The 103,886-nt window shown below is 40.4% G+C and overlaps 2 protein-coding genes across 8 annotated transcripts; both read left to right on the forward strand.

Moving 5' to 3' along the window:
• Positions 1 to 1,737: 1,737 nt before the first annotated feature.
• On the forward strand, positions 1,738 to 16,697 carry dok2 (docking protein 2). Its single transcript, XM_084727772.1, has 8 exons — positions 1,738 to 2,125; positions 3,706 to 3,843; positions 4,184 to 4,351; positions 6,457 to 6,565; positions 11,715 to 11,884; positions 12,738 to 13,022; positions 13,811 to 13,957; positions 15,323 to 16,697. The coding sequence occupies exons 1-8, from the start codon at positions 2,066 to 2,068 to the stop codon at positions 16,187 to 16,189; spliced, it is 1,944 nt and encodes a 647-aa protein (XP_084583898.1). The 5' UTR covers positions 1,738 to 2,065; the 3' UTR covers positions 16,190 to 16,697.
• Positions 16,698 to 27,420: 10,723 nt separating this feature from the next.
• grin1b (glutamate receptor, ionotropic, N-methyl D-aspartate 1b) lies at positions 27,421 to 88,007 on the forward strand. Of its 7 annotated transcripts, none has more exons than XM_084727773.1 (22): positions 27,421 to 27,671; positions 32,080 to 32,214; positions 35,907 to 36,083; positions 43,825 to 43,887; positions 44,895 to 44,992; positions 45,775 to 45,896; positions 52,555 to 52,729; positions 55,627 to 55,777; positions 58,068 to 58,154; positions 58,263 to 58,398; positions 59,400 to 59,527; positions 62,891 to 63,055; positions 65,132 to 65,250; positions 66,816 to 66,928; positions 67,045 to 67,193; positions 67,581 to 67,738; positions 68,201 to 68,362; positions 68,829 to 68,938; positions 69,954 to 70,099; positions 80,185 to 80,286; positions 80,500 to 80,681; positions 87,872 to 88,007. In XM_084727773.1, exons 1-21 carry the CDS (start codon positions 27,429 to 27,431, stop codon positions 80,632 to 80,634), a joined length of 2,874 nt encoding a protein of 957 aa, XP_084583899.1. In that variant the 5' UTR covers positions 27,421 to 27,428; the 3' UTR covers positions 80,635 to 80,681; positions 87,872 to 88,007. The 7 variants fall into 7 exon arrangements, with proteins under 7 accessions (XP_084583899.1, XP_084583900.1, XP_084583901.1 ...); XM_084727778.1 differs by lacking the exon at positions 27,421 to 27,671 and adding an exon at positions 30,590 to 30,712; XM_084727779.1 differs by lacking the exon at positions 27,421 to 27,671 and adding an exon at positions 30,611 to 30,853.
• The last annotated feature ends 15,879 nt before the right edge of the window (positions 88,008 to 103,886 follow it).

Below are 103,886 nucleotides of genomic sequence, written 5' to 3' on the forward strand. Positions count from 1 at the left end.
TTTGCTAATGTAAGTTAACTTGAGATGTGATTTAATATGTTGCTTTGAACTGAATTAAGTTTCCCTCAACTTTTTTGTTTGTACAGTGTGTAAACTTGTTGCAATGAGAGATGTGACTGAAAATTTTAAAAGTTTAATTTACTGAAAATATTTGATTTGCCTCAATCAAATATTTTGCTACAACTTTAATCATGTAACACTGCTGATATTTAAAGGAGAAGTGTGTGATTTCCAGTGGCATCTAACGTTCAAACCTTAGATTGCAACTAAGAGGATTTACCCCGACACCGCCCCTCTCTCACCAAGAGTACGGTGGCCGTCAGCGGACAAAATGGCGAGCGAAAGCTATCTCACAACAAACTACAGTTATGTGTGTAGGATGAATTACCTGTCCAGCAGAAAACAGGCAACCTCGGCGTCACTGTGAAAACGTTTGTCCTCCATCAGTGATTTCCATCGTGTAAACGCTATGCCGATGTTGATTCGTGTTTTTTGCCGTTTCCTGTCATGCTTGCGTTTACTTTCTTTGCGTCTCCGCTTCTTGGATGACGGGGATTCACTGTCCGCTGCTTTTTGTTCTGGTACAGTGTTTGTATGATCCTCCATTTGTCAAAACTGTGCCAGTCAAGATTCACAACGCTAAACGATCTGCCAGCAATCACCCGCGTCTATCCTCCCCGTCTACTTCCGTGTTTACGCTGCGGCGTCTACGTAAGGTCGCCATGGGCTTCCCAAGACTCACTGTTAGTGCAGTTTGTCCGCTCTGCGCTGCCGTAGACGGCGCAGGATGATGATCTCCGTAAGTCAACCTGACCGTATGTAACTACAAATGGCTATTTCTAAAGTAACAGGAACATATTGATTAGAGTTTACGTTGATTGATAATAATAAATAACATACTTATATATAATATATCTCATTTACGTACATAAATTCCTGTAATTTTTACACACTGGTCCTTTAAGCTCTGACAGCCTCCAACTTTTAAGTTTATCAGCTCAGAAATTGTGGCAACCGATTGCCTCAACTTTTCTGAGTATTGATAACTTATCATTGTAGTAGGTTACTAATACATCAAAGTGTTTTACATTGGTTGTTTATTAGTTTGTGCAGCAGTTGCTCCCTTTGTTGGGCACCATTTATTGATTAATTGGTCGATTTAAAGACAAAACAATCTGAAATTTGAATCATGTGAGGTATTTTTTCACTATAGGCCATGATAAAGAATTGGCAGCTGTGTGTGCACTGTGCATGGTAGGATGTTGTTCTTCATTTTGAAATTGTAAACCTGCTAATCATCCTAAGGCTGACTAAATGTAATGGATTACAGTTCCCCCTTTGTCCACCAGGAGGAACTGTGACACCACGTGATGTCTTTATGAGGACTAACTGTGTGTCAGAACATGAAGGGACACAACAGGTGGAGAGTAGAAACACAGTAGAAGAATAAAAAAGATAAAAGTGAAGTAACGACAGGCAGAGAGGAGGAGTGATGTGAATAAAAGACTTTAAGACTTTAGTGTGACATTTCAGGAGGAGGAAGGAGGAACAAGTATGAGTTCTCACAGCTGCTCAGTTCTGCATTAATGTTGCAACAGACTGAAGCAGGAAACAGACATGACACATTCAACGTCTCTGCATCACACTGAACACACCACAGACACACACAGAGGAGCAGAGAGGAGGTGAACGCTGCAGGAGCGCAGGAGCAACTCTGCACAAAGACAAAAGAAGAGAAAAGAAGAGGAGGTGAAAGGTGAACAGAGGAGAAGTTTATGAAGAAGTGAAACCAAAAGAGTCAAAAAGAACGCAGAGGAGAAAGAAAAGAAAAGGAGGAGAAGGAGGGAGCGAGGAAGAGGAGTAAAAAGAAGACAGAGGACAACAAGAAGAAGAGGAGGAGAGAGGAGTGAGACTTTAAACATAAGAGGAAGCACAAAGTCAGAGAGGAGGGCAAGGGGAGGAGGAGAGGAAACACAAGGAGGTGAGACGACAGAGGAGGAGGACATCAAGACAAGTGGAGCACAGAGAGGAGGTGAGGAAGAAGAGGAGGAGGTGCAGTGTGACGATGGAGGAGGACATCAGGAAACAGGGGATGCTCTACCTGCAGCAGCAGAGGTTTGGAAAGGTACAGACCCCCCCCCCCCCCACACACACACACACACATACACGCACACACAGAGCGCTAACAACAGAGCTAATGCTAATGCTAATTTTTCTGTGTGAGCAGCAGTGACAGCAGCAAATTAATTATGACTCCACTACAGTGACTCTGTTCTGACTCATTGAGGTGCATCAAAGTATCGGCACTAAAGTGATTTTAAAGTTTCCATCAAACGGGAGCAGAATGACCCTTCTTAAGCCCCGCCTCTTTTTGCTGTGTGTTCCAGCAGGTGAATAGGTTCGGTGCCTCGGTCAGCTTTCTCCTTTTCTTGTAAAAGCAACATATTGGTTCACGTCTCAAGTTATCTGAAGTTAGCAAAACGTTAGCTCATTAGCTAGCTAATCATCATGGAAAAGTAGATTTGCGAAACTTAAAAACAGTTCATTTGTTTTAAGAAATTATTTTCAATTTAAAAAATATATCTTTAAAAAAAAATTCAGTTTTTAAAACATATCTTCAGTTTTTTTAAAAATATCTTCAGTTTAAAAAAGTTTGTTTTAATTTTTAGTTGTTTGGTCTTGGTCGTGTTTACTGGGAGGCTGCTGAGCCTGGCTATGTTGCCAGCAGCTAACAGCTAACAGTTAGTACTTAGCTGCTTTAGCAACATGTAAAGCTAAAGCTGTCTGTCCATCAGGAAACTGTGTAATAAAATCAGGGAGAGTTGAAGCTGAGCAGTCAGTAGACATCAGAGGAGAAACCAGAAAATATTTTCTGATTCAGTTTCACTAAAGTGTGAATTAGTGAATAAAGTTATTAAGTTGTGTTTTTGTACAGTGGCGCCCTCAGAAACACTACCGGCCACCCCGCTGTGTCATAAGGAAGAGAAATGAGAAAGAGAAAGTTTCATTGGACGTGAATTTAGTAACACTGTTTCCAATCATTTTCCAGGAAAAGACAAACCCTGAAATATCTTTGAAAATATAGAAAATATTTGCAAAATGACTGGACCGGATACTGGATTATATGTGAGATATAGATCAATACTTCTGTGATTTACAAAAATATAAGTGTTGATTTGGACTTCATGGGAACTTTAAAGCTTCAACAGTAAAGTACTCCTGTCAATGTGATCACATATTATTGGATTATTAATATGTATGCATCATTCTGGAATGAGCATTTTATGTTGTAACTGCTCAAAAGTTGTAATCTAAATGACTTTTTACACTCCTACATGCCTGTTGTTGAGAACTGCAGTGTGACCACTTGCAGTTTTCTCAGGAAACACTCATCTGATCAACTTCACACTTGATGATGCACTCTCAGGGATCCCCAGCAACACACCTTTCAAGTGTGAAGTTGATCTGATGAATGAATCACGAGATTCATGAAGGACAGTCTTACACACAGACAGAGATTCCTTTTTTACAGTTAGATGGTGTTCCTACAGCGCCACCTGTTGGCCAGATTGCACCAAATTTGTTGTGTGCTGTCTGACTTTACTGAGTTGTTTGTTTTTTACTGCAGAGTGTATTCTAACTGTTATTGTGTGTGTGTGTGTGTGTGTGTGTGTGTGTGTGTGTGTGTGTGTTGTGTGTGTGCAGAAGTGGAAGCGTGTGTGGTGTGTCCTCTACAGAGAGAGTTCTTGTTCAATTTCCAGACTGGAGTTCTTTGAGTGTAAAGACGGAGGCAGTGTGGAGAAGAACGACAAGAGTCTTCGCAAACAGCAAGAACACAAGAAGGTAGAACACAGAACTCTACAGCAGAATCATGACCCGGTTAAAGTTCTGCAAATCTTCTGAGGCCGACCCAAACCTTTAATCAACAAATGAGAGCTGATTCACACTGATGATACGTTCAGGTGTTAATGTGACAGATAAACAGCTGATAGATCAGGTCAGAAGAAAAAAAAAGGTCCACCTGCACCAGTGGAATCACTGCTCTACTGGATTCTACTGCATCCTTTTCAGCCACACTGGAGGCTACTTTAATGTATTCTTCTCTACTCTAACACCCCTCTGTGTGTGTGTGTGTGTGTGTGTGTGTGTGCGCGTGTGCGCGTGCGTGCGTATGTGTGTGCAGGTGATCCGTCTGGCGGACTGTATCCGGGTGTCGGAGGTGGACATGGACGGATGTCCCAGAGACACGGGACCCTTCCTGATTGAGACCACAGAGAAGATCTATGTGTTTGCTGCAGACAGACAACAGCTGGATGACTGGACACACAGACTGTGTGAGATCGCCTTCCCTGTAGGTGCACACACACACACACACACACACACACACACACACACACACACACACACACACACACACACACACACACAAACACACACACACAATTGCCAATTTATATCTGTAGTTGAGATCATTTATTTTTGTTCTTCAGATAAACTTGAATTTTTGAGTTGCACATGTGCAGACTTAAAATAAATAAAAGATTTATCACTGAACCTCCATCACTGTAGTTTTCGGACATTCTGCTAGCTTGTGATGCTACAATGACTTCCTGTTAGCTGATTGCTCCTGATTGTAAGCTAGTTAGTCGTTACTATGAACTGAAGAGGAACTTTATGTTCAGACTTGGTGCTGCTGTTAAATGGAGCTGGTGAGCTTGTGGTTATGACGTGAAGTCATGCATGTGATAAGGTTGGCAATCAAGAGATAAAGTCGTGAAAATAGTGCTGCTAGGCAACGGCAACATGGAAGCCAAAACTACTGTAACTGAAAGATGAATATCAACATTTTTCTCAGACATGTTTTAAAATTAATGAAGAAAAACTCTATATGACTAAAAATGACATGACATTAACTTAGCCTCCACTGGAAAATGAACTGAGGTCCACCTGAGGTCACATGATCATTGTCAGGTCACATGACAGGTTTGTCAGCTGTGTGAATGAAGGTGTCACTCACAGATTACAGTAACAGACTGAGCTCAGTTTTTGGACGCTACAGAATCACACATCATCAGGACAGCAGACAGGAGGACGCTACAGAATCACATAACATCAGGACAGCAGACAGGAGGACGCTACAGAATCACATAACATCAGGACAGCAGACAGGAGGACGCTACAGAAACACATCATCAGGACAGCAGACAGGAGGACGCTACAGAATCACATAACATCAGGACAGCAGACAGGAGGACGCTACAGAAACACATAACATCAGTGTCAAATATTGACTCTTGCTTGGACATATTTCTTCGATTGGTGACTACAGACTGCCGGGACAGTAACCAATGAGAGAACAGGACCAGTTTTACTATCAGACTGAGGACATTTCATGTGACTTTTTTCTCACAGTCTTTCTAAGAATGTTTTTTTTATGATTTGAGTTCACTCTGTTGTTCTCTGGATGAGGACAGACGTTTTTCATAGCAGCCGTATTGACATGAAACAGTAAACACAGGTGTGACCAATGATACATACTTTCCATTTAGTGCAGCAGAGCTTTGACAGTGAACGCACAACAGGAGTTTGGGAGGTGAATGATGGAGTCCAGTCATCAGACAGGAAAGAAAAGACGTTCCTGGTTCACACGTTCTCACTGACAGCTGACTGACTTTAGAGGAAACTGGTTGTTTTGTCACCTCTGCATCGTCCTCTTCGTCCACTCCGTGTAAAGTAAAGTTCGTTGTCATGGAAACCACATTGATCCTGCTGCCGGCGTCCATCAGTGCAGATAAGAGTCAGATAAGTTTGGTTAATGAGCACGTTGGAGCTTTATTCAGTGTTTCACACAGGGTCCCTTCAAAATAAAAGCACATTGAAAAGGGTAAGAACAAATTAAAAATGAAACGGATAAAATGTGAAAAGCAACAGTTCAGATACAGACAGACTCTGTTTCTGCCTTCATGTTGAATACTGTGTGTGTGGTTATAAATATCAGAATGATGATGACAGACAGCTGACCGTCCTGAGTCACAGCTCCACTTCCTCTTTCTCCCTGTGTGACAGGAAATACACACTTTAGACACACACACAGCCAATCAGAGGGCAACTTCTCGGATATTTCAACTAGTGATCAATCTGGCAATAATTTTTCTACAAATCCTTTCGTTGTTTGGTTCATAAAATGTTGATCAAAGTCCAAGATGATGTCCTCAGATGTCTTGTTTTGTCCACAACTCAAAGATATTCAGTTTACTGTCAGAGAGGAAAGAAACCAGAAAATATTCACATTTAAGAAGCTGAAATCAGAGAATCTTGACTTTTTTTTTCTTTAAATAATGATTCAAAACAATTCATTGATTATCAGAAATGCTGGTGATTGATTGATCATTGCAGCTGTAATATGAACATATGCTATATTATATTTTGTCACAGTAGATGTTTCTGTGTGTGTAGATGAGCTGGATGGAGCCCAGTGTGAAGAGAGGCAGCCTGCGGAGAGGACACAGAGTGGACGAAGACGAAGGAATGGAGGACAACTCGCTGTACAGTGGCAGAGAGACAGGTAGGTTACACCTGTCTGTCTGTCTGCCTGTCCAACTACTACCTGAACCACCTTCATTTATTAACCAATTAAAAAGTCTTTACTAATGATTTCAGCCAAGTTTTAAACTCTTCAACTCTCTCATCGTGCTTCGTGTCCTCGTGTCCTTGTGTCCTTGTGTCCTCATGTCTTCGTGTCCTCGTGTCATGGGGTGGTCATCATGTTTCTGCAGCAGTGTTTCTTTTTTCATTTCAACCTTTAGTCATGACTTCCTGTCGCACCTCCAACCAAACCTCACTTCCTCTCTCACTCTTTTCCCATCGAGGTTAAATTTAGCAGCCTGCGGCTAAATGCTGCATCAGTCTGCTGCAACGTGTTCACACACACACACACACACACACACTCACACACACACTTAACACACACACGAACATATGACACCATCTTCATTAATGTTCTCAGATCATTTCCTGAGGTAGAAAAACCCTTAAAAATAGATAAATAAATAAAAAAATTACTAAAAATAGTCTGGACTTTTTCTGGAGTCTTTTTCAGTTGTTAACATTTGATCTGACTGGATTTGATTTAGCACATATTAATAAACATAAAGAAAACAACATAGATATAACAAGGATAAACAAAGGAGACTTATGAACCTACGAGGTTCATCATGGGACTCACCCTGTTATAAACTGGAGCAAATCAAAATTTGATTACAATTACTGATTAAGAGTGTAGATATTTAGATTCAGAACCTTAAGAGCCTGATTTACTGAAGGTCTGTGTGCAAAAACGTGCAAACTTGACACCACCTGTAAACAAATGTGCAAACTGATGTACTAACGGTGCACACTGAGGATTGTGTCTCTCAGATGTGTAAGACAGGACGCACTGTCCATTTAATTTAGATGTTTCTACCCTAGTGTGCAAAATACTGGGAGGAGAAAATGCAAATAGGTTCATTTAGCCTGAAAATAATTAGCGGTGACTGTGGCTGCGTCTGTATTTAATACATTTGAAAGGTTTCTGATTTTAAGTCATGAGCTGTGTGTGAGATGCATTTATTTTTATTTTGATTCAATAATCCTTAATGCAGAAACACCATGATTAGACATACATTTTTTTGCAGCCTGTTTGTGGCCAAACAAAACTGAACATTCACAGCCCAGCGAAAATAAACACTGACCTTTGTTATGTCTTCTTATTTCCTTCTTTTCACCAACCAATTACATTTTGAACTGGGGGTTTTGGCAGGTTGACTGCTCAGACTTACTTGCTGTAGCTCAACAACGTCTTTATTTTCCTCTTCCACCTGCACCTCCATGGGATTGAATTTCATTTTGCGCTTGCACACGTTCTGCTTTCTGTCCAAACTCCCCGTGGTGGAAACACACACAGAACCCTCCTTTAAATCCTGCTGTCTCCACAGTGTGTGCACCTGTTTCATTTACACACTTATTCTTAGTTGATCACCTGCAGAACACAAATGAGCAATATGTTAGAATGCACACACAATTTAATGCTCTTTATCTGAAATCTTATTAAATCGGCACCTAAGTCATTTTTTACAGCACAAGTCTCACACTGATGTGAAAAGAAAAGACAAATGAAGAAATAATAGAAGAAAAAATAATCTTACTGAAGTGTTTTGTAGATGTTTTTGAAACACAGAGAGACTGACTTGGGGGCTGATTTACATCATTCTACAATATGGATGTAGTTTTACAGACGTGTTTTAACACGAGGAATGTCTGGTTTTATAAGAATGATGATTTGAATTGAAATGAACATTTCGGTGAGCGGACTCTCTTATGAACAGTAAGTTCATAAGTAAACAAACTCACATACTTGAAGTCTATTAATGTCAAATATGGACAAAATGTTCAGCTAATGAAGCAAATGTCAGTCGTCATATATACAGTAAAGGCATATTCCAGAAGTCTTCACACTGTTTGCATAAACATGCAGACAGCAAACACTCAGGGCTCCATCTTCCGTCCGGTGCGAAGCAGCTCACAGTGCAGCCGTCATTGCTATTTTTGACCAACGCGGTCGTCATTTTCTCACCCAACGCCCACGCTGTGCAGGTATCAAATGTACTTCTGCCCTCTATGCACCCATGGTGGTATTTGTGTTAAAATGAAGTGTGGTGCATATAAATAATATGAATATCTAAATAAAAAAGGATTCCACAGTTAATCCACAGGTCGTAAAAATTAACATTGTGACTTAAAGCAGATGATGGCATGGAGGTTAAAAAGACGGAAGCTGTGTGAACATTTCAGCAAAACAAACAGCTGAGATAAATGTTCAGATTTCAGAAAGATTTCTGCAGAAATGCACACAAATTAATATTTTTTTTAAACAGTGTGTCTGCAGTTGAAACATGCTGCAGAAACATAGTTTTCTGCTGATCATTTTCATTACTCATCGATTAGTTGTTTGGGCAGTAAAATGTCAGAAAATATCACTCAGTGTTTCCTGAAGCCCAAGATGACGTCCTCAAATGTCTCGTTTTGTCCACAACTGAAAGATATTCAGTTTACTGTCAGAGACGAGGAAAGAAAGCAGAAAATATTCACATTTAAGAAGCTGAAATCAGAGAATTTGGACTTTTTTCTGAAAAATTACTCAAACTGATTAATTTATTGAAATGTGCTGCGGATGGACATTTTCCTGCAGGTTGTGGAGTCTGAATGAGAAAATGACCCACAGTTTGGTCCACAGAGACGTCTGTTTGTCTGACTGAGTTCTGACAGTTTGACTTTTACTGTTGCATGTTAGCAAGTAAATAAAACTGAACATAAAAGTACAGAAATATCCTCAGCTCCGTGTAGCAAAAGTTCTGGCTGGGCAGTAAAAATAGTCATGAAATTGAATCTGGAAATTTATGTACATCGACATGAATTTTCCTTTTTTGTGACTTTCAAACTTTCAAACTAATGTTTTATCCACCTTCGTTCTCAAACTGCAGGCAGGTTAGTAACAATAATTATTAAATGGCTATTACATGTCTTTTTTCTCAAGCGATAGGTTCAACAATAAGTCCAGACATGTGGACAAGATGGTGACAGGATTAATTAATCACAATGTCTGGTGAGCTTTCAAAATAAAGGTTTTTGTTAGGTTTTGGAAAGGCTCATTTGAGTTAAAATAAGAACTTCCTTAAAACAGTCAACACCAGCTGTTAGAGTCACACAGGAAACTGCTGAATTATGACAATAATAATCCAGAAACATGAAGCAGCTGCAGTTTGACTTTAATATTGATCTTCATCACACAGATCAGATCAGATCAGATCAGATTGTGATACTGCAGCAAGTATCTCAGAACTGCAGATGGACGCACATGAAGTACTTTTACTACGTGTTTCACAGCTGAAGGTCAGAGTGAAAACCTCGTATCTGCAGGTTTTAATACGTGTTAACTTTTACAACAAACGAGAGATTTTTCCACTGCGGTTCAGATACACACACACACTGTCAGGTCCAGTTGTCAGTGTGTGTTGTGTCGTGGAAACTTGAGCCCCTGCTGCGGTGTGTGTGGGTGTGTGTGTGTGTGGTACAGGGTGTTGCAGCGCTGCAGTGGCCGGCGGCTGCAGGACGACCTCAGCTTTTATCTCGTCAGGACAAACTTCCTGTTTCTCAGCAGGAAGTGAACTCGTTTATGAGTGAAGACGTTTTTATTCTCTGTGGTTTGACGTTTCTCTGAAGAGTTGCTGTGTGTGTGTGTTTCTGTTTGTACCTGAGCTGCTGCTCTGATTGCCGGGTTAAATTTAGTCAGTGGTGACGGTGAAGTCATGAGGTCGACCAGAACTTAGTAAAGATCAATAATAAATGCAGAGACACAGTCAGAGGTGGTTACAGTCGACTAACCGCTGCACGACAACTCAGTCTAACAACAGACTCACAGTCTCAGACAGCAGCAGAGTCACATTTTTTATTTGATCTGTTCTTCTCAACATGATATTCAAACATTTTGTCAAAGACAAAGAAATTTAGAACAAATGAGATAAAGACACAAAGATGAACAAGCAGTCAGCAACAAGCTGTCATGAAGAAAGTCACAGATACAAATACAAACTACAGTCATAACATTTAGTTTATAACTGAGGAGATGATGTGAAGCTCCTGAAGCTGCTACTGTTTCCCCACATCCTCACACACCTGCAGCACACACACACCTGTCTCTCTCTGTGTGTGTGTGTGTGTGTGTGTGTGTGTGTGTGTGTGTGGTTTCCTCTGTGTGTCACACATCTGAGAACATGCTAACTGCTGCTGCCAGTCTGAAGGTGTCATGACGGAAATAAAAAACATGTATATGATGCTTCTCAGTTCAGCAGTGTCAGACGTCGTGTCCCATAAAACACACTGAAAGTCAAATATGAGACATTAATATTTTGAGCTTGTGAAGCCGTGTTCTCAAATAATTTCACAGCCTGCAGTTGTATATCACTTTTTGTGTGCATATACAAAAAATATAATGCACATATAAAAGTTTCTGAATGTGTAATTGTGTTCTGCAGAAATATTCTGTGCATGTGTAAAAAATTGTGCACACAGATATAAATTGCACATGTGCAAAAAAAAAATTGTAACTTTCAGTGAGCAGCGTGCTGATTGGCTAAATACAGCCAATCAGGGACGGGCATAAAAACGGGCAAAATTTGTCCTCATAAATCGTGACTTGTATCTTTGTAAGTACAAGGTCACAAAAACACACAAAAAAAATGAATGTCCGTCTCTCAGATTTTGTATTTCTGCACAAATTTTAATTACAAATACACAAAACCTTTCTTCAACCTTTGTTCACATGTGCAAATTCTGTCTTTGTGCGCAAAATTTTTCAGACGTGCTGAATATTTCTACAGCTGCAAGCTGCATTCAGGTCTCAGTAAATATTTCATCAAAATTGTTAAGTTTCTTTTTAAATTTATGTCCATTTGTGTTCAGGTAACGACGCAGGACTCTGATTAGTCACTGCTTTGTGTCCCCCCACACTAAACCCAACAAAGACTTTTATTTTGAAAGTGTAACCAGACATTGTAATTTATTAATACTGTCACACTCATGTCAGGTGAAAAACAACGTCCATTAATGAGTTACATAATGGCTACGTGTGTGTGTGTGTGTGTGTGTGTGTGTGTGTGTGTGTGTGTGTGTGTCTTCAGTGCGTGACTTCAGAGTGTGTGTTCGGAGGACGGAGGCATCTGATCGCTGCAGACTGAAAGGAGACGGCGTCCTGCGGGCAGACGTGGACGCTCTTCATCTGATCGATAAGACAGGAGAGATCGTGTTCTCCTGGCCGTACAGATACCTGCGCCGCTTTGGACGAGACAAGGTAGAGACACGACAACCGCCAAACACTACGACAACACAACAACACAACAACACAAACAACACAACAACACAAACAACACAACAACACAAACAACACAACAACACAACAACACAAACAACACATACAATAATACATGGCACATGTTACTACCAGGTGTGAACATGTTGACATTTGTTGACTCTGGTTTCTGGTCCCTGTCTCTGGTTTCTGGTCCCTGTCTCTGGTTTCCGATCTCTGGTCCCCGTCTCTGGTTTCTGGTCCCTGTCTCTGGTTTCTGGTCGCTGTCTCTGGTCTCTGGTCCCTGTCTCTGGTTTCTGATCTCTGGTCCCTGTCTCCGGTCCCTGTCTCTGGTTTCTGGTCCCTGTCTCTGGTCTCTCATCTCTGGTCCCTGTCTCTGGTTTCTGGTCCCTGTCTCTGGTCTCTCATCTCTGGTCTCTCATCTCTGGTCCCTGTCTCTGGTCTCTGATCTCTGGTCCCTGTCTCCGGTCCCTGTCTCTGGTTTCTGGTCCCTGTCTCTGGTCTCTGGTCTCTGGTCTCTGGTCCCTGTCTCTGGTCCCTGTCTCTGGTTTCTGGTCCCTGTCTCTGGTCTCTGGTCTCTGGTCTCTGATCTCTGGTCCCTGTCTCCGGTCCCTGTCTCTGGTTTCTGGTCTCTGGTCTCTGGTCTCTGGTCTCTGGTCCCTGTCTCTGGTCTCTGATCTCTGGTCCCTGTCTCTGGTCTCTGATCTCTGGTCCCTGTCTCCGGTCCTTGTCTCTGGTTTCTGGTACCTGTCTCTGGTCTCTCATCTCTGGTCCCTGTCTCTGGTCTCTCATCTCTGATCCCTGTCTCTGATCTCTGATCTCTGTCCCTCGTCAGTCCACGTTCTCCTTCGAGGCGGGACGCAGGTGTGACTCTGGCGAGGGCAGCTTTGAGTTCGACACCAAACAGGGGAACGTCCTGTTTCAGGCGGTCGAGGCCGCCATCAACCTGCAGCGGATCTCCCTCCCCCACAGGCAGACCTCTGGGGGGGGACAGGTGAGTCCGGAGACACCCCAGGACCTGAACCTGCCCCCCCTGCCCCTCAACCCGCCCCTGATCCAGAACAGGATGCCACCACTGCCTCAGCCACGCAGCCATATCCCACAAGCCCCTGCTGCTCAGGTCAGCTCACAGTACAGATCATCTCTTTGTACTTTCAAAGTAAAGCCTGGACTGTCAGAATAAAGTCAACATTTGAAGTACAAAGTCAGCATTTTGAAAATAAAGTCTGTATTCTTCAATAATTTCCTGGTAAATTCATGACTGTCAGAATAACAATGATAACAAAAAGCCATTATTTTCAGAGTAAAAGCCTTTATTTCTGCATTTCAAAGCCTGTGGTTCTGTGTTTCAAAATCTGGATTGTCAGAAATTTCACAACAAAGTCAAACTGTTTGATAAAGGCAAGATTTTTAGTACAAAGCTGGTATTTTAAGAAAAGTCTGAATTTGTCAAATATATTAGGATTGTCACCAATTTTTGAAATAAAGTCACAATTTCCAAAATAAAACTGGCTAAAACAAACAGAACAGAGATTTCACCGAAGTCTGTTCATAATTCTGACAGTTTAATGTTTCCTGCTACAGGTGACCTCTCACTGAACAAAAATAAAACAAGTCCAAAATTCAGAGAGTGTCAGATTCAATTTACAGTTTGTTTGTTTTTTATTAGAAATTTATTTATTTATTGTCACAGATTTCAAGATTTTTTCTCTGTTGATTCCTCCCTCTTTAAGCTTTATATCTTATTACAAAAAACAGAAACAATAATAATGATAATCTGCAGTTATAGAAAAGCAGATGATAACGAGCTGTTGTAGATTAATAAAGTGTGTGTGTGTGTGTGTGTGTGTGTGTGTGTGTGTGTGTGTGTGTGTGTGTGTGTGTGTGTGTGATGTTTGGTGTGTGCAGGCAGCTGATGGTGTGTACAGCATGGTGACTGAAACTCCAAATCTTCAGATGATTCATCAGAAAGACAAAGAGAGCTCCACTGCTTCACATCAGCAGCAGCAACAACAACAACAACAACAACAACAACAACAACATCGCCCCCTGCCGGTAGGAAACATAAACTGTAGTTGTTGTTTTTTTTTATCAAACAGACAGGAAGACATAGAGCATCTGATCATGAGATTTAATGATGAAAAGAAAATAGAGATGATCATCAAACTGACAGAAAACAGATTTAAACAACTTCAACACTTCAACATTACAGTTACTGCTGAAGGATAAAAAAAAACGATCCAAAGGGGACATGTTGAGAACATGTCAACACCAGGTGTGAACATGTCAGGTGTGAACATGTCAGGTGTGAACATGTTAACAGCAGGTGTGAACATGTTAACAGCAGGTGTGAACATGTTAACAGCAGGTGTGAACATGTCAGGTGTGAACATGTCAGGTGTGAGCATGTCAGGTGTGAACATGTCAGGTGTGAACATGTTAACAGCAGGTGTGAACATGTTAACAGCAGGTGTGAACATGTTAACAGCAGGTGTGAACATGTCAGGTGTGAACATGTCAGGTGTGAGCATGTCAGGTGTGAACATGTTAAGAACCAAATATCAGGTCATTATAGTTGACGAAGGTTTTGAGGTGGTGACTTGAGGTATGTTTGGGATGAAGGGAGGGGCTAGATGTGTACAAGATGGTGTCGTCAGCATACAGTAAGAAGTGCGAGCTGCAGAGGAGTTTACAGTAAAAAGTACTGATTCAACTTATTTACTGCAATAAAAGTGGAAAAGGTACACACTGAAATGTACTTAAAATATAAAAGTAAGTAGTCACCCTCTTTGTTACATCTCGTTATGTCGTTTATGTAGTTTTTAAAAGAAAATCTTTTAAGTCATTTTTGTCTTGTTTCATCTTTTGTCATTTTTGTCTTTACTTCTTTGATTTTTTTTAACGTATTTTACATGTTGTTATGTGTTGTTGCCTTTTATTATGTTGTTCTTTCCTTTTTACATATTTTGTTAGGTCTTAAACAACCTGCTGCAGCTTTTTGTTTTTTGTTTTGTCTTTTATGTCTTGTTAGATAGATGATGTTTTATGTTTTGTTACGTCTTTTACATTGTCTGTACTTTCTTCTTTCATTATGTCTTATGTTTTTTTAATGTCTGTCCTGTGTGATATTCTCTGATGATCCACCAGTCAATGATGTTGGAAGGCGGCGCACAATGATGCAAAATAACAATAATCAATAATTCACCTCAAAGTCATTCAAACTAAAGTAATGAGTAAGTGAGGAGGAGAAAGTTCAGATATTTGTGTTTAGATGTAGGGAGGAAAAGCAAAAAGATACCTGAAAACTCTACTTCAGTACAGTATCAAAGTATTTGTACTTAGTTACATCACACCTCAGGGGAGTTTTCAGCGACATGATTGATCACTGATTGGTTGTGTTTCTGTCCATTGTGTCCTCAGTCTCGTCTGGAGCCTCCGGTTGATAAAACTCTGACTGGAGTGAAGAGTCTGACTCTGGACACTCGCGGCGGCTCCGTCCCACGTAAGAACCAGGTCAAGATGATCTCCAGCTGTCCTCTGCCTCACGCCGAGCCGGGTCCCAACCCGGCCCCGGGCTCTGGCCCGTCCCCCAACCCACGCCTCAGCCCCAAACTGAGCTCCAGCCCCTCCACGGACCAGACGTACTCCCAGATCAGCCTGCCGCCTGAGCGATGCACCAGGAGGGAGAAGAAAGGTGGCGGCGGCAGTAGCGGTGGCGGTGTGGCTCCGCCCTGCAACCCCTCTCCTATCCCTCCGGAGCCTGAGTACTCGCTCCCCTTCGACACCATCGCCATGAACGTCATGACCAACATCCTGAACTCTCATCACGCTCAGGGAGCGGAGTCCGGCACAGACCCGCTCTACGACAGCATCGACGAGATGAAGATCAGGAACATCTTCCCGAGTGACACTCCCGTCGCCGCTGCCGCCGCCACCGCTGCTGCTGGCCCCACATATGGGAAGGTGGAACACATCTACGACGAGCCCGAAGGGTGCGCCGCTGCACAGAAACTTCCCACCTCTGTGTACGATGACCCTGAGGAGATGAGAGGAGACGCCTGGAGGATTATGGGCACACCTGCTGACCCCAAAGGTCACGAGTACCCGTACAACCCCCGCGTGGACGACTACGCCGTCCCCAAACGACCCCTGAGGGCGTGTCCTATGACACAGAGCACAGACAAAGAAGAAGACGGAGAAGAGGAGCCACAGCAGGAGGAGGAGGAGGAGCAGAGGGAGAAGCAGCAGGATTCACCGTACGACAACGTCATGGTCAAGATGATGTAGAGAGTCAATAATCAATAATCACTGATCAAAGTCTGAGCTGATCACTGACACTTTATATGCTGTTGTTTTTTGTTGGCGTACCTGACAATGACGTCATCACCTTATAATTCACAGGTGAACCGTCAATGCTCAGCTCGCTGTTGTTTTCCTGCAACCTCAGGAAGTGGGGTACTAGTGCCCCCCAGGGGTACGTTGGAGTACTGCAGGCGGTACGTAAGATTTATTACAAACATATATCTGTCATGTTTAATTCCTAAAATACTTAGCAAATATGTTAGTTAATAAATGTAAGTTCAGTTAAATCACATTTTATATTCAATGTTCCTGTTTTCAAAAACCGTCAGCTGCAATAAAACATCACAGAAGAAGAAAAAGACGAATGCAGTGACATTCACTGTGAGCAGGAGGACGAAAGTAAAGAAAATGGATTCGTGGTTGAAACATAGAAGTAATAAACACTGAGAAAGAAATGAAAAGGAAACAAAATAGCTTCAGTATCAGGAAGAATCTGTTTATCTCAATCAGCACTGAGGAAATACTTCAAAGGGGTCCATCAGTTTGACCACCACTCTGACAACTAGAGCTGATACGATCAATTATTTTTATGATCAATCATCGTGTAGTCTAAGAATGAAGAGAATTCAACTTTTTTTTCACAGCATCCATGTTCACTCTGTCTTTGTCTTCTGAGCCTGTCAGTGAAGTGACCTCCAGCTGAAAGTTCTCACATGTCTGAGTGTCTTTAAATGCACCACCACTGTCAGAATTTATTTATATGTTTATAAGATCCAAAAGGGTTTGATGTGGGGAGAAATTATGGTTCCGCTTTCTATGAAGGTCATGCTTATATTGCATTATAAGACATCATGATGCATTTATAAATGTTTATTATGCATAACAACCTTTAGCAAGGTTTATAAAGTATTATAAGTGGTAGACATAATGTATCATAGTTGCAGCATTCATAATGCTTTATAACTCCATGTCAATGTGGTAACAGAAGAATCTGAATCCTGGGTTACATAGCACCTTATAACTAATAACATAATATGTGCTATTACATGATTTTATGAGCCTCAAGTAATGTGACATATTGTATACAGTTATAAGCAATTGTGTGATGTTTATAACCAGTTATGACACATTAGAACAATTCCCTATGTGTCTTTATAACTGGCTAAAGTCATGTTGGTTATAATGTGCTGTGTCGTCATATTCTTTGGTTTGGAGTTATAAAACAGAATGAATGCTGAATTTAAGTCCATCACTTCATAAACCTTGTTATAAGTTGTCATACATGATTTGGAGCATTTATTAAGAGTTTTATAAAGCCTTATAGATGCATTATAATGTCCTGAGGATGTGCTTATGATGCATTATACACATGACTTTCATAGAGAGTGTAACCGAAACTAGTTGTGGATATGATTTGATGAATCTGACCTGTCCAGCAGAGGGCAGCAGAGCTCACATCTGATTATCACTGCAACGTATCAGCCCAAATATCTCATCTGCATATCATCACCTGACTGTAAACTGTGGACATCATCATCATCATCATCATCATCATCATTGTTCATTCAGTGAGTGTGTTGTGATGTTTGTGTACAGATGTGGTCCAGATGTGTAGAGCCTGTAAATCTCAAATAAATCCTCATTTATTATCAAACTTGTTGCTTCCTTCAAATTTGAATCCGGTTAAATTCAATCAGTGATCAATGGTTTCCTCCAGACGGACTGGAACAGATACGAAACGTTCTGCAGAGGATGTTACACGACAGCTGGAGAAAAAAATGTAGAACTTTAAATAAATTAGAGAAGAGTAGAAACAATAGTTGTATATATATTATATACATCAGATCAGAGCTCCAGATGTGACAGTTAGAGGTCGATATGTTTAATTTATCAACATGTGACTCTCGACTTTAACTCCTCTCACTGTGTGTGTGTGTGTGTGTGTGTGTGTATGTGTGTGTTAATGGATGACTCGAGGCTTCCTGTTTAACACGGCAACTTAGCATAATTAAACAGACACACACACACACACACACACACACACACACTCGGGGATGGTCATAATTACACAGATGTGTGTGTGTGTGTGTGTGTCAGAGTTTAGAGGTAGTACTTTATTCATCACATCAAGAACTAGCCAATCAGAATCCACCGTTCAACATGAGAACTGCTGCAGAGATGACATGCTATTTTCCTGCTGAGGAGCTTTTTGTCTGTTGGCCATCAGACGACCTGTTACTCTGAAACACCAACGGTCCAAAAAATGTTTTGTCTTGTTTTCTCAAAAACACCCGATCACTGCAGCAAAATAACATGTAGCTTAAAGCTGAGGTAGGCAACATATTTTTGGCGTCAATGATCAATAATTCCATAATTACTTTTCAGGATATTGTAAATCAGATGGTCTGAGACAGAACTAGACTTCTGCTCTGTTGTCAGACTTTAAGGAACCTGACCTATGATGGTAGACTGAACACTGTTTGTGTTTTAACCTTTTGGGATTAAAAAGTGCGTTTGTGTTCAGGTTTGCTTGTTGACCTGTGTGCAGCAGCGACCAGGAGTCGATGATTAGTCTCTCTGTCCATGTCGCTCACCAGAGGAGACGTGTGTTTGACTGTGAGAGTAAAGAGAGGAGGGATGTAAAGGAAAAAGAAAAAAAATCGACTTCTGGTGAGAACTGACACAGACGGGGCTTTGACACTGACGTTTATGGCCATGCTGAGTCAAACCGTGTCGCGCTGATTTGCATTTCCATTACCGTTTTTATCACACCAAGATGCACACCAGATTGAACCGACTCTGGAGCGGGGGCGAAGCGAGCCGGACTGGCCTCCAAGTGCAGTGATGTCTCGCCATGATGAGCTTCCTTGAACAAGCGAGTGTTGTGACACTGAGTTCGTGAGTGCAGGAGAGCAGAGAGAAAGATGTTTTTAAAAGCCTCTTTACGTTCAGCTCCCAGTACCTTTCGATCTTCACACCGAATCTTTATGTTTTAGTTTCTGTCCTCTGTCGCTGTTTCTACTCTCAGGTATCTGCTTTACTTCAGCTGATGTCTGTCGCTCTGTGCTCACTCATGAGTGTGTCAGTAAACTGCTGCGTGTGCGCATGAAGCACGTGCTGCTCGTCTGGTGGGAGGAGCTCAGGACACAAAACTAAACGTATCTCAACCATTTTTTCTACCTGCTGCAGCTTTAACTCAGAAGTTATAAATATTTCTTCAGCCAAGGATCCTCACAAGATGAACGTGAACGTCCATTAGAATTATTTGTTATAGCCTGTTTTTTATACTTCTGTAGTCCCCTCTATATTTATGTGAAAGAACAACACAAAATAACAATATTAGACAGGTATTAAAAATATCCATCACATATGAAAAGAATTCTTCACTCTTTTTGCATAAATAAAATAAAATGTGGATTCTGATTATTTTAAATACTACAGACTCTTTTACAGTTTGGAAACAATGAGCGAGCTGCACGTGTAGTTTGCCAATGGGAGAATGGCAGAATTGAGCAGTTTTGTTCCTGACGTCATGTTTTTTATCTCGCAGCTGTAGACGACGCCCATCGTTCTGAAACAGTCATGATCCCGTCACAATTCTGTACAACTTAAGTCGACCAGTGGAATATAGATTCTGACATACCGGGTTTGCAACAACCAGACATTTTGGTGAGTCTGGTGCTGCTAAAATGTTTTCAACGTTCGCAGTTGTGGACAGAAGTTTCCTCTTGTGTGTTTTATAATTTTTGCTTGTTGCGCACAACAAGAATTATAATTTTTCACAGTAAACTGGTTCTAAACTGTCCTTTAAACTAACAAACTGTCCTCTGGACTGTAAAACACTTAATGTGAAAATATTTGACTGTGTTTCAGATTCAGATTCAGGCTGACAACACTTCACACTGTGCAACAACCAGCTACACACACACACACACACACACACACACACACACACACACACACACACACACACACACACACACACACACACATTCAACGATGCTCTTTTTGTTTCCAGCCTAGTGTGTTGTAAGGCGGACAGAGAGATGCATGCTGGGATGCCTTTGTATCCCGCTGAGTCCCTGGGGGGCCTGTGTCATATATTTGTATGTGTGTGTGTGTGTCTGTGTGTATGTGTGTGTGTTGAGTCAGTGGCCTGGAAGCTGAGTGGAACCTCTCTTCTCCTCATGATCCTGAACACCAGAGGAATAAATAGTGATGTCATTTGTGTCCTACTTCCTGTTCACAGCTGAGATCAAACAACACAAGGAGACAGTGATGTCATCACGTGACTTCAACTGGGACACAAGCAAACAGGCTCCAGTCTGACCACAGATTTATGAAAAGATTAGTAAACACACTTTAAAAAAAAAAAAACAACATATATATATATATATATATATATATATATATATATATATATGTTGTAGGGGCTCACATGTGAAAGAAATTTCTGCTTTCTGACAGAAAGCTGTTGTTTGTGCCCTGCATTAGTTATTATTATTATTTTGTCCCAAACATGATTTTTTTTTTTCAATCTAGCCAAGTAAAATAAACTCAGTCAGAAAATAAAAAGTCACACTGGATTCACACTGGAGACAAACGTCAGACTTCTAACACATGGACCATGTGACCCTTAAAAATGTCACAGGTGGTTGCCGTGTGACATCAAAGTTGTATCATCGTCCCAAAATCTAAAATTTAACATTTTTATCAGTTTTTCAGAATTTATCCAATAAATTTTACAAAGATCCTCCTGGAACATCAGCTCCCATCAGCTGCACGGCAACACGGCCTGAAGCTCTCCGATTGGATGATTTTTTATTCAGAAGCAGGTGGATTGAGTTAATCTGAAGAACTGTGCTGAGTGACACCTGAATCCAGTTAAGATCTGATTTAAACACACCTGTTCAGTTTAAATCTGCCTCTGTGTGTGTGTGTGTGTGTGTGTGTGTGTGTGTGTGTGTGTGTGTGTGTGTGTGTGTGTGTGTGTGTGCGTGTTAATTATAAGGTATGTGGTGAGCAGCGGGGATGGGGAAATCGGGGCTGGAGATGCTTGTTTCCGTGGTAACTGCAGTAGGGATCTGGAGCTGCGTCCATGTTGCTGTGGCAACCATATATGCTGGCAGTAGAGGGGGTGATGAATGTAATTTAAATACAGTGAGAGAGACGACCACAGAAGAAGAAGAAGAAATGTGAGTGGTGCATTTCTTCTTCGGCTGGTCTTCTTTTACAAGAATAACACAAAAGGTGGAGGCAAAGTAAAACTTGTATTTCCCCCCCGGCTCACTTCTCCTCTATTAACTCATGTTACATAAGATAATAACCTTCTATAATTATATTAACACAATATAACACAACAAAATACATGACATAATGTATGTATATATATATGCAAACAGTTCAGTGTCTGTGTGTCTGTGAGACTGAGTGAAGCTCAGTGTCTTTATTTAACAGGAACTTCTCCCATTCTGCTGATGTCTCTTTTCTTGTCCTGCCCTCTAGAGCTCCGCCCCTCTGATTGATCATCAGGTGTAACTGATCAGGTCTGAGTCAGGTGATGACAGCATCTGTGCAGCAGCAGAAGACATCGTGGCTTCAGTCTCGGTGACATATTTATCTCTTATTCCAGTATTGTTTATGTGTTTCCTTTTGTCATTTTCTGTTTGTCTTAAATTATGTTTTGATTAGTATTATTGTTTTTATTTGTTTGGGGAGGCCCCTTGGATCAGCCTGCTGCTTCCTGACCTCTTCTGACATGTTCATTTAAAAAAAAAAAAAAAAAAAGTTTTCTTTCCTAATTGTATTTTACATGCGAGGAAAATAAAAAATAAATCGTGACAAACATTGGCTGAGATTAGTAATAATAATAATAAAATATACAATAAAATTATATATATATATATATATATATATATATATATATATATATATATATATATATATATATATATATTCACAGCTTTCTTATGTAATCTAGGAAAATAAATTATAAATATAGAAAAAAAAATGTTTTGTAAAATGTCCTTTTTATGTGTTTGACCGTTCAGGTGTTTCTGTGAGCGCGCGTGCTCGTGCACGCGTCGCCTCATTAATTCACCAACAGCAGAGAGGCTCCTCGTGCCCGCGCTCCGCTCCGACGGCCGCGCGCCTCCTCTCCTCCCCGTGTGAGCGCGCGGGAGCGAGCGTCAGGATCCAAGGACGGACCGCGGGCACGAGCTTCAGGTCATCTGGAAGTCCGCGAGCATCAACCGACACAGAACCGACAGAGAACCGACAGAGAACCATCAGAGAACCGTGATGACTGAAGGAGAGAAGAAGAAATAAAACGTTCTCCGGATGTTTCCTGTGACGATGATGATGATGATGATGATGAAGAGACACCGTGAATCAACAGGACGAGGAGGCGCGACACCATCAACAATGTCATCAAACTGGGACTGAAAAATATCAGTTATCGATCAGTGATCAGGATTAATCAGCGCTGAGAGACAGAGACAGACGGACGGTTTTTTTTCACCGCTTCAACCTTTAAATTCATTCATTCATTAAAAAAACACAGAAAGAACCTTTAACCTGCAACAGAACCCGAGGAGAACACACACACACACACACACACACACACACACACACACACACACACACACACACACACACACACACACACACACCAGTCTGAGTCACTGGGAGCTTCAGCTGGTTTACAGAAATCACAGACCGTCAAATCAACAGGAGACCGACCGACCGACCGACGCACGTCTGTAACGGAATCTGACCCGCGAGGAGGAGAGACGGTCCGGCTTTTAATCTGAAAATCAGCAGCAGACAGTGAGTCTCATCATCTTTGATATCATTTTTCTTCTCGCTCTGTCTCATTAATTGATGATAATTAATTCAGGAACTTGATTAAATATTCAGTCCTTCGTCTTCACCAGCCGTTTCTTCAACACGACGTCCTCCTCATCGTCACGGTTTTATGTAAAAATAGAAATAATTCATAATTTTCCTCCTGAATCTGTTCATTTTATTTCACCTCATCCTCTTTAACCTTTTTCTTCTTCTGCTCTATAGATTCATTTTTTAAATGAAAACTCAGATTAAATCTTAATCCATTAATCAAATTAATGTTTGACTTTTGAAAAATATGGAGGAAAAAGGAGATAAAATAATAAACAAAGTCAGAATTCTGAGTTTATTATCACAATTTAGAGAATAAAGTTTGTTAACGAGCCAATCAGTGATCCACATGTCAAAGTGAAGCCACGCCCACCGCTGACATCCAGACCACGTGATTGGACGCTGCTGCTGTCGCTCTGTAAATGATTGACAGGTGTGTTCATTTTATAAACGATGTCACTTTGTTCCTGTTGAGGATTGACTGAAGAAATAAATCTCACAAAGTTTTCATGTTGAGTTTGAACTTTTGTTGTTGTGAGCGGATGAAACTGGACGGACGCAGCTCATTGGCCGCGTGTCACTGTCCAGTGTGTCCTCTAACATCACCTGAGGACAGCAGCCTCCGCCCCATCTGAAGGAAAAGAAATATTAAATATAAATATTCAGCTCAGTGTGAGTCTTTATTGTGTTTTGATAGAGAACAGGTTCACCTGAAACAAAACACACAACCAGTCCTGGAACTCCACAGTCTAAAGCAATAATAATAATGATAATAATAACAGTAACACAAAACTAATAATAATATAAATAAGGAGAAACAAGAAAGAAAAAGAGGGAAAAAAGTACATTTGAATGAAAAGGCTGGAATATTTTCAGTCCTTAATGTTTTCTTTCTTTATGTGCATTAAAAAAAAACAGACCAGACTTCGTAAAACGCTGCTCCGTAATTATTTTTCCTTGATATTAGTGACTTTAACACTTCATCAGAATCAGACTCTTCCAATGGTGAAGAATAATCCTCGAAGCAGCAATAAATCCTGCAGATGTTTGTCTGGATGTGTTTCTGTCCGGGGAAAGTTCCTGCTTCCTCTTGACACCTCCAGCAGTAATTCTCCTCCAGAAGTCTTTCTTCTTTGGAGTTTATCTGGAGCGTAATAAAACCTGTGTGTGATTTCATTCAGCTGCTATAGATTTCCATACGTCCTCTTCTGTGTTTGACTTGAGATCTTTTTCCCAGATTTATCTCTCAGGCTGACTGTGCATTTTGTGGCAAATTAAAACAGGACGCTCTAAAACTCCCAAACTCTAAAATACAGCTTTGAATTAGAAGATAACGCCAAAGTTCCCACCAAAATCATCTTTACGCTCCTGTAACGATGGTAAAACGTCACTGACATTCTTAATATTTTTATCCAGCCACGCCTCCAGTAGAATAGTTTTATTTTCCTGAATGCTGAACTGAAGAATATCCTTGTTTATGTTGAGAGAGATGAACCGTCTCCTGAGTTCTGGTCCACGTCTCTCTGGAACGCTTCAGAATCCAGTTGGTTTCTGAGTCTGACACATTTTTATACGACAGTACCTCTATCGGCCCAAAGGGGGCGGCCAGTTGATTTCCTGGAGTTTGAGTTTGCTGCATTTTGTCGTCATTTTCAGTCACGTTCGTTTCTCTCGTCCTCTGATCTGTGTGCCCGTTTCCGAACTTTACATCCTCTCACTGCATTTATGTAGTTTATGTAGTTTTTTATGCAGTTTTAACATGAAATTGAGTAACTGTTGAAGCACGAGGACTTTGGTTCCTTAGAGATGTAAACTCATTTCGAGCTGTTAACTCGTTCACACTGGTGACATTTTCCCACCAAAACAAACTGTTAAACCATCTGGAGGTTCGCAACAATTCAAGCAAATTCAGCCAAAATCCCCGTCAGTTCTGCACGGCCTTACAGTTTTGTTCAAAGCATTTCTACAAATTTGACCAACCATCTTTGCTTCCCATGAGTTCCACCAATCACAGCAGACTTCCTGCACAAACATGAACCGACTCAGTGTTTTCTTTTATGATTCACCTTTTTTTTTGCATTATTTTTATTATTTTATCAGTGGTGCTGAGAAGAATATTTATCAGTTTTAATGATATTTATAAAAGCTCCTCACTTTTTTTTGCAGTCCAAACCCCTCAGGTGGACTTCTTCTTCTTCTTCTTCTTCTTCTTCTTCTTCTTCTTGTGTTTTTTGACAATAAGAGCAGTGTTTTTCTGAGCCTCCTCCTTCAGGAAACAGTTGTCCTCCTCCTCCTCACAGCTTTGTGACAGTGTTAACTCCTCTGTTAACACGGTGCTGACTCACAGACGGTCTAATTAAACATCTTTTTAAATCACGCTACAAGATCAAGATTGACAGCGAGATTCAGATGAGATTCAGGTGGGAGCGACGTCGCCTCCATCTGCCTCATCTACAGTTTATTCGGTGCAGGATGAGACTGAAGCTGAGCTGCACAAGTTATCTCAATTTAATTTAAATCACAATATGGTTTTCTGCTATTTTCAGATCACAGGAGGTGTAATATTTGTGTGTCTTTAAACTTTTAAATGAATGTATGTGGCATCTTTCAAAGTGCTTTACAAAAAAAAGATAAAAAAAAAAAAAAACAGCAGATAAAGCAAAAGCAATAAAAGCAACACAGGGATCATAAAACATCAGGGGATAAAATAAAGTAACTCAAACTGAAGAATTCATAAATATCCTCCTGTAAAAGAAGATTTTAAGACACGACTGTAAAGATGTTAATGATATTAAAGACATCTTTGTCATATGGACAAATATCTTCCCTAAAATGTGTTTTATTTTGGAGAAAATATGGGTTGAAGAATTACAGTAACTGCAAAAAGCTGCAGAGAAACAACAGCAAACCAGCGTAACATCAGTTACTGTATTCTAACATGTAAAATATCTGCAAGAAGTATGTGAATTATACTATACTCTCACCGCACACTTCATCAGGTCCACCTTGTTAACACCAGGTTGGACTCCTTTTACCTTCAGAACTGCCTTCATTCTTCATGACACAAATTCAACAAGGTTCTGGAAACGTTCCTCAGAGGTTTTGGTTCATATTAACATGACATCATCACACAGTTGCTGCAGATTTGTCGGCTGAACATCCATGATGTGAATCTCCTGTTCCACCGCATCTCAAAGGTTCTCTAATGGACTGAGATCTGGTGACTGTGGAGAACACTGGAGAACAGTGAACTCACTGTCATGTTCAAGAACCCAGTTTGAGATGATCTGAGCTTTGTGACATGGTGTGTTATCCTGCTGGAAGTAACCATTAGAAGATGGTACACTGTGGTCACAAAGGGATGGACATGGTCAGTAACAATCCTCAGGTAGACTGTGGAGTTTAAATTGATGCTCAGTTGGTACTAAGAGGCTCAAAGTGTGTCAAGAAAATATCCACCACCAGCAGCAGCCTGAACGGTTGATACGAGGCAGGATGGATCCATGCTTTCATGTTGTTTACACCAAATTCTGACAGGACCATCTGAATGTCTCAGCAGAAATAGACACTCATCAGACCATCATCAGAATAATTAAATATAAGACCTATAAAAGGTACAATTCTGAAAAAGTCTGACTGTTTTATCTCATAATTATGACTGACGATGGGGATATTTTTCTTTCAGTGATGGAAATATGCTTCCATAGAAAAGAGCCTCTTGTCCCAGACAAGAATTCACAACTTCAAACAATTTAAATATGTGTTAAAATCCTTCGAAAAATCTAAAAAAACCCCAATACCTACGGATAAAATAGATGTAAAAATGTTCTATTATAGATAATCTTATATATGTATATATATATATATATGAAATATATATGAAAATGTTGGTCCTTTAAAGTTTAAAGTTGTGTCCCAGATGATTTACTGCTCAAAAACTTTATATTTTTAGACAAATTCATTCAATAATATTTCTATCAGATGTGTCTCAACCATAACATGTCGACTCTGTCGTCCTTCTTAATCAAAGATAAATATTTATATAAATATAAAAATATTTTGATTAACATGAAGAGACTCTGAGACACTTTAAAAAATAAAATGGCGGCTCACTATGACGACTTCTGTCGACTCAGTCAGATTTTACATCTGACAGAAAATGAACACTAGCATGCTAACATGCTGAAGTAAGATGGTGAACATTAAAGGTGCTAAACATCAGCATGTTAGCATGCTGTTGTTAGCATTTAGCTGAGCCTCACAGAGTGCTAGCATGACTGTAAACCTGACCTTCATCTCCTCCTCCTCCTCAGTGGAGCTGCGGGGGATGCTCCTGCTCACCGTCCTGCAGTTCTGCTCGGTGGCTCGTGGCGGCTGCGAGCCTCGGCTGGTGAACATCGGCGCCGTGCTGAGCCAGAAGCGCTACGAGCAGGTGTTCAAGGAGGCGGTGAGCCAGGCCAACACGCTGTACGGGAAAGACAAGTTCAAGATGAACGCCATCTCCGTCACGCACAAACCCAACGCCATCCAGATGGCCCTGTCCGTCTGCGAGGACCTCATCTCCAACCAGGTGAGGGCGCTCGGTTCATCCTGTCACATGACCTCAGACTCAGTCACCTGGTTTCACTTTACATGTAGTTTAAATTTGAGGGAAAATCAAATTTTTGGTGACCAAATTTATAGCAACAGCTTAGCTTCGCACAAAGTGTTTACTTTATATATAATACAAAACAAATAAATAAAGATTCATCATTTGAAACAAAATAAATAATAAAAATAACAAATATAAATGCAGCAAGTTTGTTTTCTGTGAATCAGTGTGAAGAATTCAACAGACATGACATCAGAACATAAATATTGATATATTCATGGAGACAAACAGAGGAAGAGGAAGACGAGCAGGGATGAAGAGACGTTCAACAGTAACACGTTTCCTTTGTGGAGGAAATGAGGCCAACATGGCGTCGACGAGTCGGACGCAGAGACAGAAAGAGATGGACGTCAGATTAACATCCTCTCTCTCTCTGCAGAAACAGAGACGTAATCCGTCCATCGTCCCAGAGGAGAGACGGAGGGATTATAGACACACACACACACACACACACACACACACACACACACACACACACTGTAAGAGGAGTGTGTTTGCTGCAGGCTGCTTCTCTGCATGTGTGATATAAAAATTATTTCCAGCATCACAAACAGCCGGAGGAGAAAGAAGAAGTACTCACATCCTGTACTGCAGTAGAAGTACTAATACACACTGTGAAAATACTACAAGTAAAACTCCCGCAGTCAAAATGTAACTGAAGTTCCAGCTGTCAGCGGTTTTATTCTCTCTGATGTTTCTGGATTTACAGTTTCTAGTTTTCTTTTTTACAATTGCTTCAGCATGATTTTTAAAACAGGGCTCACACACACACACACACACACACACACACACACACACACACACACACACACACACACACACGGAGCAGAACACCTCAGATCTTTTGCAGAATGAAACACTTGTTTGTTTGAATCAGTTACACCCTGCTGGGCTCGATCTAAAACACGTTTAACATATTTACTTTTTTAATGAAACAGTCTGTTTTTTAAAAGATATTTTAGAGTAAAGTACATGAATATATGAATCAAACACAACAGAAAAAAAAAACAGTCCTGCACACTGATGAAAATAGTTTATTTCTCTCCACGCTGTAAAAACTGTCACCACATCCATACATTTATCAAATTTATATTTAGAACATATTCTAACTATCACATAAACACAGCAGCAACATTTATGGAAACAAGAAATAAAATATGCATTTGACTCATTCTACTGATTTTAGAGAAAAGTTTTCGCCTGCGCTCATGCTGACCTGTTGCATCATGGTCAACCATTGTTGCTCGAATCACATCTGATGAATTTGGTCCTCGTCTTCTTTGTTCACGTCCTCCATTTGCGTTGAAGACAGGAACGCTCACCTGTTAAGTTTTTATAGTTCTCATGTCTGATTGGTTAGTTTACAGCGCAGCACCTGAGTGTGTGAACACCTGACGGCCATGTTTGATCCACGGTTTGACTGTGTTTTATTTTGAAAGGCAGAGTTTTGAAAGGACAAAGAAATTAAGTGTTTGGTGATTTGTAGAAAGTGTGAAGAATGTGCTTATATTCGTGCAGATGTGGGCTGATGTCAGGAGTGGAAGTAATTCATTACAAATACTCAAAGACATGATTGCAAGATGTAATCTGCTTAGTTACTTTTAAACTCACAGTGGAGTACTGAGTACACAATTAATATCCAAAACTTTTATCTGCATTTTAGCAGCCAATCAGGTGATCTGATCACAAATGGATCAATGAAAACAAAGTCATACAAGTGAAAACCAAAACCAAACACAGTACGAATGTTAATGACTAATCATTTATCAATTAAGAATTTAACCATTAAAAAATGCATTCATGAATGTTTATATTATATTTTGATATTATTTTGTCTGGTGGAGTTTTGTTGAATAGAAAATTAAGCTTGGAATTAAAATGAGAAAAAGAAAACAGACAGACAAAATGACAGACAATATGGAAAGAAACATGTTTTGTATCTTATAAATTATTAATGATTGATCAGTTGTTACTGTTTGCAACTATTGATTCAGGAAAACACAAAATGTGTAACTCTAATTTGGAGACATAAACAGCTAAAGGTAACTAATACTCTGAGTAGTTTTTGAGACAGATACTTTTACTTAAGTACATTTCTTCACCAGTACAAATAATGGAGTAACATCTTAGCATCTTAGCAATGTAACAGTGTTTGTACTTTAGTACAAACTTTCTTTCCATCACTGCTTATTTTTAATTTTAGTGTGTAAGCAATTAAAAAAAACAACCAATCAAGATACAAACAAACAAACAAAACCTCTGTAAACTGATACTAAACGTCCACCAGGCGCGGCTGCGCTGCCGCACTTCAACCAGTTCATTCCAGTCAGTGCTTGTGTTTCCACCAGAAGCGCTGCGGTGTTTCAGACGCGTCACAGGAGCAGCTTGGCGCTCCGCTCCGTGGAGAAAACACACGAGTCCATCTCAACGGATACCGCGTCACAGAGCAGATCGAACAGGCAGGAAGTCATGCACAGAAAAAATCAGGGAGAATCCGGTTAATTTTCAAAATAAAAGATCCCGTGCAGACTCACGATCTTAAGAGACAGAAAATAAACAATTTAACTACGTAGCTAGTTTATCCATGATAGAAGCACAAAGAGCAAGGAAAGAGGACTTAATCAACAAAATCAGAGCAAGTAAACATAATCAGACGGGCAAAACGCTACGCTGCTGAAACGCTTCTGAAACGCTGCTGATGGGAAATGCAGTTGCTCGTGTGACGGAACAAAACCGCATCTGGTGGGAATTCCCGGAAAGACGCTGCGTTGTAGTGTACAGCTTCCGCCACCAGGGGTCAGTGTCTGTGCAGCAGCGCCGCTGCGCAGACAAGCACAGCTTTCATATGAAGAAGAAACATGGCGGTTTAGGAGTAAATTTACAGGACGAACTAATTAAAGAGAAGAAAAATGCTTCTGCCCCTGTTTTGGATTAGTTTCGATTGAGTCCAAATGCTAAAGGTGAGATAAGAAACACTGCAGGTCAGAGTCAGAGCGGAGTTTTGATGTTAGTGTGTAACTTTAGAGCATCAGAGCGGGAGGGGGCAGACTAATTACTGGTCACAGAGTGATGCTGAATGCCACACACACAGAGACCCCGCTGTAAGTTTACACTTTAGCTTTTTAGTGAGTAAAGGTTGCAGCTTCTCAACACCAGTGGAGCTGCAGTGTGTGTGTGTGTGTGTGTGTGTGTTTCCCAGCTGTGAGAACAGATGAATCCATCAACCGCTTTCTGTGTTTCGCCATGTTCAGGCGCCTCCATTGCTGCAGTGGCGCGTCGTGTCCGTCACGCTTCACGTGTCCGCTGGTCGAATCTAGAAAGGAACCCCAAATCTGCATGACTCACGCGAGACTTTTTACTGTTTCAGGTAAAAATGTTGACTCGCGAGAGCTTGAGCATCTGGGGTTCCCCTTTAGCCACGTCATCGTGGAATGATCAATACCTTTAACCATCATCTGACATTTTAAAACAAACGACTAAAAACAGTCGTTAGTTGCAGCCTGTTTACAGTTAAATTAAAATTATTGATTGAACCAACTCAAATATTATCATCCACCCATCTCATTACAATAAGTTAGTGAATAGATTTTAAGTGTAAAAACCCTCATTAATAAAAAATCATGACTTTTGTTAAAATTCTTCAGACACTCAGTAGAAGTCAGTAGAACAAATTCAAGTTTTCATGTTTACTACAAATAATTATTTGAGGAGTAGATTTTACAGTATACTTTGATTTAAGAGAAGTTAAACAAAGTACTCAATTTTAATATTATTTAAACGTATTATAATACTGTATATTATACTGTAGAACTGTCCTGTAGTGAGATTAACACAACAAGAACCAAGAACACATCACCAGTGCAATTAAAGATTATTCCCTTCAGCTAAATAATAATACAAATCATATCACAATTAGATATACTTAAAAAATAATTCTGCTGTAATTATCGAATAATATGAGGGTAGAAAATAAAACAGCTGCCTGATTTAAAGTGACGTCCAGTATAAATCACACACACTTCTGGTCTTCTATCAAATACAGACAGAGATCATTTTTGATGGTTGAACAGATAAAAATACAGATAATAGTGTTCACTTTTATCAAAATATCCTCTATTTATGTTGATTTGTTCTGTTTTTTTTGTATCAGATTTTTTTTGTCACATTTGGGAGAAAAAGCAGAATATTCTGTTTCAGACTGAGCTGTAAAATAATCTGTAATGTTCGAACACTGCAGCTGTGAGTTTGCCGTCCTGTGAACTTGTGCATGAGACAAAAATCAAAGAAATCAAAATGTAAAACTGTTCTCCTTCTTCTTCTTCGTCAGGTGTATGCGATCCTGGTCAGTCACCCTCCACAGTCCAATGACCACCTGACTCCGACCCCCGTCTCCTACACCGCCGGATTCTACAGGATCCCCGTGGTCGGCCTGACAACACGCATGTCAATCTATTCTGACAAGGTAACCTGAGTCACCACTGACATCACACCTGTCATAAACACCTGACAGTATGACTGTGAGACTTATATATGTATACGCAAAGTAAAAAAAAAAAAAAAAAGTCCAAATTCTCTGGTTTTAGTTTCTTAAATGTGAATATTATCTGGTTTCTTTCCTCCTCTCTGACAGTAAACTGAATATCTTTGAGTTGTGGACAAAACAAGACATTTGAGGATGTCATCTTGGACCTTGACTGACATTTTTCAACAATTTATGACATTTTATGGACCAAACAACTGATTGATCAATAGAGAAAATGATGGACAGTATAATGGATTTGTTACAGGAAACTGTGCAGCAGTTTCAGTAGGTAGCTGCACTATATTGAGAATAAATAGTGTGTACACTATAGGATAGTAAAGACATTTTTATTAATATTAATATGGTGTAGGGCAGGTAGTTCAGTGTGTTCTGTGGTATAAATATGTGCCACTAAGTGAGAGCAGAAATAGTGCAGGTAAGTGCAGGGTGGAGGTGAGTGAGAACCAACAGCTGGTGAGACAGTTTGTTACGACCCCCAAGTTGGGCTGGGGATGAGGGGTGTAACCTTAAATAAATTTAACCAGGAGAAAAAGGAAGGAAGGAAAACTGAAACAAAATGATGTAAACAAAGTTTCTTTTATTAACAAAGTGTGTCAGATTAAGTTAACTAATTAAATTAACATAAAGGTTAACTTAACCTACTAAATTAAACAACACACGCACACACAAAAGACAACAAGTGTCCATGCTAACCAGGGAGGCTAACAAGAACACAACGAGTGCCTTTGCTAGCTGGCGGGACTAGCAAAGCACATGAAGGCGCCCAAACAAATGCCGTTACCAACCATGGAGGTAAACAAGGCACAGGAAACACAAAGACACGTGACTTCAGTAGCTGAGCGCTCTAGCAAAGCACTTGTCAACCGCCACAAGTAGACTAACCTGCTGCTGCAGGATTAAACTACAGACTAGCAGACTGTAGTCTTCTGAACGGCCCTCTGGCCCCGACTGGCTGCACTCTGCAGGTTTTTAAGCACCAGGTCCTGATTGCAGAGCAGCTGCACCTGATGCCGATCACTGCAACCTGCAAGGGGAGAGGGGCAGAACCTGGGCACAGGAGAGCACAGCACCACACAGACACTGTGGCACGTAACACAGTTCTACAGACAGAAAGAGAGAACGTCATGAGATTAAAATGTGTGCAGGACACCTGAAGGACACCTGGAGGACAGGTACCTGAAATAACTGTCCCAACATGGTTCTTTCTACCCAGAACCATTTGTTTCTGAAGAACCTGTTTTTGAAGAAATTGTTTGTCATTGGTTCTTTGTAAGACTAAGAATCTTTTTCATTGAAAGAACCTTTTTTTTTTTAGAAAAATGAGTTGTTCAAGGATTGTTGAAATCCTTTTGTCAAGAGTTCCATAACATAAAAGATTTCTGGGTGGGTTCTAGATAAAACCATTGGAATATATAAAAAAGTTCTCTGTTGAACCTCATGAGTATGTTTCAGATAAAACTATAAGGTTGTTGTGGAACCTCCTGAGTGAGACAATATAAAATAAAATAGATTTAAATGCAATATTAATAAGTTTTTCCTCTTTCTTTTTCTTCCTTTTCTTGTAGTTGTCAGTTTAGGACTGATCAATACACGGATCTTTTGACTGTAGCGTATTTTTGATGCGTTTACTTTATTGATGATCTATGGACTTATAACCCCACCGCATATAATTATATTTAAATACCAGTAAAAATATAGCTAATATAAATTTAAACAAAGTGTAGACCAAGAGATAGATAAAATAGAGTAAAAAAGACCAAACCAAAAAAATGGCACTAATAATAATAAAACAGCAGACAATATTGGATAAAATAAAGTGAAATTGAATAAAGTTAATAAAATGATATGAAAATCAATAAGATTAATATCTATAAACCATCATTAATCAAAAGCCAGACTGAAGAGGTTGGTTTTATGTTTGTGTTTAAAAAAAAAATCTCCTGCGGTCAACATGAATGCAACAAAACTACATGCAGTTAAACGTCACATTTTATTGTGAGCAGTCCAAACAAACACACCTGTGCAATAATCCTGCTGTTTAATCAGCCTGTCTGTGTGTCTCACCTGTCAGGTGGACAGACTGTCCTGGTGAAGGAGAAGACATGCTCACCAACACAGACTTTAACACGTTTGTGAACAAATTTTGAGAGGAATAAACCTTTAATGTTGACAGAAGAAGTCATAGATCTTTCACTGCAACAAAACAAAGAGTTTTTTATATATCTATATATTTTAAAAAAACCCAGATTATTTATTTTATTATATATTATAATTTTTTTTGAGGTTCTGGAGCAGAGAGACACAGGCAGGATACAGATATATTTATTTACCTAATTTATTTAGAAATAATTTAAGGTGGGGGACAGCTGTCTCAGATCTGCGTCCATGTATCACAGAGAGACATACGTGTCCAGACTGTCCCGTGTTTGTTCAGGATCCATGAAGTGCGGCTCGTAGAATATTTAGTCCAGTTTGTCCCAGTTCGGAGCCTCCGGGACGAGCGATTGAACTGGAAACCACTCAGAGTCTCTCTCAGCGTTTCAATATTGATGAAATAATTCATCAGAGTGTCATCAGTCCCAGAATACCCAGCACTCCCAGTCTACAGCGCTCCAGTTCCTCTGCAGCGTATCACAGGATTCAGAGACGTGATGAAATATTCAGCGTTTCAGGTGAAGTCAGGGTGCGTTTGATTTTCACACCAGCAGCAGCAGCAGCAGCTGTTCACTCACATCCTGTCGCTTCACAGAGACAGACTTCGTGTGCAGATTAAAGGGGACTGTCAGGTCATGTGATGTTCATATCAAAAGTAGAAAAACTTTCGCACTGTAAAACCAAGTAAGGTAGCAATACTTGAAAAAGTGAGAGTTGATCAACTTAAAAGTTGGATGTTAACAGAGTTTAAGTTAAAGCTTGTAGTTCAATTAAAATATTTGATTGAGCCAACTCAAAAAGTTTTAGTAAATGAAATTCAGAATTTTCATTCACACCTCAACAAGTTAACGCACTGTAAAAACAAAAAAGTTTGACAAAACTTTAAATTTCAAGGCAACTTAATTCAATAGATTTGAGTTTTGAGCCCAAGGTTTCTAAAACCTAAATTTAAAATTTTAATAAAAATAAAATTCAAGATTTTATTTTATCAAAAGAAGGAAAGTAAATTATCTCACCAAAAGACTTTCTCAGACTTTTGAGAATTTGAGTTTGTTTCAAAAATGTATGTAAAAATAATCCCTGTGAGCAAAACACTTTGACGTTGACTCATCTCAGATTTCTTTATTGGTGCATCCATCCTCTCAGTCTGTCTGAGTTATCTGATCGCTCTGCTCGGCTGAATGATTCACAAAATAATATGTAACTACGATTACTTTTGAATTTAAGCACTTTTTCAGGCTTTTGTGCCTTTATTGTGATAGGACAGCTGTAGAGAAGACAGGAAAGGAGGAGAGACTGAGTGAAGACGTGCAACTGTGATTATTGTGACTGATATTGTGATATCATTTGCGATATTAGAGGGGAGAAATTTTGCACCTCCTGCAATTTGAAAAGCAGTAAGACAAAGGACTGTATGTTGGTAACAATATAAAAACTGTCCTCCTGTCTTCCTGCAGAGTATCCACCTGTCCTTCCTGAGGACAGTTCCTCCGTACTCTCACCAGGCTCACGTCTGGTTCGACCTGATGAGAGAGTTCAGGTGGAACCACATCATCCTCATCGTCAGTGACGACCACGAAGGACGAGCTGCCCAGAAGAGACTGGAGACACTGCTGGAGGAGAGAGAGACCAAGGTACACACAAACACACACACACACACACACACACACACACACACACACACACACACACACACACACACACACACACACACACACACACAGACAGTCAGTGTGTGACATGCGTGTGCTGTCATGTGTGTTTATGTAACAACGTGTGTGTGTGTGATGCTGCGTTCTAATCCAGGTGTGTGTGCGTGTCATCAGTTCACCTCCATCATCAGACGGCAGTTTCACTTCTACAACCTGTTAAACACCGTCACATTTGGAAACATTAAAACTTTAAGTCTGCTGCTGTGACATTTCCAAGGTGCTCGGTTACCGTGGTAACACAGCATTGACCTGTCAGAGCGCTGATGTAGATCTGTTATTGCATCCTGTCAGACTGAACCTGAACTGACAGATGCATCGCTTTATGAAGACGGAGTCTGAGCGATGCTGCCGGAAAACTTTGGTTTATGTTTGTTGTTTTTGTTTGTGATCGTCAGCTGGTGGCCTCCACACCTCCTCGTGCTGCAGCTTCACAGTGAAAGCATGTCGAAACAACAACATAAAAACAGAAATATAATGCCATAATTAATGAAAACTAAGATGAAAAAATAGAAATAAGATAAAATGAGGAGAAAATACATAGAATGCACCTTCACATGGATAAAAACAGCTGATAATAGTAGTAAAAGTAAGATGAAAAATAAGGATGAAAATAGAATGCATAACATAAGATGGAAAATAAAACCTGCTGAATAAATAATGATAAAATTAAACTTAAAAGTAGAGTCAATAGAATTGCATAAAATTAAGGAAAATTCAACATTTTAAAGGAAGACCTTTATAAGCAGAGTCAGAGGTCGCTAAAGGCTAAAGTGAGGAAATATGTTTTTAGCTGTCTTTTAAAAATATTTAGCGAGCTGACTTCTCTGGTGTCTGCAGGTAAAGGTGTGTTCCAGAGCTTTGGGCAGTAACTGACAAATGCTGCATCCTCGACTTTCTCTCGGCTGTTTCTCCTATAAACCAGCTGCACATGATCGCAGTGTTCTTGTCAGCAAGTAAGGAACACGGGAGTTAGCAATGTAGCTTGTTGCTAACCCATTAACGGAAGTAGTGACAGCAAATGCACTGTGTTTAATGTATAAAATAATAATAATGATAATAATGAAGAATTCTAATTAAATCTACAAAATGAGATGAAGTCTGTTTTGTTCATGTTTAAACAGCTGATCTGTGTGAAATACGTAAAGCAGTAACGGAGCAGTCAGGAGCAGCCACAGTGAACTGCAGCAGTTAACTGGTGTTTTATGATAATAAAATAACAATAATTAGTTTAGCTGACTAGTAATTCTGGTGCAGACTAGTGAGGAGAGCAACGTTTAATGAGTTAGACGACTAATCACAGACATCAGGTCTGAATCCATGATGTGTCCTCCTCCTCTCTCAGCTCTGTTAGATTATCAGCATGTTTGTCGAAGTGAAACTGCTCTCTGTCCAGCCTTCGTCACCCCTCCATCATCGCTCCATCCTCCATCCTCCTCCTGGCTTTTATATTCCTTCTACCAGAAGATTCACAGCAGCTTCTCTTTCATCACTTTCTTTTCTTCTCTTACTCTTTTTTCTGTTTTTGTTTTTCTTTTAATCTCCACCAAGAATGTTTGTTGGTCAGCAGGATTTCAGGTCGTCACGTCTCTGTTTACACCCGGATCAGATCAGTTATAATATGAGCCAGGTATCAGGTGTGTCCTGTGAAGCTGCTTCACGGATCACTGACTGATCCAGAGTATAAATGACGATGATCTGACAGTCTGGATCCACTGCTTCTGCACAGCGAATTAAAACACGTCTGGACATGTTTCCACAGCAACAAATCCTTAAATTTGAGCCTTAGATTTTCCAGTTGTGGGACTAATAAAGGAATATCTTATCTTACGGCACCCTTTAAACCCACACCTTTAAATCTGCAGCTGTTTGACTGATCAGGACTAAGACTTTTACTGTGAAACACCAACAGGAAGTCATTCTTATAAGTATGCTTTTAGAAGAGAGCATGCAGGTTATTGTAAAATCATTATGATCACCGTTAAATTTTCCACAGCAAAATGTCACTTACACACATGCATGATCAAACAAAAGAAAATAAATCAGTTTATAATATAACATCACAAACATGACAGGGACACACATAAAATCAGACTTGTGGCCATGAGTCTGTTGCCTCAGTGCATGCTGGGAGGGTTCCCAACACATCTGTACCTGCAATAACATGATCAGCAGTGAAGATGAAGAGCTGCAGGCCACAGAGCGGTCGGGAGCAGCCACAGTGAGCCACTGAACCGTGAAGAGCTGCATGAATCAGCACTCAGCCAATCACATGAACCATGAACTCACTGCGCAGTTTACCTGCATTTCACAATAAAAGCACACCATTATCCAGGATCAACAAAACAATCTTACAACAATAAACTGGATTATTTTATCCTGATAACATCACGTTAGTCTGGATTAGTTGAACTACGTCTGAAGAACCTGTTCCAGGATGAGATTTAAAATGATGATAATGGTGTTCGTGTTAAATGTTTTTCATCAATATTTTCTGTTCTGTTATTATTACCTGTAATTAACATTTTAACATCTTATCTGAATGAAAATCTTCTGTCTTGTGTCTCTTGTTTTTTTTCATCATTCTATTTTGCAGATTATTAAATTTTCCATTATTACATTCAAATCATTTGTGTGAGGTCTTGGTGGAGGTTTATTTTATTTTATTTTATTTTATTTTAGTCTTCTTCCTTTTCCTTTGGACCTCTGTCTCTTTCTCTTTCTCTCTCTGTCTGTCTCTCTGTCCTCTCTGTCTGTCTCTCCACGTCATCTTTTCAGTTCCTCACCTCCGTCTGTTGCCTGGTTTCTCATCACCTCGACACTGAAGGAGCTCGGAGTTGTGCAAACACGTCTCAGCTGCTGTCCACCTGCAGACAGACAGACAGACAGACAGACAGACAGATGGACAGACAGACAGATTAAAGAGATCACAACAGTACAGCCAGTGGTAATCAGTGACATTTAATCAATAAGTTCAACAAAGAATGTTTGATAGTGTTTATAATCAGTAGTGGAAGCGGAACTCAGATCTTTCACATAGATAAAGGTAGAAATACCACAGACTGAAAGTAATCTATTACAACTAAAAGTCCCGAGCTCAGACCTGCACTTAAAGACCGGTGATTGTCGAGTCTCATTCAGGACATCAAATACCAACATTTTTTATTAAACTGTCCCAAACAAGCAAATAATTAGAAAATAACAAGGTAGGGAAAGAGGGTGGATGACCTCTGTTAGCATGATCTCATGACCTGTTAGCTTTAGCTTCAGTCTGTTAGCGTGATCTCATGACCTGTTAGCTTTAGCTTCAGTCTGTTAGCGTGATCTCATGACCTGTTAGCTTTAGCTGGCACTAGCCTCAGTGTGTTAGCATGATATTTTTTCAAATAAGTTATAAAGTGTTTTATAACTTAAAAGTAGTATAAATGCAAAGCTAAAAGCCTAGTAGGACAAATAACGATCATGCTGAGAAGAGAGAAATGAAAAGGTAAAGGACAGTTTAGTTAAAATGTAAATAAATGCCAACATATAAATTAGATTTTAGGAGAAAAAAAAACAGCTGCTGGTTAAAAACAGTCTTCTAAACTACAGTGTCACTGTCAGCTCTCAGTATAACACTGTAACAGTCACCTTGTGGTTATATTTAGTTTGGAGATAAATGTACACCTCAAAGCTGCTGTTTTATTTTTAGAGCAGACAGAGAACAAAGAACCAGACCTGTCGAACTCTGATCCTTCGTCTCACAAACACTTCACAGACCTGATTTATCAGCCACAGAACTAAACAAACAACCAGATCTATTTTAGCTCTACGACGTGTAGATCAGACACACTGCTGATAAAACACACTCAGTACTTCAGACTCTTATTAATCATCATGATTCTGCATAATGGATCAACGGCTGACTGTTAGCATGTTTTAATAACTTGGGCCTTGCTGTCTCCTGTTCAGGACAAATCCCTGTAATGTTACACCGTCTTCGTGTTTAGAAACAGCGGTTTGTAGAAGCTAGCGTGTTCAGTCTCTGTAAATAAAACAGACGTCAGTTAGCAGCAGACTGGTGTCATGAAGCTGCTGCCTGAGTCTCAGTAAAGTTTGATTTGATTGGAGCACTGATGTGAGCTGTAACTTTACTCTCCACAAACTTCCTGTGATGTTAAGCCGGTTTGGCGGCGGAGCGTCCCATTAGTCCTCCACTCAATCCGCTCCAAATGTTAATCTCATTAAATTTACATCCTGACGCAAAGTCCCCGAACAACACACTCAGACTGCTCTTAAAAACACACACACCCACGAACACACACTACTTTTATAAAGCTTTTTTCTCCCTCTGTCTGAACCTGTTAATGTGTGAAGTTGTAAAGTGTGTTTGGATGTTAGGTGACGAAGGAAGTTAATGTGTGAAGTACCAAAGACAAAGACCTCAGAAAATACAATCTGTACCTGGACATGTTATCAGGAGAACCCTAAACACGTAGAACACGTGAAAATGTCAGATGTAAATGATCTTATGTAGGTGTAAACGCAATCAGTACAACGTGCTGCCATATGGACACAACATACAGATGTTTGTTTTTGACTAACATCAAATGTAGGTTGTGGTAGGAACAAAACAGATCTCAAATTACTGATTATATGTCTATTATCAGTAAAACTATAAGCCTGCTAGCATGATATCATGTCCTGGGACCTGTTAGCTTTAGTCTGAGACTGTTAGCATGATATCATGTCCTGGGACCTGTTAGCTTTAGTCTTAGACTGCTAGCATGATATCATGTCCTGGGACCTGTTAGCTTTAGTCTGAGACTGTTAGCATGATATCATGTCCTGGGACCTGTTAGCTTTAGTCTTAGACTGTTAGCATGATACAATGTTAACTTTAGCCTCAGTCTGTTAGCAACCTGTTAGCTTTAGCCTGGGTCTGTTAGCGACCTGTTAGCTTTAGCTTCAATCTGTTAGCGACCTGTTAGCTTTAGCCTCAGTTTGTTACCTTTAAGTTTATTTGTTCTTGCTGACATTTCCTCGGATCCTGTCTTTGATCTTGAAGCTGTGTGATGCACAGTGAGTTTTAAATGATTTATATTGATGAGAGAACAACATGATCACTTGTGTACTTCAGTTCTCTGTATTGTCTCCATACAGTCCGTCTCCAGTGTGACCGTACTGCCGCGACATTCATCATTATTTCATTATGAATCAGAAAAGATGTTTAATTCAGAGACGACTCACAGTTCTGTTCACCTCCTTTAACTAATGTGCTGTAATATTCATGTTCCTCCTCCAACATTCATGAGTCTCACTGAGGCTCTGATGGCTCATTTTAACATTTCTGAACTTTAACTCGTCTGATCTGGACTCACTGAGGAGCAGATGTTTATTTTTACCTCCAGTCTGCTTCACTGAGTTAAAGAAACACGCTTTAATCATCCTTTTATTGTGTCTTTAATTCAGTTTCAACCCACTTAGATGTGGTTTATTAAACTGTCCTCAGTTGAGAACAGTGGAACCGTCAGTTATATTGAACATTAGAACTCATCTGTGCTCATAATTAAATAAATCATCCTCTCTAGTTAGTCATTGTGTTTTAACAAATGAACAGAATATAAAGTTAAATGATGTTTTCATAGAGATTTAACAATTTTCGGTCTGTTTTATTCAACCAATTCCCATGAATTCTGTGCAACCAACTTTTCCACAAATTGACCCTTTGCTAAGCCCTGCCTCCAACAACAGCAGCTGTCCAATCATAGCTTAGCAACTATAATCAGGGTGGTCAAGCTTTCCATTCCTCAAACCAAGCTCCAAAGATATTCAGTTTAATATGATAATAAAGGAAGAAACGCAGGAACTCTCCATTTTTGACAATCTGAAAACAGCATTTTGTATGAAAAAGGACTAACAATTAATTGCTTATCAAAATAGTTGAATATTTTAGGGGTTCCTCTATAGCTCAGCTGGTGGAGCGTGTGCGTGTCATCCTCTCTCTCTCTCTCTCTCTCTCTCTCTCTACCCCCTTCCTGTCATCTCTTCAGCTGTCACTATCAAAATAAAGGCAAAAGCCCAAAGAAATAACCTTCATTAAAAATTGTTGAATATTTTAATACTTTTTTACCACTTGGTCAAGTGAATTACCAGATTTACCTACCTGACATTATTTTGCGATCCTTATTGTTGAGCCCTGAACGTGCAGAAACCACAGATTATGTGAACTTGTCTTTAAATTAGAAAAAGGTGAGATTATTGGTTACATTATCCATATTGGCCATGAACCGCAGGTAATTGACCCTTCACCTGCCTTAGCAACTGTAACTAGGCCTGTCAAGCTCTCCATTTCTCTCCATGTTGAAGGCGTGCAGGAGGTTTCGAGGAGACAGATACTCTGTGTGAGTCTGGATGGTGGCGTCCTTTTTGTCATCTCGCAAAAACGTGAAACACAAGAGCACACGTGGCAAATGGATTAAACTCTGTCTTCATCTGCTCTGACATAAACTGTGAATGTCTGGCTAATTAACACTAGCTTATCAGCTGCAGTAACTTTACCTCCAGACAAACTTGTCAGATCCCACTGCATCTGCATTTGTTCCGTGGGAGTTTGAGGAGGAGGATGTGGGCTGATGAAGAATCACAGTGGGTCGATGATGATGCGTCTCTCTCTGGTTCTGTCTCAGGTCTAAGTCGGGATAGCTTAGCTCTTATCCTGGCTCTCTTCCTGTGGTGATCGTGGTCCAGCTGGTCTGGCTGGGTGACCCGTCTCAAGGTCCGCTGCACTAATCGAGTCCCTGCGTTTCCTTTTCCCACGTTAATGAGTGTATTTCTGTCATCTATCATGTAGATATACCTGCTGTATTTCACCATCTGACCAATGTTAGCTGAGATGTAAGCTAGCTTTAGCCTCAGTCTGTTAGCATTAATGTTACATCATGTACGCAGCTGTTAGCTAACTTTACATAAACACTTTCACAGGGTTCTTGTTTTAAAAGTTGAGTTACCATTAGCATTAGCTTACATCAGCCAGCTACACTTATGAAATCAGCTAGTGAGTCATTATTTTAGCGACAAAATCCACCGTCATCAGCTGGAAATGAGAATCTGTTTTTGTTGCTTTTGTTTACGTCTCTAAGGAAACACAGACCTCGTGTTTCAACAATTACTACCAATTTAAATGTTAAATCTGCCGCCATCATCATTGTAAACTGCACAAATGCAGTGTGAGAATGGAAAGTGTGGCAGGCATAGCAACCGTAACTAAGGAGGGCGGGACTTAGTGAAGGGTCAGTTGATGTCACTATTAAAAAACCTGCAAGGGTCCCTTATGTTTGTGTTTGAAAATATGAGTGAGAGGGAAAGTTTAGCAGATCAGTAATTTAATCTGATAAGTATTTTATATGTTTTGGTGGAAAAATGTGACGGACTTTAGAACAAAAACCAAACTGAAAACCAGACAGACAGACAGGTGGACAGACAGACAGGCGGACAGGTGGACAGACAGACAGGCGGACAGGTGGACAGTGTGCGAGGTGTTTGCGTGCTCTGTCAGCCTCCTGACTTGCAGCAGAAAACGAACAGAGTCATTTTGTTGGATGCTTTGCTGGCCTGCCCTCATTTCTTCTGACTGTCTATAATCTTCTTCTGTGTCTGCATATTTTCTCTGTGACATTACCATCAGACTAAAAACAGGAACTATGAAAACCTCGACCAACAGAACTTTGACTTCAGGAGAACACCCAAGGTATAAACTTTGCATGGTCAAATGATGCACGCCGCCCAACCAATCTCTGAGCTCGCCCAGTAGTAGCCAAACACCAGTCAGCCCCGCCCACCCAGAATCCAACCCGGCTCCAGAGATAGACTCTTATCCTGGTGGCTCGTCTTTTCTCCACCATCTCTTTTCTTTCTTTTGATTTTTCATGATTCCTGCACACCGGGAATGGGTTTACACTCGCAGGAGAGACGCCCTTCCTCTTCCTCCCCCGCTCCCGCTCCTCTTCCTCCTCCCCCCCTGAGTTTTTTCCTTGTGAAGGGTTGCATGCAGCCAGGCTGAGGCTTGGCTCTGTCTGCAGACATGAGGAACACCGCCCACCCGCCCGCCCGCCCCGCCCACCAGGATCCTCTCACTCCTCTGCAACATCAAAACCTCCTTTTGTTTTTCTTTTGGGAAATGAACCACTTCCTCCTCCCCTTCCTCCTGCCTCCCTCCTCCTCCTCCTCCTCCTCCTCCTCCTCCTCCTCCTCCTCCTCCTCCTCCTCCTCCTCCTCCTCCTCCTCCTCCTGCCTCTTTTCCTTCTCTCCACTTGAATCTTTTTTTAATTTGCGGTTGCATCAGCGCTCTCTAACATGCACGTCCCTGATTGGTTGGTTGGTTGGTTGGTTGGTTGGAGTCTTGAAAGCGCCTCAGTTTGCATGTGCCACCACACCACGCACAACTTTTTGCCCCTCCTCCTTCTTTAGAGCTTCGACTTTGAGTTTTCTTTCAGTTCAGCAGATCTTGAACACTTTTTGTCTCCATTTTTTGGCCCCGCCCCCCTCCTCCCGTGGTAGCGTGGGTGAGACGGAGCATGGTCGAGGTTGTGGGGGTCGCGGGGGTGGGAGGGGTCTGGGATTCTCATGGTTCCGAGCTAATGATGCGTGTCCTATGATGTGTTCTGTGGTGTTCTGTTCTGCCATGTTTCTAAATGTCCTACGGTGTGACCTGTCGCCCTGTGCCGTCGCCTGCCGCCCCGCACCGTGGTCCTCCAGGCGGAGAAGGTGCTACTGTTCAGCCAGGACACCAACCTGACGTCTCTGCTGCTCGAGGCCAAAGACCTGGAGGCCCGAGTCATCATCCTCTCTGCCAGGTCTGTATCAGTAGGATGATAAAAAATATTTGGGGTGGTTGCTGGGTGGTTTCAAGGGTATTAGGGTATAGGTTAGGTTGTTACCAGGTATTTAATAGGATAGTTGGGATAATTGTGCTTCCAGGTAGATTGCAATGTGGTTGCAAGGTTGATCTGGTTGATAGCTAACATGCTATGAGGTGTTTGCTAGGTTGGTTGCTTGTATATACAGGGTATCTGGAATGTTGTGGTTGTTTCAAGTAGGATTATGTGTATTTATGCAGTTGTTATTGCCTGATTGTGCTTACCTGAAAAAGAGACATGAAAGGGAACAACACACAGGCCCAGGTTTATTAGAAGAACTACAGACTGTTAGCAAGAGCAGGGCAGCTTATTGACACGTAACCACTGCAGATTAAAGGTACTGGACTGCGATAAGGATGGGATTCTGCATCTGATCTCAGATTGCATTGCAACAAAACTTAAGCTAGCTACCTTCAACTTTGTTTGCTTTTTATAAGAACACGTCAGGTGGTCACCTAGAAAACCACATGGAAATGATGAAGCGATGGACTACTAATTATGAGACAACCACAATGATGTAATATTTTTGAATTACATGTCTTTATTTGGAAACTTTCCCAAGCAAACATTGATACGTGATTCTTTGTGATTTCATCAGCATACATAATTTTTTGCTCCACGCCCTGCTCTTGCCACTCCATGAATATTTGTCTCGATCTGTCCCGTCAGACATCCAGAGTATCTCCAGACCTGCCGACCGTTTTTTTGTGTGTTCACAGTGAGGACGAAGCTGCCGCCGTGTATAAAGCTGCTCGTCAGCTCAACATGACCGGCTCTGGTTACGTCTGGCTGGTCGGAGAGAGAGAGATGACGGGCAAAGCTCTGAGTGAAGCTCCAGATGGTATGTTGACCTCTGCCCCTCTTCTTCTTCTTCTTCTTCTTCTTCTTCTTCTTCTTCTTCTTCTTCTTCACTCCACCTCTGGAAGTTTCTGTCTGTCTCTCAGCTCTGCTTCCATCCAACAGTCAACATAAGTAAAATGAAAGTGTCTTTTGAAAGTGATGCTGGAGTGAATAAAACATGTATCTTCTGCAGTAATGAAGCTGCTCTCTTGGACATCAGACAACAAACCCGTCGCCTGCTGAGAGAAACAGATCAGAGTCTTCAGAAGCTGCTGTCAGACTTCTGTTGGCTTCATTTCTGTTGTTTCTATATTTGTTTTCGGGCTGATTTGAGGCTCTAAAACCAAAATGAATTCAGGCGTATCAGGATGTGACTTCACTTTACATTTAAAAATGTGTTTCATGCTGACACAGTTCACAGTAAACAAGGTCCCTCTGTAGGGAGCACAGCTGCAAAAGGACCGCAGTAATTAGAAAAATGAGGAAACAGATGCAAATCATTTCACTCACAGTAATTAAACTAACAAATGTTTGTTTTTTAAATCAGATATCTCTGATATCATTGATCTTTCAACCACAAAAAATTAAAAAAAAATAATGATTATACCAGTTTTTAGTGTTTAAAATAAACCAAGCAGCCCTGGATAAAAACAAATTCAATCTCAGAAATATTCTGTAATCACAACATGATATAAATTAGAATACAAATCCTGATCCAGAAGTTTTCTCACTGAGTATTTATGTTGTGGTTTCTGTGGTGTGCCGTATGGTTGCTATGGTGCTGTGGTTGTTGTTGGGTTGTTAGGGTGTTAATCGATGGTCACTAGGTGGTTGCTTGGATATTTAATAATAATGATGATGATGATGATGATAACTTTATTTATATAGCACCTTTAAAAAGTGCTTTGTCAGACAAAGCAAAAGAGCAACAGAAGGCAACACAGAAAAAGAAAAAAGAAAAAGACATTTAAAAAGTAAAAATAAAGACCAAACAGTAAAAGAGATAAGAACAGGAAAACAAGAAAAACATGACAAAACTGACAATTTGAAATGGTCAGTAGTACGGCTGCAGAGTGCACGAGTGTGACCTGGATGGAAACATGGCTGCCCTCTCTTCCTCCTCCTCCTCCTCCTCTCTGTCTCTTCTTCTTCTTCTCTGGTAGTGCTCTGGTAGTCTCTGATGAAGGAGGCTCCTCCTCATCACAGTCAGTTATCTTCAGAGTCCTGGTGTGTTTTTCTCTCTGGTTTCTTCTAACTGACGGTTGAATGTTTAAACATCAAAAAACAAACAAAAAAAAAAAAGCGCGACATGTTTAAAGGTTCGAACCGCTGTTTTCTTCTTTTCTGCCTCATTGTAACTGTGTGGCTTTAAATGTGTCTAACATCTTTTTGTTTGTTTCATCTTCTATAGTGTGTGTCGTCCGCCCGCCCGTCTGCCCGTTCTCACAGTACACAGCCAATCACGTACAAGCTGCTAATGGGGGGGAGGGGGCGGGGTTTAAGTCTTACTCGTGGGGGTGGGTGGGGTTTTATAAACAGCTAATGTCGCTGCGGTTACGGTGACGTGTGTCTGAACAAACACTGGTAAGATTCCGCCGCTGCTTCCTGTTTCCTGCTTGATGCTTTGCCCTTTACCATTGGTCAATACAGGCCCCGCCCACTGCAACATGGAGCCCGCCCTGCCAGGGAGGGGGCGGGGTTTATTGAGTCAGCCGATTGCTCAGTCAGCCAGATGACATATGATATAAATGGAACCATGCCAATATGTTCAAAAGTATGTGGACAGGCCCCCGCTGTTTGGTCATGTCTGTTTGTCCAGTTTCACTCCAGAATCATTTTTACTATTTTTTAAAAAACAATTATTATCATGCAAAGAACAATGAGATTAAAGCAAACAAAAGTCTGTTCTGTGCTCGTGTGTAATCAGATGTGGGAAGTAACTGAGTGCAAATACTTCATTACTGTACTTAAGTAGATTTTCAGGTTTCTTGTACTTGTACTTTTCTGACAACTTTTTAAACACAAATATCTGTACTGTCGACTCCTGACATTTTCAAAACAGCCTCGAAGTTTGATTATTTTTATTTTGCATCATTTTGCACCGCCTTCCAACATCAAGACTGATTTCAGACTCAGTGGACGGAACAATACGACATAGAAAAGACGATTGACTGGTGGATCCATCAGAGGACATCGCACAGGACAGACGGGACAAGATAAAATAAAACTATGGAGCAAGATGAAAAACAGTGTGAAAGACGTAGCAAGACAACAAAACTATGTGAAAGGTGAAGCCAGACAAAAAATACTTCACAAGAAATAAAAGATGTAATCAGACGAAAAATGACGTAACAAGACAAAAAAAAGAACAAAAATGACCCGAAAAAGCAAAAGACTAAAAATGACATAAAAGATGATAACAAGATGAAAAAGGTGTAAAAACGTATAAAACTACAAACCAGATGCAACAAGACAAAAAAAAATTATCATGTAATATGATTGAAGGTGAAAGAAAAGAGAATTAAGAGGGTAAAACTGAGAGTGGGAGGTTTTTATTACGTTTCTTGAGCACAGAATAGATTTTTGTTTGCTCAAATGACATCATTCTTTGTATAATGATAATTTAATTTCTTCGCAAAATATTATCATGAACATTCAGAAAATGTCCCACTGTGTGGTGATATTTAATTAAGGAGGTGACTGTCTGAGCTCTGAAAGCGCCGCCGACGGTCATCCTGTGAACTAACATCAGATATAAACGTCGTCCCGCACACGTTGAACTCTTGGTGCGTCCCACTGGCTGCTGGGTAATCGGCTCCCCGCTCTGTTGCCGTGGATTTTTTTGTTTGAGAAAACATCCTCACCAACCAGCTGCTGCACTCTTTTAAAATGATGTGTGATTTTTCTACACATCCCTGTCTCCCCCCTGAAACTCCAGATGTGTCCAAAAATGATCCATCATGTTGTTAAAAGTGTAGCAAGACTGCACTCTGAAAATAAGCCTCAGCTGTTTTGTCTCTGCCGGAGAAAAGTTTGAGATTTCTTTTTAGGGAAAACGTTTCAGGTTAAAACCTTGTTATTACGACATTAAACCACCTTCAGGTTTCTTTAACATTCATATTTCTGTTTCATCAAACTATGAGGAGGTCATGTTTCAGGAGAATTTATCTTTATGCTTTTGTCTGGTCTGCAGAGGATGAACCCTGCAGATGTTTGTGATAATTCCTCATATCTCTGCCTTCAGCATTGGGCACCTAGTAACGCTTTAAAATGGAGGAGCAAACCTGGAAAGATAAATAATTGGCATGGGGTCAAAAAAATCATAGTTTAAAGCAATTTTTCCACATCATTGTGGTCAAAACACATGAAAACATGGAGCGCACAGACATTTTGACTTATTTTCAACTAGTGAGCAAACTGGCACTATTTTTTTCCACTAATCGATTCAGTTTACTGAACTGTATGATGATAAGACAAAAGTTACATATAGCTCGTCTTTAGGCTCTCAGCACATCCACAGGTTGAACTTGAGGGTTCCTGCTTGATGTTGGAAACAGCAGTTTGACAGAAACTTAACCCACAGTCCTCTTACTGGTTTTCCTGCAGAGCTTTCAGCCTCATCCTGCAGAAGTTTGATAAAGAAGAGATGAATGTGGCCTGAAGGCTCCAGGAGAAATCCAGCATGAGTGGGGATGCCCAGATCGATTGGTGGCACGCCGAGCGCTTTAATTAATTAGTTAATAATCACAAAGCCCCGTGAATTCAAACACGTCTGATCAATCCGATTAATGCACTTAACACAGTAACTTGTTTCTACCATCTGAATGAGACAAACAGAGGTGGGAGGCATAAAATACTGTGGACTGAGGTTCGCTGTCACGTTGAGAATCTCAGACAAAATTCCAGGTGAAGCCCAAAGCTTTAAGAACACTGGATTTATACTTTATATATAAAGCTAGTTAGTGATGGATTCACTGTCAGCGGTTGGCTGTGACAAAATGTTCCCCTCATAAGAAAGACACCAAAATCTCCTGAAGAATCCATCTGAAGCCTCACACCAAGTGACTGAGAACTTTTTAGAGCTTTTTAAGAACTTAAGACCTTTTTAATTCTGAGTGATCATTAGCTTTATTAAGTTGACTGTGTTGAACATTGAAGTGTGCGCAGTGCGAACCGTCTGCTGCGCTCAGCAGCAGCCTCTGAACGCAAACAGAATATGGAGGCTGTCTCAGCTCAATATCATGACTCTGAAAACACCAAATGACTTGTTTTAACAAGTTTCGTTTAAAATATGAAGATGAAATATGGATTATGTATGGGGAATGAACAGAATAATACATCCCAACAGCAACTCTGCAAACTCACAGATTTACCTCCAACGGAGACTGAAATGTTCTCAGAGGTAGTTTGTGCTGCAGGTTTGTGTTGGGTTGCACAGGTGTTCCTGTTATTTTGTCCACCCCCCTGTATCTGTACAGACAGGACTGTGCAGAGGTTGGTTCTGAAACGATTCCCTAAAAAGAAACCTGTGAAGCAGTACTGTGACATTATGGATTTTGATGTTGTTTTTCTTCACCAGATACTCGTCACATTATGAGGAAAAAGTTTCTGCATTTGATGCTTCAGCTAACTGAGCAACAGTGCGCTAACACTGTTAGCATTCCTCATTGGAAATAATAAACTCTGCTAGAGTGAAACACATTTATTATAATCAGGGCTTAATGAGAATTACCAGCTCTACACATTAGTTTCATTTAACAAAGTTAGCTGATTGTGCTCGAGTGTTTCTGTGATTGAAGGAGAAGACGGAGACAGTTGATTTTAATCAGGAGGCTTCAGTCGTGCTCATTAGTTTCACTTAAAAGCTGTGGCAAAAAAACCTTTATGTTAGCTTGTTGCACCCTTTACTTTCAGGAATCCATGTCAGTTTAGGGTTGGCTCACCAATCTGTAAGGTTCATGTGTAAAAACCCTGTTGAAAATGGTTAAAGTTGTCCAAAGCTGTCCAACAGATCTTCATAAAAAAAAGTTAGAAATGTTAGCTGACTGTTTTCTTTTTCATGAATACACAGTCTGTTCAGTAGGAAAGGAGGTGAGCTTGTTGAATCTGTTAGTTTCAGGTAGAACTATCAGTTAACTTTACTTTAGCGGTACTAACTAGTTACAGTGCTAACAGCACTATCTTATAGTTTCCATATGAAATGTCAGCTAGCTAATAGTTTCAAAGAGGAATGCTGTTAGCTCACTGTACTCAGTGGTTTTGGTGGGCAATGCTAACAGTGTGTTCCCAAAACCTAAAGTAGTAAATATGAGAATATTTCTAAAACATCTGTTTAGAAAAGGAAGCATTGGCTGTCTGTAGTAGTTTCAGGGATGTTAGCTGGTTGTACCCTCCTGAATCTATAGGAAATTTTAGCTAGTTGTCTTTTCCACAGTGGTTTTGATGGATGTTAGTACTAGCTAGCTGTTTTCAGTAGTTTCAGGGGGGAACGTTCATTAAGATCCAAGTGTTTTTGGTGGCAGATGTACTCTGTACTGTTTTCAGTGGGAAATGCTAACAGTGCTAGCTGTTTTCAGTAGTTACAGTAGGAATCTCAACATTACTGAAACAGCTGTTTTATTTATATCTTGAAAGGAAATGTTAGCTAACTGTGCTGATCCCAGTAAGTTCAGGGAAGGAATGTTAGATTTGCTAATACATTTTAGCTAGTTGTTCCGTTCCAAGTGGTTCTGATAGATTTTAATGGTGCTGGTTAGCTCTTCCCAGTAGTTTCAGTTGGAATTAGCTGGTCTGTTCCCTGTAATTTTATGGGAAGGATATTAGGAGGATTGGTAGCAAACTGCTCTCTGTGGTTCTAGGGGCATATGTTAGCTTAGCATTCATTGTAGTTTCAGAGTAGAAGTTCTAGCTAGCTGTTTCTGTTGTTCTGTTATCTCTGTGAGGAACGCTAACAGCACTTGTTACCTGTTAACTGTGTTGGCCAGCTGTACATAGTGGTTTCAGTGCAGAATGCAAAGGGTGTTAGCTTGCTGTTCACTGTAGTTTCAGAGGGATACTTTAGCTATATATTTGCTGTTGTCTCTGAGAGGAATGCTAACAGTACTAGCTAGCTGTTAACAGTAATGTTGGCTGTCTGTACTCAGTGGTTTTCGGTCTGGAATGGTGTCCGCAGTGTATTTTCAGAGGGATATTTTAGCTAGCTGTTTGCTGTTGTCTCTGTGTGGAATGCTAACAGCATTAGTTAGCTGTTGTGAGTGAGCTGGAGGACAGATGTGGACACTTTTCGTTGCAGTGTGACGAGTTTCTGCTGAAGGAAAACAACAGACACGGTTCATAACGTCTCAGTGAGGCTTTCTGTCCTGAGAGACAAACGGCTGTGATTCTCAGAGTGAACTCCCAGCATGCAGTTTGGTATTACTGAACACTGACCTGACGCCTGAAGCCTTGAGCGTGTGTATGTGTGTGTGTGAATTACACTGAAGCACTCCTTTAGTTACATGTGTAAAATTAATTTAAAGTGTGTGTGAGAGTTTTTAATTAATGTGTGTGTGTGAATGAGGGCAGTCTTCAATCTGCAGCCTGTTTAACTTCCTGCTGTGTGTGTGACCTCTGCTGTCTGTGTATGTGTGTGTGCGTGTGTGTGTGCGTGTGTATTGCAGGCCTGCTGGGACTCCAGCTGATTAACGGTAAAAATGAGTCGGCGCACATCACGGACGCCGTGGCGGTGGTGGCTCAGTCACTGCAGGAGCTGTTTGAGAAGGAGAACATCACAGAGCCGCCGCGCGGCTGTGTGGGCAACACCAACATCTGGAGGACGGGACCACTCTTCAAACGGTTAGTGTGTCCATGCGCTGACATCAGAGGTCAACCTGGGTCACATGATGTCGTAACAGAATAAAATCAGGGCTGCAACTAACCATTATTTTCAGCTTCAACTGAACAGTTCAGTTGAAGCTGAAAATAATGGTTAGATCATTTTCTCGATTAATTAATTAGTTGTGTAGTCCATAAAATGTTACACAATGATCAGAAATGACTCAAATGTTTAATTATTTGTTTTTTTTATTTTAACTTAATAGATAAATTAATTGTGATAAAATCTTTGACAATTAAAAAATAGGTCAAAAAATGCACATGAACATACGCCAAGCACACCAGCATTTTTTTTTTTACCTATTTCTTAAGTCTTTCCTGTAATGATTATTTTCATTATTGATAAATTGTCAGTCACTTTCTAAAATAATCAATTAGTTTTTTGGTCCATAATGTTAAAAAAATTGTGACAAATGACTCAAAATGATTAATTGATTAATTAATACTGTCACAATCTGGTCAACTGAAAAATAGGTCCAGAAATGTTAGAGTGCGTGGTGTGCGTCCGTGTCCTCTAACATAATCGATTAATCTGTGAGTCATTTTCTAAAATTATTGATCAGTTGTTTGGTCAACAAAATGTTGAATAATGTTGATCAAAGTCCAAGATGACGTCCTCAAATGTCTTGTTTTGTCCACAACTCAAAGATATTCAGTTTACTGTCAGAGAGGAGGAAAGAAACCAGAAAATATTCACATCAGGTCCTGTCGGGTCCTTTCAGGTCCTGTCAGGTCCTGTCGGGTCCTTTCAGGTCCGGTCGGGTACTTTCAGGTCCTGTCGGGTCCTTTCAGGTCCTGTCGAGCCCATCAGGTCCTGTCGGGTCCCGTCGGGTCCTGTCGGGTCCTTTCAGGTCCTGTCGGGCCCATCAGGTCCTGTCGGGTCCTTTCAGGTCCTGTCGGGTCCTGTCGGGTCCTTTCAGGTCCTGTCGGGCCCATCAGGTCCTGTCGGGTCCTTTCAGGTCCCGTCTGCACTCCAGCTGATTGGTTTATCTCACTCAACAGAAAATGTGCAGTAGATCCAGATGTGAAGATAAAGAGACACTCTGAGTGGCTGATAAATGGAAGTAAGACAACAGACTGAGACTTGTGGTCGTTAAAATGGAGATTCTGATGTTCACTGGTTATTTAGGTGGATTTGGTTTTATGAAATCATTTTATTAATCAATTCATTTTATTACTGTCCTACTAAAAAATCCTTTAAAATTATTAACATCAACACTCTAATTCACAATTGTGGTGAAAATGAATTCTTTAATGATGGATATATAAAAAATACATTTATTTTATGGGACGTTTGGGTTGCTTTTATTTTTTATTTTATTTTTTCTCATTTCTAAACTGTTTATGTTCCAGTAAACAGCCTCGTCCCAGACAAGAAGTCACAACATCAAACTTTATTTAAAAATGTGTTCCAGTCCTTCAAAATCTAAAACTAACAATATCTACTGATAACATGGGTGTAAAATGTGCTGTTATAATCATCTTTGTTTTAAAATGTAGATATTTTATTTAATGAAAATGTTGGCCCTTTAAAGTTGCGTCCCAGATCTCAACAAAAACCCGATTTAATCAGGCATAAAAAGGGAGAGCTATACCCTAAGGACCCCTGTCTCACTTTCACAAATCCATTCAATAATCAGATGTGTCTCAACATGTCGACTCTGTAGCTCTTCCAAATCAAAACTTAATAATGGTTTAAATATTTTGATTAGTATTAACAGAACTCAGACCTACTTTAAAGAATAAAATGGCTGCTCACTACGACAACGCTGTGAAATAAATAAAAAAAGGCAACTCTGTTGGATAGAAAATAAGTTTTCATTTAATGAATAATAATAAATGTAATCACTACGATGTTAGCCCGTTACCTGGGTTTCTAACTAAGAGTTTGATTTTCAAAATATATTTTCCACCATAATTGAAGTTTAAACATCAACTCAAGACAGAGTGAACTTGAATTTATTTTTTTATATGTTGTAAATATTAACGTGCAGTAAAAATGTAAACGAACAGATCTGGATCTCGTGGCTCCTCTGCTCTGATGTTTCCTGCACAGATAGAGGGTGACGGGGGAGGGGGCGGGGCTAATGGAGGCCAGTAGCTCCTCGGGTTCATCCAACCATAATCTCATGTTGCTCCGCTCGCCGCTACAAGCTAATGAGGTCAAGTGCAGGTTCATGTGATGGGAGGAGGTGGGGGCGGGGTGGCGTTAGGTGGTCAGACCGAATCGCCTCGGATCCATTTCATCAGCCCCACAGAGCACGATGAGTCATCCGTAATAAATATAATAACTGAACACTTATATAATCAGGAGAGAGACAGGAGAGAATAATTCAGATTTTTAAGGTTCAGGGTTCAGCTTTGTTGTTTTTATAAAACACAGGATTACACAATGAGATGCAGCTGAAACCTCCTCCACACCACACACACATCTAAAAACTAATATTCACATATTTTAAATTACAATAAAACTTCAGCTCAGGGAAAAAAAAACATTTCAGAGGATTCAAAGTGCTGGAGACAATGTGGTTTTATGAAAACTCATGATTATTAAGGACTGCAACTATTGGTTATTTTCATTGTTGATTGATCTGTTGATCATTTTCTCGGTTAGTTATTTTATTAATGCCGTCACAATTTATAAAATAACCCAAAAAATAATCATGAAAACATAAAAATCTGTCTGTGCTTCTCTCCTCTCTGTGACCCACATTCACCATCAGGTCCACTCTCATCAGGTTTATCCGTGTTGCTCCACTGTCACAGCAGTGTCATGTGACCTGTTTGTACTCAGGAAGAATTTAGAATAAACACAAAAATAGATTTCTGACTTTCTAACTTTCTCATTGGCTGTCTAGGGTGCTGATGTCATCAAAGTACCCTGACGGTCTAACAGGACGTATCGAGTTTAACGACGATGGCGACCGGCGCTTTGCCACCTACAGCATCCTGAACTACCAGCAGAAACCAGGTCGCCTCGTCCAGGTTGGAGTCTTCAACGGATCACAGGTACAACTTGGAGCAGGTCTCAGTAAGATGTGGAGCAGGACTCAGTAAGACGTGGAGCAGGACAGTAAGACGTGGAGCAGGTCTCTGTAAGACGTGATGCAGGTCTCTGTAAGATGTGGAGCAGGACTCAGTAAGACGTGGAGCAGGACTCAGTAAGACGTGGAGCAGGTCTCTGTAAGACGTGATGCAGGTCTCTGTTAGACGTGATGCAGGTCCCTGTTAGACGTGATGCAGGTCTCTGTAAGACGTGATGCAGGTCTCTGTAAGACGTGGAGCAGGTCTCTGTAAGATGTGGAGCAGGACTCAGTAAGACGTGGAGCAGGACTCAGTAAGACGTGGAGCAGGACTCAGTAAGACGTGGAGCAGGTCTCTGTAAGACGTGATGCAGGTCTCTGTAAGATGTGGAGCAGGACTCAGTAAGACGTGGAGCAGGACTCAGTAAGACGTGGAGCAGGTCTCTGTAAGACGTGATGCAGGTCTCTGTTAGACGTGATGCAGGTCTCTGTAAGACGTGATGCAGGTCTCAGTAAGACGTGGAGCAGGTCTCTGTAAGACGTGATGCAGGTCTCTGTAAGACGTGATGCAGGTCTCAGTAAGACGTGGAGCAGGTCTCTGTTAGACGTGATGCAGGTCTCTGTAAGACGTGGAGCAGGACTCAGTAAGACGTGGAGCAGGTCTCTGTAAGACGTGGAGCAGGTCTCAGTAAGACGTGGAGCAGGTCTCTGTAAGACGTGGAGCAGGTCTCTGTAAGACGTGATGCAGGTCTCTGTAAGACGTGGAGCAGGACTCAGTAAGACGTGGAGCAGGTCTCTGTAAGACGTGATGCAGGTCTCTGTAAGACGTGATGCAGGTCTCTGTAAGACGTGATGCAGGTCTCTGTAAGATGTGGAGCAGGACTCAGTAAGACGTGGAGCAGGACTCAGTAAGACGTGGAGCAGGTCTCTGTAAGACGTGATGCAGGTCTCTGTTAGACGTGATGCAGGTCTCTGTAAGACGTGATGCAGGTCTCTGTAAGACGTGATGCAGGTCTCTGTAAGATGTGGAGCAGGACTCAGTAAGACGTGGAGCAGGACTCAGTAAGACGTGGAGCAGGTCTCTGTAAGACGTGATGCAGGTCTCTGTTAGACGTGATGCAGGTCTCTAAGACGTGGAGCAGCAACGCTCAGTAAGACGTGGAGCAGGTCTCTGTAAGACGTGATGCAGGTCTCTGTTAGACGTGATGCAGGTCTCAGTAAGACGTGGAGCAGGTCTCTGTAAGACGTGATGCAGGTCTCTGTAAGACGTGGAGCAGGACTCAGTAAGACGTGGAGCAGGTCTCTGTAAGACGTGGAGCAGGTCTCTGTAAGACGTGGTGCAGGTCTCTGTAAGACGTGGAGCAGGTCTCTGTAAGACGTGGAGGAGGACTCTGTAAGACGTGGAGCAGGTCTCAGTAAGACGTAGAGCAGGTCTCTGTAAGACGTGGAGCAGGACTCAGTAAGACGTGGAGGAGGACTCTGTAAGACGTGGAGCAGGTCTCAGTAAGACGTAGAGCAGGTCTCTGTAAGACGTGGAGCAGGTCTCTGTAAGATGTGATGCAGGACTCTGTAAGACGTGGAGCAGGACTCAGTAAGACGTGGAGCAGGACTCAATAAGATGTAGAGCAGGTCTCTGTAAGACGTGTTGCAGGTCTCAGTAAGACGTGGAGCAGGTCTCTGTAAGATGTGGAGCAGGTCTCTGTAAGACTTGGAGCAGGTCTCAGTAAGACTTGGAGCAGGACTCTGTAAGATGTGGAGCAGGAACTTGGAGCAGGAACATGCATTTGTTTGGTTCCACCGTTTCATCGTCTCTGCTGACGGCTTGAAGCTACATGTCTCTTCTTTTACTGCCCTTCACTCTTTGAGGAAATAACAAAAACGCCAAATTTTTTTAAAAGTTGTTTGACCTGTAAAATGTGACGCAGCAGTGGTTAGAAATGGTGACACCAGTTTTTTTTAATCTGGCAGCAGCAGTCCTTACAGTGGGTGGGGTCGTTGTGTTGACAGGAAAGTGATGCATGTCTGCTCTCAGGTATTAAAAACTTGATGCAGGTGCTTTATAAAATGTAGGATCCAGATTCAGACACACTGAAGGACTGCAGGAGTGTGTGTGTGTGTGTGTGTGTGTGTGTGTTAGTCCCCTGTCTGTTTAACTATTGATGCACAGATGCAGTATTGATGCTGTCATTTAGTCAGCTTGTCACAGTGAGACCTGCTGAAACAACATCACAACCTGTGTGTGTTTCTGTGTGTGTCTGTGTTTGTGTGTGTTTCAGGTTGTGATGAACCCTCAGAGGAAGATCATCTGGCCTGGAGGAGAGACAGAGAAACCAGTTGGATACCAGATGTCAACTAAACTGAAGGTACTGCTACTGTTAATGTGACATGTACTTTTCTTGTAAAGGTGCATTCAGTGAATTTTAGAGGTAAAGTGTGTGTGTGTGTGTGTGTGTGTGTGTGTGTGTGTTCAGATTGTGACGATTCATCAGGAGCCGTTTGTTTACGTGAAGCCAACAAAGACTGACGGGACGTGTAAAGAGGAGTATACTGTCAATGGAGTTTTAATCAAGAAGGTGATCTGTACAGGACCCAACGGGACAATCCCAGGTACACACACACACTCACACACACACACACACACACACACACACACACACACACACACACACACACACAGAGACCCAGTGCATCTTGGGATTGCCACTTGGTGGCTAACAACATGCTAACAGCAACTTTTTTCAATATTAAAAATTAAAATATAATATAAATCGTGTCACAATCTTGTCAATTGAAAAATAAGTCCAAAAATGTTGGTGCACACGGTGAACATTTTTGGGCCTATTTTTCATGTCTTTCCTATAACAATTATTTTCATCATTGATTATTAGCAATTATTTTCACATTGATTAATAATAATCTTCTGAATTAATCAGTAGAAGTTTAGTCCGTAAAATGTTGAAAATTTACTCAAAATCACTAATTGATTAATTAATACCGTCACAGTCTTGTCAATTGAGACACAGGTCCAGAAAAGTTGTAGCACGTGGAAGCACACCCGTAAGCTACAGCGTTTTTGGACCCATTTTTCAAGTCTTTCCTCTCAATCAGTTTCTGAAATAATTGATCGGTTGTTTTGGTCCATAAAATGTCACAAAATGTTGAACAATGTTGATCAAAGTCCAAGATGACGTCCTCAAATGTCTTGTTTTGTCCACAACTGAAAGATCATCAGTTTACTGTCAGAGAGGAAAGAAACCAGAAAATATTCACATTTAAGAAACTGAAATCACAGAATTTAGACTTTTTTTTCCCTAAAAAATGACTCAAAACAATTAATCATTTATCAAAATAGTAGACAAATAATTTCATAGTTGATTAATCATTGCAGCTGTAAAAATTATAAAAATTCATGACAAAATAAACACAATTTAAAGTTAAAGTTGATAAACAAACATTGTCAGTTGCTGCTGAACTCTGATTGGTGCAGGAAAATAGGTGACATCAACTTGTTCTAAAGGAGCCCCGCCCACAGAAACGTGTTTGTGTCTTTAAGACACGCATCTACTGACACCTACACACTGTTTGTGTGTGTGTCTGTCTGTCTCCAGGTCAGCCCATTGTCCCTCAGTGTTGCTATGGTTTCTGCATCGACCTGCTCATCAAGCTGGCAATGAGCATGAACTTCACCTATGAGGTTCACCTGGTGGCTGATGGGAAATTTGGCACACAGGAGCGAGTAAGTATGTGTGTGTGTGTGTGTGTGTGTGTGTGTGTGTGTGTGTGTGTGTGTGTGTGTGTGTGTGTGTGTGTGTGTGTGTGTGTGTGTGTAGATGGTGGCCGATTTCCTCATTAAAATCTTGGTAAAGAGACATTTTCCACCCTGAGTTTTGCCTCTCAAGTTTGACTCGTATATAAACCATCTTGTCACCCATCTTATTGTACACCATTGTAAAAACATGTTTATTTTCCTTAGTTTTTAATTTCTTCTGTCATTTTTTGTTTCTATGTAGGTTTTGTTTGCACTGCGAGTATTTTCTCATGCCTCCCTCTTCTTCGTTAGATACAAGTTTGATGCATTATCCCTTTAAAGGGCTCTGTGTGGTTTATGTATTGTTTTGTTTTAGTCTTTTTGCAGTCTGTCGGTGTATACATCGAGGAGTCTTCATTTAGTATCTTTAACAATTCTAATAAAACTATAAATCTACAAAAAAAAATCTGGCGTTGTTGGCCGTTAAGTTCTGTTTTTTCAAACGATACAGGATTATTGGTCATAAAGTAGACACTCCCACAACGATCACCTGATCATTGCTACCCTGCTCCTGTGTGACTGACTGTATTATGGTGTTAATATACAAACTTCCTGTGTCCTTTTCAATGTAAAAGCCTTGTAGTATTTCAGCGGACAGAGTTCCTTCATTTGTTAACAAGGTTCTGAACAGTCCGGCGTCTCTGTTGTCGTATTTTGTGCTTCATAATGAAGCAGCAGGTCTGGACTGCAGGCAGCCTGTCAGCAGCTCATGTAACAGCTGATATGGCTCAGAGACCTAATAAAACAATCATATTTTGTTTGTTGTACTGCTGTATATTATCTCCATCGTGTTTTCCATGGTTTCACTGACCTGCTGGAGAATCGACCAATCAGCTGACAGTAACCGTACTGGACGGAAACGTGTTTTATTTTTCTCTTAAATTCCGTTTAAATTTGTCCTTCTGACGTCTGTCTCTGCGACTCTCTGTCTGTCTGACCTGTTTACTGATTCAACACAGCCAGCACATCATTGGGGCTTGTTGCCATGGCGACCACCGCTCAGTCCCTGACTCTGACCTTGTTGAGGCCGAGAGACATTTAGTCATTACTCTCTTGCTCTCTGCTGCTGCTGCTGCTGCTCTCTTAGCTGCTCCAGATGACACCATCTCTCCTCTCACCTCCTCCATCACCTCCATTTTCATTCCCTCCAGCAGTCTGTCTCTAATGCTTCCTCCTCCTCCTCTCTTCTTCCTCTCCTCTCGTTCCTCTTTAAAGATTTATTTGTAGTAGAAATCTGCTTAATTTTGCTGAAAGATAAAAGATTTGTTGATAAATTTCAGCTCTTGCCACTAATATCAGATGGATGACTCAGCTTCATTACAATAAGATGATATTTGTCTGAGTGTTTTTTATCTGTTGTTTCCCTTTTAGAAATCAGAAACAGACCGAATGTTCATCAGCTGAGATCAGTTTCTAATAAAGTATAAAACCAAGCTGAATTTCAGTTAAATCTCTTGATATGCAGTCAGCGTCATGTTGCTCGTGCTCTGTAGTCGCGGGCGAGCATCATCCTGGACGTCGGCTGAAACAGTGACGTGACAAACACGAGACTGAATGTTGAAATGAGCACTGAAGATGGAAAGTAAATGTAGAATAACGTTACTGCTTCATGATATTAACAAGCTTACTGCTAACATTACGAAACCAGATCCATGCAGTGTAACTAAGTTATAGCTAGCTGGCTACAGTTAGCTTAGGTTACAGTTAGCTAGTTAGCTGCCCTTGCTTTGCGTCACTCTTGGCTACACATTTGCTTTGTTCCGTCACTTCATTCATTTATCTTAACTAGCAGCATTTTTTGTTCATAAAAATGTGTTATTCCTGTTGACCTAAAGTGCTTCTGCTTTTCTTCTTTAATAAAATAAAATTAAAGTACCAGCCGTAACCTAAACATGTCAGTATTAATTATCTTTGACAGTGAATGTTTGAATTATGTACAACTACAAAAAAACACTACAGTTTAGAAAATAAGATACAAATAATAAAATAAAATAATTAAGCATGTAATTGTAGATAATTTATCGTCACAGTCCAGTTCAGTATAGAGAGTTTTTTATTGCATCATCATGATATTCAGTAAATTGTTGCATCCCTTGTCTACATATAGAAGTTAGCATCATGGATCAGTTAGCTGGTGAAAGAAGTTGGCAGCTAGCCAACTAACACATCCACTCAGATGGTATTTTGCTAGTGAGCAAGCAAGTCAAGATTAGCAACACCAAGCCAGCAAAACAACATGCAAACACTGCCAGCCAATCAGATCGGCCCTGGGAGTCTGGATGAATTTGAATTTGTTTTGTTAGTTAGCTAATTGGCCTGTGTTAGCAACAGGCTAATGTTAGGAGGTAACGTTATCCAGCTAAAAGCACAACATCACAATGTTTTGCAGAAATGTTCGCCTTGATATTGGACTCTGGGGTCGTGGTGGGTGCTGGGCGTTTGGCGGCGCTGGTGAACTCCATGTTTAATGTTAGCTGGTGTTGCACACTGTTGATGCTGTAGGCAGCTGGAGAGAGGTGAGACACTCTGGAGCCTAGATTCTCAAACCGTGGTACGTGTAGCTCCCTCTAGTGGTACGCGGTGGAATGTCAGAAATATTTAGATTTTTTTTTTAATTAAATAAATTAATTTCAAAACATAATACGATCAGAATGCACAACATTTCTAATGAAATCTTAATCTTAATCAATCGGTCTTAAGTGTGATGGCAGGGCAGTAAGGACAGGTACAATGAAGAGACTGAAAATGAATACTTCAAAAACATCACCAAACGGCACAAAACAATGGTGGTACTTGGAGAACTCAATATTTTCTGAGGTGGTACACAGTGTAAAAATTTTGAGAAACACTGCTCCGAAGCATAAAGGTCACATCCTTTGGATTTTCAAAATAAACCATCCAGAATCCAGTCAGTCTGTCCACAGGCTGTTATAGACACCTGAGAAAGTCGAGGAACATCTGACTTCCTCAAAACACAGAGATGAATAATTCCAGCTTCTTTCATTTCACACCATTAACAGTTTCTGTAACTGAAAAAGTTCAACTTTAAACTCACAGGAGAAAGTTCTTTTTTGGTTGTTATTCCTCACCTGAATCCTGTCAAAGTGCTTCTGTCTCCACTTTTTTGGGTCAGTTTTACAAAATTAATATTGATAACTGATCACATATTAATAAGACTTTGATTAATAAGGTTTATTATTCAGAGACATTCAGTTCTGCTTATTCTATTAAAAAAAATTGAATGAGAAAATGGACTTCAGGTGTGTGACCTTCTCTCTGCTCCTCCTGCAGGTGAACAACAGTAATAAGAAGGAGTGGAACGGGATGATGGGGGAGCTGTTGGGAGGTCTGGCCGACATGATTGTCGCTCCCCTCACCATCAACAACGAACGTGCTCAGTACATCGAGTTCTCCAAACCCTTCAAATACCAGGGCCTCACCATCCTCGTCAAGAAGGTAAGTCTGTGGTCCAGTGTGTCGCTGCTTCTGCTCCAGTTTACACTGGGGAGGGGCGGGGTCAGCCTGGGCGGGGTCAGGCAGGGCAAGGCAGGGTCAGCCTGGCGGGGTCAGGCGGGGTCAGCCTGGGTGGGGTCAGCCTGTCAAAATCCAGTTCAGGGTGGTTTGTGGCCATCTATTGTGATTGGTTGAGCAGATATGATGTCATAGTGGGACAGCAGATTGAGGAGGACCTCGAGGATTTTGGAAAATCTCTTCAGAGCTGCAGTCAATGTTTGTTAAACAGACGATGAGAGACACAAACAGCAAACTGCTCAGAGCCATCAGCCACTTCTCAGTCTTGGCATCACTTCATTCTTAGTTTGATTATTGATTTAAGTAAATTAAAAACATCATTGAAGTACAAGCTTCGGATGCACAGTATTGGATTTTTGCCGATATGTCAACATTTTCCAACTCATCTTGGCAGATAGAAATATTTGCACATATTTTTTCCTGCTAATGTCAGAAAACATCAAGTCTCTCTTTTAGTAAATTAACATATTATTCTGCCTGCTCTTATTGTGACGGCCCACTGGAAAGATGTAGATAGAAAATACAGTGTTTTTCAAAATAAAATATGGTGACCTCACTGCAGACATACTCCTCACATCTGAGGAAGACTTCTGTAACATATATTGTGTATGTTGTGTATTTATAATTAATATAAAGGAAGACATTTTAACTCAAAATCACGAGGTTATTCCGGCACGAGTAAAGAATTAAAAAGAAACATGTAAACTATTAGAAATCCAAAAATATAACATTTCCAAATCTTTGGATGTTTTTCCACTGAGCCCAAAATGTGGCCAGAACAGTTTGACTGTTAATTTGCCTTTTTTTTTTTTTTAAACCAAGTTATTTTCTGAAAGTTCATCTAAATTAAAGCCTTTAATGTGACCTCCTGTTTGGTGAAATTGAAACCGAGGAAGCGTCGTCTCTGCACTGAGACATTGAAGCTTCACTTTTATAAATTTCTGACCAGCCACAAATTTTCCTTATATATTTTGGAATCAGATTATCCCAAACTGGAGAATCTGCCACCCCAACTCCCCTGTGTGGTCTGTTATTGTGGGTGTGAACTTGCTCACAGCTTCAGTCTGAGAGATATTTTGGGATGTTGGAGGTCACAGTGACCCAGTTCACAGCAGCAGCAGCTCGATATTTTCCATCGACCCTCCAACACGTCTGTCCAGGGTCAGTCCTGAGCCTCTGCTGAGCAGGATTACAGGATGTTTTGCTGGATCAGATGAACACAAGAAATAAACTCGAATGCAACAGAGAAGAGCTGCTCTTCGGCTGCAGGTACAAACTCTGCAGGATGATTCCTACAACAACTAAACAGCAGTCAGGAGTTTTAACTGACAGACCAGTCAGATCTGCGAGGGCTGCAGACTCTCCGCAGTGTTTGGGGGCCGAACACGACACAGACCTGTTGTGGTTTGGAGGTGGGAAGTACAAGAAAATATTTTAGGTTTTGTTGGTTTGGTCTGCAGAGCAGCAGGACTGGATTTATTTCTGTAAAAAGTCAAAGAGCTGCTGATGATAACAGCTACAAACTAACTGGGGCTGACGAGATGCAGAGATGGGAAGTAACTAAGTACAAATACTCGAGTATTCAATTTATTGGTAACTTTTTACTTTTACTCCCTACATTTGAACACAAATATAATTTTAATGCAAGATGAGACAAAAATAATGTAACAAGATGTAACAAATTATATAAAAAGACATAAGATGAAAATGACATAACAAGACATAACACAACATAACAAGAAGAAAATGTTGACTAGTATGTTGTTAACTAGATGAAAACAACGATGTAACATGACGTAACACAAGATGGAAATATTTTAAAAGGTGTGATGACATGTAACAAGATTAAAATGATGTAAAAGAAATAATAAGAAAAAATGACATAAGAAGAACAGAGAGGAAGAAAAGCTGAGGTTTGTTACTGTGGTGTCTGATGATGATGATGATGATGATGATGTGTGTGCTGTGTTAATCTGTGTGTTTTGTGTTTTGTGTGTGTAGGAAATCCCTCGCAGCACTCTGGATTCGTTCATGCAGCCGTTCCAGAGCACACTGTGGCTGTTAGTCGGTCTGTCGGTCCACGTGGTGGCAGTGATGCTTTACCTATTAGACCGGTTCAGGTAAACACAGGACCGCGGATATGACATCATACGACACAGAATGAAGCCATACGACACGGTACAACACAATAAATACAGGCCCATATGACACGTTACATAACGTGATAAAATATGATGCAATACAAGTCAGCTTTAAGGACACGGTAACCACAGTTCATCATCATCAAGTTCCTCATAATAAGAGTTAGTTAACATGTTGATAAGATTATCATCATCAAGCATCATAAGTAGTTTATTGTTTGTTTTAAGACAAGTTTTAGATCATTGTACACTTTAATAAAATCTTTATTAGTTCATTATAATGTTTTATAACAGCATTAGTCTGGGGCCACTAATTAAAATCATGTTAACAGTTTAAACATTAATAAGGTTATAATGTAGGATTTGTTATTTCTGTTTATTAAGCTGCAGAAGGTGTAGTGAACTTTATAACATGCTGTTGATTTTATCTGTAATAACAATAAAGAATACTTTAATCTTACTCATTTTTTTTACAAAAACTGTTGAAGTTTAACAATGTCATAATAGTAACATTACTCTTATAAACAATTACAATAATCTTATAAGGCTTTTATTAATGTTCTTAAGCACCAATGAAGTGTTTTAAATGTCTTTGTTTATGATGCTGTTATCAGCACATAATAATAAATTTTGATAAACATCTCGTAAGGACTGTATTACCTCTTACTACAAGTACCATCATAGAAAGTTTTATCCAGATGTTTATAACTCAGGAGTCTCATTTGAACTTTAGATCAATGTGCTGATTTATTTTTATATAATGACGTTTCTTTGTGGTCTTTGACTTTGAGCAGCAACCAGAAACAGATACATGAGAATACAGTACAGTATCATACAAATACTTCAGTCTGGAGGAACAATAAAATCATTTTTAATCACTAAGATCATTTTAAAATGAAGATTTTGTGTCAAATTATTGATTCTTTTTGTAAATAACCATGGTAACAAGCAGGATAACGTACAGTCAGCTGCTCACTTTTGTGAAATAAACCCTGTCAGGATAATTCAGTAAAAACAATAACTTCATTTATTTAGCACCTTTAAAAAACAGAGTTCACAAAGTGCTTTGACAGACAAAGCAGAGGAGCAGGAGGCAACATGACAACACAGCGGCAAAACAATGAGGACAAACAGAAGCGAGACAGAATCTCAAATTAAAGGTAGACTTCGTAAAAATAAGACAGAACAGAAAACAAGCAAAACAAAGAATAAATAGAAATGAAAATATGTCAGTAAGAATAAATAAAATAAAGAGACGACACATGATAGACAACATTATGTAATATCAACATAAATAAACACAAATAAATGTTTTAAAAGACGACATCAGGTCTGTGTTTTAAGAAGTGATTAAAGATGTCAGGAACACGGACGCAGAAAAACACATTGATTTGGCTTGATGGCTTTATTTCATAATAATGACCTGCTGACTGTACATTATCCCTCACATACCATACACTGTTATATGACCTGTGTGTGTGTGTGTGTGTGTGTGTGTGTGTGTGTGTGTGTGTGTGTGTGTGTGTGTGTGCGTGCTCCTGCAGCCCGTTTGGAAGGTTTAAAGTGAACAGTGAAGAAGAAGAAGAAGATGCCCTCACCTTGTCCTCCGCCATGTGGTTCTCATGGGGAGTACTGCTGAACTCTGGGATAGGAGAAGGTCAGTGTTCGTCCAATCAGAGACGTCCTCCTGTCCTACAGTGCCACAGACAGTCATAATGTGTCTGTGTGTGTGTGTGTGTGTGTGTGTGTGTGTGTGTGTGTGTGTGTGTGCAGGAGCTCCCAGGAGTTTCTCAGCCAGGATTCTGGGTATGGTGTGGGCAGGTTTTGCTATGATCATCGTAGCTTCATATACTGCCAACCTGGCAGCCTTCCTTGTGTTGGACCGGCCTGAGGAGCGCATCACTGGCATCAATGACCCCAGGGTGAGACCACGCCCATACTCTCTGTATACACACTGACATACGGAGGAAACGGGCAGGAACTTCTCAGAGTGCAGAACTGAGAACAATGACTTTAACGTTTTAAAGAGCCTTTTCACAGGTTCTTTACGTTCTATCGACAATTGAATAAATATGAAAATAATTAGCAGATCGATAATGAAAATAATCATAAGTTGCAGACTAAAGTGACTAAACTACTGCTGCACTTTTCTGTGACTGTGACAGTTTCTGCTGTGACTAAAAAACAATAATAACAAACAATAATAATAAATAGTTCATTCATTTGATTAAGTGTTTGTTTAGGACAGGAAGTGATTCACCCGCAGGACGCAGATGTCTCAGTTCATGTCTTTGTCTTGTGTTGTGCAGCTGCGTAACCCATCAGATAAGTTCATCTACGCCACAGTGAAGCAGAGTTCGGTGGATATCTACTTCAGACGGCAGGTGGAGCTGAGCACCATGTACCGGCACATGGAGAAACACAACTACGAGAGCGCTGCCGAGGCCATCCAGGCCGTCAGAGACAAGTACACTTCACACTACAGCTGCAAACATTAACACACACACACACACACACACACACACACACACAAAGATTATTAATCAATTATTAAATTAATCACCAGCTATTTTGATCCTTTAAGTCATTTTTTAAGAGAATAAAAAGTCAAAATTTCTGATTCTAACTTCTTAAATGTGAATGTTTTCAAGAAAATGATCAACAGACTAATCAGTGATGAAAATAACAGTCACAGGAGAGACTTGAAAAAAAAATACTTTAGCTCATGGCACAAGTTAGTGCGCTCCAACCTATTTTTCAAGTCTGTCCTATAATGATTATGTTTATTATTATTAATATATAAAAAATATATAAAACATACAATATATATATATATGTAATATAAATAAAACATTCTGTAGACTGCTGTGGTCCACCTGCTGACCACCTCCTCCTCCTCCTCCTCCTCCTCCTCCTCCTCCTCCTGCAGTAAACTTCATGCCTTCATCTGGGACAGTGCTGTGTTGGAGTTCGAAGCGTCTCAGAAGTGCGATCTGGTGACGACAGGAGAACTGTTCTTCCGCTCCGGCTTTGGGATCGGGATGAGGAAAGACAGTCCATGGAAACAGAACGTTTCTCTGGCCATTCTCAGGTAAGAAAACACCTGAAGGAACATCTGAAGGTACTACACTGGAACCAGACTGGAACCAGACTGGCCGACCTTGAGACCTCAGAAATAGAGAGGGTTTTGAAACTTTTCTAAACAATGAAAAACTCTTCCAGTGACTGAATATCATGAGTCATGTTTCCAAAAACAACTTTCTGAGTTTTATCTCAGCAGCATCATCGCTGTACTTCAAATAAAAGAAGGAAGTGAAGATATTACTGCAATGCTAAATTCCTTTAGCATGTCAATGGGAGTTCCCATTATGTGTTAGCATCTAAGTAACAGACTAAGTGCTAGTTATTTATATTTTCATTTTTATTCTGTTACAGTACAGTTTTACCTGCATGTACACTGCAGTGTTTTCAGGTGTTTTCTCCACAGCGCTGTCGTCTGAACGTGAGACCGTTGTCATGTGAACGCAGCCTCAGTGTGTGTTGTTGTGTCTCCTCAGCTCTCATGAGAACGGCTTCATGGAGGATCTGGACAAGACGTGGGTTCGATACCAGGAGTGTGACTCCAGGAGCAACGCTCCCGCCACCCTCACCTTCGAGAACATGGCAGGTAGGAAACTTACAGACTCAACGTGTGGAAACACGTAACTTTAATATCCGATATCGATTGCTGGACCATCAGTGTTCATCGAGGAATGCATTTCTGTTCTTGTTCCTTATGAATAAACTAACAAACAAACAAACAAACGAGCTGAGACCTGCAGTCTCTGTTTCCCTCTAGTGGCTGAATTGAGGCACTACAGAACGGCTGCATTCTTTGTGTGTTTGAGCCATTTTATTCTCCATTTATCTGCCTGTGCAGCACACAGATCTTCAATATTCATCAGTATTCACAATGTTTTTGGGAGGCTTATGTTATTTCCAGCTCAGCTGTATGGAAATCAGTTGTGTTTAAAAGTGAAACTCACAGTAACGGACGACAAAAAATTTAGTTGTACAACTGGCTGTTGGATCTTGGTTATAATGGTGATATTGCTTTGAGAAAAATGTGGATAAAAAATGTATGTTTTTTTCTTCATTGCATCAAATGGATTCATATTCCTTAGCTCCTTAGTTTCTACCTGACAAATTATTCCTGATTGATTTTAAATAACTGATTTTTTTTAAAATGTGGGTTTTGTTTTAGATGTGTGTTGTTGCTCTCGTTTCATGTAAAACACTGAAACTTAAACATTGTAATTTTTAGACTTCTTTTTTTGTAATTCAGGTTCTTCTAGCACACTAAAGTAAGACAAAGCGGGCAGAGCTTTATGTCTCTTTGTTTATGTGCATTAAAAAAATTAGACCAAACTTCTTAAAACTCAAAAATAGGCTTTGTCTGACTCTTCCAATGGTGAAGAACAATTCTGATTATTATATTTCTATAATTTTATCTGTGGGTTTGCATGTGTTTGTTAATAAAATGACTGAGGATCTTTAAATGTGCAATAATCCTGCAGTGGAAAAAGTGTTAAATTTTCCATTTTAATGTCCCAAAAATGTCTCTCCTCTCCTCTCCTCTCCTCTCCTCTCCTCTCCTCTCCTCTCCTCTCCTCTCCTCTCCTCTCCTCACCTGTCCTCCTCAGGTGTGTTCATGCTGGTTGCTGGTGGTATTGTTGCCGGGATCTTCCTCATCTTCATCGAGATCGCCTACAAACGACACAAAGATGCTCGGAGGAAACAGATGCAGCTTGCCTTTGCCGCCGTGAACGTCTGGAGGAAGAACCTGCAGGTACCTGACTCTACTCTACTCTACTCTACTCTACTCTGCTCTACTCTACTCTACTCTAACTCTGCTGTACTCTATTCTACTCTACTTTTCTCTCACTGTAATTGTAACTGTGTGTGTCTGTAGTGTTTCTAACCTGCTCAGCTCTCCTCTCTGCTGCTGGTCTCTATTTTATTTTATTTTGACTTGCAGGGACAAAATGACTGTGTCTCTCACTGGATGAATGTTATAACCACCATGTTTGTCACCATGAACCTGTCATTACTGCTCATAGTTAACATGACTGTGAGCAGCTGAAGGGTTAAAGGCTGGGTGATTCTGTTCAGGTTGTTTCACTTTGGTTTGATGAGTCGGTTTGGACATTAGTTTTTTCTGCAGAGCAGAACTGAAGAAATGCAGCTGGTTTATTCTCACTTCTCAATAAACACATAAATAATTAATTAAATTGTTCACTATAAACCAGAAGAAGTTCGCAGAACTCAAAAAAAATCGTGGTAATCAGTGGCCACAATTTTCTTGAGTTCATAAAGTCAAAAGTTGGAGGTTTTCAAAGCTTAAATATATTGAGTCCATGTTGCGTCCACTCTTTGATTACAGCTGCAACGGATCATAAAATTCACAGTTCGGATGGTATCAGAGTCACGGATCAGATTATTTTTCAGATCAACAAAAAAGAAAAAAGTTTAAAAATGCCTTTGACTTTCTGTCTGTTGTCACCACAGTAATGTCACGTCATGATAAAAATAATGTCCTCAACAGCAGAAAGTAGAAAAAAGAGTTTTGAGAAAGTTTCATAAGAAGTCACAGAATTTGACGGACAAGTCAATACATGAAACTGTGTCCTGTCTTAATTATAATAAATCACTTTATTCTCAGCAAAGAAAAAGAACAAATTCTATTCATAATAAAAAGGCAAAGGGACATTTCGGCTTTAGAAACTGCTTATAAAAAACAAACAAACAAAAAACAAACATTTTCTGAACAACATTATGAATTGTTACTTTTAAAGAGCCCCGATAATCATAGCTTTAATTCAAATAAACAATTTATTTGGTGACAAATAAAGCAGGTAAATCAAACCAGACAAATCAGAAAAAAACTCTTTACTTCTTCTTGGACAAAATAAAACAACTGCGCACACACACACACACACATCTGAGGTTAAAATAAATAAAACATTTGTTCATGTCGTCTGAAATCAGGCTGACCGTCTCTCTGGAGTCACCGCAGAGTCTCTGACAGAAACCTGCGTCCATGTTTTCCCTCAGATTGTGGTTGAGAACAGGAACACAAAGCGATGGCTCAGTGGAGCATGATGGGGAAACCAACATTAGGCGTGTTTCCAGGCGGCGTGCGGAGCAACAGGACTGTCGGTGTCCACAGGGATTCGTCACAGACGTCCTGCTCGCTGTGTTCAGTCTGCTGCCGACAAATGTTACAGATAAACAGCTCAGAGACGTTGTGTTCTCTGCAGAGACGCACAAATCCAATCACACGCAGATCATTTACTGATCTACCATTATTAATGTTACTATGTTCAATTATTTAACACAGAAAACATAAATAACCAGCAGGGTGAAGTCGGTCAGTGGATTTTAAATCAGAACTAACAATTAAAAATAAGCAACATTTATTCTTTTCTGCATTTACAGCCATTTATATCAAAATAACAAATAAAACATCAGGATGAAATCACTAACCACACACATTCTCTAGAGAGAATTATGAGAACAGAAATAAGAACTATGTAAAAAATATCTAAAAATATGTATGGAACAGATAATATAACAATAACAATATGAACGAGTGTGTAAAGTTGCATTTTCCTTATCTGCAATATATCACAGCAATAAAAAAATATAAAACTAATATGCAGAAAATAAAAGATGAATATGATAATACACTGGTTCCCAACCTTTCTTCCTTGGAGCCCCGCCCACTTGCATCTAAGGAAAGCTGGGGAAGTTAATGATTAATCATTAATTGATTAAATTTCAAATAAGAATTTAACTGATTAAACATGTATTCACTGATAATTAATGAGTAGTCTCAAAATGACAGTAATTGAAGAAATCAATTCTGTGTACACTTTTATTTTTATTCACAAAGATTGTTCTACATTGTTCAACCCTCCTGCTGAGCGTTTTTGCTAACGTGACATAAAACTCTCAGAACAGAGTACAGTTTTGTTTTCCCGCCAAGAAGTTGCCTCTGATTTTAATGAATTATATGAAAACGTTGCAATTTTCTTTTGCAATTTTCACTCCTTCGATTTCATTGCAAAATGCCTAAAAACGAAAAAATGTCACATCAGTCACAACAATCCCAAAAAAAAGACCTGCCAAATCCTGGAGGAACTGATAATTATACACTGAACAGTTTAATACACGACTACAGTCTGTGGTCTGGTTCGGTGTCCCGCCCACAGCACTGTCTGATTGGTTAGAAGTCACGATAAAAAGCCAATCAGCACAGACACACTGAGTCACAGACAGACAAACACAGAGCTGCTCCAGTGAGCTGAGAGGAGCTGTGTGTGTGTGTGTGTGTGTGTGTGTGTGTGTGTGTGTGTGTGTGTGTGTGTGTGCAGTTGTTTTATTTTGTCCAAGAAGAGGTAAAGAGTTTTTTTCTGATTTGTCTGGTTTGATTTACCTGCTTTATTTGTCACCAAATAAATTGTTTATTTGAATTAAAGCTATGATTATTGGGGCACATGAATAAAGTAAACAATAAATAATAAATAAGTAACAAATATTTGATGCTAAATGCAGAGGAGGGACGATGTTTGGTTCTGTGTTCTGCTCCTCAGTGCAGTGACTCACTCACAGCCAAGATAATGTCACTTTAAAGAAACATCACATATGTGCTTCATCTATATGTATGTGAGTCACAGTTCTCTGATCTCAGATCTGTTGACAGACACACTCAGACATTCAGCTCTGTGTTCACATCAAAGATTAATGTGCAGATCTGAGATCAGCTCAGTGAGAAACACCCAGAGGACAAAACACACAGAGCTGCTGTCTACAGAACAGTACGACACAGCGCAGAACAGTACGACACAACGCAGAACAGTACGACACAGAGCAGAACAGCACGACACAGAGCAGAACAGCACGACACAGAGCAGAACAGTACGACACAGCGCAGAACAGTACGACACAGAGCAGAACAGTACGACAGCGCAGAACAGTACGACACAACGCAGAACAGTACGACACAACGCAGAACAGTACGACACAGAGCAGAACAGTACGACAGCGCAGAACAGTACGACACAACGCAGAACAGTACGACAGCGCAGAACAGTACGACACAACGCAGAACAGTACGACACAACGCAGAACAGTACGACACAACGCAGAACACGACACAACACAGAACAGTACGACACAACGCAGAACAGTACGACACAACGCAGAACAGCACGACACAACGCAGAACAGCACGACACAACGCAGAACAGTACGACACAACGCAGAACAGTACGACACAGAGCAGAACAGTACGACACAACGCAGAACAGTACGACACAGAGCAGAACAGTACGACACAACGCAGAACAGTACGACACAGAGCAGAACAGTACTACACAACGCAGAACAGTACGACACAGAGCAGAACAGTACGACACAACGCAGAACAGTACGACACAGAGCAGAACAGTACGACACAACGCAGAACAGTACGACACAGAGCAGAACAGTACGACACAACGCAGAACAGTACGACACAGAGCAGAACAGTACGACACAACGCAGAACAGTACGACACAACACAGAACAGTACGACACAACGCAGAACAGTACGACACAGAGCAGAACAGTATGACACAACGCAGAACAGTACGACACAACGCAGAACAGTACGACAGTCAGACAGCTTCTCTTCATCTGAAACGAAATTCCTGATGTCACTGAAAGAGACTCGGAGACGTTGTCTCATCGTTGTCTCATCGTCCATCGGCACAGACTCTCTGTGTCTCCACAGTCTTTATAACCTTGTATCTCCTTGATAACAACATTAAAGCTCCTGCTGCAGCTTTAGAGTTCATAAAAGATCAAATCAAACTTTATTGTTCTCTGTGGGCGAACAAAAAACAACTGCACAGAAACGATCAAACCAACAACATCAAATAAAATCAGTGCAAACAGTTTTGACACTGACGGAAAAAAAAACATTAAAACACTGTGAAGTGGTTTATAAAACTTAAGTCTAAGTACAACATTAAAAAATTCAGCGGAACAAAAAGAAGATAGGATGGAGCAAATGGATTAATGAGCTTTTAAAGTTTCCTGTTGAATATTAATGAGATGACTTTTTACTGCAGAGCTGATGACCTCACACAGCAGACAGACCAATAAAAACACAGACGGTTCTGTCTGCGGGGGGGCAGATGAGCCAGAGGAGAAATAAGATTAGAAGAATCTGATTTATGCAGAAAAATAAACAACATGAGTTTGTGGATGCTGTCAGGCTAAAATTCAACTTTTGAATCCATTTTCATCTGTTGTTTCTTCAATTATTGTTAATGATTTAAGGCTCTGACTAACAATTATTTTCATTGTCGATTAATCTGTCAATCGACAGATTTTAACATACACACCAAAACATCACAGAACCACACAACTGACTGACTGATGAAAAAAAGATCACAACAGTACACACACACACACACACACACACACAGAGAGAGAGAGAGAGAGAGAGAGAGAGAGAGAGAGAGAGAGAGAGAGAGACAGAGAGACAGAGAGAGAGACAGGCTAAAGTTAGCTAGCTAGTAACAAGCAGTTTTTCCTGTATGAATTAAATGATATAATTATTGATATATTATTGATATATTATTGATATATATTAAGATATCAGAAAATATTTGGAATTTCTCTTTTCCTTTTGGTGATTTCAGTGTTTTTTCTGACACTAATAGGAGAAATGTATTGATCTAAATGGGGAACATTGTATAAGTGTTGCATCAGAGAGAAGAAAACATGGAAACAGTGCAGAGAGAAGTCAGATATCTGTTTAATGAAGAACACGGAAATTCTAAAAAAGAATCTAAAAAGTGACTGAAGCTTCTTCAGAGGAACAAACCAGAGCTCAGACAGTAGAAGAAGAAACGTGCTCTGACGGTCTTTGTTCCAGATGTTGTGCACAGCAGCTGGACTCAAACACATTAATAATCATCACTTCTTCTCTGCCTGGATTACCACTTCAAACACTAGCTGCTAACAGCTAGCAGCTAGCAGAGGATGATTAGCACTTCAAACAGCTGTCTGCAGGCGAGGAGTTAGCAGAGCAGGATTAGCACATGAAACACAGCAGCAGCTCTCAGAGAGCCGAGGCAGGAAACATTTTCACACATTTTATACACCAAACAATTAATTGGTTAATCAAGAAAATTAACAGATTAATCGATAATTAAGTGTTATCGGAAAGACGTGCTGGATGTATGTCTGTGTGCTCCAGCAAGTTTGGATCTGTTTTTCAAGCAACAGGATTAATTGATTGATTACTTATTTTGGTTAGCTTCATTAGCTGTTAACTCTGTTAGCTGTAAGCTCTATTAGCTCTGCTAGCTGTTAACTGGAGGTTGTTTAAGGGTTAAGCTAAGAGCTAACTGTGTGCTACAGACCAGCAGCTGCAGATCTGATTGACTGAGGACGTGTTTAATGATGTCTGAGGATCAGGATCAGTGTTTCTCTGCTGCAGGACAGCATTCATCCTGTTATTTTATTATTTTTCATGTGATCGATGCTCAGATCCAAGTCTTCCACTCTGTGTCTTCTGACAGACTCATGATGATATGAAACATGTCTGCTGTCTCTGCAAACCACAGTTTGGGTCTCAGCCCACATGAAACTCTGTTCTTCATTCATGATCAATGTGTCTGATTGATTCTGTTTTTTATTTCAAACTGAATGTGTTGGCAGTTTTTCAAGAATTCAAACTGTTAGAAATAAATATATATGTAAATAAATAGGTTTTTTCTATTGTTTATGTATAAGGTATATAAGTCTGGTGATACTGTGTATTTTTCTTCTCATCATCAAATCTCATGTGCAGAATCAAACCAACACAACAGATTGGTCGATAATGAAAATGATTGTTGCAGGAAAGACTTGAGAAACTTGAAAAACAAGGTCCAAACATGTGGAGAGCACAGACGTCCATGTGCTCCACATGTTTGGATAATTATCAATGAAAATAATCATTAGTTTCTACTGTAAAACCACAAACTGAGGCTGCTTGGAGATGAACTACTTGTGCAGTGACTTCAAGTGCACATCGTGACTGCAGGGCAGACATGACATAACCACGACAGCTCTCATTACCGTCAACAGATCTGTCTGCACCAGCCGCTTCACGCCTCCACACACACACATCTGCATCCTGAAGGCTGTTTCTACACAGTTTACAAGTCAAGTTTTCTTTGTTTGTTTGGACTTTGGACTGTTCCAAATCAGGTGTTGTGTTCAGGCTGCGATGGTGGGAAACACCTGGGGGTGCTGAACCCAAAAAAAAGCCCTGCAGAGGGTTCATGGGCCAGCGCAGGCTCCGCCCCTAAGTGTAGAATTTTGGGAGACAAAAAACAAAACAACAACAAACAAACAAACAAAAACAACAACAGACAACTGTACTGACGTGGTTTTCTCTGTTTGACACCCCAGGCCTGAGTCACAGCTAACTGAGCGGACAGCAGTTAGCAGTTAGCTAACTTACTTTAGCCACAAGTAAAACTATCTGTCCATCGGGAAACTCTGTAAACAACGTGCTGAGCAGAATTAGTTTTTAATGACCTTCCTGGTAAAATTAGATCTTTTTTTTTTTTTTTAAGCTAACAGTTAGCAGTTAGCTACTTTAGTAATGGGTAAAGCTGTTTCCATCAGGAAACTCTGTAAACGACATGCTCAGCTCAGTTTGTTTCCCGCTAATGACTTCCATTTAAATAAGAATGAGTTTTTAATGCTCCCCTGCCATCAGCAGCTCCCTGTCGGCTCTGCGTCTCAGCTCTGCCCTGGTCTTCTTTGTGTCTGGTGGTCGTATCTCTCTTCAACTATTGGCCACACTGCCCGACCCGCCCCATGACGATCAGCAGCACTGCTGCTGCATTTGATCCGTATCTGTAAATTTTCAGAAAATGTATTAAATAAATAAATATTGAACCTGTTCTTTTCCAGGGATGTGTTGACTGGAAGGGAAAATACACAATAATGCCAGATTTATTTAACTTTAGTGGTCAGAGTCTGAAGGGTTCACTGACACAGGTCAAAGGTCAAACTGATGATGTCTGTATATGATGTCAGAGCTGAAACATCACGCTGATCATCATCTATGTGCTGTTGCCCCCCCCCACACCCTGTTTTATGTTCAACACACACACACAGATGACAGGTGACATTATAGCAGCAGAGTGTTGGTATAATGATCTGATCAGCATCATCACAGCTTCATTCAGGCCTCATCCTCCATCTTTGTTGCCCTCCTCCTCCTCCACCCCCAGGATTAATCTCCTTTGCTTCGTGTGGTCGACTTCCTGTTGTGTTCGTGTGTTTGAGCCTCATGTTGTTGATTTACCTGCTGCTGCTGCTGTGTGTGTGTGTGTGTGTGTGTGTGTGTGTGTGTTTGTGGCTGTGGGCAGTAAAACAGTTTGTGTTTTACTGAAACATCATTTCATCTGTAACAGGAACCAATCTGTAGGAGACACACACACACACTCACACACACGTTCATGTGTTCACTGTTACATAATCTGCTGTTGCACATTTACACACAGAACAACGTCAATAAATCTATTCGTTAGGATCAGCACACTGGATAATCTTATGTAATGGATCTCGTTAGCCCCAGGCTAAACCAGGACAGACAAGCTAACGTTAGCTCTGACCACCAGCTGCTGGACAGCTCTTACAAACCACTGTATCACTGCTGAGGCTGAGGGTCGCCCCGGGATACCTACACCAGTTTACACACACACACACACACACACACACACACACACACAGTTCATCCAGTTTAGGCCTGGGTTAAATGTCTGTTGGAACAGGGACTAATGTTTACGTGTAGTGATGTGTGGCTCTTTATCAGCACACTGGCACCTTTTAGCCCTGTGTTTAGTCCATTTTCTCTGGGCTAAACCTCCTGCAGAGCAGGGCCTGACAGCCCAGGGCTAAAGTTGAGGTTAGCCCACTTTAGGGCTACACAGCCCAGGCTTAAAAGGGCTATTCTTAGTTACAAGTTACTCTTGGGATACAAACATAAATCCAAGTTAACGCGGGGCTGTATTATTCACAATGCACTTCTTCTGGCCCCACAGGGTTAAATGTCTAGACTGTCCTCTTTAACAGTCTTTATCCCATTTCACTTCGGCTCCTGTTTAGTCCATTTTCAGGGGATAACATGCAGATGGCAGCTAGCTCTACTCCAGAGCAGAACCAGTAAGATTTCAGCTAAAGTCGGGGTTAGCCCACTTTGTAATGTTCCAGTGGATGAAAAGTGGGTGAAAAGGTATCAGTGTGAAACGAAGCATTTAACCCTGCAGGGCCAAAGGAAGTTAAGCATGAATCGTATGGCCCTGCGCTTAGCTTAACCCTTGGCTAATAATGCAGGTCTGAAACGGAGCTGATTGACCTTCCTAAGTCCCGCCCCTTTTTGCTCTGTGCTCCAACAGTTCCACAAGCTTGGTACATGGTGGAACGTCAGTCAAGTTTGTCCTTTCCTGTTTACTGTACACAGATGTGCACTGTTCTCAGCTCATCAGGTTACTGGAAGATCTTTAAAGACACATTTTAAAAAGCTAGCTAACCAGCGAGCTAATCTACATCATTGGTTAGCTAGCTAGAAAGGAAACAGGACAGAAGAAAGTTGACTGAGGTACCCGTCTGGTTCAACTGTTATTGGTGCACAGAGGGGCTTAGGAGGGGTCAGTTAACCCATCGTTAACTCTTAGCCCAGGACTATGAATATACAGTGTGAAAAGTTCCTTTATATTTTAGTCCCACACTATATACTGCACTACTCTATACAATGCAATATTACATTGTGCCGTACTATACTAAAATATGTTACAGTATGTACTGTCACTGGATGATACTATAGTACACTATAATATGGTATTCTATACTATACTGTGCTACACTGCAGTATTACATAATACTGTACTATACTCAACCATAAAATTCACCATATTCACATGGCGGCTATTATCCTCTAACGTCACAAGTCGTATAAATGTTGAGAATCTGATAAATGTTCATCACTTCACCACTTCCTGATTGTTCAGCAGCTGCAGAGATTTCATAACACATTAGCAACCTTAGCTAACATTAGCGTTCAGCCTCTGCCTAGCCAAATTAATTTATGTGTTTCTTATTGTATCATGTAACACTATTAAACTGTAATGTTAGCTAGGCAGAGGCTCAATGCTAATGTTAGCTATGGTTGCTAATGTGTTATGAAATCTGTAGTTTTATCTTGAAATACGTCCCAGTGTCCCTCCAGATTTTCTCTACCGTTGTCTCTTCAGCTGCTGATCAGTCAGGAAGTGGTGAGATGACGACCATTTGTCAGATCCTTGATGTTTGTGTGACGCTTGTGACGTTAGAGGAAAATGGTCTCTGTATGAATATGATGAATGCTATGCTTTGTCTTGTTACTATATTAAGTAACTATGTTAAATGATGTGTATTTAACATAACTATGCTGCTCAATTATAATATGGCATGTTAAACTATACATTATTCCATTTATACACTTAATACTCTTACTATGCCATGCTATGCTAATAATACTCGTAGTGTTATGTGCTATATAATGCTATATTATGTTTTAGTAAACTATATTAGATTGTATGTGTAGCTGAAGTCTACTGCAGTGAAAACTCACAGACTACACTACAATATACAGCTTTATACTACATAATACTTCATTATACTGCATTATACTACATGATACTGCATTCCTCACACACACACACACACACATACACACACACCCCTGTGTGTGTATGTGTGTGTGTGTGTTCGTGTAGCTGCCATGTCTCTGCTGCGTGTGTTAATGTGTGTGTGCACCTATCGTATCATTTATTTTAGGATAGGAAAAGTGGTAGAGCAGAGCCCGAGCCCAAAACCTCTTTTAGGTCCATCACTTCGACCTCCGACCTCAAACGCCGTAGGGCCTCCGGGGACGCCACGGTAAGGAGATGAAGACCACCTACCATCCTCCTCCTCCTGCTGTCCTCCTCTCAGCCTCCACTTCTCTTTAGTTTCTGTCAGTTTTATCATCCATCCGTCCTCCTCTTCTTCCTCCTCCTCCTCCTCTTCCTCTTCAGTCTGTCACATATTTTTTCATCCATCAGTATTTTTTCGTTTGTCATCTGTCTTTCTTCTCATCCTCCTCGTCCCCAGCTCCATCATCATCATCATCATCTCCTTGCTGACTCATCATGGCCGCCCGTCTGTCAGTCAGCCATCTTTATCTTCCCGCCTCCATCGGCTCATCTGTCCCTCAGACAGACAGACAGACAAGAGGAGACAGATTGAAGACAGAAAGCGTCCGATCGGTTCGATGCGTCCGTCCGTCCCGTCAGGTCAGGGCTCACACCGAGTCGTCCTCTTGCAAAGGAGAAGTGAAGAGGGTCAGACTGTGTGGTCTCTTCTCTCCTTTTGTCCTCTCATCCCTCCTCTCTGTCTGTGTCCTGTGGTTGTCTGTCCTCATCCTTGTCCGTCTCTGTCTGTCCGTCTGTCCCTGTTCTGTTGTCTTTTCCTCTCCTGTCACCTCTCTGTCCCTTCATCTGGCCATCCAAACGTCCCACGATCCTTTTCACTGAGGTTTTATTCCACTAACGACCCAGCTCTGTCCTCACAGGACGGCCTGCAGACGCTCATTTTTTTTCCTCTTAACTCGTCTCACTTTCAGAGAAGGGACAGTTTAAGGAGCTGCTGAATTAAAGCTGTCACAGACGATGATGTTTCTGGGCGTAAATGGCTTCTCCCTCAGCTAATAAATGACTCTGGTTACAGCTCTGCTCGTCCCGCAGGAGTCGATGAGATCTGAGTTCATTAAAAATCTATAACTCCTGATCACTTCTGTCATCAGTGCTTCTGACCTGTCTGTGGCCGCCGCCTGAACTTCTCTTTTCTTTTTTACAGCCTCAGTTTGGAAGAAAAACATCAAAATCTGCAGGAAAAATCTTCCATGCACTCTTAAAAAAGTTAATTCCACCTCCACTGAAGACTGTCATTGTGTGAAATATTTTTTCAGAGTGCAACTCAGACATCAAAATGATATGTGCCAAATCTTCTGTGATGCACTTTTTGTCTTTTGAATCCACAGCAGTCGGCCATTTTGCATCCCCCTCTCCCTCCCTGTGTATTCGCTGTGAAGGGAGTGAAAATGGAGCAGGATTTTCTCAGGGATCAAACTGTGGCGCTGTCTGTTACTGAACGTTAAATGAGCTGCAGGAAAGTGTGTCATTCGGTTCAGTAACAGACAGTCAGCTGATCACTCTCTGGGGGGGAGGAGGGGGGATGATGGGAGACCGACTGCAGCTCATTTCTCTTTGTGATCATCTATCTCTTCTTTATTTTCTATATGAGTGTCTCTTCTCTTTTGGTGGATTTGAATGGTGTCCAGACTTACATGCTGTGCAACACACACACTGCCTCTGTCCTCCTCTGCAAGCACGACTGACCTGTAGACTCAAAACACAACTACACAACACCAATCAATCATCAATCCTTCAGAACAGATCAATAACACAAGATTTCTATAAGGGCGAAAACATTTTGTATCTGTTAATATTATGTTCTTTATTGATTATTTAGTGATAAAATGTTAGGAAATGTGAACAAAGTTTAAGATGACGTCTTTAAACATCTTGTTTTGTCCAACAAAGATACTCCAATAATTAATCAATTATCAGAATAGTTTTAGATTCAGATCAAATGTTTTCACACTTTAATATAAATGAATGAAAACTAAACAGTAACAAATACGACTGAATAACTGAACAAGTCAAACCAAAGCTGGCAAATTACAATATAAAGTCAACAGTTCAGGCTGCTGGAACTATTTTCTTGATGAACAACAGTGTATCCATCCGCCCAGGACTTTTTGTCTTTGTTATAAAGCCGGTTGCCAGGTACAGCTTTAGCACCAAACTCATTTTGCTGACATATGACAATTTCACATTGTTTTATTGATTTATTATTATCATTATTATTATTATTATTATTATTATTATTATTATTATTATTATTGTTGTTGTTGTTATTTAAGATCCTAACCAAAAAGCAGCTAGCTCAATAAATGCTAAAATAAATCACAGCTGATCGACAGGAATGACACTGCTGTTGCCTGGCAACAAAAAGTGACAAATGACTACAGAAGCCCTGAGAGAGAAGTGGGAACAAAATAATTCTGACAATCCATTTCCTAAGTCTAATCTAAATTGTTTCTCTCCCGCGTTTATGACTGAAGAAGAGGTGAAAACAAGGTTTGGTCAGGATAATTTTTCTAAGCAGCAGTGGCTCCTGGAGAGGAGCTGGACTTTTTACAGAGGGGTTGCAGGGTGCAGGGGACACTGATAAGCCCCTGGCTGAGTGCTGCTGTGTTGGGGTTCTCCTGGAGAACGCTGAAGTTTCTGAATGCTGCCTTTATGCACTTTTGTGTCTGACAATCTGGAAACATGGAAGTGGTGATTCGGAGGAACGACCTGCCTGATCTGAATCAGAGTGTGTTTTTTGTTGTTGGACGTCTGTGCTTGTCCAGGATTGGATGAAACAAACACCATATTGGAGCATACAGGGGTCCATAAGTGTACCTGGTAACAAAACACCTGAAGCCGAAGGCTGATGATAGACTTTGTGGTGTGGGAGGAGTTGGACAGGCGACTGTGAAGGACTCTAAGTCAGTTATGGCAAACCATTTGACAGTTTAGGAAGGGAAAGCAGTGATTGTCTAAGGGTGTGTTTGGCCTGGGAGGAGTACTGCTTACCCAGACTGGAGCATGTTGAGGAACTCCAGAACCCGACCAGTGCTGAGTCCCAAAGACTCAGGCAAAGACATCCCTGCAGAGGTCTCTGAGGTCATTAAGAAGCTACCCAGAGACAAGGCACCAGGTTTGGATGAGAGTCACCCTGAGATGCTGATGGCTCTGGACATTGTTGGGCTGTCTTAGCTGACAGGTCTCTCCAGTGTCCTGTGGAGGTTGGGGACAGTACCTGCAGAGTGGCAGATTCCCATTTTTATGACGGGGACTGGCAGGTAGTGCTCCAGTTATCTAGGTATCAGACCGCTCAGCCTCCCGTGGAAAGTTTCCTCCAGGGTGCTGGAAAGAAGGCTCTGATTGTTGAACCTTGGATTCTAGAGTGGAGTCTGTCCTGGCCATTGAACAGTGGACCAGTTCTTTACCCTTGCTGGGGGGTTACTGGGGGTGGGGTCATGAGAGGAGTTTGACTATCCAGTTTACCTGTGTTTTGTGGACTTGGAGAACACCTATGACTGTGTCTCCCAGGGGATCTTGTGGAGGGTACTGTGGGAGTATGGGGTACCATGACCGTTTCTACCGTTTCTAGCCATCCAATCCTTGTATAACCAAAGTGCGAGCTGTGTCCGTCTCCACAGCATAAAGTCCAACGCGTCCTCAGTGGGGTTTGGACTCTGTCTCTGATCGTGTTCTTCATGGACAGGATCTCAAGGCTTAGTCAAGGTGAGGAGAGTGTCTGGTTTGGGAAGCTCAGAATTACATTTATGCTTTTTGCAGATGATGTGGTTCCGTTAGCTTCATCAGACAAGCAGCGAAATGAGTTTCCTCTAAAGGATGTCTCGGCTCGACCTTGGAGGATGAGGAGCTCAGACATCCAGAAGGAGTTTGAAGCAGAGCCGCTGCTCCTTGATGATGAAAGGAGCCAGCTGAGTTCCTAAAACTTATGATCAGAACCCTCTTGGAGGACTTACTTTAGAGATTTTCCTGGCACATCCCACTGGGAGGGGACCCTGGGGTAGACCCAGAACTTGCTGCTGGGATTATAGATCCTGTACGGCCCAGAAACACCTGAGAAGTCTGTAATATCCTGCTGTTTGTTGTTGTAGTACTCATTTCGGCCACTAGGGGCCACAGTGCACCACGTGGACTAAAAGCATTCATGTTTTTTTCCAGGTGAGTTTTAATTTCTCTATGCAGTCTAAACAAAATGTAAATGCATGTGTATTAAAGGGATGATAACAACTAATCAATGATTGATTAATTGCTTGTTAAGAAGAAGAAGAAGATATGATTGATCATGCAAACTTTAATCAATCTTCTATCAAATAAACATCTCTTTGGAAGTCAGGGTTTGTCAAGGGTTCTAAAGGGTTCCTGTAAGAAACCTTTTCCTGCAAAAAACATTTTTTTAGAAGAAAGAGTTCTTTGTGCCATAATCTAAAACTGTTCTTGGTAGAACCCCCTGGGTTGATTCTTGTCAGCACCCTTAGAAATGCAGAAAGGTTCCAGATTAGAGATGCACCAATACCGATACCAGCATCAGCCATCGGTCCGATACTGTCGTCATGTACTCGTACTCATAAAACTACTCCGATACCACGTCATGAAAAGTAGCCGCTCGATATACAAGTAAACATCTAAAGAACCGCCACGATGCAGAGTTCAAGACGTTTGCTGGTGCTCACCCTCTGTTTTTTGGTCGCGTCGTCATCATCAGCGAGGAACTCGTTGTCCTCAACATCATCCATTAAAGACTGCAGCGACTTTGGAAACTGTCTGTAAAATTCCATGTGAAACTGAAATAAATGCACAGAGAGCAGCTGCAGATCACAGCCAGCCGCTGTCCAATCAGTCCTGACGACTGTTAACTAGTTGATGCGTCTGCAAATTAATCCGAAGACAAAAAATAACACAGCCGCCCTTTTCTCATTAATAAGCTGCTATAACTTCTCTTTGTGAACTTATTCTTCACCAAAACGTCCTGACAGCACAGGACACACAACTTCACTCTCTGAGGTTCACAGCAGGGTCAACAAAACTGATGCACACATGGTGTCACATTCATACCTGTCCCCCGTAAACAATGACAGGTAGGAACTAATTATCTCTTAGACAAGAGCGACATGAAAAAGAAACTACAAATACTACACATGTAATGTTCAGTAAAATGCTGTAAATGTTAATTAAATAATTATCATATATAACACCAATTATAATAGTAAACTTAATTCTGTAAGTCCATAATAATGTTGTGAAATTATTATACTGAAATATACACAGTAAACTGCACAGTTTAATAAGGAACACAAAATCAGATGTTACATTTAGAAAGTGAGCATCTAATGAAAATAAAACATGTTTTAAAAGTTATTGTATGAACTTTAATGGCATTGTTAAAGGGATAGTTCACCAAAAATGAAATTTCACAGGGGTGAGTAGATATTATGTGACATTTAAGATCAATTTCTTTAAGTATTCATATCGGTACTCGGTATCGGCAAGTACCCAAATGTAAGTACTTGTACTCAGTCTGAAAAAAAGTGGTATCAGCACGTTCCTATTCCAGAAAGAACCTCCAGAGAGGGTTCTAAGTGGAACCCTTGCACCATAAAAGGGTTCTCTGTAGAACCTTTCACAGGGTTTCTAAGTGAAATCTTTCACAGATATAACACATGTTGAGTTCTAGGCAGAACTCTTAGAAAGGATTCAAAGTGAAGTTCTATAAAAAAAAAGTTCTAACAGGAACCAAAACTGGTTTGTAACTTTTGTGCATTAGCACAGTTGTGTCGTGGTAGTGGTGTTCTCCACTGGTAGAAATGAGTATTACAACAACAAACTCTTCTTCTTCTTCTTCTTCTTCTTCTTCTTCTTCTTCTTCTTCTTCTTCTTCCTCCAGACTCTTCACCTGTTCTTAAAGGTAGAGTCAGTATGATTCATCCGAGCTGTTCTTAAATGCACCAGAAAGATCATTGATTGATTCACAGAACACCAAATACTTTAACATTTTAATGAATAAATGCAAAGATAAGGACGTCCAGGCAGATAAACACTGACAGTGATGATTCAAAGGAATTATGTTTATGTAAGTCTATTTATTTATTTATTTAGTTACGTAGAAAATATTGCATATTATGCCTTTAAGTCATAAACACAGGAGAGAAACTATGTAGATCAGATCAGACACCAGAAGATCTTTTTTCTTATTTGCCTCTCAGGGCTTCTGAAAAAAAGTAAAACGCCTCAAACAAAAGCCTCAGTCTGATTTCAGAGAACAACAGTCAGTCAGGATGTAGTGATTTAACAGGCCGCTCCAAAACGACGCGCCACCTCATCACTACCACATCTGTTTCTATGGTAACCAGCAGGTATTCAACAAAACAAAACAAAAGTCCCTGCAGAAAACCAGTCAGTCAGAGCTCTGAGGTCAGATCACGTGACACGAGATGATGTTTAATTCAGCCGACTGAAGGAAAAAAAAAACTTTAATGTGATTTCTGATCAGGTTTAAAGGGGTATTCCACACAAAAAAGGTCTTTTGTTTTAACTTTTGTTTTTTTTATTTTTGAGAAAGTAAAACTTGTGGTACTTGTTCTGACTTTGAACTTGTTACTTAAAAGTTTTTAATAACTGAACTGTAGATCAAGTCAAACTCGAGTTTTTAAAAAGTTTTACCAACTAACTAATCTTTCATTGAGATCTTTTTTCTTGTTTAGATAAACTCTAGTCTTTGAATTTTAGAAACCCAAAAGAAATGTATTTCAAAATTCAGTAAACTTTTTGAAGTAAATAATTGTTAATATTCAAAATTCAAAAAATTTATTTTTTCAGCATCCAAATAATGACAAATACACTGGAAAAAAGAAAAGTTGAAGAAAACTGAAAATTTCAAGGCAACTTATTTCAAAAGAAGTTTATTTTTGCAGTAGTTCAGAGCGCAACTCAAACTGGATAAAGTTTTGAAAAACTTGAACTTGAACTTTGAACTAACTAATTTTTCTTCTTCAGGTATTTTTTTTTATGTTTTTGTTGTTGAAACTCCAGAAATTATATTTAAAGATTTATTGAGCAAACTCATTAAATAGGAAGTGAATAAATGTTAATATTTTAAAATTTTCAATTAAAACTAATTAATTTTTAAGACAACAAAAAAAATATATATTTACAATTTTTGAGATTCTTCTTTTATTTTATAAAACTTAAAGATTCAAGTTTATCTAAAGACGAAAAGTAAATTATCTCAACTAATGATTATAGGTTGGCAAAACTTTATTTCAAAACATAAAAGTTTGAGTTTGACATAAAACTCAAACATTTAAGTTGCCTTGAAATTTTGAGTTTCCTCAAACTTTTTTTTTTATTGATAATGTTACAATTAATGAAACTGCCTTAAACTATGAGACAGTTTATTCTAATTACTTTATGTCAGTGGCTGACATTCATTAGACCTTGTGTAACCATAGCAACAGTACTGATGCTTCACACATTAATGATTAAACCAAATATAATGAAAGTAAAAATATTTCTGTTTTATATAATATACTATATTATCTCTATTCTATTTCTGCATGGTGATATTTATTTAAAAATGTCAGCTTCATGTTTTGTCATTTTTTGCCTCCACTGAGGTCGTTATTTTAATTTGAAACTTACTGATTCAATAAAAAACGAAACAAAAAAAAAACCACGATCATTTAAAAACATAAATCTGAACAAAAACATGAAATCTGTTAGTTATTAATGTTTGTGTTTCCTTTGGTCTCTGTCTCTCTTTTTTGTCCCTCTCTGTGTAGCCGTACCCGACTGACATCACTGGCCAGCTCAACCTATCAGATCCCTCCGTCAGCACCGTGGTGTGAGACACGGAGAGAGAGAGAGAGAGCTTCACTGCTGCTGCTGAGCCACACACACACACACACACACACACACACACACACACACACGTTAAACACATGCGGACAGACTGAGCGTCCTGTGAGACAGGAAGTAGAATCTGATGGCATCAGGACTTTTGGACGGCATCACACTGTGCCAACACACACACACACATGCACACACATACACACACCATCTGTCATCCGAAACTACACACACACACACACACACACTCGCCTTGCTCTGCTTGTAGCCGTCTCCAACCAGAGGGTCTTTTATTTTGAAAGAACTGGTTTTATTTTGATGTCGTTGATGTTGTACAGTTGATTCTGTTTCCTGTCCGTCACACTGATTGATCGCACTGACTCATCAATACTCCTAATCAGTTTTTTTAGCTGGTTCATGTCGCCGGGAACTCGAACTCCAAAAATCAACACATTCAGAAACACACACAGACACACACACAACCTGTCAATTGATCTGTCGATCGATCGGGGACCCGTCGATCGCTCGATCAGGGACCTGTCAAATTGAACGGGGAACCTGTCGATCGATCCATCGGGGACCTGATCCCTGATCGATCAGCGTGCGGTAGGTGGGCGGAGCCTCTGGGACAGGAAGTTTCTTTCAGACAGACATCTCCTGGATCAGTGAACCAGACTGATCTTCAGCTGCTCAGACTCATGGGTAATGTAGTCTGTACTGGTTCAGCGATTCAGGAAACTCCCCTTCATTTTGAAAAAAAACTTTGACTTTGGAGACGTGGTGGTTGATCTGCTTTCACTCTGTTACACTTTATAAAATCAGAAGCCGACAGTTTAAACATAAAGTTTCAGAAATCTTATAATACACAAGATAATTAATGTCTCACTACCATATAGTTCAGGATGTTTAATATTCTAATGAGTTTTTAATCGTTAGATTCAACTTAAAATGTTAATGAATTCACATTTTAGAATTTTATTTGAAGTCAACACCTTTCCTTCACCTGTGACGACATTAAATGTGCAGATGAGGCGTTAACTTATACTAAAATCAAGACTTGATTATTATTATTAGTTTTCTTTCCACCCGTCTGAAAGCAAACATGTTATGAAATAAACTTTGTCTTTTGTTCAACTCTTTTTTTAAAAAATGAAGTTCTGTCAGTTTTTGGAAGTGAAGAAAAGGAGAACTGCAGCATCTTGTTCTTAAATGTTTTTTTTTTTATTGAAATGACACATTTATTTTGACAGGAACAGGAAATGATGTTATGATGTTAAATGATGTTATTGATTATTAATATGTTTAAAAAGTGATTATTGAGAGTATCTTTCCAGAGTAGGAAACATTCATAAGTGCAGTTTTTCCAACACAAACTACTGTGAAGATTTTATATATTGGAAAATAATTTTTTAAATCTTTATTATTATAATTATTATATTTTAATGATGATTTAAACGCTGTTTCAGGAACATCACAGTTAATCTGATTATCATTTATTATAGAAAATTTAACTATTTATTATTTTGAAGTGTAACAGGAGCTGCAGAATCTCCTTTAACCATTTTAGAAATACTTCCTGATCCAGAGGCTCCGCCCACCCACCCCCCCTCCCCTGACAGTCCCAGGGCATGATGGGACCTGTAGTCACTGCTCCACCTCCACTGTGTCTCTGCTGATGATGTCAGTCTCTGTCTACCTCCTCGCCGCCGTGACTCCGACCTGCCAATAACAGACACTGATGTCCTGTGAAAACCTCCCCGCTCCTCTCAGGTCTGCTCACAACAGACCCGCTGGAGTCTGGAGGTTTTCACGCCGCAGAAACGATGTAGCTGCCGTCTCTGAAGTTTAACCTGTTCTGTAGAAACACACACACACACACACACACACACACACACGTGCATGAAAACTACGACGGAGCTGAGCAGAGAGCCTCACTGAGAACAACGACTTTAAAGAACCAAACTTTATTTTATCTTTATTATTCATCATTTCTATGAAAATCAGCCTGCGGAGACGGAAATTTCTCTGTTTGTGTTCATTGATCTGTACGTTTTAGTAAAAGGCTCATCGTCACGATGCATCAAAAAGAGAAATTTTTTTTTATTAATATTATATTGTGATGTCGTTTTCTGAACCTATCAGACTGTTCTAGCTGTTCTATCTTTTGTCCACATTACTGATGATTATTGATCAAGGATCTGTTCATTCTTTGTGAAAGCACCAGTATCTATCACTACAATATTGATACCGAGGTATTTGATAAAAGATATTGTGTATGTTTAGGGTCCATCTCGCCCGGCTGTAATTTGCACTATTCAGAAAATGACTTTATGTTATTTAGATAAAATCTGTATATTGTAGCTTATATATATATAGTAGGCTAAAAATAGTGAGATATTATTTATAATTGATAGATTTTATTGCAGAAAAACACCAGTGTGGCTAATGGTCAGGTAGCAGCTAAAGCTAATAATGTAGTCGTTTGTTTCCAGTCTCTGAGTCACAGTGATAGAAGCTAAAGCTAAAGCTAACATGCTATTTGAATCTGTGAGTGACAGTTTGATAAAACTAACAAGGCTAATGCTAACGGTGATGCCAACAAGGCAAACTTTACTTTTCCTTCAACCTGTACCTAAACCAATGCTAATGCTAGCACCGCAGCTAATGCTAATATATGAGCCTGAAGCTAACGGTAGTTTCTAATTTGTTTTTCATGAATCAATCAGTTTGTAAAACACCAGAAAATCAAACATCCACAGTTTGTGATGTTTTCAAACGTCTGTTTGTCCGAGCAGGAAAATCCTTTAATTAACGTCAGGAATGATATTGATTGATGCAAAGATAAACTAGTTTCCCATCAGCTGACTAATCATTTATTGATCAGTTGTTTCTGCTCTAATCAGGCTGATATAAGGATCAATAAACACGTCTCATAATATTTTGTATCATTTTTTTTTAAAGATCAAGCCAGTAAATTTGTAAAATGATTTTTGAAAAGGTTCAAAAGTTTAAATTTTTATTAATCAATTTACTGTTTTTCCTTCTCAATATGAATATAAATGACTCAGTGAAGTCATTAATATGACATTAAATGCACCAAAGTTAATATTAAAAGTAAATGTTTGTATCTGTTACCCTATTTATTTGTTTTCTCATTTAATTTTACATTTTATTTATTTATTCTGTTTAAGATTTATTTATTTATTTATGTATTATTTTCACTTTGAATTTACCTCCTATTTAGTTTGTTAAACGTTTTTATTTCTGTATTTTATTTATTTTGTGTTTATTAATTAATTAAAGCCTACATTTAATTGTCCGTGTTATTTTCTGGTATATTTTCTGGTGTATTAATGTTTTTATTGAGTCATTTGTTCATTTATTTTTGATTTTGGCTGTTTTGGCTGATCATCTATGAGTCTCAGCTGTGTAGTAAAAACAACCGTAACCCTGTAAGATTCATACAGTTGAACACTTTCGACTCTGTACTCTCTGCTTACTTCCTGTGGATTTCACAATAAGAGCAGCAGTAGAAACTGTCAGAGTTTTTTCTTCTGTAAATCAATGAAAAATGATAAAAACGTACAGAGATAAAACACCGAGGTAACAGTGATGCAAACTGCTGAGGACTTTTATTTTGAAGTGACCGTTTTCTGCTTCAGTTTATCGTGAACGTTTCCGTGAGGCTGAGCTAACAGCTGAGTTTTTCTGCCTCCTTCAGTTTCTTCATCGTCGTGGTCTTCATCACATCTGATCCTGACCTGCAGTCACCTGACGCCGCCTGCGCAGGTCGTCCTGCAGTGACTGTGTGACCTGGTGTCACCTGCGCAGGTGTCCTCAGGTGAAGGTCTCACCGAGTCCATGAATGATCAGTGAAGAACAAATATTGATTTTAGAGTGAGAGCGGCTCAGCTGAGTGAAGTGAACTCCTCGTTGTTCTCAGTGATGTTCGTTCAGCTCGTGTCTCTGAAGTGTGATGACGTGTCAGAGGGGAGCTGCACCTGCAGGATCACCTTTAAACCTCCATCACATCACAGCAATGCTTTTATTTTATTTTATTCAAAGAGTTTGGAACAGAACGAGCTGCACAGCTGATGATCTCCACCAAGGAACATGAATGATGAAGCTGCAGACTGTTAAATATTTTATTTATTTGAATTGTTTGTTTAAATTCAGGCGCTTAAAACACAAAAAGAGAAAATTCCTCCGCAGATTTTTAAGGTTCAAAGTTGAGCTTTAATGTAACTGATAGATTCTGAGTCTGAACTCGACACAGTTACAAGCTGAAACGTTGAATTTGGGTTTTCCTGTCACGCGGTTGTTGTTACCATGGTTACAGCTTGTGTGACGCCCTTCCCTCAGAAGCCATCATTTTAAGGCTGTAGTGTGTTTCCCAAACTTTTTCCCCAGGACCCACTTTTTTAAAAATGATAAACCTTCATGCCTCAGTTCATTAAAATAGATCTCATCAATAAAGTCTAGAAAGAGTTGATTTATACAGAAAAGAAAGTTCCGATTCCACACCTCCTTATTTTATCTTGATTGTTATTGAAAACATGTACACATGTTAAAACTTTCATTCAGGATGCCTCATTACTTTAATTTCCTCTTATCGCAGAAACAACACAGGATATTTTAACCTGCTTCACAAAGAAGATCAAATAAGAAGAATTAACAGAATTTCATTTTTGAAACAGTCTTCACGTTTTAAATGCTTTATTAAAACTGTACTGCAGGTATAAATCTTAAATTTGCAGAATTTCTTCCACATAAAATCTCTGGTGACCCACCTGTACGTATCAAACCTGACCTGAACATCTGAACACACACACACACACACACACACACACACACACACACACACACACAGAGAACATGTATAAACAAACATTCAAATATTTCAATTACAATAAAAGTATATAAAAGTTGAATTTCAGCAGAAAATGAAGAAAACTAAAGTATATTTACAGGTAAAATCTACAGGTGCATATTTTACATGCATATAAATTATGAAAATACATTTAGGTTTATGTTCAGTGACAGTGTCGCGTTAAAGACAAGTCAAGTTAAAATGCAGAAACAGACCAAGATAACAAGAGTTCAGAGTCAGTTTCACAGTGTGATGTAAACGGTGAGCTGGAGCGCAGACGATGTGGATTTAAAAAATAAACGGTTTGACCCTTTAAAACTCTGACTGGTCCTCCGTACAGCTGCTGGATGTCGGCGGCCATGTTGCTTTAAATCAGGGCCGTCAGATTTACACGACATGTTTACTGAAGCCAAAAGGATTAATGATAACAGTATTATCGGAAAAATAATAATGCTGTCAGCCAAATGAATCTTCAACAGGGTTATTTACATGATATTATTATGTGATTTATTAACATGATTTCAATATTTCATTTTTAAAATATCAGTTTATCATCATCTGTAAACTGCGACGCCCCACTTTAAAAGACGTTCTGTCCTCCACAGCATGTGCACTGCTAACAATCCCACAATGCAGTGCGAGATGGAACAAGATGAAAAACAACATAAGAAAATGTAAAAAGATGAAAAAATGATGTAAAAGATGTAATAATAAGAAAAAGACATTACAAGACTAGAAAAACTTACAAGATGAAAAAGACTTGACAAGACTAAAAAACGAGATGAAAAGAAAAGATGTAACGAGTTGAAAAGAAAGACATCATCAGACTAAAAATGACGTGACAAGACATGACAAAACTAAAAACAACAAAACAAGACGAAGAAATGACACGATGACAACCGATGAAGTAAGACAAAAAAATGATGTAACAAGATGAAAAAGATTAGTTAAAACCAAAATGACAAACAAGACAGAAGAACCTGACATGAGATGAAAACTGATGTAAGAATGTAACAAGTTGAAAAAAATACATTATAACCTAAAAAGACGTAAGAAGACAGAAAAGACGGCATGAGATGAAAAAGATAAGACTGAGTGACTCTGCAGCCGCAGTGACGACACTTCACATATATCACATGCTAATGCTAACAAGCTAACGTGGTAGAGAGTCACTGGCGGACCCTCAGAGGGTCTACAACATTACACACTGAAGTTAGAGGGCCCTGAACGCACCATCCAGTGGCCCTTATTTAAAATCGAATCCTAGATCTTTTATCATTATTATTATTATTATTATTATTATTTCAGTCTGTGAGTTTTTCAGAAAAACTTTATTGTCCATCATCTTTGACTCAGAATGAAAATATACATGAAATGTTTGATTCCTTCATGTCATCGTCTGTCGTTACATTTAAAAATCAATTCAATCAAAACTATCAACATCGTAAATGTTAATTAATGAGTTTGTTTAAAGTTGATCCGTGTTCGTGCAGCTCGCCCTCGTGGTTATATTCTGATGTCATATTGTGACATCATCTTGTGATGTCATGAAGTTTATTTATTTATTTAAATTTTTGTAATGATTTCTTTTGGGGTTTTTTGGATGTAAAGCACTGATTCTTGCTGTCGTTCAGGTGACGATGATGAAGATGATGATGTATTAACTCTGTAACCACGTGTTTAAGAGCTTCAGTGACGTTAGACGACGTGACGTTTGTGTACAGACGTGATCTTTTCTGTCTCGTAAACACTGAAACTGTAGAAGAAGAAGAAGAAGAAGATGTCTCCCTCCTCCGTCCTCCCTCTGTCAGCACTTTGTCCACAAATGTGAACAGTCGACCTTTGAACCCTTCAGCAGTCGACACGAACTCTTTGGTTCTCCCTCGGTTTCTGTTCGGTTGTCTGAACGTTAGTTATTTGACTGTATCTCACAGGTGTCACCATGACGACCAGAAACAACCGATAGCACTTAATTTTCCTGGTCCCACCGTGTCTGGAGTGAGACGTCACTGTAAAGTTCCCGGGAATAAAAATGTGACTTGGTTCTAATTATTATTATGGAAATAGAAACAGTAAATAAATGTTTAGTGAACCTGAACTGTAACATTTGTGTACAGCAGAATGAAAGTCGACATATATTCAGAATGAAGTTTCCAGTAATAAATGAACATTTACTTCAGTTTAAATGGATCTCTGTCTGGTTTTTGAAGAATTTTTCCTTCATGGATTCAAAACTTTCACCTGTTTCTTAAAGAAGCTACAGACATTTTTGGGTCTTTAGAGATTTTTGTTGAAAAAAACAAGAAAAAGTGTGTTTTGCTTAGTATACAAGCAAATGATTTTCTTTTTTATTGCCTTGTTAACGAATTATAAAACACACTACATTCAAACTGGACAGAAACTGAATAAGCTAAACAAAACAAAAAAAAAAACAATGTAAAAGATATAATAAGATGAAAAATTGCATCATATCTGTAACAAAACCAAAGAAACTGAACAAGATGGAAAAAATGTAACAGGATAAAAAAAAAAAGTTTGAGTTCACCTCAGAGTCTCTGTTACGTATCGCACATCATTTTTGTCTTGTTATGTCTTTTATGTTTGTTGTTGATGAAAAACAGCATAAAAGACATTAATGTACTTTTACACTTACACTGCAGTAAACCTGTTGAATCACTACTTTTACACAACTACCTGTACTTGTACTGCAGTAAAGACTGAGAGGACGTCTGTCTCCTCTGTCGGACAGATTTCTGTAGACTGAAGATGTGTCATCTAGTCCCATTAAACTGTAGAGAAGACAGACGTCAGACTCAAAACTCTGCAGCTCGCAACAAAACTATCCAGATGTTCAAAGAGTACGACAGGACGAATACTGAAAACTGTCCCTTTAAGAATATAAAAGAGTCTCTGTTATAACCTGATGATTTTTTTATTAATTATCCTGAAACACACAAACTGTTTTTCTCAGTAACAAACAGAAATGATTTGATGACTTGTGAAGAATTTCTGGGAATTCTTTTACAGATGAACCTTGATGAACCAGTTCTGCTGTTTAATTTGGCTTCTCTGCCTTTATTTGATATTTCACAACTCTCTCTCTCTCTCTCTCTCTCTCTCTCTCTCTCTCTCTCTCTCCCTCTCTCTCTCGCTCTCTCTCTCTCTGTGAAACGTGACAGACTGTGTGTTTCTGCCTTCCTCAGTGTGTGTGTGTGTGTGTGTGTGTGTTGGTGGTTTGTTGACTCTCAGTCTGAAGGTCACTGTAGCTCCGCCCCCCACAACGCCTCACTGAGGACCTGATGGAAGACAGGACGCCTCCCACCATTCATTCTCCTGCAGCGGTAAGTGACCAGCGTCTGTATCAGGTTATTGATGATCCATAATAAATACATCAACACTGAAGAGCTGATGATTGATTGGTTGATTACTGAGCTGGAAACATTTCAGCAGTCTGGTCTGGTTTGAACTTGTATTTTTATTTTATTTCATTTTAATTTAGTTACTGTCTTTATCTCTTTTATCTCACATTTTTTATATTCTTATTAGTCAACTGTTGATTTGATTTGATTTGATCATATTTTTTTACTTTCTTTTAAATAGTTTTAATTCTCATCTTACTGTTTTACTGGTCAGTTTCTGCTCTTAACTTATTTTATTTTCTATTCCATTTGGTTTTAACTCCAGTATATTTTTATGAATCTGTTCTTGTGGCTGCGACTTTCATGTAAATAAAATAAATAAAGTTTTGTTTGCTTGCTGTTGATTATCTTGTTTCCCTTATAATGGATTCGACCTCTTCCGATCAGCTGATTTGATTGGCTGAGGCTGCTGCAGTCAGAGGGTCAAGAAGAGGTGGAGCCACACCACAGAAGAAGAAGAAGAAGAAGAAGAAGAAGAAGGAGGAACCAACAAAGAAGAGCACAGACAGGTGAGTCTGAACAAGTCCTGAATATGTGAAAAAAAAAAAAGTTAAATCTTCAGAAACACATTTCGGTGACGTCTGATTGGCTGTGACGTCTCCATAAAGCAGCACTGGACTGTCCACACAGCCCACTGTCACTCCAAAGACAGCAATGAATTATGGTCCACAGGTGGTCCAGATCTGGTAGCCTCAGTGACCCATAACGTAGCCTCATGTCAGCCAGCTGAGTCCAGTCTGAGTCCAGTCTGAGTCCAGTCTGAGCTCACAGAGAACCACTAAAGGACCTGAGACAGGTGAGGCGTTCAGGGCCCTCTGATCAGGACTGAAGCAGCTCTGTGCTGCAGCAGCAGAGCTAACTGCTAACATCAGCATGCTAACATGCTAACAGGCCAATTTCAGCATGTATAATGTTTCTGCTAGCGTGCTAACATTAGGCTAATGGTCAGTAAACACAGAGTGCAGCAGAGGATGATGGGAAATGTCTGTAGTTCTGCAGGTGTTTGGTCATAAAGCGTTGGACAGACAGACGGACAGACAGATGGACCAGATATAGTTTCAGGAGTTTTACGGCCTGTTTCCTCCTCTGCTCTCCTGTTGGTGGTCGTCACAGTTACCATGAAGCCCTTCAGTCGGTTGCTGTGGCAACCACATGGTATTTTTAGAGCTGATAATGAAGCGGAGCAGAGAGGAGGAGACACAAACAGTGTGTGGGTCCGTGTCTGAATACAACCACCTCCTCCTCTCCCTCCTCCTCCTCTCCCTCCTCCTCCTCCCTCCTCCTCTCCCTCCTCCCTCCTCCTCCCTCCTCCTCCTCCTCCTCCTCTCCCTCCTCCTCCTCCTCCTCTCCCTCCTCCTCCTCCTCTCCCTCCTCTCCCTCCTCCTCCTCCTCCTCCTCCTCTCCCTCCTCTCCCTCCTCCTCCACCTCTCCCTCCTCCTCCTCCTCTCCCTCCTCCTCCTCCTCCTCCTCCTCCTCCTCCTCTCCCTCCTCCTCCTCCTCCTCCTCCTCCAGTTCACTCACCTCCTGTAATGTTCCACAGTGGTGCACTCATGCTGTCTGGGGTTTGGGGCCAAAAACATATAAAAATGGGCCCCAGCAGGCAGAAAGTCGTGATAGCAGCTCCAACCACTTGTTTACATGAAAACACTTTCATTATGTGACTTCTGAAGCACATTTTACTCTGCTATAGTTTTTTTTTTTTGCTCTCTGGATATTCTCAGATATTCTTAACCCTGATTTCACAAATGTTGTTGCAGTTTACTGAGATTTTTCCTCCTCAACCCGAACTAACAAACGGCTCTTTCTCAGAAACTGAAAGAAACTGACAATTAAAAGTGATTTAATTTGAAAAAAAACCACACAATTTCCTATTTAATTTGTGGCATCTGTAGCTTTTCAAGTTTCATCACGTGAACAGCTGTGACGGGCTGAACATCTGGATAAAAGAAGTCAAAGTAACGTCAGGTCAGTTTTATAACAGATTTGATCCACAACATTTCTCTCTGTTTGCTTCCTGTGTCACATTCAGAGTCACACCAGAGCTGCAACAATTATTCAGTTATTAATTGAGGTTTAAATTAATTGACAACTATTATTTTAAGAAAAACAAATCAAAAATTCTCTGATTTCAGCTTCTTAAATGTGAATATTTTCTGATTTCTTTACTCCTCTCTGACAGTAAACTGAATATCTTGTGGAAAAAATGAGACATTTGAGGACGTCATCTTCGCCATTTTCTGACATTTTATGAACCAAACAACTGATTGATTAGTGGAAAAATTATTGCCAGGTTGATCACTAGTTGAAAAACAGCTCCACCTGTTTTCACGTTGTTGTTTGGATCAATTTTTCATTTGACAAGACTGTGACAGAATTAATTCATCGATGAGTGCAGACATTTCAGGACATTTGATGGACCAAACAACTAATTGATCAGTGGAAAAAATGATTGACAAGTTAATCAGTAATGAAAAGAAGCATTACAGGAAAGACTTGAAAAACATTTTTCATCTCGTGACTGAGAAGAAGAAGAAGAAGAAGAAGAAGAAGAAGAAGAAGAAGAAGAAGCTCCGACTGTGAGCAGCTGCTGATTCATCCTCGACCTGCAGCTGTTTGTCTTCACCTCCTGAAATAAACCTGTTTTTTCTCTCGGCTCTCAGAAACACACACACACACACACACACACACACACACACACACACACACACACACACTCATTTATCTATTAATATGACTGACGAGCTCTTCACTGTGTCACTGACTGTTTTTTTTAAATGTGTTCGGAGTGAAAACACTTTGGAGGAGCTGAACTGAACTGAACTGATGTCTGCAGATCAAATCATTGTCCTGATTCTGTTTTTCTCCTTCAGAAGCCTGCTGAGGTTCACCTGAACTACACCTGAACGCCTCCAGGACCTCCAGGACCTCCAGGACCTCCAGGACCTCTTCTCTGCACCCCACAGTCTGTCCAGGACTCCAGGATCATGTCTTCATCTGATCACAGACCATCAGGACTCAAACGTCTCTGTTTGTGGCTCCATCGCTGCTCCCCCTTCTCCCCCCCTCCTCCTCCTCCTCTTCCTCTCCCTGTCAGTGGAGGTGGCGTCCCCTCCCGTCCTCCCTCGGCGTCTCGTCGTCTCCCCCTGCTGGTCTCGCTGCTGCTCTGCAGTCTGCTGCTGATGCTGCTGCTGCTCCTGTGGAACTACCACTGTCTGTTCGTGTCCCACATCTGCTCCCCGCTGGGGGACGAGGAGGAGGAGGAGGTGCAGCCGGTGTCCCTGCCCCTCAAACCGGTCTGAGCCGCTTCACTCGACATGTTTCTGAGAAGATTCTGCTTTATAATCTACAAACTGAAATCTATAAAGACATTTTACATCAGCTGCACTGAAAACGACACAGAGGGTCACTCTTTGATTTTCATCACGACGTTCAGTATTTTTGTGTGAAAACTGGAGGAAATTCTGTCAAATGTCCATTTAAACATGTTTTTTTTATTCTTCTCAAGACTCCTACACTTGTTTTAGTATTTCATAATATGAGAAAAAGTCATAATTATGAGATTAAAAGTCATATTTTTGTAATATATTATTTTACTCATGATTGTAACTTTTTATCTCATAATTTCAATGTTTTTTTTTTTAATCTTGTAGCCTGTTTCTGACTTTTTTGATCTCATAATTATGATTTTCATGTGTATGTGGGAATATGTTTTTCTTTCACTGGCAGAAAAAAAGGCTTCCATAACTGTGTGACACAGAAATCATCATTATTCTGATGACATCACTGTAACATCATTGGAGAGTGTAAAAAATGTGTGTAATGTTCCTTTAGAAGTATTATAATATTTTCATAATAAAAGCTCTCTGATGGCTTTGTACTTTCTATTGCTTTGAACTTTTGAGATTTTCAAAGTAAAAGTGGAATTCTGGTTAAAATTGAGGTTTTATTAATGAGTGAAATTTAGAGGTACAAATATTTTTTATTGCACTTTACATACAAATACACACATTTCAGTGTGTTAAATGATGACAACAATGAAATCTAAAGCAAAAATAAAATAAAATAAATTATAAATAAAATCCCTGCAGGCTTCACTCTCAGTAGAACTTTTGACTTTGTCTTTTTCCTGCAGCCAGAGTTTAACAGCAGTCAGACTGTGAGCCTGCAGTCAACTGCTGAGGGTTAAAATCCCACAGGCCTCTACTGTAAATATAAAGATGGACAACATTGATGTCTGGACGCCCCTCTGGTGGCTGGCTGCAGTATATGTCATAAGTCCCGCCCCCTCCATGTTAGCAGATGGGATATGGGCCAAATTAAATAAAAATAAATTAAATAAATAAATAAATAAATGTTTCTCAAAGATGTCTTCTGTTTTTAACCCACTCAGTTCTTAACTTTTGAAAAAGTTTTTAGTTGAGATCATTTACTTTGCTTCTTTAGATAAACTTAAATCTTAAAACAAAGTTTTTAGGCACCTATTTGGTTCAACTGACCAATTTTATTTATTTATTTATTTATTTGAGTTTCTAAAACTCAAAAATTCAGAGAATCAAGTTTATTGAAAGAAGAAAATTATTATTAAATGATCAAAGATTAGAGGTCATCAAAACTTTTGAAATTATATTTTGTTAAGTTAAATGTTTAAGTTTAATTTGGGCTCAAGGCTCAAAAATCTAATTCTCATTTTCTAATTTTTTTTAAACAGTGTAGCATTTTTAGACCTTTTAATGGGGATATGTTACATATTATAGTTTTAATTAGTCTAAATATAAATTTGTTGTGTGTTAGCACAGTGTACTTCAGCCTCATGTGGCCAAAATGAATATTACAACAACAAACACTAAAAATTATCCTTACAAAAACTTTTTTTTTTTCACTGTTCCACATGTTCTGCTGATGTGTCTCTATTTCCCCAGTGAATAATCACTAGTTACAGATTTTATTTATTATTAAATTCACATAAAAGCAGTGAACATATGTGAGAATAAATGTTGGATTATTATCGGTTTCTTCATACTTATTGATAAAGTAAAGTCTGATTGAATAGACAGACTCAGTTCAGCACATCAGAGATCCTTAATGTAGGAAGAAAGTCAGAATAATAAATGTTGTGCAGCACAGTGCAGTTCGAGTTAAGTGCATGTTTACAGACTGTAATATACGTTCACACGCAGGTAAACACCAGTTTCACCTGAGAACTGGTTCAGACTCGTTTTAAAGGCCAAAACGAACAGAAAAGCTCGACAACAGTGACTGTTAAAGTGTGTGTCTGCCATGTTGTTCATCCGTCAGGGAAAAGTACCAACTAAATAACTCAGACAGCAGCCTGAAGTCTGCCATCAGCAGCCACAAACCCTCCATTACAGCCCTATTTCTGTCCGACAGACGACCGCCACTCTGCCACCGAACGCCAGTTTATTTTCAGGGCTTCACTTTCAAGTGGCGACGCTATAAAAGTGACAAACCAGGAGATTTACAGAAAAACAAACTGAAATCAGAGATCGTTTAGAGGAGAAAGTGAGGGAGAGTTTCAAAGAGTCGATGAGCTCCAGAGATGAAACACATTTTCACACAGGTTCAACCAGGGACAACAACAGGGGCCCTGAAGGGGGTTCGTCCTCTGGACAAAGTGACCGTTTTATAAACTTCATATCTGTTTTCTTCCTGTCAGCTCGACCTGTTCGCCTCCAACCAAGTGATTTTTCATCCTGAAGTCAGTTACTTCAGTTTTCAGGTTTGTTGTTAAGAATCTTTACTGTTTGTTCGATGAAGTGTTTTTGAAAATCATCCGTTTCCTGAATAACTGATTCATCTTCAGTCAAAGTGTCCATCAGACAGCAGCTCTGCTCCAAATAATCCACTGAAAATATTCTGCTTGTTCTGTTTCACCACGCTGATGTTCTCACGTCCTTCCTCCTCCTCCTCCTCCTCCTCCTCACTCCTCCTCCTCCTCCTCACTCCTCCTCACTCCTCCTCACTCTTCCTCCTCCTCACTCCTCCTCACTCCTCCTCCTCCTCCTCACTCCTCCTCCTCCTCACTCCTCCTCACTCCTCCTCCTCCTCCTCACTCCTCCTCCTCCTCACTCCTCCTTCTCCTCACTCCTCCTCCTCCTCACTCCTCCTCCTCCTCCTCCTCCTCCTCACTCCTCCTCACTCTTCCTCCTCCTCACTCCTCCTCACTCCTCCTCCTCCTCCTCACTCCTCCTCCTCCTCACTCCTCCTTCTCCTCACTCCTCCTCCTCCTCACTCCTCCTCCTCCTCCTCCTCACTCCTCCTCACTCCTCCTCCTCCTCTTCCTGCTCACTCCTCCTCCTTACTCCTCACTCCTCCTCCTCCTCCTCCTCCTCACTCCTCCTCACTCCTCCTCCTCCTCCTCCTCTTCCTCACTCCTCCTCTTCCTCACTCCTCCTCCTCCTCCTCCTCCTCCTCCTCACTCCTCCTTCTCCTCACTCCTCCTCCTCCTCACTCCTCCTCCTCCTCCTCCTCACTCCTCCTCACTCTTCCTCCTCCTCACTCCTCCTCCTCCTCCTCACTCCTCCTTCTCCTCACTCCTCCTCCTCCTCACTCCTCCTCCTCCTCCTCCTCCTCCTCACTCCTCCTCACTCCTCCTCCTCCTCTTCCTGCTCACTCCTCCTCCTTACTCCTCACTCCTCCTCCTCCTCCTCCTCACTCCTCCTCACTCCTCCTCCTCCTCCTCCTCTTCCTCACTCCTCCTCTTCCTCACTCCTCCTCCTCCTCCTCCTCCTCCTCCTCACTCCTCCTCCTCCTCCTCCTCTTCCTCACTCCTCCTCTTCCTCACTCCTCCTCCTCACTCCTCCTCCTCCTCACTCCTCCTCACTCCTCCTCCTCCTCCTCCTCTTCCTCACTCCTCCTCTTCCTCACTCCTCCTCCTCCTCCTCCTCCTCCTCCTCACTCCTCCTCCTCCTCCTCCTCTTCCTCACTCCTCCTCTTCCTCACTCCTCCTCCTCACTCCTCCTCACTCCTCCTCCTCCTCTTCCTGCTCACTCCTCCTCCTTACTCCTCACTCCTCCTCCTCCTCCTCCTCCTCCTCACTCCTCCTCACTCCTCCTCCTCCTCCTCCTCTTCCTCACTCCTCCTCTTCCTCACTCCTCCTCCTCCTCCTCCTCCTCCTCCTCACTCCTCCTTCTCCTCACTCCTCCTCCTCCTCACTCCTCCTCCTCCTCACTCCTCCTCACTCTTCCTCCTCCTCACTCCTCCTCCTCCTCCTCACTCCTCCTTCTCCTCACTCCTCCTCCTCCTCACTCCTCCTCCTCCTCCTCCTCCTCCTCACTCCTCCTCACTCCTCCTCCTCCTCTTCCTGCTCACTCCTCCTCCTTACTCCTCACTCCTCCTCCTCCTCCTCCTCCTCCTCACTCCTCCTCACTCCTCCTCCTCCTCCTCCTCTTCCTCACTCCTCCTCTTCCTCACTCCTCCTCCTCCTCCTCCTCCTCCTCCTCACTCCTCCTCCTCCTCCTCCTCTTCCTCACTCCTCCTCTTCCTCACTCCTCCTCCTCACTCCTCCTCCTCCTCACTCCTCCTCACTCCTCCTCCTCCTCCTCACTCCTCCTCCATGTTTTCACATCAAACTCTACCTGAATGAAGAATTTATTTGGTCTTACGAAGAACAAACCCTTTCTAGAACTACAGCCCTTCAGG

The sequence above is a fragment of the Lutjanus erythropterus genome, chromosome 10 (genome assembly GCF_056507025.1).
Source record: "Lutjanus erythropterus isolate fLutEry1 chromosome 10, fLutEry1.hap2, whole genome shotgun sequence".
NCBI lineage: Eukaryota > Metazoa > Chordata > Actinopteri > Lutjaniformes > Lutjanidae > Lutjanus > Lutjanus erythropterus.

Excerpts from the sequence above, each read along its gene's own strand:
- dok2 (XM_084727772.1), top strand. The coding sequence starts at position 2,066 with ATGGAGGAGGACATCAGGAAACAGGGGATGCTCTACCTGCAGCAGCAG. Across the intron at positions 2,126-3,705 it reads AGCAGCAGAGGTTTGGAAAG|AAGTGGAAGCGTGTGTGGTG; the intron begins GTACAGACCCCC and ends GTGTGTGTGCAG. Across the intron at positions 13,023-13,810 it reads CACAAGCCCCTGCTGCTCAG|GCAGCTGATGGTGTGTACAG; the intron begins GTCAGCTCACAG and ends TGGTGTGTGCAG.
- grin1b (XM_084727773.1), top strand. The coding sequence starts at position 27,429 with ATGCTCCTGCTCACCGTCCTGCAGTTCTGCTCGGTGGCTCGTGGCGGC. Across the intron at positions 27,672-32,079 it reads AGGACCTCATCTCCAACCAG|GTGTATGCGATCCTGGTCAG; the intron begins GTGAGGGCGCTC and ends CTTCTTCGTCAG. Across the intron at positions 67,194-67,580 it reads CTGGCATCAATGACCCCAGG|CTGCGTAACCCATCAGATAA; the intron begins GTGAGACCACGC and ends TGTGTTGTGCAG.